Source organism: Pristiophorus japonicus, chromosome 14 (genome assembly GCF_044704955.1).
Source record: "Pristiophorus japonicus isolate sPriJap1 chromosome 14, sPriJap1.hap1, whole genome shotgun sequence".
NCBI lineage: Eukaryota > Metazoa > Chordata > Chondrichthyes > Pristiophoridae > Pristiophorus > Pristiophorus japonicus.
The window spans coordinates 118,478,674-118,622,852 of NC_091990.1; the positions used below are offsets into that span (position 1 = coordinate 118,478,674).

At 45.5% G+C, this 144,179-nt stretch overlaps 1 protein-coding gene across 1 annotated transcript; it reads right to left on the reverse strand.

The window, feature by feature from the left end:
* Window positions 1–12,584: 12,584 nt before the first annotated feature.
* Window positions 12,585–81,674, reverse strand: LOC139280065 (uncharacterized). Its single transcript, XM_070899547.1, has 5 exons — window positions 81,594–81,674; window positions 77,569–77,609; window positions 42,095–42,157; window positions 13,653–13,768; window positions 12,585–13,342 (listed from the first exon to the last, which is right to left on the reverse strand). The coding sequence occupies exons 3-5, from the start codon at window positions 42,122–42,124 to the stop codon at window positions 13,114–13,116; spliced, it is 375 nt and encodes a 124-aa protein (XP_070755648.1). The 5' UTR covers window positions 42,125–42,157; window positions 77,569–77,609; window positions 81,594–81,674; the 3' UTR covers window positions 12,585–13,113.
* Between the last annotated feature and the right edge of the window lie 62,505 nt (window positions 81,675–144,179).

Consider the following 144,179-nt stretch of genomic DNA (forward strand, 5'->3'; position numbering starts at 1 on the left):
GGAGGGTGAACAGCAAGTTGTCGTGGTGCATATAGGTATAAACGATATAGGTAAAAAATGGGATGAGGTCCTACAAGCTGAATTTAGGAAGCTAGGAGTTAAATTAAAAAGTAGGACCTCAAAGGTAGTAATCTCAGGATTGCTACTTGTGCCACGTGCTAGTCATAATAGAAATAGCAGGATAGTTAAGATGAATACATGGCTTGACGAATGGTGCAAGAGGGAGGGATTAAAATTCCTGGGACATTGGAACCGATTCTGGGGGAGGTGTGACCAGTACAAACCAGACGGTCTCCACCTGAGCAGGACCGGAACCAATGTCCTAGGGGGAGTGTTTGCTAGTGCGGTTGGAGAGGGTTTAAACTAATATGGCAGGGGGATGGGAATCTATGCAGGGAGCCAGATGGAAGTAAAATGGGGGCAGAAGCAAAAGGTAGAAAGGAGATAAGGAAAGGCGGAGGGCAGAGAAATCAAAGGCAAAAATCAAAAAGGGCCACATTACAACATAATTCTAAAAGGACAAAGAGTGTTAAAAAAACAAGCCTGAAGGCTCTGTGTCTCAATGCGAGGGGCATTCGTAATAAGATGGATGAATTAACTGCGCAGATAGCTGTTAACGGATATGATGCAATTGGGATTATGGAGACATGGCTCCAGGGTGACCAAGGCTGGGAACTCAATATTCAGAAAGCATAGACAGAAAGGAAAAGGAGGTGGGGTAGCGTTGCTGGTTAAAGAGGAGATTAACGCAATAGTAAGGAAGGACATTAGCTTGGATGATGTGGAATCTGTATGGGTAGCGCTGCGGAACACCAAAGGGCAGAAAACGCTAGTGGGAGTTGTGTACAGACCACCAAACAGTGGTAGTGAGGTTGGGGATGGCATCAAACAGGAAATTGGGGATGCGTGCAATAAAGGTACAGCAGTTATCATGGGCGGTTTTAATCTACAATAGATTGGGCTATCCAAACTGGTAGCAATACGATGGAGGAGGATTTCCTAGAGTGTATAAGGTTTTCTAGACCAATAGGTAGAGGAACCAACTAGCGAGCAGGCCATCCTAGACTGGGTGATGTGTAATGAGAGAGGAATAATTGGCAATCTTGTTGTGCGAGGCCCCTTGGGAAAGAGTGACCATAATATGGTAGAATTCTTCATTAAGATAGAGAGTGACACAGTTAATTCAGAGACTATGGTCCTGAACTTAAAGAAAGGTAACTTCGATGGTATGAGACGTGAATTGGCTAGGATAGACTGGCGAATGATACTTAAAAGGTTGACAGTGGATAGGCAATGGCAGACATTTAAAGATCACATGGATGAACTTCAACAATTGTACATCCCTGTCTGGCGTAAAAATAAAACGGGGAAGGTGGCTCAACCGTGACTAACATAGAAACATAGAAACATAGAAAATAGGTGCAGGAGCAGGCCATTCGGTCCTTCTAGCCTGCACCGCCATTCAATGAGTTCATGGCTGAACATTCAACTTCAGTACCCCATTCCTGCTTTCTCGCCATACCCCTTGATCCCCCTAGTAGTAAGGACCTCATCTAACTCCTTTTTGAATATATTTAGTGAATTGGCCTCAACAACTTTCTGTGGTAGAGAATTCCACAGGTTCACCACTCTCTGGGTGAAGAAATTCGTCCTCATCTCGGTCCTAAATGACTTACCCCTTATCCTTAGATGTGACCTCTGGTTCTGGACTTCCCCAACATTGGGAACATTCTTCCTGCATCTAACCTGTCTAACCCCGTCAGAATTTTAAATGTTTCTATGAGGTCCCCTCTCATTCTTCTGAACTCCAGTGAATACAAGCCCAGTTGATCCAGTCTTTCTTGATAGGTCAGTCCCGCCATCCCGGGAATCAGTCTGGTGAACCTTCGCTGCACTCCCTCAATAGCAAGAATGTCCTTCCTCAGGTTAGGAGACCAAAACTGTACACAATACTCCAGGTGTGGCCTCACCAATGCCCTGTACAACTGCAGCAACACCTCCCTGCCCCTGTACTCAAATCCCCTTGCTATGAAGGCCAACATGCCATTTGCTTTCTTAACCGCCTGCTGCACCTGCATGCCAACCTTCAATGACTGATGTACCATGACACCCAGGTCTCGTTGCACCTCCCCTTTTCCTAATCTGTCACCATTCAGATAATAGTCTGTCTCTCTGTTTTTACCACCAAAGTGGATAACCTCACATTTATCCACATTATACTTCATCTGCCATGCATTTGCCCACTCACCTAACCTATCCAAGTCGCTCTGCAGCCTCACAGCATCCTCCTCGCAGCTCACACTGCCATCCAACTTAGTGTCATCCGCAAATTTGGAGATACTACATTTAATCCCCTCATCTAAATCATTAATGTACAGTGTAAACAGCTGGGGCCCCAGCACAGAACCTTGCGGTACCCCACTAGTCACTGCCTGCCATTCTGAAAAGTACCCATTTACTCCTACTCTTTGCTTCCTGTCTGACAACCAGTTCTCAATCCATGTCAGTACACTACCCCCAATCCCATGTGCTTTAACTTTGCACATCAATCTCTTGTGTGGGACCTTGTCGAACGCCTTCTGAAAGTCCAAATATACCACATCAACTGGTTCTCCCTTGTCCACTCTACTGGAAACATCCTCAAAAAATTCCAGAAGATTTGTCAAGCATGATTTCCCTTTCACAAATCCATGCTGACTTGGACCTATCATGTCACATCTTTCCAAATGCACTGCTATGACATCCTTAATAATTGATTCCATCATTTTACCCACTACCGGTCTATAATTCCCTGTTTTCTCTCTCCCTCCTTTTTTAAAAAGTGGGGTTACATTGGCTACCCTCCACTCCATAGGAACTGATCCGGAGTCAATGGAATGTTGGAAAATGACTGTCAACGCATCCACTATTTCCAAGGCCACCTCCTTAAGTACTCTGGGATGCAGTCCATCAGGCCCTGGGGATTTATCGGCCTTCAATCCCATCAATTTCCCCAACACAATTTCCCGGCTAATAAGGATTTCCCTCAGTTCCTCCTCCTTACTAGACCCCCCGACCCCTTTTATAACCGGAAGGTTGTTCGTGTCCTCCTTCGTGAATACCGAACCAAAGTACTTGTTCAATTGGTCCGCCATTTCTTTGTTCCCCGTTATGACTTCCCCTGATTCTGACTGCAGGGGACCTACGTTTGTCTTTACTAACCTTTTTCTCTTTACATATCTATAGAAACTTTTGCAATCCGTCTTAATGTTCCCTGCAAGCTTCTTCTCATACTCCATTTTCCCTGCCCTAATCAAACCCTTTGTCCTCCTCTGCTGAGTTCTAAATTTCTCCCAGTCCCCAGGTTCGCTGCTATTTCTGGCCAATTTGTATGCCACTTCCTTGGCTTTAATACTATCCCTGATTTCCCTTGATAGCCACGGTTGAGCCACCTTCCCTTTTTTATTTTTATGCCAGACAGGAATGTACAATTGTTGTAGTTCATCCATGCGGTCTCTAAATGTCTGCCATTGCCCATCCACAGTCAACCCCTTAAGTATCATTCGCCAATCCATCCCAGCCAATTCACGCCTCATACCTTCAAAGTTACCCTTCTTTAAGTTCTGGACCATGGTCTCTGAATTAACTGTTTCATTCTCCATCCCAATGCAGAATTCCACCATATTATGGTCACTCTTCCCCAAGGGGCCTCGCACAACGAGATTGCTAATTAATCCTCTCTCATTACATAACACCCAGTCTAAGATGGCCTCCCCCCTAGTTGGTTCCTCGACATATTGGTCTAAAAAAGCATCCCTTATGCACTCCAGGAAATCCTCCTCCACCGTATTGCTTCCAGTTTGGTTAGCCCAATCTATGTGCATATTAAAGTCACCCATTATAACTGCTGCACCTTTATTGCACGCACCCCTAATTTCATGTTTGATGCCCTCCCCAACATCACTACTACTGTTTGGAGGTCTGTACACAATTCCCACTAACGTTTTTTGCCCTTTGGTGTTCTGCAGCTCTAACAAGGGAAATTAGGGATAGTGTTAAATCCAAGGAAGAGGCAGATAAATTGGCCAGAAAAAGCAGAAAACCTGAGGACTAAGAAAAATTTAGAATTCAGCAGAGGAGGACAAAGGGTTTAATTAGGAGGGGGGAAATAGAGTATGAGAGTAAGCTTGCTGGGAACATAAAAACTGACTGCAAAAGCTTCTATAGATATGTGTAGTTCTCTTGCAGTCAGAATCAGGTGAATTTACAATGGGGATCAAAGAAATGGCAGACCAATTGAACAAATACTTTGGTTCCGTCTTTACTAAGGAAGACACAAATAACCTTCTGGAAATACTCGGGAACCAAGGGTCTAGCGAGGAGAAACTGAAGGAAATCCTTATTAGTCAAGAAATTGTGTTAGGGAAATTGATGGGATTGAAGGCCGATAAATCCCCAGGGCCTGATAATCTGCATCCCAGAATACTTAAGGGAGTGGCCCTAGAAATAGTGGACGCATTGATGGCCATTTTTCAACATTCTATAGAATCTGGATCAGTTCCTATGGATTGGAGGGTAGCTAATGTAACCCCACTTTTTAAAAAAGGAGGAAGAGAGAAAACAGCGAATTATAGACCGGTTAGTCTGACATCGGTAGTGGGGAAAATGTTGGAATCAATTACTAAAGATGTAATAGCAGCGCATTTGGAAAGCAGTGACAGGATCGGTCCAAGTCAGCATGGATTTATGAAAGGGAAATCATGCTTGACAAAGCTTCTGGAATTTTTTGAGGATGTAACTAGTAGAGTGGCTAAGGGAAAACCAGTGAATGTGGTGTATTTGGACTTTCAAAAAGCTTTTGACAAAGTCCCACACAAGAGATTAGTGTGCAAAATTAAAGCACATGGTATTGGGGGTAATGTATTGATGTGGATAGAGAACTGGTTGGCAGATAGGAAGCAGAGAGTAGGAGTAAATGGGTCCTTTTCAGAATGGCAGGCAGTGACTAGTCAGGTACCGCAAGGTTCAGTGCTGGGCCCCCAGCTATTTACAATATACATTAATGATTTCGACGAAGGATTTGAATGTAATATCTCCAAGTTTGCAGATGACATTAAACTGGATGGCAGTGTGTGCTCTGAGGAGGATGCTAAGAGGCTGCAGGGTGACTTGGGCAGGTTAGGTGAGTGGGCAAATGCATGGCAGATACAGTATAATGTAGATAAATGTGAGGTTATCCACTTTGGTGGCAAAAACAGGGAGGCAGAATATTATCTGAATGGTGACAGATTAGGAAAAAGGGAGGTGCAACGAGATCTGGGTGTCATGGGACATCAGTCATTAAAAGTTGGCATGCAGGTACAGCAGGCGGTAAAGGCGGCAAATGACATGTTGGCCTTCACAGCGAGAGGATTTGAGTATAGGAGCAGGGAGGTCTTCCTGCAGTTGTACAGGGCCTTGGTGAGGCCACACCTTGAATATTGTGCACAGTTTGGGTCTCCTAATCTGAGGAAGGACATTCTTGCTATTGAGGGAGTGCAGCGAAGGTTCACCAGACTGATTCCCGGGATAGCAGGACTGACATATGAAGACCGAGACTCCAGGATGGTATGTTGCCTCCCTGGTGCAAGGGTCAAGGATGTCTCGGAGCGGGAGGGAGAACAGCCAGTTGTCGTGGTGCACATTGGTACCAACGACATAGGTAAAAAAAGGGATGAGGTCCTACGAAACGAATTTAAGGAGCTAGGAGCTAAATTAAAAAGTAGGACCTCAAAAGTAGTAATCTCGGGATTGCTACCAGTGCCACGTGATAGTCAGAGTAGGAATCGCAGGATAGCGCAGATGAATACGTGGCTTGAGCAGTGGTGCAGCAGGGAGGGATTCAAATTCCTGGGGCATTGGGACCGGTTCTGGGGGAGGTGGGACCAGTACAAACCGGACGGTCTGCACCTGGGCAGGACCGGAACCAATGTCCTAGGGGGAGTGTTTGCTAGTGCTGTTGGGGAGGATTTAAACTAATATGGCAGGGGGATGGGAACCAATGCAGGGAGACAGAGGGAAACAAAAAGGAGGCAAAAGCAAAAGACAGAAAGGAGATGAGGAAAAGTGGAGGGCAGAGAAACCCAAGGCAAAGAACAAAAAGGGCCACTGTACAGCAAAATTCTAAAAGGACAAAGGGTGTTAAAAAAACAAGCCGGAAGGCTTTGTGTCTTAATGCAAGGAGTATCCGCAATAAGGTGGATGAATTAACTGTGCAAATAGATGTTAACAAATATGATGTGATTGGGATTACGGAGATGTGGCTCCAGGATGATCAGGGGTGGGAACTCAACATCCAGGGGTATTCAACATTCAGGAAGGATAGAATAAAAGGAAAAGGAGGTGGGGTAGCATTGCTGGTTAAGGAGGAGATTAATGCAATAGTTAGGAAGGACATTAGCTTGGATGATGTGGAATCTATATGGGTAGAGCTGCAGAACACAAAGGGCAAAAAACGTTAGTACGAGTTGTGTACAGACCTCCAAACAGTAGTAGGGATGTTGGGGAGGGCATCGAACAGGAAATTAGGGGTGCATGCAATAAAGGTGCAGCAGTTATAATGGGTGACTTTAATATGCACATAGATTGGGCTAGCCAAACTGGAAGCAATACGGTGGAGGAGGATTTCCTGGAGTGCATAAGGGATGGTTTTCTAGACCAATATGTCGAGGAACCAACTAGGGGGGAGGCCATCTTAGACTGGGTGTTGTGTAATGAGAGAGGATTAATTAGCAATCTCATTGTGCGAGGCCCCTTGGGGAAGAGTGACCATAATATGGTGGAATTCTGCATTAGGATGGAGAATGAAACAGTTAATTCAGAGACCATGGTCCAGAACTTAAAGAAGGGTAACTTTGAAGGTATGAGGCGTGAATTGGCTAGGATAGATTGGCGAATGATACTTAGGGGGTTGACTGTGGATGGGCAATGGCAGACATTTAGAGACCGCGTGGATGAATTACAACAATTGTACATTCCTGTCTGGCGTAAAAATAAAAAAGGGAAGGTGGCTCAACCGTGGCTATCAAGGGAAATCAGGGATAGTATTAAAGCCAAGGAAGTGGCATACAAATTGGCCAGAAATAGCAGCGAACCCGGGGACTGGGAGAAATTTAGAACTCAGCAGAGGAAGACAAAAGGTTTGATTAGGGCAGGGAAAATGGAGTACGAGAAGAAGCTTGCAGGGAACATTAAGGCGGATTGCAAAAGTTTCTATAGGTATGTAAAGAGAAAAAGGTTAGTAAAGACAAACGTAGGTCCCCTGCAGTCAGAATCAGGGGAAGTCATAACGGGGAACAAAGAAATGGCAGACCAATTGAACAAGTACTTTGGTTCGGTATTCACTAAGGAGGATACAAACAACCTTCCGGATGTAAAAGGGGTCAGAGGGTCTAGTAAGGAGGGGGAACTGAGGGAAATCTTTATTAGTCGGGAAATTGTGTTGGGGAAATTGATGGGATTGAAGGCCGATAAATCCCCAGGGCCTGATGGACTGCATCCCAGAGTACTTAAGGAGGTGGCCTTGGAAATAGCGGATGCATTGACAGTCATTTTCCAACATTCCATTGACTCTGGATCAGTTCCTATGGAGTGGAGGGTAGCCAATGTAACCACACTTTTTAAAAAAGGAGGGAGAGAGAAAGCAGGGAATTATAGACCGGTCAGCCTGACCTCAGTAGTGGGTAAAATGATGGAATCAATTATTAAGGATGTCATAGCAGCGCATTTGGAAAATGGTGACATGATAGGTCCAAGTCAGCATGGATTTGTGAAAGGGAAATCATGCTTGACAAATCTTCTGGAATGTTTTGAGAATGTTTCCAGTAAAGTGGACAAAGGAGAACCAGTTGATGTGGTATATTTGGACTTTCAGAAGGCTTTCGACAAGGTCCCACACAAGAGATTAATGTGCAAAGTTAAAGCAATGGGATTGGGGGTAGTGTGCTGACGTGGATTGAGAACTGGTTGTCAGACAGGAAGCAAAGAGTAGGAGTAAACGGGTACTTTTCAGAATGGCAGGCAGTGCCTAGTGGGGTGCCGCAAGGTTCTGTGCTGGGGCCCCAGCTATTTACATTGTACATTAATGATTTAGATGAGGGGATTAAATGCAGTATCTCCAAATTTGCGGATGACACTAAGTTGGGTGGCAGTGTGAGCTGCGAGGAGGATGCTATTAGGCTGCAGAGTGACTTGGATAGGTTAGGTGAGTGGGCAAATGCATGGCAGATGAAGTATAATGTGGATAAATGTGAGGTTATCCACTTTGGTCGTAAAAACAGAGAGACAGACTATTATCTGAATGGTGACAGATTAGGAAAAGGGAAGGTGCAATGAGACCTGGGTGTCATGGTACATCAGTCATTGAAGGTTGGCATGCAGGTACAGCAGGCGGTTAAGAAAGCAAATGGCACGTTGGCCTTCATAGCGAGGGGATTTGAGTACAGGGGCAGGGAGGTGTTGCTACAGTTGTACAGGGCCTTGGTGAGGCCACACCTGGAGTATTGTGTACAGTTTTGTTCTCCTAACTTGAGGAAGGACATTTTTGCTATTGAGGGAGTGCAGTGAAGATTCACCAGACTGATTCCCGGGATGGTGGGACTGACCTATCAAGAAAGACTGGATCAACTGGGCTTGTATTCACTGGAGTTCAGAAGAATGGGAGGGGACCTCATGGAAACGTTTAAAATTCTGACGGGTTTAGACAGGTTAGATGCAGGAAGAATGTTCCCAATGTTGGGGAAGTCCAGAACCAGGGGTCACAGTCTAAGGATAAGGGGTAAGCCATTTAGGACCGAGATGAGGAGAAACTTCTTCACCCAGAGAGTGGTGAACCTGTGGAATTCTCTACCACAGAAAGTAGTTGAGGCCAATTCACTAAATATATTCAAAAGGGAGTTAGATGAAGTCCTTACTACTCGGGGGATCAAGGGCTATGGCGAGAAAGCAGGAAGGGGGTACTGAAGTTTCATGTTCAGCCATGAACTCATTGAATGGCGGTGCAGGCTAGAAGGGCTGAATGGCCTGCCCCTGCACCTATTTTCTATGTTTTCTATGTTTCTAAAGACTGGATCGACAAGGCTTATATTCACTGGAATTTAGAAGAATGAGAGGGGATCTCATCGAAATATATAAAATTCTGACGGGGTTGGATGCAGGAAGAATATTCCCGATTTTGGGGAAGTCAAGAACCAGGGGTCACAGTCTAAGGATAAGGAGTAAGCCATTTAGGACCGAGACGAGGAGAAACTTCTTCACTCAGAGAGTTGTGAACCTGTGGAATTCTCTACCACAGAAAGTTGTTGAGGCCAGTTCATTAGATATATTCAAATGGGAGTTAGATGTGGCCCTTGCAGCTAAAGGGATCAAGGGGTATGGAGAGAAAGCAGGAATGGAATACTGAAGTTGCATGATCAGCCATGATTATATTGAATGGTGGTGCAGGCTCGAAGGGCCAAATGGCCTACTCCTGCACCTATTTTCTCTGTTTCTATGTTTCTACACAGGACCAGATCTAAGATAGCCTGTACCCTGGTTGGTTCCGTTACATACTGCCCTTATGCACTCTATGAACTCCTCCTCATGGCTATCCTGACCAATTTGATTTGTCAAATCAATACGGAGGTTAAAATCACCCATGATTATTGCTGTCCCTTTTTACGAGCCTCCACTATTTCCTGGTTTATGCTCCAACCAACAGAGTTGCTTCGGTTAGAGGGCCTATAGACTACGCACACCAGTGACTTTTTCCCCTTACTGTTCCTTATCTCCACCCAAACTGTTTCAACACCCTTTTCATTTGAGCCAATATCGTTTCTTACTATTGCAGTGATTCCATCCTTTATCAATAGAGCTACCCCACTTCCTTTTCCTTTCGGTCTGTCCTTCCGGATTCTCAAGTACCCTTGAATATTTAATTCCCAGTTCTGGTCACCTTACAAACACGTCTCTGTAATGGCTATCAGATCATACCCATTTGTCTCAATTTGTGCCATCAACTCATCTATTTTGTTGCAAATGCTACGTGCATTTAGACAAAATGCCTTTGAGTTTGTTTTTTTACCCTTTTTTCCTGCTGTTTCCTCTCTCCTTCAAACTCACTTTCTTTATTTTTGCTTTCTAATTCCAGCTTTACTCCCCTCCATACTGAATCCATTTTCAGGTTCCCATCCTCCTGCCACGGTAGTTTAAACCTTCCCCAACAGCACTAGCAAACCCCGCCCCCCCTTCCCCCGCGCGGATATTAGTCCCAACTCTGTTGAGGTGCAAGCCGTCCGGCTTGTACAGGTCCCACCTCCCCCAGAAGCGGTCCCAATGCCTCAGGAAACTAAAGCCCTCCCACTTGCACTATCTCTCCAGCCACGTATTAATCTGCTCTATCCTCCTATTTCTGTACTCACTAACTTGTGGCACTGGGAGTAATCTGGAGATTACTGCCTTTGAGATCCTGCTTTTTAAGCTCTCTCCTAGTTCTCTAAACTCTGTCTGCAGGACCTCGTCCCTCTTTCTACCTGCGTCATTGGTACCGATGTGGGCCACGACCTCTGGCTGTTCACCCTCTCCCCCCAGAATGCCCTGCAGCCGCTCAGTGACATCCTTGACCCTGGCATCAGGGAGGCAACATACCATCCTGGAGTCACGTCTGCGGCCGCAGAAACACCTGTCTGCTCCCCTGACTATCAAATCCCCTACCACTGTAGCTCTTCCATTCTTTTTCCTCCTCTCCTGTGCAGCAGAGCCACCTGTGGTGCCATGGACTTGGTTGCACTCTCCAGAGCCATCATCGCCCCCACCGGTACCGGTTGGAGAGTGAGATGGACTCAGGGGACTGCTGCACTACCTGCCTAGTCCTCCTCTTCTGTCCAGGGGTCACCCAATCCCCATCTGCCTGCACACTCTTAAGCTGTGGGGTGACCACCTCTAGAAACGTGCTATCCACGGTGCTCTCAATCTCATGGGTGCACCGCTGTGGCCCCAACTGCCGCTCAAGCTCCAAAATACAGAGCTCGAGTTGGTGCAGCCGGAGACACCCCCTGCACACATGGTTGCCTCGGCTGCGTGAAGCTTCTGGGACTTCCCACATGCCACAGGATGCTCAATCCATGGGACTGAGCTGCTCTGCCAACCCTCTAGTTACACTCGTAACTATCGAGTAGAACTAAACTCTAAACCTTAGCAAAACACTGGCTCTCCTTAGATAATAAAGATCATATACATTTACTGGCAGTTCCTACTTACAACAATGCCAAAGGTTTCCTACTGAAAAGGAAAAGAAAAAGAAAAAGAAAAAGAAAAATACTCACCAATCCACCAGCCAGTCACTTATCCGCTTGGCTGTGATGTCACACTTCGATTTTGATTTTTTTAAACTTTTTGTCCCAAAACAAACTGGCTCCTCCCGACTCTCGGGCCCTTTTATATGGGCCTAAACCTCCTGCGCCCATTCCTGTGGCTCCTCATGAACTCCGCGCCCTTTTATATGGGCTTCGACCTCCCGCTCCCACTCCTGTGCCATTTGTTGTTAACCACAAGCAAATTATAATGGTAGTAAATGCCAAATTTCCGGGCAGCATCCATGATGCTCACATCCTGCGTGAGAGCGCTGTATCTGACATGTTTACCAGTCAGCCACAAGGTCAATTCTAGATGCTTGGTGACGAAGAATATAGCCTCACCACCTGGCTGATGACCCCCCTGCATAAGACCCAGACAGAGGCTGAGAAGCGATACAACGTAAGCTACATAGCCACACGCAATACCGTCGAAAAGACAATAGGAGTGCTTAAGCAGCACTTTAGATGCCTGGAGCACTAAGGAGGCGAGTTACAATACCACCCTGAGCAGGTAGCTCAATTCGTGGTGGTGTGCTGCGTGCTGCATTACTTGGCTATCAGGAGGGGACAAGAATTGCCAGAATGGACTGCCGGTCCACTTCAGGAGAGAGAGGAAGAGGAGGATGAGGAGGTGGACGATGACCTTGGGGCATACAATCAGGCTTACGTTGAAACCATGCCCCCACCCCCCTGTAGACCACAGGAAAGGGCCCGTGGTGGCTACATAGCTGCAAGACTCTTACACCAGCAGCTCATAAATGAGCGCTTTGCTTGAAATAACGTTGGTGGTATTTACAAAGCTGCAAGACAGCTGCTTCTGCAGCTCATACATTGGTGACAGTTAAAGTTAAAGTTGATTCAAGTTACATTTAATTATCCCCTTTCATGGTAAGGAATCACCAGTGTTTAACGTTACAGCTATCTGAGAAAATGCTCAACAACGTTAAGTTAAATAAAAAAAAATGTAATGGTAAAATTTCTAATTATTTATTATTACTCAAAAAAACACAACAGTACCCCCTCCCCCACCCCACCCCACAACAAATTTATAACATAACATTTATAACATTTCCAATAACACAATAACACAAATGCAAATACAAATACAACAAGGTAGCCCCTTCCCCCCATCCTCCCAACATTGAAAAACTAGCAACAACAACAATAGTGTAAGAACTCCAACTCCATGCCTACCTGAGGCCATGCACCTCATTTTCCTTTCCTCCCCGCATCTTCACCCCACCTCTACCCCTTCCCCTTCCCCTCCCAACTCCAAGCAGCTTTGCTGCAGTGCTCCTCAAGCGCTGCTTCATTGGTGGGGATGACGGCAAATCCGCTGTTTGGCCAGATGCTGGAGAGGACATTCCCAAGGAGGAAACGTCCTCTGAGCCAGAAGCAAGAGCTTCCTCCTGGCTCGTATGTGTCATTGGCAATGGGGGTGCAGCACCTTGGAGTTCAGTGCCACATTCCGGGAACACTGATAGCCCTCTGGCACCAGTGTTCCTGGCTATTGCCTCCAGGGCCACCGCTATCCGCGTCATTTTCTCGTTCATGTTTGCGGATAGTGTGGCCATCTGATCGGATATACCCCCCATTGCCTGGAGGAGCTGCTGACTAATCTCAGCACTCCTCCTGGACAAATTTACCATGTCCGCACTGAGATCTGCTGATCATGGAGCAGTCCTGCTGCACCGAACCAATCTCCGCGGGGTTGGCGCCGGCATAGAGACATTTGGGGTGCCCAGCGGCAAAGTGCTTGGGCCCACTACCTCCACGGTGGAGGAGGACATGGCCGCAGGAGCACTAAAATTGGTGTGGTTGCTCTTGATGTTGCTGCTGCAGGCTCCTCCTCCACGTCCTCACTGTCCTCAGTGGAGAGGATAATCTGCAGCTCAACGGGCGATATTCGGGGCTTCTCAACATCAGAACGACGATCCACCGCTGACGCCGGATCCGCACCTTGCCTGTTGACAGTGACTGCGCTCTTGGCTGAGCTACAGAACATAAATGAGGTAATTAGAGGAGAAGGGGGTGCTAGGGTCACAGGAGAATTCAAACGCTACATATGCACGAGAGCAGCTATAAAAATAATCACAGACATCACATTTAATGAATATAATCAAATTCTGCATTACAATGATTTTCATGAGCCCATCATTAATTACATAACACTTTCATCAATCATCTATCATATATTATACAGATATGAGTGGGTGTGGCATCTATTGACTTTACATCACGCAATGGTGTATACTTTACTCGCGTGGCATAACAACAGGTTCTGCTGCTGCACGGGTGACTGACCGGTTGTGGATCCCTACTAGTGCCAGCGCCCACTCCTCGATGTCCGTCAACTCACCGATCACTGGTGGGCCGCCACCCGTGCGCCGCTGCTCGGCCCTATTCTTCGAAAGCTTCTTCTGCAAAAGGTAACAGCACGACATGGCATTAGATCATTGCGTAAGATGATTGCTAGGTACTGTCACAGATATTGATACCATCATAGGCAGTCCTTCGGAATCGAGGAAGACTTGCTTCCACTCTAAAAATGACTCCTTAGGTGGCTGAACAGTCCAATACGGGAACCACAGTCCCTGTCACAGGTGGGACAGATAGTCATTGAGGGAATGGGTGGGTGGGACAGGTTTGCCACACGCTCTTTCTGCTGCCTGCGCTTAATTTCTGCATGCTCTCGGCGATGAGACTCGAGGTGCTCAGCGCCCTCCCGGATGCATTTCCTCCACTACAGATATTGATAATAATCATCAGATGTTATAATTTAGTATTACTAATATTATTATTATCATTATTAACCTAAACACCTACACCGTAAACGTCGGATTTGAGTAAAACATTGCCGGTCTAACTGCAATACATCAGACTTGAATTTATTGACTCATTACACTTACAATTCCAATTATATAAATATATAAGTAAATGTAATACTCTGCCGGAACCAACAAGGTCGTTCCAGCGCTTGTGGCACTGGTTGCCCTCAGAAACCTCGTGTGTCGCCGACGTCACCACCTCAGCAGTTTCAGACCAGATTTTCTGGTATACCTTTGGGGTAGGCTTCCCACGCGCACCCCGGGTCAATTGGCCCCAATGTAACTCGACCTCCTGCAGGAGGGCAGCATTTGCCTCGTCTAAGAATCGCCTTGCTCTTTTTCTACCTCCCATCTCCACTTCCTCTCCAACCTCACTCCCCTCATCAGCCTCCCCCACTTCCACATCATAACCTCTCACCTCCTCCATGCCCTCCATTTTTTTCTACTTTTCTGACAGATAATTCTCTCTCACAGGACTCAATAGCGATAGTAGTAATGAATATTCTTCAGAAAATCCTTCAAGACTCCTACAATAGTCACCAAACAAACCAAAAACACCTACACAGCAATAGTCACAAAACCCAGACAAGCTTTCTCTTCCTCTCTGCTCTCTCTCTCTCTCTCCTCTTCCGCGCATATGTTGATGACCTCTGACCTCCAGAAACGCAGAAAAAGACTGTTGCTATGATGTTGCTAAGGTCGGCGACATTTTACGATAGAAGAAAAAAAAATGCTAACACCCATTTCACATCGCTCCTGCTAAGGCCCATATTATAAAGTGGAAACTAGCGGGTTTAAAAATGGTCGATAATCCGCGCTCTCAAAACCCATAATAAATGCTAACGCTGGAAATAACGCCCATTTTTGGGCGATCTGCACAATAATGGAAAGTCTAACCCTATATGATGATTTAGTTGTGATTTCCCCTGTCTATATTGGGATTTAGTTGTGTGATTTCCTGTCCATATGATGATTTAGTTGTTTGATTGCCCGTCTATATGATGATTTAGTTGTGATTTTCCCTGTCTACATGGGGATTTAGTTGTGTGATTGCCTCTGTCCATATGCTGGTTTCTTTGTGTGAATGCCCCACCTATATGATTTAGTTGTGCGATTGCCCATCTATATGATTTAGTTGTGATTTCCCATGTCTATATGATGATTTAGTGACCTTGGTCCTTTATTCGTAACTCCAGAGTGAGGAAGCCGCATAGAAACATAGAAACATAGAAAATAGGTGCAGGAGCAGGCCATTCAGCCCTTCTAGCCTGCACCGCCATTCAATGAGTTCATGGCTGAACATGAAACTTCAGTACCCACTTCCTGCTTTCACGCCATACCCCTTGATCCCCCGAGTAGTAAGGACTTCATCTAACTCCCTTTTGAATATATTTAGTGAATTGGCCTCAACTACTTCCTGTGGTAGAGAATTCCACAGGTTCACCACTCTCTGGGTGAAGAAGTTTCTCCTTATCTCGGTCCTAAATGGCTTACCCCTTATCCTTAGACTGTGACCCCTGGTTCTGGACTTCCCCAACATTGGGAACATTCTTCCTGCATCCAACCTGTCCAAACCCGTCAGAATTTTAAACGTTTCTATGAGGTCCCCTCTCACTCTTCTGAACTCCAGTGAATACAAGCCCAGTTGATCCAGTTTTTCTTGATAGGTCAGTCCCACCATCCCGGGAATCAGTCTGGTGAATCTTCGCTGCACTCCCTCAATAGCAAGAATGTCCTTCCTCAAGTTAGGAGACCAAAACTGTACACAATACTCCAGGTGTGGCCTCACCAAGGCCCTGTACAACTGTAGCAACACCTCCCTGCCCCTGTACTCAAATCCCCTCGCTATGAAGGCCAACATGCCATTTGCTTTCTTAACCGCCTGCTGTACCTGCATGCCAACCTTCAATGACTGATGTACCATGACACCCAGGTCTCGTTGCACCTTCCCTTTTCCTAATCTGTCACCATTCAGATAATAGTCTGTCTCTCTGTTTTTACCACCAAAGTGGATAACCTCACATTTATCCACATTATACTTCATCTGCCACGCATTTGCCCACTCTCCACCAGTTGCACCCTCCAGTGATGCCAGCATAATATATACACAGTGTAAACCTTGTTGATAGTACATCAGGTAATTAAGTCTCCATCTTATGTAACTATACAATGAATACACAGAGAGTATATCTATAGTCTGCATATATAACATCACTCTCCCCCAAGTCCTTTATGCCAATTACCTTTGCACTATGTGCTTTGGCTTAGCTCTTCCCAGACTTAAGTGCCAATAGCCCTTGCACCTTGAATGCGCTTTGGCTTGGCTATCTCCCTGTTAACCCCCAAGTCCTTCTGCCACAACATTGGGTGGTGGTTACCAGTTTAGATGGTTTGATGATGCAGTGGAGGTTCCAGTGGGTTCTGGGTGTGATCCATGTGTGTGTCCATGGCTATATACATCCATTCCCCCTCCCCCCCCCACCCCATTGCCCCCCCCCCCGCCCCCACAGCGAGATCATGCAGCTGATCCATTACATTAACATACAGGATCAGACACAGTGCAAGTACAAAGTTTACAGTTTGTATCATGACACCTTGGTTCAGTGACTTACATTAGTTATGTTTTACAGTCGTGCGCCAGGATTGGGTAGATTGCATTCATGGTTCAGTCATGGTCAGTACTGAGGTAGCAGTACAGGTTTGCGAAGACGCTGGTTCTAGAGCAACCGGATGGGGTCCTAGTCGTCTGATGGCAGCATTACGCCCCCTGCTAGCAGGGTGGGCTTGGTTCGCTCACCTTGCCAGAACACAGGGCCTTTGCCGTTGCCTAGTGGTGGGCAGAGCCACAGATGTGTGTGGCCTCCCTGTCCTCCTTTGAGAGCTGCAGAATCTTCTGCCTGCTCTCTAACGGTGTTGGGAACCTTTGCTGTTCTATGGTCCCATTTGGGAAACTCGTTGATTCTGACCTTTCGTTCCCGGACATAGCTGAGGTGGCAACTGGGTCTGGGGGCTGTGTCGTCTCCACCCGGGTGGTGGACAACGGTGGCCGACTGTGGGTATTGGCGCTGTTTTCGTTTCTAGGTCCGTGGCGAATAGTGCCATCGGGTGCCTGCAGCGTGGGATAGACCTGGGGCAGGGCATCAGGATCAGTGCCTTTATCCTCCCGAATTCGCTCGCTTGCTACTTTTGGGGACACTCTATTCCCGACATCTCGCAACAACATTTTGTTCTTTACATTAGGAATGGTACCGACATCTCGCAACAACATTTTGTTCACAATCTTAGTCGGTTCGTTACATTGATTGCCATGCATACAATGTCTCTTTAAATTCAGTTGGTTGCAGGTCTCCTTTAAGAGAACACTACTGGCTTTACCCCAATCAAATCCTTTGTTAGACACCACGTGTTGGCCCCTCAGCGTAGCACCTCATGGTATGGCCACGACCATCTTTTTTTTCAGCCATGCTGCACTTCGCTGCAGCAGGGACGCCATCTTGCCTCTGTCCTCGAGGTCGACCGCCTTGATCCTTCTCTCCTACAATTCTGCCACAAAAGCTGGAAGAGTGCCTGTGAATTCGATCTTTCTCCCCAGGAGTCCTGACACTGGAGCCAGGAAAGTACTTTTAGGTTGTTCCGGTTGAATCATTGCCACGCAGTCATGATGGATGGTCTGTGCCTCAGGTGCTGCGCTGGTCTGTTCTCTAGTGCCTGGCTCAAGTGAAGGTGAGGTTTTGCTCTGCCTCTGAGCATGGGGGACATCGATTGCTGGAGTGAAGAGGTCTTCCCATTTCCACTGGATCTTCCCCATCCACCTTCTTCCGAGTAGCATTGGACCATCACCTGCAACAATCCACAGAGGTAACTTGTGCACCACGCCATTATGGATTACACTTACTTCCGCACTACCAAGGACTGGGATCAGCTCCTTGGTGTAGGCATGCAACTTTTCCTGTACTGGAACCAGCTCTGGTCAATTTTCGATCCATAGCCTCTCAAAGGCATCATTGACTGGCTCGTCCCGTGTCCACTTCTATGAAGACTGGAACGCTGTTTATCTCGACTTCCATCTTCACTGGAGGACAATAGGTGGTGCAGGTATACACCCCATACACTTCTTCTTGGGGCTGAGCCGCCTCTCTGGCCAAACCATCATAATCCCCGCTGGATTCAAAAGTCATCTACTGACTCCTCTGCTAGACAGTGAGTCGTATTTCTTTTCATCATCATCATCATAGGAAGTGCCTCGAAGTGTGGATGACTTTTACACATACGCTGGAGGTAGCCCTTCATGTTACAGACTTTGCATACGTACTCAGCAAACCGGCACTGGTAAGCCCTATGGTTTCCTCCGCAATGCCAGCATGGTGCTACTCAATTACCACCTCTCGGCAGACTCTGAGTTCTGGAAGCCTGAGATCTGTGCTCTCTGCCCTGGGCAGAGCCACGTTCCACAGTCTTGCCTGTGAAAGGCACCATTCTGTGTACAGTACTTGCCAGGTTTGAGTCCACAGGATGAATAATTTGCTTAGTGCTGCAGGTCGAGGTCATAAACGCCTGACTAATGCTGATGGCCTTCTGCAGGTTGACTGTGGTGTCGGCAGATAATAGCTTGTGAAGGAGGCCCTTGTGTTCCGACCTGTGACCAAGATGGCGTCCTGGAAGACCATGGTGTGCGGGACAGACTTCAGTAAACTTTCCATGTTTCTCTGAAATATCGCCGCCGCTGATCGGATTCCAAACGGGCATCTGTTATAAACAAAAAGACCTTTGTGCGTGTTGATGCAGGTGAAGGCCTTCGATGATTCCTCCAGTTCCTGCGTCATGTAGGCTGAAGTCAGATCCAGCTTCGTGAACGTCTTTCCTCCCGTCAGCGGCATTTGGTAGTGAGTATTGGTCCTGCAGGGAGAAACGATTGATAGTTACCTTGTAAACGCCACAGATTCTGACGGTGCTGTCTCCCTTGAGGACTGGGACAATAGGACTGGTCCACTCGATGAACTCGATCGGTGAAATGATGCCCTCTCGTTGCAGCCGGTCTAGCTCGATCGCTACCCTTTCTCTCAGCATGTATGATACTGCTCTCGCCTTGTGATGGATGGGTCGCGCCCCCGGAATTAGGTGGATCTGCACTTTTGCTCCTTGGAATTTCCCGATGCCTGATTCGAACAGCGAACAAAATTTGTTTAAGACCTGAGCACACGAAGTGTCAGCAACGGGCGATAGCGCTCGGACGTCGTCCCAGTTCCAGTGTATCTTTCCCAGCCAGCTCCTGCCGAGCAGCATGGGACCATCGCCTGGTACCACCTAGAGTGGTAGCTTGTGCACCGCTCCATCATAGGAGACCTTTACGGTAGCACTGCCGATTGCAGGAATCAGTTCTTTACTGTAAGTTCGTGGTCTCATGCGAACTGGAGTTAAGACTGGCCTTGAAGTCTTGTTGCACCTCAACCTTTCGAATGTCTTTTTGTCCATGGTAGACTGGCTCACGCCCGTGTCCAGCGCCATTGACACCGGGAGTCCATTTAGTTCAACATTCAGCATTATCGGGGGGCAATTCGTGGTGAGTGTGTGCATCCCATGTACCTCTGCCTCCTCTATCTGAGGCTCTGGTTTGTAGTGATCCTCCGTGGATCTATCCTCCTCTGCAACTTGGTGGTTTACAGGTTTAACAAGCTTAGCAGCTCGCCTGCACACTCGTTAGAGGTATCCCATTGTTCCACAGCCCTTGCAAACGTATCCTTTGAATCAGCATGAATGGAAACGATGATCACCCACCGCAGCGCCAACAAGTGTTAATGGCCTTGCATTCATCACCCTTGATGGTGGACTCAGACATCTGCAGACGCGTAACTGCAGGTATGCGTGACCTGCCCTGTACATTACGATTTGAAAACAACATCACTTTGTTCACAGTACTTGTAGCAGCACTTGTGTGCTGACAGATTTGCTTAGTATTGTCACTGGGGGCAATGAACATAGAAACATAGAAAATAGGTGCAGGAGCAGGCCATTCAGCCCTTCCAGCCTGCACCGCCATTCAATGAGTTCATGGCTGAACATGAAACTTCAGTACCCCCTTCCTGCTTTCTCGCCATACCCCTTAATCCCCTGAGTAGTAAGGACTTCATCTAACTCCCTTTTGAATATATTTAGTGAATTGGCCTCAACTACTTCCTGTGGTAGAGAATTCCACAGGTTCACCACTCTCTGGGTGAAGAAGTTTCTCCTTATCTCGGTCCTAAATGGCTTACCCCTTATCCTTAGACTGTGACCCCTGGTTCTGGACTTCCCCAACATTGGGAACATTCTTCCTGCATCCAACCTGTCCAAACCCGTCAGAATTTTAAACGTTTCTATGAGGTCCCCTCTCACTCTTCTGAACTCCAGTGAATACAAGCCCAGTTGATCCAGTCTTTCTTAATAGGTCAGTCCCACCATCCCGGGAATCAGTCTGGTGAATCTTCGCTGCACTCCCTCAATAGCAAGAATGTCCTTCCTCAAGTTAGGAGACCAAAACTGTACACAATACTCCAGGTGTGGCCTCACCAAGGCCCTGTACAATTGTAGCAACACTTTCCTGCCCCTGTACTCAAATCCCCTCGCTATGAAGGCCAACATGCCATTTGCTTTCTTAACCGCCTGCTGTACCTGCATGCCAACCTTCAATGACTGATGTACCATGACACCCAGGTCTCGTTGCACCTTCCCTTTTCCTAATCTGTCACCATTCAGATAATAGTCTGTCTCTCTGTTTTTACCACCAAAGTGGATAACCTCACATTTATCCACATTATACTTCATCTGCCACGCATTTGCCCACTCACCTAACCTATCCAAGTCACTCTGTAGCCTCATAGCATCCTCCTCGCAGCTCACACTGCCACCCAACTTAGTGTCATCCGCAAATTTGGAGATACTACATTTAATCCCCTCGTCTAAATCATTAATGTACAATGTAAACAGCTGGGGCCCCAGCACAGAACCCTGCGGTACCCCACTAGTCACTGCCTGCCATTCCGAAAAGTACCCATTTACTCCTACGCTTTGCTTCCTGTCTGACAACCAGTTCTCAATCCACGTCAGCACACTACCCCCAATCCCATGTGCTTTAACTTTGCACATTAATCTCCTGTGTGGGACCTTGTCAAAAGCCTTCTGAAAGTCCAAATATACCACATCAACTGGTACTCCTTTGTCCACTTTATTGGAAACATCCTCAAAAAATTCCATGATCTCCCTTTCACAAATCCATGCTGACTTGGACCTATCATGTCACCATTTTCCAAATGCGCTGCTATGACATCCTTAATAATTGATTCCATCATTTTACCCACTACTGAGGTCAGGCTGACCGGTCTATAATTCCCTGCTTTCTCTCTCCCTCCTTTTTTAAAAAGTGGGGTTACATTGGCTACCCTCCACTCGATAGGAACTGATCCAGAGTCAATGGAATGTTGGAAAATGACTGTCAATGCATCCGCTATTTCCAAGGCCACCTCCTTAAGTACTCTGGGATGCAGTCCATCAGGCCCTGGGGATTTATCGGCCTTCAATCCCATCAATTACCCCAACACAATTTCCCGACTAATAAAGATTTCCCTCAGTTCCTCCTCCTTACTAGACCCTCTGACCACTTTTATATCCGGAAGGTTGTTTGTGTCCTCCTTAGTGAATACTGAACCAAAGTACTTGTTCAATTGGTCTGCCATTTCTTTGTTCCCCGTTATGACTTCCCCTGATTCTGACTGCAGGGGACCTACGTTTGTCTTTACTAACCTTTTTCTCTTTACATACCTATAGAAACTTTTGCAATCCGCCTTAATGTTCCCTGCAAGCTTCTTCTCGTACTCCATTTTCCCTGCCCTAATCAAACCCTTTGTCCTCCTCTGCTGAGTTCTAAATTTCTCCCAGTCCCCAGGTTCGCTGCTATTTCTGGCCAATTTGTATGCCATTTCCTTGGCTTTAATACCATCCCTGATTTCCCTAGATAGCCACGGTTGAGCCACCTTCCCTTTTTTATTTTTACGCCAGACAGGAATGTACAATTGTTGTAATTCATCCATGCGGTCTCTAAATGTCTACCATTGCCCATCCACAGTCAACCCCTTAAGTATCATTAGCCAATCTATCTTAGCCAATTCATGCCTCATACCTTCAAAGTTACCCTTCTTTAAGTTCTGGACCATGGTCTCTGAATTAACTGTTTCATTCTCCATCCTAATGCAGAATTCCACCATATTATGGTCACTCTTCCCCAAGGGGCCTCGCACAATGAGATTGCTAATTAATCCTCTCTCATTACACAACACCCAGTCTAAGATGGCCTCCCCCCTAGTTGGTTCCTCGACATATTGGTCTAGAAAACCTTATGCACTCCAGGAAATCCTCCTCCACCGTATTGCTTCCAGTTTGGCTAGCCCAATCTATGTGCATATTAAAGTCACCCATTATAACTGCTGCACCTTTATTGCATGCACTCCTAATTTCCTGTTTGATGCCCTCCCCAACATCACTACTACTGTTTGGAGGTCTGTACACAACTCCCACTAACGATTTTTGCCCTTTAGTGTTCTGCAGCTCTACCCATATAGATTCCACATCATCCAAGCTAATGTCTTTCCTAACTATTGCATTAATCTTCTCTTTAACCAGCAATGCTACCCCACCTCCTTTTCCTTTTATTCTATCCTTCCTGAATGTTGAATACCCCTGGATGTTGAGTTCCCAGCCCTGATCATCCTGGAGCCACGTCTCCGTAATCCCAATCACATCATATTTGTTAACATCTATTTGCACAGTTAATTCATCCACCTTATTGCGGATACTCCTTGCATTAAGACACAAAGCCTTCAGGCTTGCTTTTTTAACACCCTTTGTCCTCCTAGAATTTTGCTGTACAGTGGCCCTTTTTGTTCTTTGCCTTGGGTTTCTCTGCCCTCCACTTTTCCTCATCTCCTTTCTGTCTTTTGCTTTTGCCTCATTTTTGTCTCCCTCTGTCTCCCTGCATAGGTTCCCATCCCCCTGCAATATTAGTTTAACTCCTCCCCAACAGCACTAGCAAACACTCCCCCTAGGACATTGGTTCCGGTCCTGCCCAGGTGCAGACCGTCCAGTTTGTACTGGTCCCACCTCCCCCAGAACCGGTTCCAATGCCCCAAGAATTTGAATCCCTCCCTGCTGCACCACTGCTCAAGCCATGTATTCATCTGCGCTATCCTGCGATTCCTACTCTGACTAGCACGTGGCACTGGTAGCAATCCCGAGATTACTATTTTTGAGGTCCTACTTTTTAATTTAGCTCCTAGCTCCTTAAATTCTTTTCGTAAGACCTCATCCCTTTTTTTACCTATGTCGTTGGTACCAATGTGCACCACGACAACTGGTTGTTCTCCCTCCCATTTCAGAATGTCCTGCACCCGCTCCGAGACATCCTTGACCCTTGCACCAGGAAGGCAACATACCATCCTGGAGTCTCGGTTGCGTCCGCAGGAACGCCTATCTATTCCCCTCACCATCGAATCCCCTATCACTATCGTGCTCCCACTCTTTTTCCTGCCCTCCTTTGCAGCAGAGCCACCTACGGTGCCATGAACTTGGCTCCTGCTGCCCTCCCCTGATGAGTCATCCTCCCCAACAGTACTCAAAGCAGTGTATCTGTTTTGCAGGGGGATGACCACAGGGGACCCCTGCACTATCTTTCTTGTACTGCTCTTCCTGCTGGTCTTCCATTCCTTATCTGGCTGTGGACCCTTCTCCTGCGGTAAGACCAACTCACTACACGTGATACTCACGTCATTCTCAGCATCGTGGATGCTCCAGAGTGAATCCACCCTCAGCTCCAATTCCGCAACGCGGACCGTCAAGAGCTCGAGGCGGATACACTTCCCACACACGTAGCGCCCAGGGACACCGGAAGTGTCCCCGAGTTCCCACATGGGGACACATGGGCTATCGCTATGACCTTACTCAAGGTTGAGGTTTCTACAGTCAAAAGCTTGCGAAGTATGGTTTCGTGGCCAATGCCAAGTACAAAAAAGTCTCTGAGCATGTGCTCCAAATGTCCTTCAAATTTGCAATGTCTTGCAAGGCATCTCAGCTCGGCGACATAACTCGCCACTTTCTGGTCTTCAGACCTTTTGTAGGTATATAACCGGTATCTCGCCATCAGAATGCTTTCCTTCGGGTTCAAATGCCCTCGGACCAGTGTGCACAAATCATCGTACGATTTCTGCATGGGTTTCGCTGGAGTGAGCAGATTCTTCATGAGGCCATACGTTGGTGCCCCAAAGACGGTGAGGAGGAATGCTCTACGTTTGGCAGTGCTCTCTTCCCCATCTAGCTCGTTGGCCACGAAGTATTGGTCGAGTCGCTCCACAAAAGTTTCCCAATCATCTCCCTCCGAAAATTTCTCCAGGATGCCCACTGTTCTCTGCATCTTTGGGATCGCTATCTGTATCTCGTTGCTAGTTATTGTGTATGGAGAAAGAGTCAGACTGAACACTGTGAGCTCAAAGTAAAGTGTGACCTTAGTCTTTTATTGCAGGTCTCCAGAGTGCCTCTCCAACCTGTGAAGCATTCTTAAATACCTGTGCTCCCAAGGGATTATGGGATCCCTTGGGACTCCGGAGAATGAGCCCTCTGGCGGCTGTACAGAGTAAATACAAGTTCACATATATAACAACTACCCTTTTATGCAGCCTCTGCTACCAGGGCAGGAAACCCCGGTCTCCACTGTTGCACCCTCTAGTGGTGCCAGCATAGTATATACACAATGTAAATCTTATTGAAAATACATCAGGTAAACAAGTCTCCATCTTATGCAACTATACAGTGACTACATAGAGAGTATATCTATAGCCTGCATATATAACAGCTGTGATTTCCCCTGTCTATATGGGGATTTAGTTGTGTGATTGTCCCAGTCTATATGAGGATTTATTGTGTGATTGTCGCTATCTATATGAGGATTTAGTTGTGTGATTGCCCCTGTCTATATAATGTTTAGTTGTGCGATTGTCCCTGTCTATATGATTTAGTTGTGTGATTGCCCCTGTCTATATGAGGATTTAGTTGTGTGATTGCCCGACTATATGATTTAGTTGTGCGATTGTCCCTGTCTATATGATGATTTAGTTGTGTGATTGTCCCTGTCTATATGATTTAGTTGTGTGATTGCCCCTGTCTATATAATGTTTAGTTGTGTGATTGTCCCTGTCTATATGATGATTTAGTTGTGTGATTGTCCCTGTCTATATGATGATTTAGTTGTGTGATTGTCCCTGTCTATATGATGATTTAATTGTGTGATTGTCCCTGTCTATATGATTTAGTTGTGTGATTGTCCCTGTCTATATGATGATTTAATTGTGTGATTGTCCCTGTCTATATGATGATTTAGTTGTGTGATTGTCCCTGTCTATATGATGATTTAATTGTGTGATTGTCCCTGTCTATATGATTTAGTTGTGTGATTGTCCCTGTCTATATGATGATTTAATTGTGTGATTGTCCCTGTCTATATGATGATTTAGTTGTGTGATTGTCCCTGTCTATATGATGATTTAATTGTGATTGTCCCTGTCTATATGATTTAGTTGTGTGATTGTCCCTGTCTATATGATTTAGTTGTGTGATTGCCCCTGTCTATATGATGATTTAGTTGTGTGATTGTCCCTGTCTATATGATGATTTAGTTGTGTGATCGTCCCTATTTTTATATTAACCTTTATGTAGTTCCGCATAGACACGTGGTCTTTACTGCACCTGCGCAGTTCGTCTCCCCAGCCTGGCTCCGTTCCGACTGAAGAGACGACCGTCTGAGGCCGAGGTAAGTAAACAGGGTTGGCAGAGCGGCGGGCACCGGCTGACAGGCTAGATTATTTTTTTGAAATCGCTGTGGTGATCAGCCGCGCCCTTTCAAAAAGAAACATTTTGGGGAAAAAAAGACCAAATACACACACACAAATCGTGCAGCAGCCGAATGCGGATTCTCGAGCGTTAATCCGGCGGGAGTTCAGAGGTCGAATGTCGGTTCGCCGGGCAACGGTCACTCAGACCCCCCCGGATGTTCATTGGTTGCCCGGGCAAGGAGAGCTCAGACCCCGGATGTTTGTCGGTCCGGCGAGAGATGGAGAGCTCAGATCCCCGCATGATTGCCGGTTGCCCGGCCGGTGAGTTAGTCGGGAGCGATGGCGCCCGGGAGGTAACTGGAAGAGTTGATGAGGGCAATGTGGTTGACGTGGTGTACATGGATTTTAAAAACGTGTTTGATAAAGTGACACATAATAGGCTTGCCAGCAAAGTTGAAACCCATGGAATAAAAGGGACAGTGGCAACATGCCTACAAAATTGGCTAAGTGACAGGAACCAGAGCAGTGGTGAACAGTTGTTTATTGGACTGGAGGAAAGTATACAGTGGCGTTCCCCAGGGTTTGGTACAAGGAGCACTGTTTAATCTTGATCTATATAATGACTTGCACTTGGATGTACAGGGCACAATTTCAAATTTTTCAGTTAACACAAAACTTGAAGTATAGTGAACAGTGAGGAGGATCGTCATAGACTGCAAGTGGACATAGACAGCTTGGTGGAATCGGCGGACGCTTGGCAGATGAAATTTAACCTAAAAAAGTGCAAAGTGATAGTTTTTGGTAGGAAGAATGAAGGGAAGCAATATAACATCAACTTGTATTTATGTAGTGCCTTTTAACATGTTAAAACGTTCCAAGGTGCTTCACAAGCATGAAATAAGCCAAAAATTTGACCCTGAGCCACATAAGGAGAAATTAGGGCGTGACCAAAAGCTTGATCAAAAAGGTAGGTTTTAAGGAGCTTCTTAAAGGAGAGGCAGATAGCCTTAGGCAGGGAATTCCAGAGCTCATGGCCTAGCCAACAGAAGGCACGGCCAGCAATGGTTGCTCGATTAAAATGGGGATGCTCAAGAGGGCAGAATTAGAGGAGCGCAGATATCTCCAGGGGGGTGTTGTGGGGCTGAAGGAGATCACAGAGCTAGGGAGGGGGTGCATGAACCGAGAGACCTGGTGGTATATGTACACAAATCATTGAAGGTGGCAGGGCAGATTGAGAAAGCGGTTAAAAAAGCATACAGGATCTTGAGCTTTATAAATAGAGGCATAGAGTACAAAAGCAAGGCAGTTATGATGAACCTTCATAAAACACTGGTTTGACCTCAACTGGAGTATTGTGACCAATTCTGGGCACTGCACTTTAGGAAGGATGTGAAGGCCTTGAGAGGGTGCAGAAAGGATTTGGTTCCGGGATTGAGGGATTTCAATTACATGGATAGACTGGAGAAGATGGGGTTGTTTTCCTTGGAGCAGAGAAGATTGAGAGGCGCTTTGATAGAGGTGTTCATGATGGGTCTAGACAGAATAGATAGAGAGAAACTTGCCATTCGTGGAAGGGTCATAGATTTAAGGTGATTTGCAGAAGAACCTAAGGCGACATGAGGCAAAAGAATTTTATACAGCGAGTGGTTAGGATCTGGAATGTACTGTCTGAGAGGGTGGTGGAGGCAGATTCAATCGTGGCTTTCAAAAGGGAGTTGCATAAGTACCTGAAGGGGGAAAATAATTGCAGGGCTATGGGGAAAGGGCCGGGGAGTGGGACTAGCTGAAGTGCTCTTGCAGAAAGCTGGCATGGGCTCGACAGGCTGAATGGCCTCCTCCTGTGCTGTAACCATTCTATGATTCTATACCCTGAGAGGCTGCATGTCTCTGTCTCCATCAGGATGCAGCCTAAGAGTTGGAGCACGGAATGCTTCGCCGTAGGGAGTGGCTGTGGGACCTCATGGCATCTTTTAATAGAAGATAAGGAAAGAACTTGCATTTATGTAGCACCTTTCACGACCTCAGGATGTCCCAAAGCGTTTGCAGCCAATTAAGAACTTTGCGAAGTGTAGTCACTGTTGTAATGTAGGAAACATGGCAGCCAAATTTTGCACAGCAAGATCCCACAAACAGCATTGTGATAATGATCAGAAAATCCATCTCTTACTGATGTTGATCAAGGGATAAATATTGGCCAGAACACGGGGATAAAACCCCAGCTCTTCTTCGAAATAGTGCCATGGGACCTTTTACGTCCACCTGAGTGGGAAGACGAGGCCCCGGTTTAACATCTCCGAAAGGCAGCACCACTGGTAGTGCGGCACTCCTTCAGTACTGCACTGCAGTGTCAGCCTAAATTTTTGTGCTGAAGTCTCTGGGGGGGCTTGAACCCACAGTCTTCTGATTCAGCGACAAGACCGAGTGCTACGAACTAAGCCACAGATGATACTGAAGGGGAAATTGGATAAATATTTGATACAGGGCACTTGGAGGTAGAGGGAGAGAAGAGTGGGGCATTAGGAATTTTGTATTGCTGTAGAAATAAGGGAAAAATATCTTGTAAATGTCCTCTCCAACCCCCTTAGGCCATCAAGACCAGTCTAGGAGATCTTGTGGAATGAAGTGTTACCTATAAAACAAAGACTGACTTGCATTACATAGTGCCTTTCGCGACCATTGGATGTCCCAAAGCGCTTTACAGCCAATGAAGTACTTTTTTGAAACGTAGTCACAGTTGTAATGTAGGACACTTAACCTTCTATGTGATGTGATCTCTGCCCCAGTCAGGAACCGGTCCAGCTCCCTCTTGAGAGTCAGCACCCACCATTACCAGCCAGTAAAGTATTCCAGAGGCTCAGTACTCTCTGGCAAAAAAAAACTAGCCAACATCCAGTCCATTCCTACCCTTACATAGTTTAAACACTGGTCCCGTGGTCCTTCCCAATCTGTTAAATTGGAGTAGTCTATCATTAGGGACACTATCCAGCCCTTTAATTATTTTATAGACTTCTATCAGGAGACATCTAAGTGTAAATAGACCAAGGTCCTTGAGCCTATCTGAGTAGCTGAGGTTCTTTAAACTAGGAATTATTCTTGTAGCTTTCCTCTGGCCACTATATTGCCCACCATGTGAGGAGACCAAAGTTGGGTACAATACCCTAGATGCAGACTGACCAGCGACCTGCATTGTGTCAACATGATGTCTTTTGATTTATACTGAATGGTTTTCTATTCATACAACCCAATACCTTGTTGGCTTTAACTACAGTTTCTCTACATTGATCATGAACCTTTAGTGATCTGTGTACAATAACACCAAGATCTTTTTCTCTCTTTTGCAGGGTACAGTAACATAATGGTTATGATACTGGACTAGTACTCCAGAGGTAAAAACAGAAAATACTGGAAATCTCAGCAGGTCTGACGAAGGGTCACCGACCTAAAAGGTTAACTCTGTTTCTCTCTCCGTAGATGCTGCCTGACCCGCTGAGATTTCCAGCATTTTCTGTTTTTATTTCAGATTGCAGCATCCGCAGTATTTTGCTTATGTATTAGTAATCCAGAGGCCTGGACTAAGGATCCGGAGACACGAGTTCCAATCTCACCATCGCAGCTAGGGAATTTAAATTGTTAATTAAATAAATTTGGGATAAAAAGCTAGTATCAGTAAGAGTGACTATGAAATTAATGGATTGTCGTAAAAACCCATCTGGTTCATTAATGTCCTTTAGGGAAGATAATCTGTCTTTACCTGGTCTAACATCAATGTGGTTGACTCTTAACTGCCTTCTGCGGTTAAAGAGGGCGGCTCACCACTGCCGTCTCAAGGGCAACTAGGGATGGGCAATAAATGCCGGCCTTGCCAACGACGCTCACATCCTAGGAATGAATTTTTTTTTAAAACCTCTTTCACTATTGTTGCTTGCAAATGATGCGTGTATTCTGCCTTGGCCCTGCGGCTATTTCTAAAGGAGGTGGGAGAAACAGAAAAGGATTGGAAAGTTAGAAAGATTGCTCACCGTGAGAAATTCTTGCTATTCAAGTACTGAAAGTTTGGCGAAGAGTTGGGTTTAAGGTGGTTTCCAAAAGCAAGCACTAGGAAGGAAGTTCCAGAGAGTCGGGCCAAAGTGGTTGAAGGGCTTTACCACCAATGGTGAGGTGATGGTGGGGAATGCACAAAGTCAGAATCAAATGATATGGAAGGGGCTGCAAGGCTGCAAAAGTTTGCAGAACTAACATGGGGTGAGGCCATAGCAAGATGGGGATTTTAAATTCAACACATTGGGTACAGTGTAGTTCAGTAAGGATCGGGGTAATGAGGGTGCCTGACACAATGCTAGGGTTTTGTATGAGTTGAACTTTTTTCCCAAGTTAGCAATGGTTCAGAAGAGACAACTTGGGTGCATTTACACTAGTAAGGTTAAAGTCAGTGCAGTGGGATTTCCGGAGTTAAGCCCTGACCTCACTACAGAGCAAAGCAGAGTGAGACTTTCCTTCAAGGAAACTTGCTTCGCTCCACAGTCAGTTCAGGATCTGACTCCAGATTTTGGCTTTGCACCTAACCCCGACAGCACATACCAGAAATTTTGACATGCTGCATCAGTGAATTAAATATTTTGGCCAGCATTTGCCAACATTTTAGACTTGTTCTGGCAGGTGAGGCTTTCTTCCAGGAGTGCTGACTTTATAAGTATAGTGTTGATCAGTCGGTACAAGGCAAAACTGCTTTGCGGTGACACTACAGTTGTTTAAATGCATTTGATAAGAACCCAACATCATCTGAGCTAGTTGAATTAAGAAGCTTAGCAAATGCTAAAATGATGCCCTAGCACTGTGGATAGTAGCGAGAGCAAGCAGCTCGAGTCCCACCTGCTCAAGGGCAATTAGGGATCGACAATAAATGCTGGATTTGCTGGCGACACCTACATCCTGTGAACAATTAAAAAAAAAAAGAACAGCAGTGGGTGGATTTACATATTTGCGTTCCTCGTGGTCTAAGGAGCTCTCCTTTTGAGTGAAGCAATATGTAAAGAACAATTTGGGTGTGGTGGGGTGGCAAGATTGCAACATTTTGTGGGACGACTTTAAACATCAATTTACATCATAACGGGCCCAAGTTTTGGGTGGAGTTGCTGCTATTTTTTTGGAGCAACTAGTTTAGTTTGGAGTATCTGCGAAATCGCAATTCTCGGCATTTAGTTTGCTCCAGTTCTAGTGAGTTAGTTCAGTTTCATTTTAGTTCAGTTTTTTTTCCCACAAGAGGGCGTTACCAGCCACTTACGACTGTTTTACAAGTTTAGGCACCAAAATGTTACTCCAAACTAACTTAGAACGGAGTAAGTGTCGACTTTTGTAGTTTCAGGAAAAACCTTGCGTACACTTTAGAATTAGGCACAGGTAAGCAGAGATTGCTGAGGCGGGGGGGGGGGAAGAATGTTAGGGGATTTTCCAAAGCATTAAACACTTCACTTTTAAAAATAAAGAACCATCATCAATAATAAATGATAAATAAATCAATAAATAAAAAATAAAAAGTTCCTACCTCACCTACCCATTCGGGAGCCCGGCCAGGGCTAGGGGCTGCATGCTGCAGGCTGGAAATCAGCCCGCTGCAGGCTGGAAATCGGCCCGCTGCAGGAGCCCGTTTGGCCAGGGCTAGGGGCTGCGTGCTTCGGGCTCCTCCCACACAGCCAGTAGCACACGCACACAGAATCTGGGGGCCAGGAGCTACTGCACATGCGCGCAGACTCCACTGCGCACGTGCGCAGCTGCTGGCACTCTTTTTGGCCCAGGGCTGTAGCTTTCCCCCCCACTGCTGTCGTACTGACTACTGAACAGGCCTGCTGCACTCGGAGAATCGTAAGAAGTTTTTGGCACGCTTTTCGTTCCACAAAATAGGCGGGCCTCTCGGAGGTGTGCCGTTCTAACGGATATCGGAAACTTGGGCCCTATGTCACAACACTCTGCACCAGATCATTTTGGAGCTCGGAAACCTTGATGGGAGGGGGGTTAAAGCCTCACTCGCACTGATGAAAGGGGTGTGTGCTTTGGATTCCAACTAATCTGACTTCTTGTTTGTTTATATTTAAACTTTTCTTTTATATAATAACAATAGCGGATCAGGTGATTGCACTCATGACCAAACCCCACTGATTCACAGTTTGTACAGAAAGGGAAAAAATTAGCACCGCCCCACTCATGTCCCTGCTCGGTGATTTAAAGTTGTCGTGTGGACTCTGGGTAGGATCAAGCTCAGCTGTGATGCCCTTTTGACCTGCTAACGCTTACTAGGTTTACGTATAAAGAATAGACACTTGGGCAAGGTGTTGGCACCTGCAGAATCATTCCCCAGCAAGAGTCACTGCTTTCGAGGGAGGTGGAGAAAAATTGAACACGTAGAATGCGATCTGGAACTCTCTCATAAATATTTGCATGGTAATGGTACTTTTAACATAGTTCCACGAGGTTCCTTTTAGAAAGGATTTGTTAATTTCTGTAACAAAAATGTTGTCTTGGGAGCGTAGGGAAATAGATCTTTTTTTTTACAACTGATCGTGGAAAAGGCTTTCATTTTCTCTCCGTTACTTAATGTCTAGTCACATTGATTTCAGATACAGTAGCGTGCTTATCATAGAATTATACAGCACAGAAAGAGGCCATTCAGCCCATCGTGTCTGTGCCAGCTCTATGAAAAAGCTATCTAATTAGTTCTACTTCCCTGCTCTTTCCCCATAACACTGCACATTTTTCTTCTTTAGATGTATTTCCACTTCTCTTTTGAAAGTCACTGTTGAATCTGTTTCCACCACCCTTTCACACAGCGCATTAGAGATCATGAGTTTAAAAAAAAATTCTCATCTTCCGCCTGGCTTTTTTGGCAATTGCTTTAAATCAATGTCTTCCTGCCAGTTGAAACAGGTTCTCACTATCTACTCTTATCAAATCCACTCATAATTTTGAACATCTCTACTAAATCTCCCCTTAACCTTTGCTCTAAGGAGAACAATCTGGGCTTCGCTAATCTCTCCATGCAACTGAAACCCCAATGTTATGGTACTGGACTAGCAACACTGAGGACATGAGTTCAAATCCCACCATAGCAAGTTGAATTAAATGTGACAATTTATGGTCTAACATCTGGAAAAATGGCAATGGAAGTTAATCCAACTGGTTAACTAATCTCTGGCCTACATGTTGACCCCTCCCCCACCCCCGAGATGTCTCCGCTGCTCTAATTCTGCCCTCCTGAGCATCCCTGATTATAACTGCTCAATCATTGGTGGCCTTGCCTTCTGTTGCCTAGGTCTCAAACTATGGAACTCCCTGCCTAAACCTCTTCACCTCTCTACCTCTCTTTTCTCCTTCAAGACACTCCTTAAAACATACCTCTTTGATCAAACTTTTGGTCACCTGAGCTAATTTCTGCTTGTGCAGTTTGGTGTCAAATTTTTAGCATATAATACTCCTGTGAAGCGCCTTGGGATGTTTCACTACGTTAAAGGTGCTATATAAATACAAGTTGTTATTGTTAATGCTCTCTAAAGTGGCCTAGCATGCCATTCAGCTGTAAAGCAAATTGATACAACCAACAGTTTGGGTCTACTAGGGTTGAACAGTAAACAGCTCTCTGGGGCAGAGAATTCCATAGATTTATGACCCTCTGAAAGAAAAAAATGTCTCCTCATCTCGGTTCTAAATGGGCGACACCTTATTTTGAAACTATGCCCTCTAGTTCTAGATTCCCCCACGAGTGGAAACATCCTCTCTGCATCTATCTTGTCGAGTCCCCTCAGTATCTTATATGTTTCAATAAGATCACCTCTCATTCTTCTAAACTCCAATGTGTATAGGCCCAACCTGCTAAACCTTTCTTCATAAGTCAACCCCTTCATCTCAGGAATCAACCTCGTGAACCTTGATGCCACCTCTGGCAATACAGCATCCCCTCAATACTGCACTAGAACCTAGATTACGTGCTCAAGCAGGTCTTGTATCCACAACCTTCTGACTCAATGATAAGAGTGCTAGCAACTGAGCCAGGTTGACACAAACTCTTGGAGAGGGACATTGAAATGATTAAGACCCTGTATCCTTGACCCTGGCAGCTACAGTGACTACCCAAATGTCAGTTCCAGCAATAAAGATAGACAAACCAAAAATGTTTCCGAAAAACATGGTTATGAAGCAACTTTACTGTATTACTAATAGACTTTAAAAAAAAATTGATTGGTTTACTCTTCCAATTATAAAGTTCTCTTTCCATTAATATTTGTTTTGACTTGAGAAATAACATGTTGAAATCAAGTGAATTGTTGAGGTAGACATCCCAACAAATGAGCATAGTACTGGTTAACTACACTGCCATTTTAGTTGATATGTCAGATGTTGCCCATATTGTGAAATAATACAGTACAGATGTGGGATGAGGGGGATTGAATGTTTTGGTTAAGACTGCAGTGCCCATAGTTACCTGCACAGAGACAGAATCCTAGAATTTAACAACAAAGAAGGAGACCATTAGAAATTTGGAATACTGTATCAGATTTTTGCGAGAACTATCCAAAACAAATCCCCATATGAAATCTCCATCCTGGGCAGCAATCCATGTTTGTAACAAACCATTTGTGTACTTATCCCAATGGCATCTCCTTTTTGCAAAGTTAGATGGGCACAAGTAATTCCATTTACCAAAAGTTATGTGATGTACATTTGTAATGACCTACCATAAGGGTGGCCATATTTTCTAAACCGAATCCGGGGACACACAGGATGGGAAAATGTAGATTGCACAGCGTAGCAAGCCTATATTTTAACAGTTACACATATACACTGCAAATGCATATAATTACCACGAATGTGATGAGGTTCGTGAACCAGAGAATCTTCTGGGTACCTTGTTTGTCCGGGGACACAGTACCTCATCCAGGGGCTGTCCCTGTAAAACGGGGATGTATGGTCACCCTACCATACTAGTTGCTAATCTGAAAGGTGTTCATTTTCCTTTCACTATCAGGATACTGGACCCTTTTTCTTGAGTTAGTCTTCCCCCTGTCGACCCTGGTCTGCACAGCTACTCTTCTGCTGTACAGTAGAGGAAGAGGATAGCGTACCGGACACCCCAAGGAAACTAATTTTGAATCAGGGACGGGACTCACCATAATTAACAGCAATGAAGAAAATAACGTGACAGATCCCCAGGACCAGCTGGTTTCCATCCCGGGGTTTTAAAGGAAATGGGTGATTGCATTGCACACGCCTTAACTATAATCTTCTAAAGTTCTCGCGATTCAGGAGCCATTCCTTTAGATTGGAAAATTGCATGTCAATCCACTGTTTAAGAATGGTGAGCGCGGGAATGATAGACCAGTTAGCCTAACATCTGTTGTCGGGAAATTGTTAGTCTATAATTAAGAACAGAGTGAGCCCCTTGAAAATGTTCAGTTCATCATGGATTTGTAACAGGTAGGTCATATACGTACCTGATAAACCTGATTGAATTTTTTGAAGAGTTGACTAAACTAGTGGACAGTGGAATGTCTATGGATGTTATTTATATGGACTTCCAGAAGGCATTCAATAAAGTTCGCTCATAAGAGACTGTTAGCTAAAGTTGAAGCCCACAACATTGAGGGCAAATTATTGATTGGTTAGGAGATTGGCTGAGCGGCAGGAGACAGAGTAGGGATAATGGGCGGCCACTCAAATTGGCTGGATGTAATTAGTGGTGTCCCACCAGAATATGTGTTCGGGCCTCAACTATTCATGTTTTATTAACGACATTGATGATGGAATAGAAAGCCACATATCCAAGCTTGCCGATGATGCAAAGAAAGGCGGCATTGTAAGCAGTGTAGATGAAATCATAAATTTACAAAGATAATGGGGCTGAAATTCCGGTCGGAGGGCCTTCGATTCCAGTCGGAGGCCTTCATTCGATGCATAATGTACGGGAAGATGACTTTCCTGGACATACGAAAATGCTGGAGTCACATGGGCCTGGACCACCGATCACTGCAGTATTCTCATTGATAATAATGGGAACTCTGTTATTGAGTTCCCATTATTATCAATGCAAATAAACCCCTAAAACAAGAAACACAACACAACATAATTAAATAAATAAATAAATAAACACATATTTACAATTAGTTGAAATTAAAGTTAATATTTTAAATGTATATATTTTTTGAATTTGTTTTTGTTTTAATACAGTTTAAAATAAACTCACCTTAATGGATGTGGTGTTTAAACATAAAATGTGTTTTTAAATTTAACTTTTATATATTTAAATACGCTTAGACTGGTAAAAGTCGGCTATGCGCCTCCTTTCACTAGGCGTAAGAATTTGAAGGACATTCACTGGACATGAGTTCGGCAAATAGCCCAATCTCTCCCGTGCGGATGTCCTTCTCCCGGGGATGCGGAGGATCTGTCAAGAGAAAAGCTTGTTTTTGGTGCCTGCGCATCGTGCCCCGAAAACCAGCTTTTGCGAGGCCTCGCCGGGTCCATGTGCACTTCGTACGGACCCGATGAGGCCGGAATTTTAGCCTCAATAATACATTAAATGAATGGGCAAACTGTGGATTTCAATGTAGGCAAGTGTGTGGTCATGCACTTTGGACCAAAAAAGGATAGATCAGAGTACTTTCTAAATAGTGAAAAGTTAGAAACAGTGGAGGTCCGGTGGGGGGGGGGGGGTCCATGCACATAGATCATTAAAATGTCGGAGACAGGTACAGAAAATAATCAAAAAGGCAAATGGAATATTGCTCTTTATATCTAAAGGACTAGAATACAAGGGGTAGAAGTGATGTTACAGCTATACAAAGCCCTGGCAAGACCGCACCTGGAGTACTGTGTCCAGGTCTGGGCACCAAATCTTAGGACAAATATATTGACCTTGGAGGGAGTGCAGTGTAGATTTACGAGAATGATACCTGGATTCCAAAGGTTAAATTATAAGGAGAGATTACACAAACCAGGGTGGTATTCCCTGGCATTTATTAGATTAAAGGATGATTTGATCAAAGTTTTCATATTCTAGGGAACTGATAGGGTAGATAGAGAAGAACTATTTCCGCTGGTTGGGGAGTCTAGAACTAGGGGACATAGTCTAGAAATTAGAGCCAGGCCGTTCAGGAGTGAAGTTAGGAAACACTTCTGCATGCAAAGGTTGGTAGAAGTTTGGAAAACTCTTCCACAAATAGTAGCTGATGCTAGATCAATTGTTAATTTTAAATCTGAGATTGATAGATTTTTGTTAACCAAAGATATTAAGGGATATAGACCAGAGGCGGGTATATGGAGTTGGATCGCAGATCAGCCATGATATTCAATGGCGGAACAGGCTCGAGAAGGTAAATGTCCTCCTCCTGTTCCTATGGCCCCTATTTTGCCCAGCACTGGGTGCCAATTTTTCAGCGCCCAGTGATTTTTCTGCTGCTGAAGGTTAGTTAAAAGTTTCCCCAATGTTGGGACGCTGACTACCAGTGCCAGAATGTTTGGCGACATGCATTCTGGCACTAGTGTACGTTAAAAAGCCATAAGGTCAACTTTCCCCAATAACGATTTTTTTCAAATCTGTGCACAGACATGAGCAACACTGTTGAAAAAAGCCTTACCTACAGTTAAAGAAATCCACGCTGGCCTGCTCCTATCCCCGGTCAAAGGGCCTCCCTGGCTATTTTCAATCAACTTAATGCAGCTTAAAAATGATTCGGCTAAAAGAAAACTTGCATTTAATGCTCCTCCTTCATTGAGAGAACTGCAGGCAGGCAAATTAAAAATAAATCTTCACCACTCGCCTTTTCCATCGAAGTTCCAAATGGCTAAAAATTTTCAAAAATACTCCTAAAGTTCGGGGAAACCTTCTTCTTTCAAATGGCAGCCAAAATCAGCACATCAACAGGAGTCGTCTTCCAAAAACACCAAGGGTAGCTTTTTCCAAATCTTCTACGCAGGGGACTCGACCCGCTGCTATCCCTGGCCGAAGGTCCTCCATGCAGTGAATTTTTTTTTCCTGCGTGTTGTGCGTGCGCAATGAGTTGTTTTTTTTTTCTTTCAGCGCATTTTAGGCACACACAGTTAGCACCGCCCCCGAGATGGACTTGGGTAGCGCCGGTGCGACAGTCAGGTTTCCTTTGGCGGAAACTAGCGATTTCCCCCCGCCCCCCAGCGCTGACAGTGCTCCAAGAAATTTGCGTACAGGTAAGTGTACGCCATCATTTTTGACTTGGGCAAAATTGGGGCCTATGTTCCTAGTTGTGAGTACAGCCAATCGCTCTCGAGACTTGCTATCGTTCTTCTGAAAAACATATGAAAGCAATGGGGAACAAAAGTGGTAGGGTACAACTTGGCCTCTGCTCATTGCCTCCCAATAGTGATATAACTAAGATTAGGAGCTGAGTGGTGCATTGGATTCAGACTATGTCTAACCTCTTTGGGATTCTAACTATTGGTACTATGTACAAAGTCAAAATGTCTCCGTCTCGGACTTAATCCACATGGATTCCAACCGAAATTCCACCTTTCGTGTTTTGGATCCACCCAGGATTACAGATATCTCTGAGATATTCAATGTTCCTCGAACCACTGATCTCGCCGCATTCTGGGATCCACGCACAACACTATGCACTGCCACATGCATGCTCTCGACCTCTCTCTTCAGCAGCACCGACTCACTCTATCTCTAAGCTGTCCTGGTCCGCAGTTTCATTTCATCCTTCACCTCATCTGCGCTTTAACCAAAAACTTTTTTTCCTTCCTTTCAGGTGTCAAGGATTGTAAACTTCAACAACTCTTGGACACCAATGCCCCTCCGGAACCTTCTTCCCCTGCACTTCCCTCTGATCCCATCCCTTCTTCTAATCTCACCCCCTGCCGTGTTTTCACTATCCTCTCTGAGCGTCCCCTCTGACCCCGAACAATCAGTCCTCAGCAAAGGCCTGAGCGTCATCCCCTTACACCCCCACCTCAATTAATTTCGAGCTCGGCAGGATACTGAGCTTTTTTTCCGTCGCCTTCACCTCCATGCCCATTCCTTCGGCCAGGAGTCTTGCCCCCGCGCAGCTGACCCATTCTCCTGTTTTCAGAATTCTCGCTCTACCTGGACCCCTCCCTCTGGCCTCTTGCCCTGTCTAGACCTCTTCATTGCAAACTGCCGACTGGACATCAGCCGTCTCAATTTCTCTGCTCCCCTCACTCGCTCCAACCTACCTCCCCTCTGAACTTGCAGCACTCCGCTCGCTCAGATCCTTTTCACCATGACATCCAATCCTTCTACACTTCTATCCCCCACCATGATGGCCTGAGGGTGCTCCACTTTTTCCTCGAGCAGAGGCCCAACCAGTCCCCATCCACCACCATCCTCCTCCACCTGGCTGAACTTGTTTTCACATTGAACAACTTCTCCTTTAATTCCACTCACTTTCTCCAAATTAAAGGTGGTGCATGCCTGTCTTTTCGTGGGATATGTGGAACATTCTTTGTTCCAGTCCTATTCGGGTCCCCTCCCTCACCACTTTTTCCGGTACATTGATGACTGTATTGGTGCCATTTCCTGCTCTCACACTGAACTAGAAAATTTCATTTACTTTGCATCCAATTTCCACCCTTCCTTCACATGGTCCATCTCCGACTCTTCCTTCCCTTCCACGACATCTCTGTCTTCATTTCTGGGGATAGGCTTTCGACCAGTATCCACTATAAGCCCACTGACTCCCACCCGAACTACACTTCCTCCCACCCCGCATTCTGTAAGGACTCCATTCCATTCTCCCAGTTTTTCCATCTCTGCCGCATTTGCTCTGACGACACCACCTTTCACACTAGTGCCTCTTGACATGTCTTCCTGTTTCCTCCACCAAGGATTCCCCTCCGCCGTGGTTAACATGGCCCTTGACCGTGTCGTTCTATTTCTCGCACCTCTGCTCTCACCCCTTCTCCTCCCTCTCAGCACCACGACAGAGTTCCCCTTGTCCTCACCTTTCACCCTACCCGTTCAACGGAGCATCCTCTGCCACCTCCAGCGTGATCCCAGCACCAATCACATCTTCTCTCCTCTCAGCATTCCGAAGGGACTGCTCCCTCGTGACACCCTGGTCCATTCCGCAGTCACCCCCAGCACCCCCTCCCCTTCCCACGGCACCTTTCTGATCTCTCCTGCCTTCGACCCTATCACAGACCTTCCCTTTTGTTCTTTCTTCCCCTCCCCCTTTCAGTGCTTCTTAAGAATGTGTTCTTTTCAAACATTCGCCAGTTCTGACTAAGGGTCATCGACCTGAAACGTTAACTCTGTTTTTCTCTCCACAGATGCTGCCTGACCCACTGAGATTTCCAGCATTTTCTGTTTTTATTTCGGAGTCCAGCATCCGCAGTATTCTGCTTTTGTATTAAAGTCAAAATGTTTCTAGTCAGCACCTCTCTCCCGCATCCATTTGCAGAGAATCCCTGTTTTGTAGGAAGGCTGAAGGGATAGAGGATGATTCCTCAGCATCGAGTAAAAAGGTTTGCTGACTTTTTTTTGTTTTTAATTTTGTGCAGATGAAGCCTTGAATGTCGGAGATAATGGACACAAACACTGAAGCTGTTTCCTTAAAGATCCCGAGGCAACTGATGTCTCCAGCGACCCTAGATGAAGACAAAGTCTCTGTGGTAGAAAAGTTTGGCCACTGGCTGGGTTTTTGGTATGGCTGGTGGGTGTGCTGGTGGGCTGCATTCTACATCCCATCTATTCCCGTCAGTTGTTTCTTCAGTTTTCTGGGTCGAAAACTCTTCTGTCTAATCTTAAATGCGTCCAGAAAGCTCGGCTCTTGTCCAGCAAAATTGAGTTGCTGCTTTTCACTAGATAAGCATTTAATAAGACCGAGAGACAAAGAGGAAGCGTGCATTGCAGAAGGCCTTTCAGAAAACACCTCAAGATGGAGAAATCTGACGCCAGGGATTGTCCTTGGAGCTGTTATTAGCGTCTTCCAGATAATAAATTGCATGCTGCGTCAGTTTGAAGTTGGAGGAGCCATTTTTGGAGTAATATTTGGATTTGCGTTAATGGTGTTTAATGCTTATATTTTTAAAATCATGGTCTAATGTTGCTTTATATTCGAGTCTGGGCCAAACCTTTTCTTGCACCAAAGATGGATGTTCTGGATATGCACTTTGCTATTTAAAGCAATTAAAAGGAATTGGAACAAATTACTCCTGGATGAAAACCACTTGTAACTTTTTTGAAGTTTACTCTCAATAAATATATCATCTTTTTAAAAAAATTGCACTGTTCCCGCCCACCGCTTCCAGCTCCGACTGCTAAGGTTTTTGACCGATTAGTGGGAGCTGAGCTTCTGCTGCTTTCAAACGTTCTAAATTCGAGGCCCACACCACAGTGTAGCATTTTTATATTGCAACGCCAAATAATTTGTTTTGACTTAGTATGACACTTCTTAAGAACATAACATAAGAAATACAAGCAGGAGTAAGTCAATTGGCCCCTCGAGCCTGCTCCGCCATTCAATAAGCCTGATCTCGTAGAGAAAAAAACCGACCATAACTGCATAATAGGTGTATCACACGCGATGTGGTTTTGAGGTAGTGTTTTTTTAAGATTTTGTATCTTGTGCCCTTGCAGTAAAAAGCTCTGCTATGTTTTCAAAGTGCCTCTACCGTAAGGATACCCTGGTCCTTCTGCAACCTTCAGCACATTTGCGGAGATCATCATGGGGAATTACTTCCCCATTGAAAATTTTAGCAACAGTTTTAAAATGGGACTAAATGTGCCCACACTTTGCTTCAAAGATACTTTTAAATATGTACAAAAGTATAACTCCCTGTGCAGTGTACATTTTTCTCTCTCGTATACGAGGAGATTATATATCAAACGGGGAACTTTAATATATTATTTCAAGCATGTTTTGAAGATACTATCCTGTACCTTAGTTCGGTGTTGCAAGCACTGATAATATTTTGTGATAACTTGTTTGATCAGTGTGGTAAATATGCCTGTCTTGGTGAATAAAGTGTACTTAATTTTTGTTGAGAATACATCACAATAATTTACACAGATTATTCTGTTACTTACTGTTAAGCTTTTCACTGCCAGTGATGCCATTTTGCAGTTGCCATTTCTTAAAAGCCTCAGACACTAAAGAGGAGACGGGTTATAAAAAGCACAACTGAGTGAGATTTATCAATGTACCTCAAGCATTTCAAACATTGTTGCAAAACTGTTTTCTATGCAAGTGATTCCGAAGAGTGCTTCTTGATACCATTAGGAGTAAAAATTTACGTTTTATTATGTTTTGTGCAAATTAATAATGAAACTTGTTCAGCCTTGCATCAAAGAATGTCTGTGCACTTATCTGGCACATTTCCAAGAATCAACTTGATATTACCTACAGTTTGTAACCTTAGACCTTTAGTGTTGGAGGTGCGGGAGGAGAAAAATGCATTGTTCTGCATTGTACCATCCTCATTTATGCCAACATCAAGTATAAGCGTTTGGCTACCCTTCCAACCACAGTGTTGCTGTCTCAATGAGTTGGAGAATTAAACTCTATTGTTGGAGCATCCATAATAACCTGCGATACAAACTTGTAGTCCGATAATCAAGATCAACAGGAGAACAGCTTTTCCGCATACAGATCAATTGATATTTAGCACGTTGGATTTTCCATGTCCTAATTTTTTTTCCCCCTAAAGCAACGTCATTAAATCTTATTGCAGATTTCGCTTTTAAAATGTCTACTCCCTCACTGCCAGTTGGTGATATCTCTACCCACACCCATGAACGCACTGGATGAGCTATCTCATCACTGGAGATGGCTATGTCCTGAGAAACCCGAAAAATGAAATAGATTAAATCTTTTGCCAGTCAGTACTGTCGTTTCTGTGGACTGATCAGACCCAAATCAAAATATAATCATTATTATCTTGTACTGTTAGGTGTCCCGTATCTTTTGTAGAATTGTACAGCACAGAAGGAAGCCATTTGGCCCATTGTGCCTGTGCCGGCTCTTTGAAAGAGCTATCCAATTCGTTCCACTCCCCTGCTTTTTCCCTGCAAATTTTTCTTTTTCAATTATTTATCCAATTCTTCACCACCCTTTCAGACTGCATTCCAGATCACAACTTGCTGCGTTTAAAAGGAAAAAAAATCTCATTCCTCCCCCCGCCCCCCCCCCCCGGTTTTACCATTTATCTTAAATCTGTGTCCTCTGGTTACTGGCCCTCATGCCAGTGGAAACAGTTTTACCTCTATCAGAAGCCCTCATTATTTTGAACACCTCTATTAAATCTTCCCTTATCCTTCTCTGCTCTAAGGCCAACAATCCCAGCCTCTCTAGTCCCTTCACAGTATAAATAGATTCTCTTGTGGTCACAATATGTGCTAAGGATCTGTAGGAGCAAAGATCACTCTTAAACCATCTTCTCCACCCCACCAGAAGAGAAGAATCTAATTTCCTTGATCTTGTCAGGAAAAGTGGCTGAAGATCAAAGGTTACAATTCAAGAAGCAGCTAATTCTTGAATGTTCACTGCATAAAAGCTGATTTTGAGTTTAGAGCATTCTGACTACTTTGAGAACTGATTTTTAAAACTACACCAATTATGTATAAGGTAAATGTATTAAAATTAAACTGATTCTTTTTCTAAAAAGTGGAAAGTGGTATTTGAGTTTTTATTTAGTTAACTTGATGCCCAGGTACATACACAAATGATCAGAGCAGAAGGACCCAAAAGCACCAACAGGAATAAAGGCAGTCCAGGCACTTCGGGATCCTTCAAATTCAACAGCAGCAACATTATTAAAGGGGTGGGTACAATAAAAGCCTCACAAGGGAAATGGATTGATTTATGCAGAAGCTTTATGAAAACCAAAATTATTTGGCCTGTTCCTGAAGATTTCAAAAATGTAGAAATGGCACTTTTGTCGGCCAGTAGCTAAAATTTGCATTTCTTTGTTTCCCTCGTACATTTAAATGTGCCTTGCCCTGTGGCTGTGTCTGCACAGCTGTTCAAGTGTAGAATGGTATTAGCACCCCCAAAGCAGAAGTCTAGTCATCCTCACGGTTTTTCGTTAAGCTTGGAAGAAGTAGGTAAATCCCCCCCACCCAAGCCTCTCTCCTCCTTCAGGAAGCTCCTTTTAAACTCTTGGACTAAGCTTTTGGTCACCTATCCTAATATCTCCTTTTGTGGCTTGAATCAAATCTTGTTTCATAATGCTCCTGTGAAGCACCTTGGGATGTTTTATGTTGGAAAGCACTATATATAAATGCAAATTGTTGTAAAAGTGAAGCACTGTGGTCACAAGCGGTGGTGACACATGCACACACTTGTTTCAATTAAGCACTGTTTGTAAAACTATTGTGATAGTCACACGTTTTTGAATGTAAAAGAATAAAGAAACTAAGTTTAGAAGTGAGGAATGATGGTGTAGGAGGGTGGTGGCTGGTTTTGACTGACCATTTTATTTTTATTTAAAATATGGTCGGTGAGAGGGAAATTTCTTGTGCATCCCCCATTTTCGTCGCTCCACCATTGGCGGCTGTACCTTCAGCTGCCTAGGCCCTAAGCTCTGGAATTCACTCCCTAAACCTCTGTCTCTCTTATCTCCTCCTTTAATACAATCCTTAAAGCCAACATCTTTCACCAAGCTTGTGGTCACCTGCCTCAATGTGGCTCACTGTCAAATTTTATTTAATAATAGTTCCTGTGCAGTACCTTGGGATGTTTTACCATGTTAAAGGGCAAGAAGTTGTTGTCTGTTAAGGAGAACCAGGCAATAATCTGCTTCTTTGGATTGACACCGTTTGGCAAAATAGAAAGAAAGAAAAGAATCTCAATCCTCAGGACATCCCAAAGTGCTTCACAGCCAATGACACACTTTTTAAAGTGTAGTCACTGTTGTAATGCACTGTGTACAGCAAGGTCCCATAAACAAGAAAAATGACCAGATAATCTGTTTTGATGGCGTTCAAGGATAAATATTGGCCAGAACATCGATAGAACTCCCCTGCTCAAAAAATACCATAGGACCTTTTACGTCCACTTGAGAGGACAGATGGAACCTCAGTTTGTCATATCCGAAAGATAGCACCTCCAACAGTGCAGTGCTCCCTCAGTACTGCACGGAAAATATAAAAACGACCAGTTTAATGGACCACTGAAAATATTTCACACCGACACCCTTTCATTGCATTTTGTTTCTACGTGTATCAAAACATTATTTTGCAGTTTTCTAACCTATTTATAGGGAAGCGCATTGTTGGTCTCTGTGATGTTGACAGTTGCTGCAGACCAAAGACGAATCAGTTGTTCAGTTCTAATAATTTAAAGCAAAATATTATCCATTTTATAAATTGCAGTATTAGTAATATTTCACTAGAGGTGTTTAACAGCCTCATTTTCAGACATTTACAAAGGAGAGGCTGAGAATTTGCTTTGCAGCGAGTTAAAGTAAAAACAGAAAATATGTGCAGGAGTAGGCCATTCGGCCCTTCGAGCCTGCACCACCATTCAATAAGATCATGGCTGATCATTTAGCTCAGTACCCCTTTCCTGCTTTCTCTCCATACCCCTTGATCCCTTTAGCAGTCAGGGCCATATCTAACGCACTCTTGAATATATCTAACAAACTGGCATCAACAACTCTCTGTGGTAGAGAATTCCACAGGTTAACAACTCTGAGTGAAGAAGTTTCTCCTCATCTCAGTCCTAAATGACTTATTCCTTATCCTTAGACTGTGACCCTTGGTTCTGGACTTCCCCAACATAGGGAACATTCTTCCTGCATCTAACCTGTCCAGTCCTGTCAGAATTTTATATGTTTCTATGAGATCCCCTCTCATTCTTCTAAACTCCAGTGAATATAGGCCCAGTCGATCCAGTCTCCTCATATGTCAGTCCTGCCATCCCGGGAATCAGTCTGGTGAACCTTCGCTGCACTCCCTCAATAGCAAGAACGTCCTTCCTCAGATTAGGAGATCAAAACTGAACACAATATTCCAGGTGAGGCCTCACCAAGGCCCTGTACAACTGCAGTAAGATCTCCCTGCTCCTATACTCAAATTCTCTAGCTATGAAGGCCAACATGCACTTTGCCTTCTTCACTGCTGTACCTGCATGCCAACTTTCAATGACTGATGTACCAGGTCTCGTTGCACCTCCCCTTTTCCTAATCTGCCACCATTCAGGTAATATTCTGCTTCATGTTTTTGCCACCAAAGTGGATAACCTCACATTCATCCACATTATACTGCATCTGTCATGCATCTGCCCACTCACCTAACCTGTCCAAGTCACCCGGCAGCCTCTTAGCATTCTCCTCACAGCTCACACTGCCAGTGTCATCTGCAAACTTGGAGATATTACATTCAATTCCTTCATCTAAATCATTGATGTATATTGTAAATATCTGGGGTCCCAGCACTGAGCCCTGTGGCACCCCACTAGTCATTGCCTGCCATTCTGAGAATTACCCGTTTATTTCTACTCTCTGCTTCCTGTCTGCCAACCAGTTCTCTATCCACGTCAATACATTACCCCCCAATACCAATCTCTTGTGTGGGACCTTGAGGAAAACCTTTTGAAAGTCCAAATACACCACATCCACTGGTTCTCCCTTGTCCACTCTACTAGTTACATCCTCAAAAAATTCTAGAAGATTTGTCAAGCATGATTTCCCTTTCATAAATCCATGCTGACTTGGACCGATCCTATCACTGCTTTCCAAATGCGCTGCTATTTCATCTTTAATAATTGATTCCAACATTTTCCCCACCACTGATGTCAGGCTAACCGGTCTATAATTCCCCGTTTTCTCTCTCCCTCCTTTTTTAAAAAGTGGTGTTACATTAGCTACCCTCCAGTCCATAGGAACTGATCCAGAGTTGATAGACTGTTGGAAAATGATCACCAATGCATCCACTATTTCTAGGGCCACTTCCTTAAGTACTCTGGGGTGCAGACTATCAGGCCCTGGGGATTTATCAGCCTTCAATCCCAACAATTTCCCTAACATAATTTGCTGACTAATAAGGATTTGCTTCAGTTCCTCCTTCTCGCTAGACCCTTGGTCCCCTAGTATTTCCGGAAGGTTATATGTGTCTTCCATCGTGAAGACAGAACCAAAGTATTTGTTCAATTGGTCTGCCATTTCTTTGTTCCCCATTATAAATTCACCTGATTCTGACTGCAAAAGACCGACATTTGTCTTCACTAATCTTTTTCTCTTCACATATCTATAGAAGCTTTTGCAATCACTTTTTATGTTCCCAGCAAGCTTCCTCCCATACTCTATTTTCCCCCTCCTAATTAAACTCTTTGTCCTCCTCTGCTGTATTTTAAATTTCTCCCAGTCCTCAGGTTTGCTGCTTTTTCTGGCCAATTTATATGCCTCTTCCTTGAATTTAACACTATTCCTAATTTCCCTTGTTAGCCACGATTGAGCCACCTTCCCCGTTTTATTTTAACTCCAGACAGGGATGTACAATGGTTGAAGTTCATCCATGTGATCTTTAAATGTTTGCCATTGCCTATCCACTGCCAACCCTTTAAGTATAATTTGCCAGTATATTCTAGCCAATTCACGACTCATACCATCGAAGTTACCTTTCCTTAATTTCAGGACCCCAGTCTCTGAATTAACTGTGTCACTCTCCATCTTAATAAAGAATTCTACCATATTATGGATATCTTCCCTAAGGCGGCCTCGCACAACAAGATTGCTAATTAGTTCTTTCTCATTACACATCATCCAGTCTAGAATGGCCAGCCCTCTAGTTGGTTCCTTGACATATTGGTCTAGAAAAAAAATCCCTAATATACTCCAGGAAATCCTCCTCCACCGTGTTGCTACCAGTTTGGTTAGCCCAATCTAGATGTAGATTAAAGTCGCCCATGATAACTGCTGTACCTTTATTGCACGCATCCCTAGTTTCTTTTTTGATGCTATCCCCAACCTCACTACTACTGTTTGGTGGTCTGTACACAACTCCAATTAGCGTTTTCTGCCCTTTGGTATTCTGCAGCTCTACCCACACAGATTCCACATCATCCAAGCGAATGTCCTTCCTTACTATTGCGTTAATTTCCTCTTTAACCAGCAACGCTACCCCACCTCCTTTTCCTTTCTGTCTATCCTTCCTGAATGTTGAATACCCCTGGATTTGAGTTCCCAGCCTTGGTCACCCTGAAGCCATGTCTCTGTAATCCCAATTATCGCATATTTGTTAATAGCTGCCTGCGCAGTTAATTTGTCCACCTTATTCCGAATACTCCTCGCATTGAGGCACAGAGCCTTCAGGCTTTTCTTTTTAACACACTTTGTCCCTTTAGAATTTTGCTATAATGTGGCCCTTTTTGATTTTTGCCTTGGGTTTCTCTGCCTTCCACTTTTACTTTTCTTCTTTCTACCTTTTGCTTCTGCCCCCATTTTACTTCCCTCTGTCTCCCTGTATAGGTTCCCATCCCTCTGCCATATTAGTTTAACCCCTCCCCAATAGCACTAGCAAAAACTCCTCCCAGGATATTGGTTCCTGTCCTGCCCAGGTGCAGACCGTCGGGTTTGTACTGGTCCCACCTCCCCCAGAACCGGTTCCAATGTCCCAGGAATTTGAATCCCTCCCTGCTGCACCACTCCTCAAGCCACGTATTCATCTTAGCTATCCTGCCATTCCTACTCTGACTAGCACGTGGCACTGGTAGCAATCCTGAGATTACTACCTTTGAGAATAAGGAATGTCAGAAGTGGGAATCGTACCCACGCCTTCAGAAAAGACTGCGACCTGAATGCAGCGCCTTAGGCCATTCGGTCATCGTGACTGTTATGATCTGAAATGCTCTGCCTGAAAAGGTGGTGGAAGCAGATTCAATGCTAGCTTTCAAAAGGAAATTAGGTAAATATTTGAACAGCTATAGGGAAAGAGCAAAGGATTAGTACTAATGGGATAGCTCTTTCAAAGAGCCAGCACAGGGACAATGGGCCAAATGATTCTATTTAAGTAATTTCCTAATCCCTTATAATCCCTCGTGAAGGTCCTGTTTGGTCTTTGACATGCCTTCTACTAACGTAGATTAAGATGTCTTTTGGTTTCTTTGAGACCAATAGTTGGAGTTTGATTCATGCCTAACTTATCTACAGAATGCCTGTGGATGTGAATCCATTTTTACCCATCAGGACAGAGTTCTGTGCATATAAGCTTATGCAACATGCAGACCTCCACCATCTCAAAACATTTTTAGAAACTCTTCCAACAGACCCTGGCACTTTCTAAATCCAGCCCAGCACCCTTTTATTTCCTGCAGTGTCAAGTCCATCTTTGGAGATTGACCACTTGATCGGCAGCCCACTCACCACCTTAAACATCCACCACCAGCGCACCATAGCTGCTGTGTGTGCCACCTACAAGATGCACTGCAGCAACTCGCCAAGGCTTCTTTGGCAACATCTCCCAAACCCGTGACCACCACCTTAGAGGAATACCATCACCTCCAAGTTCCCCTCCAAGTCACACAGCATACAAAATTAGACATATATCACCGTTCCTTCATCGTTGCTGGGTCAAAATCCTGGAGCACCACATGGACTACAACGGTTCAAGAGGATGGTTCACCACCACTTTCTCAAGGGCAACTAGGGATGGACAATAAATGCTGGCCTCGCTAGTGACACCCATATCCCAAGACTGATTTTTTTTCTAAAAAGAAAAAGGTTGTGTAATGGTTATGGTACTAGCAACTCAGAGGTTGTGATTTAAAATCCGTACCAAGTTATGAACTTTGATTTAATACATTTCATAATTTGTGGACTGCTACTAGAAAAAAGGGGTGTGAAGCATGCTGGATTTTAAAACTGATTCACTACTGCCCTTCAGGGAATGGAATCTGCATCTCCTACCCAGTCTGGCTTACATGCAACACCAGTCCCATGCTATGTGGTTGACTCTTAGTGGCTCAGTAAACCACCAGCTTCTCTGCGTAACAAGTAAAGAGGAATATATGTAGCCTTGCCAAGAAACAGATCCCCGAAGTTACACTTGCACAATTCTGTAAGGTTGAAACCTTTTCACAATGACATAAAAGCGGCAGGGTAACTGCATTATCCTTAGTAAATAAAAATGACGCGTAAGAAAAAAATTGAAGTCCCTTTGGACTGTCCATTCAATGGTTCGAAGCTGACTCCATTATTGGTAACAGTTACGACTTTAAGCATAAGTGAGACTCAATACACTCAGTATTTGAGCAGCAGTTTACAAAGTACAATTGAGAATTATATTTGCCCTTTGGGTTGAAGGCAAGGCCCATTCCTCATTCCTTCGATCGCATACGTGTCTGCATCTGTCCAGATCGGTGCCCTTTCTGGCCCTTCTACCCTGAGAATGACCCAAACCTTCTCGGATATACCCCAAAAACCGGATCTACGAAGAAATCCATCCAATCATAGGTGCAGCACATTCTGTGTCCAGGCCTTGGGCCTCCCTTATCTGCTTTTAGCCTTAGCACAAGCTTTTTCTGTGCTTGTTTTCTGTTTCCATGGTGATGTCACAACCCTGGACCTTGAGGACAATGAGATCTAACTGTAAGTAAAATATAGATTTTAACATATTTTTCCCTAATTCTAACAGTGGAAAAAAAATAAAAATAAAAGTAGCAATCTTATTAAACTACAATCTAGGAAAGCTTAATAATGAAAAATAGTAAGAAGGAATTATAGTCATGATTATACTTCAATGGCTCACAAAATTTTGCACATTCCCACAGACGTAAAAAGAGATGAGATAAAATGGTATACAGCTCTCAGTCTTCCTGTTCTTTCCCTCGTCTTTCTAGTAATAAGTGTGTTTTTGCAACAACAAAACCACTTGTGATGCTGGACTTTCTCTGCAGTCAGCAGAAAGTCCAAGCCAGTGCGTTTTTGAAGAATGGTAGCTTTTAAAGAAAAGCTTAGTCTTTTAACTCTTGCAATGCCTAATCCCTCAAAATGCCCTCAAAAGACCACATTCTTACACATGCAAGCCAATGCTAACAATGGAAAATCCTCCATGTTTGTAAGCAAAGTTTGCAAATTTAATTTGTATTATTAGGAACATAGGAACAGGAATTGGCCAGTCAGCCCCTCGAGCCTGTTCTGCTATTCAAATAGCATGGGTTATCTGGCACCAAGCTTATGGTCTACAGGGCTGAAGTGATACCCGTCCTCCTGTTTGGCTCAGAGACATGGACCACGTACAGCAGACACCTCAAATCGCTGGAGAAATACTACCAACAATGTCTCCGCAAGATCCTGCAAATCCCCTGGGAGGATAGATGCACCAACGGCAGTATTCGCAATTAGGCCAATGTTCCCAGCACCGAAGCACTGACCACACTCGACCAGCTCCGTTGGGCGGGCCACATTGTCCACATGCCTGACACAAGACTCCTAGAACAAACGCTCTACTCAGAACTCCAACACGGCAAGTAAGCCACAGGTGGGCAGAGGAAACGTTTCAAGGACACCCTTAAAGCCTCCTTGATAAAGTGCAGCATCCCCGCCGACACCTGGGAATCCCTGGCCAAAGACTGCCCTAAGTGGAGAAGAGCATCCGGGAGGACGCTGAGCACCTCGAGTCTCGCCACCGAGAGCATGCAGAAAACAAGCGCAGGCAGCGGAAGGAGCGTACAGCAAGCCAGACTCCCCACCCATCCTTTTCTTCAATGAATGTCTGTCCCACCTGTGACAGAGTCTGTAGGTCCCGCATTGGACTGTACAGTTACCTGAGAAATCATTTTTAGAGTGGAAGCAAGTCTTCCTTGATTTCGAGAGACTGCCTATGATGATGATGATCTGTATCTTAACTACATCTACCTGCCTTGGATCCATATCCTTTTATGCCCTTGAGTATCAAAAATCTATCAATCTCAGATTTAAAATTATTAATTAAGTTAGCACCTGTCGCTTTTGTGAGAGAGAGTTCCACACTTCAACCACCCCTTTGCATGAAGAAGTGTTTTCTAATTTCTCTCCTGAATGGCCTGACTCTGATTATGTCCCCTTGTCCTAGACTCCCTCGCCATCAGATAAAGTTTCTCTCTATCTACCCTATCAATTACTTTCAAAATCTTAAAAACCTCAATCAAATCATTCCTTAATGTTCCATATTCCAGGGAATACAAACCTAAGTGTATGTAATCTCTCCTCATAATCTAACCCTTACATTCTGGTGAATCTGCACTACGTTCCAAGGCCTTTCTAGGTTGCGGTGCCCAGAACTGTACACTGTACTCCAGATGTGATCTAACCAGGGCTTCATATAACTGTAGCAAAGCTTCCTCCCCTTTTTATATTTTAGCCTCGTTATAAAGTCTAACATTCCATTTGCCTTTTTGATTATTTTCTGTGCCTGACTACTACATTTTATTGATCTGTATATGTGGACCCCTAAATCTCTTTGTACCTCCACTGTTCCTAGCTTTTCACCATTTAACTAATACTCGGGTAATTACCACTGAATTTTACTTATCATACAGAATCATAGCCAAAATTCTCCAATGAGTTCTGCACATGAGCAAAATCCCCTCTAACATGTAGAAATTCTTTCAGGCAGTGTGCTTTTCCATAATGGTGCCCTTTCTGCTTATGTCTCCAAATTGAATATCGGAATTCCCCCAAATGAACAAAGCCACCATGATAGTCGAAATGCTAATGATGTTAACACCATGGCCAGCCTTCACCTTTGGAAAGATACAACAGTTATTCACAATAAAATAAAACATCCACCCTACTAGCATACGCCAGAAAATTACATAATTTTATTCATTTACATGAAGATTCTTCAACTGGATTTATTTTGTAGGTTTTTTTCTAAATGAAAACCTCTTAGAAACATAGAAACATAGAAAGTAGATGCAGGAGTAGGCCATTCGGCCCTATGATCATGCAATATGATCATGGCTTAGCATGCAACTTCAGTACCCCATTCCTGCTTTCTCTCAGTACGCCTTGATCCCTTTAGCCATAAGGACCACGTTTAACTCCCACATCTTACCAACAAAAACCCCACAATAATTCTAAATGTTTATACAAATACTAAAAGTATATCATAAGACCCCTGACAAGGGAGTAGGCGCTGTTATACGCCATGTTTGAAAATTAGCAGTATTGCAACAGAATAGACATTCTGAGGTAAACAATTGCAAATTGTTTTCATTGATAGTCTGTTTTCAGAGGGTTTGGGAAATATGCATCATTTCATTTGATATAGTCAAAATATGATTTATAAAGGAGCATGGTTTTCAACAGTTTCAGAATTTACTCGAAAGATACAGGAACTTAATATCCACTCTCTGTAGACAGTTCAAGACCGATCCCCTTTACTGTGTATCAATAAAGTCTGTTCCATATACTCTACTACCAAGTCTCGTGCTTACTCGAAACATATTGTTGTGAACCAGAGGAGAAAGGAGGTTGCTTAATATTGGCAACCTATCACAATTAGTATTAAACACTTGCATTGATAAAAGGAACAATAGATTAGAATACAAGAGCAGAGAAGTTATGCTAGAACTGTATACAACACTAGTTAAGCCACAGTTCGAGTCCTGCATGCAGTTCTGGTTGGCACATTACAGGGAGGATGTGATTGCATCAGAAAGGGTGCAGAGAAGATTAAAGAGGATGTTGCCAGAACTGGAAAACTTTAGCTATGAGGAAAGATTGGATAGGCTGAAGTTGTTTTCCTTGGAACAGGGGAGGCTGAGCGGAGATTTAATTGAGGTGTATAACATTATGAGGGGCCTAGATAGGAAGGACCTATTTCGCTTAGCAGAGGGATCAACAACTAAGGGACATGGATTTAAAGTAATTGGTGGAAGGATTAGAGGGGAGATGAGGAAACATTTCTTCACCCAAAGGATTGTGGTAGTCTGGAACTCACTGACTGAAAGGATGGTAGAAACCCTCATCACATTTAAAAAGTACTTGGATGTGCAGATAAAGAGCCATAATCTACAGGGCTGTGGACCAAGAGCTGGAAGGTGGGATTAGACTGGGTAGCTCTTTTTCGACCGGCACGGACATGATGGGCCGAATGGCCTCCTTCTGTGTCATAATTTTTCTATGATTCTATGATTATTGCTCCTAATTAATTACGTATCAGCAATTGTGAGTGAAACACAGTCTGGTATGTGCTGAAGTACAGTGGGAATTGCTTCTGAAATGGAATGTGAAAATTGTTTTTGGTAACAAGTCTGCACTGGAAAGATCTTAACCAAATATTTGCCTTATTCAACAGATAGGGTATTTCCAGGCAACAAGAACTCTGCTCTGTGTGCAAGAACCAAGAATTCACTAACATACGTTGTATATTTTTCTTGTGCCTCAAAACCACAATTATTAATGGCACAGACACTGTTTTGAGAAAGTAACTATCCTAACTGACTGCAAGGACCTGTTCGCTTACTCTTGTTATGCTTGTCCACACCTTAGTAATTATCAGAATGACTCGATCAGAAGCAAAAGTTTCAAATCCTGCACTAGTGTGTTGAGCTAAAATGTGACTTAAAAAAGGTGTCTCACCACAGTGAAAATGTTTGAAACATGTCCTAATGCTATCATTTTATAAAGTTACCAAAATAAAAATAAATCAGTGTATTCCTAGATTTTTCTTTTTACAACCTGGATAAAATCTGATTCCACTGTGCAGGTTAACATTTATTAACCTGTCACGATGCATACAACTTTAACATCCATAACCAAGCTTAAACTCACCACATCCATCACCGGTTGATGTCCATAGGAAAACACAATGGCATTGGGAGGGCTTGCTATAGGCAGCAGGAAAGCACAAAGGTGCTATGGGTGACTAGCAAAAGAATGTAATGAATATTTGTGCCAATTGCTTCAGCCTGTAAGAGCAGGCATATCACACTCACATAAATGTCTGCAGAAACATTTTAAAATAAAGTGACATTTCAAATGAATGTCCATTGTAGACTAATTGATCGAGATTGATTGCTGTGATTAGTTAACAATTCCATTATCATTGTATCATGTGACTTATCATCATCATCATAGGCAGTCCCTCGAAATCGAGGAAGACTTGCTTCTACTCTAAAAATGAGTTCTCAGGTGACTGAACATTTCAATACGGGAATTAAAGTCTCTGCCACAGACAGACAGTGGTTGAAGGAAAGAGTGAGTGGGGAGTCTAGTTTGCTGCACCTTCAGCTGCCTGCGCTTGTTTTCTGCATGTTCTACCATGATTATGATTATGGGTTAGATACGATGAGAGATATTCCATGGACTATAGAAGGTTACGGGGTAACTTGATTGAGGCTTTTTAGATTTTGAAAGGAATTGATGGGGTAGATCGAGAAACATTTTATGCGGTGGTGGGGTGGGAGTGGGGGGGGGGAGGGGGTGGGAGTCCAGGACAAAGGGATATAATCTTAAAATCACAGCCAGGCCATTCAGGAAAGAAGTTATGAAACACTTCTTCACACAAAAGGTGATGGAATTATGGAACTCTCTTCCACAAAAAGCGGTAGATGCGAGCTCAATTAATAATTTTAAAATCTGAGATCAGTAGATTTTTGCTAGCCAAGCGTATAAAACAATATGGACCCAAAGCAGGTGGATGGAATTAAGATACAGATCAGCCATGATCTCACTGAATGGCGTAACAGGCTCAAGGGGCTGAATGGCCGACTCCTGTTCCTATGTACCAGGATGGTAGAAGCTGAACTAGATGGACCTCGTGTTATTTTTTCCAGTGAGTCCTGTGAGCATTGGTGAAAACAATAATTTAAAACAGAAGGTGTGGCAGAATGCACTTGCTGGACCCCGGATTAGTAGCACCCGCATCAGACTCAAATTTGCACACATCGCCAGTTCTTGATAGTGATTATATCTCTGTCAGGACATAATATCAGAGGGTCATTCATGCTAGACCACTCTCATGTATTTCCTGGAAACTGGCACAGAGCACCATTACCCAAGCCAAGGATTCCAACTCACTCTCCATTGCAGAATGTATTTGATACTATGAGGGAGTCTTAGCGAAGGGAAAATAGGAAAGATATAAAAACATTACCACAATAAAAACAGTACTGCTACACCATGGCTTCCTTATCAAATATATATATATATATATATATATATTCAAAATGTGTGAGATGCTAACACTGTCACAGCCCAGTCCAATGAAATCAATGGGTAACCCTGTAACAGCAATACAAACATAAGAACATAAGAAATAGGAGCAGGAGCATTTGGCCCCTTGAGCCTGCTCCACCATTTAATAAGATCATGGCTGATCTGATCATGGACTCAGCTCCACTTCCCTGTCCGCTCCCCATAACCCTTTATTCCCTTATCGCTCAAAAATCTGTCTATCTCTGCCTTAAATATATCCAATGACCAAGCCTCCACAGCTCTCTGGGGCAGAGAATTCCATAGATTTACAACCTTCTGGGAGAAGAAATTCCTCCTTATCTCAGTTTTAAATGGACGGTCCCTTATTCTGAGACTATGTCCCCTAGTTTTAGTTTTCCCTATGAGTGGAAATATCCTCTCTGCATCCACCTTGTCGAAACCCCTCATTATCTTATATGTTTCAATAAGATCACCTCTCATTCTTCTGAACTCCAAGGAGTATAGGCCCAACCTACTCAACCTATCTTCATAAGTCAACCCCCTCATCTCTGGAATCAACCTAGTGAACCTTCTCTGAACAGCCTCCAATGCAAGTTTATCCTTCCTTAAATACGGAGCCCAAAACTGTATGCAGAACTCTAGGTGTGGCCTCACCAATACTCTGTACAGTTGTAGCAGGACTTCTCTGCTTTTATACTCTATTCCCCTTGCAATAAAGGCCAACATTCCATTTTCCTTCCTGATCACTTGCTGTACCTGCATACTAACTTTCTGTGTTTCATGCACAAGGACCCCCAGGTCCCTCTGTACTGCAGCACTTTGCAATTTTTCTCCATTTAAATTACAATTTGATTTTCTTTTTTTTCTGCCAAAGTGAATAACCTCACATTTTCCCACATTATATTCTATCTGCTAAATTTTTGCCCACTCACTTAGTCTGCCTATATCCCTTTGCAGATTTTTTGTGTCCTCCTCACAATTTGCTTTCCCACCCATCTTTGTATCATCAGAAACTTGCCTACATTACGCTCAGTCCTTTCATCCAAATCATTAATATAGATTGTAAATAGTTAAGGCCCCAGCACCAATCCCTGCGGCACTCCACTAGTTACTGTTTGCCAACCGGAAAATGACCCATTTATCCCGACTCTCTGAACATAGAACATAAGAATTAGGAACAGGAGTAGGCCATCTAACCCCTCGAGCCTGCTCCGCCATTCAACAAGATCACGGCTGATCTGGCCGTGGACTCAGCTCCACTTACCTCTGTTTTCTGTTAGTTAGCCAATCCTCTATCCATGCTAATATATTACTCCCAGCCCCGTGAACTTTTATCTTGTGCAGTAGCCTTTTATGTGGCACCTTATCGAATGCCTTCTGGAAATCCAAATAAACCACATCCACTGGTTGCTCCTTATCCATCCTGCTCATTACATCCTCAAAGAACTCCAGCAAATTGGTCAAACATGATTTCCGTTTCATAAAACCATGCTGACTCTGCTTGATTGAATTATGCTTTTCCAATGGTCCTGTTACTACTTCCTTAATAATGGACTTCAGCATTTTCCCAACAGATGTTAGGCTAACTGGTTTATCGCTTCCTGCTTTCTGTCTGCCTCCTTTTTTAAATAGGGGCATTTCATTTGTGGTTTTCCAATCCGCTGGGATCTCCCCAGAATCCAGGAAATTTTGGTAGATTACAACCAATGCATCGACTATCTGCAGCCACTTCTTTAAGGATGTAAGCCATTAGGTCCAGGGGACTTGTCCGCCTTTAGTCCCATTATTTTTCCGAGTACTACTTCTTTAGTGATAGTGATTGTATTAAGCTCCTTCCTCACTATAGACCCTAGATTATCCACTATTGGGATGTTTTTAGTATCTTCTACTGTGAAGCCCAATACAAAATATTTGTTCAACGTCTCTGCCATTTCCCTGTTCCCTGTTATTAATTCCCCAGTCTCATCCTCTAGTGGACCAACTCTTTAGCCACTCTTTTCCTTTTTATGTACCTGTAGAAACTCTTACTATCTGTTTTTATATTTCGTGCTAATTTACTTTCATAATCTATCTTCCCTCTCTATTATTTTTTTAGTCGTCTACAAAAGCATGGGCCTTCCGCTAAACATCAGTAAGACCAGCCTGTCCTCGCCGCACAGCACTGCCCCCCAGTCATCAAGATCCACAGCGTGGCCCTGGACAACGTGGACCATTTCCCATACCTCGGGAGCCTCTTATCAACAAGTGCAGACGTTGACGACAAGATTCAACATCGCCTCCAATGCACCAGTGCAGTCTTCGGTCGCCTGAGGAAAATAGTGTTTGAAGACCAGGCCCTCAAAACTGCCACCAAGCTCATGGTCTACAGGGCTGTAGTAATACCCGCCCTCCTGTATGGCTCAGAGGCATAGACCATGTACAGTAGGCACCTCAAGTCGCTGGAGAAATACCACCAACGAGGCCTCCACAAGATCCTACAAATCCCCTGGGAGGACAGACGCACCAACATTAGCATCCTCGACCAGGCCAACATCCCCATCATTGAAGCACTGACCACACTTGATCAGCTCCGCTGGGCAGGTCACATAGTTTGCATGCCAGACACGAGACTCCCAAAGCAAGCGCTCTACTCGGAACTCCATCACGGCAAACGAGCCAAAGGCGGGCAGAGGAAATGTTACAGGGACACCGTCAAAGTCTCCCTGACAAAGTGCAACATCCCCACTGACACCTGGGAGTCCCTGGCCAAAGATCGCCCTAAGTGGAGGAAGTGCATCTGAATACCTCGAGTCGCATCGCCGACAGCATGTAGAAATCAAGCGCAGGCAGCAGAAGGAGCGTGCGGAAAACCTGTCCTACCCACCCTTTCCCTCAACGACTATCTGTCCCACCTGTGACAGGGACTGTGGCTCTCGGATTGGACTGTTCAGCCACCTAAGGACTCATTTTATGAGTGGAAGCAAGTCTTCCTCGATTCCGAGGGACTGCCTATGATGAGCCGTCTTTGCTGGCTTTTAAAAATGTCTCAATCCTCTGGCCTCCCACTAGTCTTGGTCACATTGTATGCCCTTGTTTTCAATTTGATACCATCCCTTATTTCCTTAGTTAGCCATGGATGGTTATCTCTTCTCTTACAGTCTTTCCTTCTTAAATGTCTATCACTGCTCATCAACCATCCCATACTTTAATCTATTTTCCCAGTCCACTTTAGCCAACTCTTCCTTCATACGTTTGTAGTCTCCTTTATTTAAGCTTAGGACATTGGCTTTCTCACCCTCCAACTGAATTTGAAATTCAATCATGTTATGGTCACTCATTCCTAGAGGATGCTTTACTAGGAGATCGTTTATTAATCCTGTCCCAGTACCAGATCTAAGATAACCTGTTCCCTGGTTGGTTCCACAATGTACTGCTCAAGGAAACTATTCTGGATACACTCTATGAACTCTTCCTCAAGACTACCCTCGCCTATTTGCTTTGTCCAATCAATATGAAGATTAAAATCGCCCATGATTATTGCCGTTCCTTTTTTACAAGCCTCCATTCTTTCTTGAGTTATACTCCATCCAACAGTGTAGCTACTGTTAGGGGGCCTATAGACTACGCCCACCAACGACTTTTTCTCCTTATTATTCCTTATCTCCACCCAAATTGATTCAACATCTTGATCTTCTGAGCCAATATCATTTCTCACTAACGTACTGATCTCATTCTTTATTAACAGAGCTACTCCACCTCCTTTTCCTTTCTGTCTGTCCTTTCGAATTGTCAAATACCCCTGAATATTTAGTTCCCAGCCTTGGTCACCTTGCAACCACATCTTTGTAATGGCTATCAGATCATATTCAGTTGTATCTATTTGTACCGTCAACTCATCTATTTTGTTACGAATGCTGCGTGCATTCAGATAAAGAGCTTTTAAATTTGTTTTTTTACCATTTTTTCCTGCTTTGACCCCACTTTCTGATTCACATTTATGTTTATACATTCTGTCCTTTCCTGCCATGCTCTGGTTTTCACTTCCCCCAATGCTACCCTGATCTATTGCCTTCTCATTATTCTTTGACTTTTTATATTTTCGCTTACTTGAATCCTCCCCCCCCCCGACTAATTAGTTTAAAGCCCTCTCTACAGCCCGAGTTATTTGATTCGCCAGGACCCTAGTCCCAGCACGGTCTAAGTGGAGCCCGTCCCAACAGAACAGCTCCCTCTTACCCTAGAACTGGTGACAGTATCCTATGAACCAAAACCCATTTCTCCCACACCAGTCTTTGAGCCAATAGTAATATCTGCAATTTTTACTTTCTCCAGTGGAGGAGGGTGACACTGTAACCTCTCACAGCCTGTTATAAAGACCATGTGATCTACTCCAATTTAACTGTGAGCAGCACCACAAGATTATTTATGGGCCCTGGATATAGTTACTACCTTCTCTTTAATAATGGGTTTACCGTGTTTTATCTCCTCAACATTAAAGCACTACTGAAATGAAACAAGATGATAATTTGCAGTTGTTGATTATTCTGCTATTCCCATTTACACCTCTTCTAGATCCATCTTTTGTTTCTAACATTGTCCCATTAACATCCCCTTTTGCTTTGCACCATCATCACTTTTGTCATTTAATCTTTCCTGCCTTCCACCCTATCACAGACCTACTTTTTTGTTCTTTCCTCCGTGAAAACAGAGGAACTATTTCCACTGCAATTATACAGAGCCTTGGTGAGATCACACCTGGAGTATTGTGTACAGTTTTGGTCTCCTTACCTAAGGAAGGATATACTTGTCCGGAGGGAGTGCAGCAAAGGTTCACCAGATGATTCCTGGGATGAGTGGATTGCCCTATGAATAAACTAGGTCTATATTCCGCAGAGTTTAGAAGAATGAGAGGTAATCTCATTGAAACATGTAAAATTCTTAAGGGGCTTGATAGGGTAGATGCTGGGAGGATGTTTCCCCCGGTGAGCGAGTTTAGAACCAGGTGTCACAGTCTCAGAATAAGAGGTCGACCATTTAGGAATGAGATGAGAAGAAATTTCTTCACTGAAAGTTTTGTGAATCTTTGGAATTCTCTACCCTAGAGGACTGTGGCATGAGACGGCACGAGCTCGATGGGCTAAATGGTCTTCTTCCATGCTGTAACCATTCAACGATTTATATGATTCTAAGGGATACGGGGATAGTATGGGAAGGTGGAATTAAGGTCGAAGATCAGCCATAATCTTATTGAATAGCGGAGCAGTTTCGAAGGGCCGAATGGCCTACTCCTGTTCCTATTTCTTGTGTCTCTGGTGGGGGAATCAAGAACGAAGGGAGGTGATCTTAAAATTAGAGCTAGGCCATTCAGGAGGGAAAACAGGAAGCACTTTTTACACTTAAAGGGGTAGTAGAAATTTGAAATTCTTCCCTTTAAAAGACAGTGGATGCTAGGCCAATTGCAGCTTTAAAGACTAAGATTGATTGATTATTTTTTTAGGTAAGGGTATTAAGGGATATGGTGCTAAGATGGGCAAATGGAGTTGAGGTACAAATCGACCATAATCTATTTGAATGATGGAGCGGGCTTGAGGTGCTGTATAGTCAAGTCCTGTTCCCATATTCCTAGCTAGCTGGGAATACAGTAGTTTATGATAGCACGTGGCACATGGTGCTACAGCACAGAATGATAAGAAAAGAAAGTAAATGGTGGCAGACCTTACAAATCTGAAACAGAAACAGAGACAGCTGAAATATCAAATGAATCGTTCTTTCTCGATCGATGCTGCCTAACAACAGACTGATTTAAAAACTTTGCTTAACCCTGTGATTCCTGGCACATTGAATTCCTGATCTGGGATATGCCATTAGGTATAGAATCCAGATGGACCCAAAAGGAAGAGGGGGATGGGGAGGGAGGGGATCTATTGTAAATTCACACGTCACCGTGGGGTATTTTCATGTACCTTCCAGTGATAAAGAAAGAAAAAAAGAAAGACTTGGATTTATATAGAACCTTTCATGACCATCGGACATCTCAAAGTGCTTTACAGCCAATAAAGTACTTTTTGGAGCGTAGTCACCGTTGTAATGTGGGATAAGCTCAAGTGTAGTTTTGGTGTCGACATGGGATCAATTTTCAGACTATCTCCTATGGGAGGCACAAGATTCTACTGAAAGGGACCAAAAATATACTTTAAAAATAAGAACAAATGAATTATGAGCAGGAGTAGGCCATTCGGCCCCTTGAGCCTGCTCCATCATTCAATAAGATCATGGCTGACAGTGATTTCTTTAGTGTGATGACCACGTCAACTTAACAAAAGGTTGTTGGGTTTGAAACATTTGGATTATCAGATTGCAAATAAGATCAATAACCAAAAGAAGGCAGAAAGTCAGTGTCAGAAATATTACAAAATAATACTTCCAGATTTCCCTCGCAGCCTTTTGCAACGGCAAAACCTCCTCCTACGTGAATGGAAATTTACCAGGATTTGCATGGATTAGTCAAACTCTTGCCATGACCTAAAACCAAAGTGTTCAACTTCCTGCTCAGTTCCTTGGTCTTAAAATGGGAAACACAATTCTTTCAAAAGCAAAATACTGCTGATGCTGGAATCTGAAATAAAACTTCTCTTTTGTTCTTTCCTCCCCTCCCCCTTTCACTACCCCTGCACTTCTTTAAGAATCTATTACATCTCGAACTTTTCCAATTCTGACGAAGGGTCACAGGCCTCAGGGGCTGGATTTTCGATTGGTTTGCGACCGGATTTTTGCTGCATTTTGACTCTCTGTGGCGAAAACCCGATGGCAAAATCTGGACGCGATCCTCGGCTCCTTGTTTGCGGCTGTGCTCGGACGGTACCACAATCCGAATCATTGCACATCCGGCACCTGACGTGTAACGACTCAGATAGTGTCACCATCCGAGTTTCGGCACTCACCCGACCGTACGCCGCGCCCCGAACACCGACAGGTAAAACCCTGCCGGCAGCAGTAAGTTGGAAAACCTGCAAAAAAGATAAGTTAAAGTTTTAATTTTTACATTTATTTTGCAGCGATTTGTTAGGTAAGGGTCTTGGTAATGTTGCTTAAATGTTTCTTTGAATTTTTTTCCCCTCCTCCCAATGCCACTCTCGCAACATTCTTGGCCCCACACTAAAGTTGGCGATGATCGCGTCTTTGCACCGCGAATCATTGTGGAGCGCCTCCCTTTGCGATGCTGGCGCAGACACCAAGTGCCGAAAGTTGGACCTTAAATCGGTAACGTATCGCTTGCGTTTTCGCCCAAAAACCCCAAAACCCAAAAATCCATCCCATAAAATGTTTCTCTCCACAGATGCTGCCTGACCTGCTGAGATTTCCAGCATTTTCTGTTTTTATTAACACAATTCTTATGTTTGATGGATTGCATTATGCTTCTTTATTTTTCAGGCACAAACATCTTACTGCACATTTTCATCATCATCATAGGCAGTCCCTCGGAATCGAGGAAGACTTGCTTCCACTCCTGAAGTGAGTTCTTTGGTGGCTGAACAGTCCAATAAGAGAATCACAGACTCTGTCACAGGTGGGACAGACATTTGTCGAGGGAAGGGGTGGGTGGGACTGGTTTGCCGCGTGCTCCTTCCGCTGCCTGCGCTTGACCTCTTCACGTTCTCGGCATTGAGATGCGAAGAGCTCAACGCCCTCCCGGATGTACTTTCTCCAACTAGGACGGTTTCGTCAAGGGTCTCCCAGGCGTCAGTGGTGATGTCGCACTTTACCAGGGAGGCTTTGAGGGTGTCCTTGTAATGTTTCCACTGCCCACCTTTGGCTCGTTTTCCATGAAGGAGCGCCGCAAATAGCATTTGCTTAGGGAGTTTGTGGGACCTGGATGTGCGCAAATTGACATTTCCTACCTTACAAAAAAATTGGCTGTATAGCACTTTGGGACATCCTGAGGTTGTGAAAGGCGCTATATAAATGCAAGTGTTTCTTTAGCGAAAACATGAACTAAGGAAGAGATCACTGAGGATCTCCTGGCATGCGAACTATGTGGCCTGCCCAATGAATCTGATCAAGTATGGTCTGTGCTTCAATACTGGGGATGCTAGCCTTGACGAGGACATTTTACTTGGCGGGTGGCAGTAAATTATATTCTCTCTTTGCAATTTTATAGGAGTCCTCAGTGACTAGCAAATTTCCTTCCCTCCAGGACATTAGTGAAACAGATGGGTTTTTACGACAATCTGGTAGTTTCATGGTCACCATTACTACTAGTCACTCAGCTGTAAAGAAGTATACATGGACTGCAGCAGTTCAAGAAGATGGCTCACCACCACCTTCTCAAGGGCAATTCAGGATGGGCAATAAATGCCAGCCTTGCCAGCAACACCCACATCCTGTGAGAGAATGCTCCTCTAACTACACTACTTACAAAGCTAGGTGGGACAGTAAGCTGTGAAGAGGACACAAAGAGCCTGCAAAGGGATATAGATAGACTAAGTGAGTGGGCAGTAAGGTGGCAGGTGGAGTATAATGTGGGGAAATGTCAGGTTATTCACTTTAGTCAGAAGAATAAAAAAAACACCATATTTTTTAAATGATGAGAAGCTTTTGTTCAGAGAGATTTGGGTTTCCTCGCACAAGAAACACAGAAAGCTAGCATGCAGTTACAGCAAGCAATTAGGAAGGCAAATAGCATGTTGGCCTTTATTGCAAAAAGTTTGGAGTATAAGAGTAAGGAAGTCTTGCTACAATTGTACAGTGCTTTGGTGAGACCACGCCTGGAGTACTGTGCACAGTTTTGGTCTCCTTATCTAAGGAAGGATATATCACTTGGAGGCGGTGCCATGAGGGTTCACTAGATTGATTCCTGGGATGAGAGGGTTGATCTATGATTAGAGATTGTGTGGATTAGGCCTATACTCTCTGGAGTTTAGAAGAATGAGAGGTGATCTCATTGAAACATATAGGATTCTGAAGGGGCTTAACAGGGTAGAAGCTGAGGTTGATTCCCCTGGCTGGAGAGTCCAGAATTAGGGGTCAGTCTCAGCATAAGAAGCTGGCTATTTAGGACTGAGATGAGGAGGAATTTCTTCACAGAGGGTTGTGAATCTTTATAATTTTCTACCCCAAAGGGCTGTGGATGCTGAGTCATTGAGTATATCCAAGACTGAGATAGATAGATTTTTGGACCCTAGGGGAAATCAAGGGATATGGGGATCTCGCGGGAAAGTGGAGTTGAGGTCGAAGATCAGCAATGATCTTTGAATGGCGAGCGGGCTCAAGGGGGGGGTATGGCCTACTCCTGATCCTAATTCTTGTTCTTACTCATTGACCCATGAGGAGTCATTGATTGTCACTTGATCAGCCGCAATGTTCTTGCTTTCTGGAACCACTTATCCAGATCCTTCCGTAATACCTTTTCCCCTCATGCAACCTCGCCATTTCCTCCTTTTTCCTTCTGCTTGGCATTCATTGTCTATTCCTCCATCATGCAGAGCATTTTGAGGCATAAGAATATAACAAGAAATAGGAGCTGGAGGCGGCCATTCTGCTCCTTGAGCCTGCTCTGCCATTCAACAAGATCATGGCTTTCTTCGACCACAATTCCACTTTCCTGCCCGATCTCCATATCCCTTAATTCTCTTTGTTTCCAAAAAGTTATTGACCTCTGTTTTGAATATACTCAAAGACTCAGCATCCACAGCTTTCTGGGGTAGAGAATTCCAAAGATTCACCACCCTCTAAGTGAAGAAATTTCTCCTCATCTCAGCTCTAAATGGCCCCCTTATTCTGAGACTGTGATCCCGTGTTCTAGGTTCCCCAGCCAGGGGAAACATTTTCTCAGCATTAACCCTGTCAAGACCCTTGAGAATTTTATATGTTTCAATTAGACCACCTCTCATTCTTCTAAACTCTCGGGAATATAGGCCTTCCTGAAGGTGAAAATTCCATAGAAATGCAGGTTGTTGTTATTGAAACCACAAAGCAACTTAGAAACTTGCACTTCAATAGAAAGCAAAATTTAATTTTGATTTTGTGCCTTGCGAGCATCACTTTAAAATTGATATTCCACCTTTAAAATTCTACTGTTAGAAATAAACTGACATAACCCAGTCAGCCCTGCTCGAAGATTAGAAATCAGTACACAGTGTGAAGAACTTTATGTGTGCACTTAAATATCCATTTGTGAATTTGAGTTTCCTCCAACTTCACAGTTGTAATGACTCAAGAATCTTGTTACTGTAAACGGCCTCAGGTGTATTTGCGCCCAAAGTACCCACGTGACATGGTACCCGCGCTTATATATCAGCGATCGCGCACACGCGTGTATAGCCCGATGACCTCCGACAGTGGCGCCCCCTGGTGTCTGGTGACCCCCAAGCATCAATGCATAGCAACATCTCCTTTCAAGATCTTAATATCAGTCTCTTTACAAATTAAGATGGTCTGGGACTTTCCTCTCACGAGTTGATCGTCTCAGTTCAACTTTAGTTCTAGGCGAACGTTCTGAGTCAGTTGTGACTGAAGGCTGAGTAATCGATCTGAGGGAGTGGTAATGATCACATCAGAGACTGGAGGTCCAGCTTCAGTAATGACAGCAAAGTCCTCTGATGAATGAACATTGGTTGGTTGGTCACTGACTGCATCTTCCTCAAACGGTTCCAGTTCATCCATGTGCCACAGTTTTACTTGATCAACATATTTCCTGCATGTTTTCCCATTCTTGAGCACGACAATAAACACTCTGTTACCGTCCTTGGCTGTAACAGTACCGGCGGTCCACTTTGGGCCTTTGACCATAGTTCAGTACATAAACTGGATCGTTGACAGAGATGTCACGTAATACAGCAGCATGATCATGATACCATTGCTGACTTTGACGTCTGTTTTCAACATGATCATTCAGATCAGGATGAACAAGAGAAAGTTTGGTCTTGAGATTTCTCTTCATCAGTAGTTCAGCAGTGGAAACCCCAGTAAGCATATGAGGTCTTGTCCTATAACTGAGCAATATACATGACAAACGAGTCTGCAGTGAACCCTGAGTTACACGTTTCATACTCTGCTTGATCGTTTGAACAACATTCTCTGCTTGACCATTAGAAGCAGGGTTGAATGGAGCTGACCTCACATGTCTAATACCATTGAGTTTCATGAACTCCTGAAACTCAAGACTTGTGAAGCAGGATCCATGAGTAACAAACATGACATGAAGGCTCTCAATAGTAGCTGTAGACGTACTGGATGACATAATAATGCACTCTATTGACTTTGAATATGCATCCACCACAACAAAAAACATCTTTCCCATGAAAGGGCCTGCAAAATCGATGTGGATCCTCGACCATAGTTTAGCTGGCCACGACCAAAGACTCAGCGGAGATTTCGCTGGTACTTTACTTAGCTGCATGCAAGTATTGCACTGATGCACACATGATTCCAGGTCAGAGTCAATTCCAGGTCACCATACATGAGACTTAGCAATGGCTTTCATCAATAACAGGATGAGTGCTGTGTAGTTCACGTATAAATTTTTCTCTACCTTTTTTAGGCATAATGACATGATTACCCCACAATAAACAATCTGACTGAATGGACAGCTCATCTTTGCGACGGCTGTAAGGTTTGGTCTCATTACACATCTCTATAGGTATTGCAGACCAATCACCACTGAGGACACAATGTTTCACAACCGATAAAATAGGGTCATAGCTGGTCCAGATCCTAACTTGTTGAGCAGTGACAGGAGTTCCTTCACTCTCAAAAGCATCTATTACTAACAATAGATCTGCAGGTTGAGGCATCTCCATATCAGGTGTGGGCAAAGGCAGACGACTCAGTACATCGGCACAATTCTCAGTGCCCGGTCTATGACGAGTAACATAATTGTAGGCAGACAATACCAATGCCCACCTCTGGATATGGGACGATGCATTGGTATTAATACCAAATGAGTGGCTTGTGATCCGTTTCGAGCTCAAAACGAAGATCAAATTAGGTACTGATGCATCTTTTTGACCCCATACACACAGGCCAAAGCTTCTTTTTCTCCCATGCTGCAAGCTCTTTCCGCCTTTGACAAACTTCTCGAAGCATACGCGACAGGTTGTAGCTTACCCGACTCATTTGCTTATTGGAGTATACAGCCAAACCCCATATGATGAAGCATCACAGGCCAACACAAGACGCTTACATGGATCATAATGAACAAGCAACTTGTTTGAACAGAGCAGATTCTTAGCTTTCTCAAAGGCTCTATCTTGAGACACACCCCAGACCCAGTTGTCGCCTTTTCTGAGTAGCATGTGCAGTGGCTTTAATAAAGTGCTCAATCTGGGTAAGAAATTACCGAAGTAGTTGAATAGCCCAAGAAATGAACGCAGCTCCGTCACATTTTGAGGCCTGGGTGCATTTTTGATGGCCTTGGTTTTCAAATCAGTGGGCCTGATGCCATCAGCAGCAATCTTCCTCCTCAGGAATTCTTTTGGTGCCATAATGACACACTTCGAGCATTTCAGCCTGAGTCCCACTTTGTCCAGATGATGTAGGACTTCTTCAAGATTGTTCAGATGTTCAACAGTGTTGCGACCTGTGACCAGAATGTGATCTTGAAACATGACAGTTCTAGGAACCGACTTCAGTAGACTCTCTATATTCCTCTGAAATATGGCTGCAGCCAAAGAATTCCAAAAGGACACCTGTTGTAGACAAACAGTCCTTTATGGGTGTTGATGCAGTTGAGTTTCTTCGAAGTGCCAACAAGCTCCTGTGTCATATAGGCCGACGTCAGATCTAGTTTAGTGAACGACTTTCCATCAGCTAGCATGGCGAACAGGTCATCAGCCTTCGGTAACAGATATCGATCCTGTTTCGAAAATTGGTTAATCGTATCCTTGTAGTCTCCACAAATCCTGACAGTGCCATCACTCTTCAATACAGGAACAATGGGACTGGCCCACTCGTTAAATCGACAGGTGACATGATCCCTGCACGTTGGAGTCTGTCAAGCTCAATTTCCACCTTCTTCCCCATCATCTAAGGAACAGACCGAGCTTTATGATAGACAGGCTTTGCATCAGAATCCAGGTGAATCTGCACCTTGGCTCCAGTAAAATTACCAATGCCCGGTTCAAACAAAGAAGGAAACTTCTTCAACACTTGAGCACACGAAGTGTCATCTACTGAGGACAACGCTTTGACATCATTCCAGTTCCAGTTGATTTTCTCGAGCCAATTTCTGCCGAACAGCATTGGACCATTACCTGGGATGATCCATAATGGTAGATCATGAACCACACCATCATATGACACCTTGACTACTGCACTGCCAATCACCTGTATGAGTTCCTTAGTGTAAGTATGCAACTTGGCATTGACTGGACTTAGCTTAGGCTTCACAGCTTCAGTGTCCCACAGCTTATCGAATGTCCTTTGGCTCATTATCGACTAACTCGCACCCATGTCCAGCTCCATTGATACAGGCACGCCATTCAGCTTCAGCTCTGCCAGAAGATGACACAATCTTGTTTACAGTACTTGCCGTGGAGCTCCGACTTTTCGATGATATCTGCCTCAAATTATCATCAGTTGTCATGCATGCCTGGGCAGTCGCGATGGCCTTTCTCAAATCCAGCTTCTCTTTGGCCAATAACTTCCGAAGAATCACATCATGGTTGATGCCTATCACAAAGAAATCTCGCAACATGTCTTCCAACATGTTCCCGAATTTACACGGCTCAGCAAGACGTCGTAGGTCGGCGATGAATCCCGACACATTCTGGCCCTCAGCACGAACATGCGTATAGAAGCGATAGCATGAGATGATGATCCCCTCTTTTGGCTTAAGATGGTCATGCACCAAAGCACACAAATCCTCATACTCTTTGTCCATTCGACGTAAAGGCGAGAGAAGGTTCTTTTTAAGGCCGTAAAATTTCGAACCACAAACCGCCCTGCACCTAATTGCATCAGCCTCTCCCTCCATTTTGTTGGCCACAAAATACTGATGCAGTCGGTCGATAAAATCCGCCCAATCCTCACCCTCCGCAAATCTCTCCAGAATTCCAATAATGTCCATTGTACATGCGAAGGTTCTTAAATTACCTCGTCACCAAATGTAATGACTCAAGAGTCTTGCTACAGTAAACGGCCTTAAGTGTAAACCTGATCCAACTTTATTCGTGCCCAAAGTACCCAAGTGACATGGTACCCACGCTTATATACCAGTGACCGCGCACACGCACATACAGCCCGATGACCTCCGACAGTGACGCCCCCTGGTGTCTGGTGACCCCAAGCATCAATACATAACAACAGTGATGCTTGCTTCATGTGTTGCTATTTTGGGCTATTTACACTGCTCAGAAATGCTCCAAAACTGAAGCAAAGGCACTACTCAATCATCTGAAAGACTGAACAGACTGGGGCACTTTTCTCTGAAAAAGAAATGGCCGAGGAGGCGACTGAATAGAGGTCTTTAAAATTATGAAGGTAGGGGGCCATTGGCTGGGGGGAGGGGAAGCGGGGGGAGGGGTGGGGGAAAGGGGGGCTTGGGATGGTAGATGTGAAGAAAACATTTCCATTTGCGGCAAATCCAAAACTAGGGGTCATAAATATAAGATAGTCATCAATAAATCCAATGAGGAATACAGAAGAAACTACTTTGACCAGAGAGTGGCAAGATTGTGGAACTTGCTACCACATTTGCGGAACAGGCTCAAGGGGCTGAATGGCCTACTCCTTTTCCTATGATCCTATAATTGAGGTGAATAGCGTAGATGCATCCAAGGGGAAGCTAGATAAGTACATGAGGGAATAAAAACTAGAAGGAAATGCTGATAGGGTTAGATGAAGTGCACTAGGAGGAGCATAAAAACCAGAATGTACCGTTGGGCCAAATGGTCTGTTTCTGTGCTGTAAATTCTATGTAAATCTACGTAATCATTATGGTTTGTCCACCTTTCCATTCAAGATTACATCTTTGCTTTCGATATATATGTTGTCACGTAAACCAGGTCTAGATATACTGAAGAGTGTCCTTTATTTGTTCTTCCCCCATTATCTTCGATTACATAGAATGTTCAGCACAGAAACAGGCCATTCAGCCCATCTGGTCCATGCTGGTGTTTATGCTCCACATGAACCTCCTCCCACCCCTCTTCATCTAACCCCATTCGCATATCTTTCTATTCCTTTCTTGCTCATGTGTTTATCTAGTTTTCCCTTAAATGCATATATGCTATTTGCCTCAACTACTCCATGTGGTAGCGAGTTCCATATTTGTACACCACATGCAAAAGGAACAGCAAGAAATGAAGAAAGAAGATGAAAAGACAGTAAGGTCCACTAAAAAATAGTTAAAGAAAGAAAGAAAAACTTGCATTTATATGGTGCCTTTCACGACCACCAGACATCTCTAAGCGCTTTACCACCAATGAAGTACTTTTTGGGGTGTAGTCACTGTTATAATGTGGGAAATGCGGCAGCCAATTTGCACACAGCAAACTCCCACAAACAGCAATGTGATTATGACCAGATAATCTATTTTTGTTATGTTGATTGAGGGATAAATATTGGGCAGGACAGGACGTTAAGCTGGGTAGAATCAAATAAATCTGAATTTTGCCATTCTTGCTAATAATTCTGCTTTCCAAATAGGATTAAAGGAGAGTTTATTTCTGAATTCCTCCTCCTTCACACACTGTGTCTATACCAGCTCTGGTGGTTATACAATGTTTATAGGATTATGAAAGAAGTCTTGCTACAATTGTACAGGGCCTCGGTGAGACCACACCTGGAGTACTGTGCACAGTTTTGGTCTCCTTATCTAAGGAAGGATATACTTGCCTTGCAGGCGGTGCAAGGGAGGTTTACTAGATTGATTCCTGGGATGAGAGGGCTGTTTTATGATGAGAGATTGAGTAGGTTGGGACTATACTCTCTGGAATTTAGAAGAATGAGAGGTGATCTCATTGAAACATACAAGATTCTGAAGGGGATTGACAGGGTAGATGCAGGGAGGATGTTTCTTCTGGCTGGGGAGTCTAGAACCAGGGGTCACAATCTCAGAATAAGGGGTCGACCATTTAAGACAGAGATGAAGAGGAATTTTTTAACTCAGATGGTTGTGAATCTTTGGAATTCCTTGTACCAGATGCTGACTCGCTGAATATATATTCAAGGCTGAGATATATAGATTTTTGGAGTTTAGGGGGATCAAGGGATATGGAGATTGGGCAGGAAAGTGGAGTTGAGGTCGATGATCAGCCATGATCTCATTAAATGGCGGAGCAGCCTCGAGGAGCCGGTATGGCCTACTCCTGCTCCTATTTCTTATGTTCCTATGTTCTAAATCTTACCATGAAACAAAACAAATGAATAGGGTGTGAAGGGTTTTAGATGTGACTCAGATCAACAGTTGCTCAAGAACTGAGTCACATCGCTCCAATGAAGGGTTACACCTAAAACCTCAATCTAACTTTCAGATGCAGTGCATTTCCCAACAATTCGGTGTCCTCAATTCAAATTTCCAGCCTTGGCAATATTTTTTTAATTTTTGCACAGTATTGCACACCCATGATTTGCTAATACTCTCAGCCAATTGAGAGGCCCTGTCAGCAATGAATCCTTATGTATTTGATATCAGACTTATTGGTTCCTACAAGATTGTCAATAATAAGATAGAAAAAAGCATTGGGGGCCGAAATCACCCTCCGCCCCAAACTTATTGTTTTTTCTCCGCCGCCATGCATGGGGCGGGGAATCTCCCGATTTTCAGCTCTATTATTCGTTTTTTGTGTCGGGCGGATGTCGGGTTGGCTGCAGGGCGGAAGTGCTGTTTTGTCGGGTTAGCCGCCACTCCGAGTCATAAGTTACAGGGGAGGGCTGCTACGAGATCTGCAGCTACTTTAGTGGCACCCACTGGGCCAGCGGTCCGGTATCCAAGAGGGGGTGCCAGACTGCCCGTTGGTGGCCCAGCCAAACCCGTGGCTGCCATTGTCGGCCCGACAATAAAATGGCGGCTCCGGCAGTGCGCCCTCTCCTTTAAAGGCGGATGCGCTGCCCAGCCACAAGAAGCTTCCCACCGGGGAAAGCTGTCGGGGGCACCGACCAGCGGCTGATCCGCTCCTGCGGGGTAATTTCCCAAGCGGGGCAGAAAGGGGGTTGCCGCCTGTCGGTAAGGGGCCGGCGTGTGCTCAACGGGGCAAGAAGACGGCCAGGATGGTCCCATACACCGCTACAACAATAAAAGAAGGCAATTTACTAAATGGCGGCCCCTCCACGCCAACCAAATGGTGAGCCCTCACCGACCCGTGACCGCCTCACTCTTATAGAAAAGGGCAATTTCGGCTCCTTGATATCACTTTATAACAACAACTTGCATTAATATAGCACATTTACTGTAGGGATACATCCTAAAGATGCTTCTCAGAGGCGTAATAAAACAAATATGGATGCTGAGCCAAAGAAGGTGATATTAGAAGATGTGACATAGGAACATAGAAACTAGGTGCAGGAGTAGGCCATTTGGGCCCTGGAGCCTGCACCACCATTCAACAAGATCATGGTTGATCATTCACCTCAGTACCCTTTTCCTGTTTTCTCTCCATACCCCTTGATCCCTTTAGCCGTAAGGGCCATATCTAACTCCCTCTTGAATATATCCAATGAACTGGCATCAACAACTCTCTGCGGTAGAGAATTCCACAGGTTAACAACTCTCTGAGTGAAGAAGTTTCTCCTCATCTCAGTCCTAAATGGCTTACCCCTTATCCTTAGACTATGTCCCCTGGTTCTGGACTTCTCCAACATCGGGAACATTCTTCCTGCATCTAACCTGTTCAGTCCCGTCAGAATTTTATATGTTTCTATGAGATCCCCTCTCATCCTTCTAAACTCCAGTGAATATAGGCCCAGTCGATCCAGTCTCTCCTCATATGTCAATCCTGCAATCCCGGGAATCAGTCTGATGAACCTTCGCTGCACTCCCTCAATAGCAAGAATATCCTTCCTCAGATTAGGAGATCAAAATTGAACACAATATTCCAGGTGAGGCCTCACCAAGGCACTGTACAACTGCAATAAGACCTCCCTGCTCCTATACTCAAATCCCCTAGCTATGAAGGCCAACATACCATTTGCCTTCTTCGCCGCCTGCTGTTCATGCATGCCAACTTTCAATGACTGATGTACCATGACACCCAGGTCTCGTTGCATCTCCCCTTTTCCTAATCTGCCGCCATTCAGATAATATTCTGCTTTCGTGTTTTTGCCACCAAAGTGGATAACCTCACATTTATCTGCAATATACTGTATCAAAACGCTTGGTCAAAGAGATGAGCTTTAAGGAGGGTCTTAAACGAGGCGAGCGAGGTGGAAGTGTACAGGGAGGGATCTCTAGAGCTTAGGGCCCAGGCAGCTGAAGGCATGGCCGCCTATGGAGGTGCGACCAGTGTGGGGTTGGGTGGGGTGGGGTGGGCAGGGAGCACTACACACTAGAGTCAGATTGACGGAGTTTGGGGGAACATGGGGAGTTGCAAGTCTGCAGGATGTTACAGAGGTTGGAGAGTGAGACCATGCAGGAATTTAAACACAAAGGTGAGAATTTTGAATTCACAAGGTTGGGGAGCTGCAAGCCATTGAGGACAGGGGTGATGGGCAAGTGGGACGGTGCAGGATTGGAAACTGGCAGCAGAGTTCAGGAGGATCTGAAATCTACAGAGAATGGAGAATGGGAGGTTTGCCAGGAGAGCATTGGAAAAGTGTCTGCAGATGACAAAGGCATGGCTGAGAGGTTCAATAGCACATGTGCTGAAGTGGAGTCGGGCGATTTAACAGACATAGAAGTAGATGGTCTATGAGATGGAGAGAATATGGGGTGAGATGCTCATGTTGAGGTGGACAGGATGCCTAGACTGCAAACAATCTGATTCAGGCTGAAACAATGACCAGGATGGAATCTGTGGTGAGGGTAGGAGTTTGTGGCGGGGGCCAAAAATGGTGTCTTCAATGTACAGAGAAACTCTTCACTAATAGAAATTCTGGACCCATGATATCTTCAGGTTCCTAACTAACCTGTGTGTGAACTCACCAAGGTTTAACTTAACAGCAATTAGACTTTGTGGGATTAAAGGAACAGGGATGGAGTACAAAAGCAGGGAGGTCCTGCTGCAACTATACAGGGTATTGGTGAGGCCGCACCTGGAGTACTGCGTGCAGTTTTGGTCACCTTACTTAAGGAAGGATATACTAGCTTTGGAGGGGGTACAGAGACGATTCACTAGGCTGATTCCGGGGATGAGGAGGTTACTCTATGATGATAGATTGAGTAGACTGGGTCTTTACTCGTTGGAGTTCAGAAGGATGAGGGGTGATCTTATAGAAACATTTAAAATAATGAAAGGGATAGACAAGATAGAGGCAGAGAGGTTGTTTCCACTGGTCGGGGAGACTAGAACTAGGGGGCACAGCCTCAAAATATAGGGGAGCCAATTTAAAACTGAGTTGAGAAGGAATTTCTTCTCCTAGAGAATCTGTGGAATTCTCTGCCCAAGGAAGCAGTTGAGGCTAGCTCATTGAATGTATTCAAATCACAGATAGATAGATTTTTAACCAATAAGGGAATTAAGGGTTATGGGGAGCGGGCGGGTAAGTGGAGCTGAGTCCACGGCCAGATCAGCCATGATCTTTTTGAATGGCGGAGCAGACTCGAGGGGCTAGATGGCCTACTCCTGTTCCTAATTCTTATGTTGGCATGCAGGTACAGCAGGCGGTTAAGAAAGCAAATGGCATATTGTCCTTCATAGCGAGGGGATTTGAGTACATGGGCAGGGAGGTGTTACTGCAGTTGTACAGGGCCTTGGTGAGGCCACACCTGGAGTATTGTGTACAGTTTTGGTTTCCTAACTTGAGGAAGGACATTCTTGCTATTGAGGGAGTGCAGCGAAGGTTCACCAGACTGATTCCCGGGATGGCGGGACTGACATATCAAGAAAGACTGGATCAACTGGGCTTGTATTCACTGGAGTTCAGAAGAATGAGAAGGGATCTCATAGGAACATTTAAAATTCTGATGGGTTTAGACAGGTTAGCTGCAGGAAGATTGTTCCCAATGTTGGGGAAGTCCAGAACCAGGGGTCACAGTCTAAGGATAAGGGGTAAGCCCTTTAGGACCGAGATGAGGAGAAACTTCTTCACCCAGAGAGTGGTGAACCTGTGGAATTCTCTACCACAGAAAGTTGTTGAGGCCAATTCACTAAATATATTCAAAAAGGAGTTAGATGTAGTCCTTAGTACAAGGGGGATCAAGGGGTATGGCGAGAAAGCAGGAATGGGGTACTGAAGTTGCATGTTCAGCCATGAACTCATTGAATGGCAGTGCAGGCTCGAAGGGCCGAATGGCCTACTCCTGCACCTATTTTCTATGTTTCTATGTTCTTATGCTCTTATGTTTCACCTTAGCAGCATAATAATACATTGCGCATTACATACCATGGGAGATTTCACAGGTATATATAGAATCATTCATAGAATAGTACTGCACAGAAGGAGGCCAGTCGACCCATCAAGTCTGCACTGGCTCATTCAAAGAGCAATCCAGTCAGTCCCACGCCTCCGCTCTTTCCCCATATCCCTGCAATTCTTTCTCCGTCAAGTATTTTTCCGATTCCCTTTTGAATGCTGCTGTCTCCACCACCCAATAAGTTAGTGCATTCCAAGTCCTAACCACTCGATGTGTAAAAATGTTTTTCCTCGTGTCGCCTCTGATTCCTTTGCCAATCACATTACATCTGTTCTCTCTGTCTATCGACCCTTCAAGCATTGGAAACAGTTTCTCTTTATTTACTCTGTCTAAACCCTTCATGATTTTAAACACCTCCATTAAATCTCCTCTTAGCCTTCTCTGCTCCAAGGAGAGCAACCCCAGCTTCTCCAGTGTATCCACATAACTCACGTCCCTCATCCCCGGAACCATTTTAGTAAATCTCTTCTGTAGCCTATAAAAAGTCTTGCATTTAGTGGTCATGTTACAGTTCTGATATTGTACTCAGAAGTGCAAAAAATAGTTTTTAAATTCCCTCGACAATTTTCCTGTAATCTATCTCAAGGATGTGCCCATTTCGGCCGCTCCCCTGCGTCAGCCTTAAAGGGACAGACCGGGCTGAAAACAGCTAGAAACGCACTCCATGAGCAATGCCACAGAAAATCAGAAGACACCATTCAAAAGGAAAAAACCTGCCTGTGTTTCTGGCTGAAAAAAGAGAAAATCAGGCTTCCTAGCAGGAGACAGAAACAAAAGGAATCCGGCAGAGTTGCTGACGTAACATCAGATTTGTATCGTTTCCCAGAGCAAATCACAAAACAACTTCCTTTAAGAAAAAACACAGAATTATAAGACAATGTTAATAAAACAGCATTTTTATTATTCCCCAATGATATATCGATTCTACTTACAATCCAAAACCAGATGCCGACCCTGGGAAAAATCTTGAGACCTGTGTAAACCATGACAAAACCATTATTATTAACGGAGCTAAAGTGACTGCATCCTGGTAGCTGTAATACAGAATGGAAGGGTGAAGCAGAGCCTTTCAAGATTATTTGTCCCTGCAAGAAAAAAGACCTGCATTTCTATAGCGACTTTCATGACCACTGGATGTCTCAAAGTGCTTTATAGCCATTTAAGTTCCTTTATCGTATAGTCATTGTTGTAATGTGAGAGCAGCTCATTTGCACACAGCAAGCTCCCATAAACAGCAATGTGATAATGACCAGATAATCTGATTTTTTGTTATGTTGATTGAGGGATAAATATTGGCCAGGACATGGGGGATAACTACCCTGCTCTTCTTTAGTGCCATGGGATGTTTTACGTTGACCTGAGAGGGCAGACGGGGCCTCGGTTTAACGTCTCATCCGAAAGACAGCACCTCCGACAGTGCAGCATTCCCTCAGCACTGCACTGGAGTGTCAGCCTAGAACAATGTGCTCAAATCCCTGGAGTGGAACTGGAACCCACAACCTTCGGTCTCAGAGGCAAGTGTGCTACCCATTGACACTGCCATGGGATGTCCTGCTCATCCCCCAGCTCCTCCTTGCCCTCCTCCTCCTGAGGTGGTGGAGCTATCCCTGGTGGCAATGGCTGTGCCCTCATGATGGGCAAGTTGTGCAATATGCAGCACACAACGATGAAAAGAGGCAGCCCCTCAACCGAGCACTAGAGGACTCCTCCCGAGCGGTCAAGACAACGGAACTGTTGCTTGAGCACTCCGATGGTCTGGTCAGTGATGTTCCTGGTGGCGGCATGGCTTGCATTATATGAGTGCTGGGCAGGAGTGTTGTGGTTGTGGAGGGGATTTATAAGAACATAAGAACTAGGAGCAGGAGTAGGCCATATGGCCCCTCGAGCATGCTCCGTCATTTAATACCATCATGGCTGATCCGATCATGGACTCGGCTCCACTTCCTTGCCCGCTCCCCATAACCCCGTAATCCCTTATGGGTTAAGAAGCTGTCTATTTCTGTCTTAAATTTATTTAATGTCCCTGCTTCCACAGCTCTCTGAGGCAGTGAATTCCATAGATTTACAATCCTGAGAGAAGAAATTCCTCCTCATCTCAGTTTTAAATGGGCGGCCCCTTATTCTAAGGTTATGTCTGCTAGTTCTAGTCTCCCCTAACAGTGGAAACATCCTCTCTGCATCCACCTTGTCAAGCTCCCTCATAATCTTATACGTTTCGATAAGATCACCTCTCATTCTTCTGAATTCCAGTAAGTCGAGGCCCAACCTCCTCAACCTTTCCTCATAAGTCAACCCCCTCATCGCTGGAATCAATCTAGTGAACGTTCTCCGAACTGCCTCCAAAGCAAGTATAGCCTTTTGTAAATATGGAAACCAAAACTGCATGCAGTATTCCATGTGTGGCCCCGCCAATACCCTGTATAACTGTAGCAAGACTTCCCTGCTTTTATACTCCATACCCTTTGCAATAAAGGCCAAGATTCCTTTGGCCTTCCTGATCACTTGCAGTACCTGCATACTAACCTTTAGTGTTTCATGCACAAGAACCCCAGGCCCCGCTGTACTGCAGCACCTTGCAATTTTTCTCCATTTAAATAAACAAAGTGCATGACCTCACATGTTCCAACATTATTCTCCATCTGCCAAATTCTTGCCCACTCACTTAGCCTGTCTATATCCTTTTGCAGATTTTTTGTGTCCTCCTCACACATTGCTTTTCCTCCCACCTTTGTATCATCAGCAAACTTGGCTACATTACGCTCAGTCCCTTCTTCCAAGTCGTTAATATAAATTGTAAATAGTTGGGGTCCCAGCACTGATCCCTGCAGCACCCCACTAGTTACTGATTGCCAACCCGAGAATGAACCATTTATCCTGACTCTGTTTTCTGTTCATTAGCCAATCTTCTATCCATGCTAATATATTATCCCCAACTCCATGAACTTTTACCTTGTGCAGTATTCTTTTATGTGGCACCTTGTCAAATGCCTTCTGGAATTCCAAACACACCACATCCACTGGTTCCCCTGTATCCACCCTGTTTGTTACATCCTCAAAGAATTTGAGCAAATTTGTCAAATATGACTTTTCCTTCATAAATCCATGCTGACTCTGCCTGATCGAATTATGCTTTTCCAAATGTCCTGCTACTGCTTCTTTAATAATGGACTCCAACATTTTCCCAACCACAGATGTTAGGCTAACTGGTCTATAGTTTCCTGCTTTTTGTCTGCCTCCTTTTTTAAATAGGGGCATTACATTTGCAGTTTTCCAATCAGCTGGGACCTCCTCAGAATCCAGGAAGTTTTGGTCAATTGCAACCAATGCATCCACTATCCCTGCCATTACTTCTCTTAAGACCTTAGGATGCAAGCCATCAGGTCCAGGGGATTTATCTGTCTTTAGTCCCATTATCTTACTGAGTACCACCTCCTTCGTGTTAAATTCCTCCTCCCCCTATAGCCCCTTGACTATCCACTGTTGGGATATTTTTTGTGTCCTCTCGCATAAAGAGTGATACAAAATATTTGTTCAGAGTTACTGCCATCTCCATGTTCCCCATCACTAATTCCCTGGTCTCATTCTCTAAGGGACCAATATTTACTTTAGCCACTCTTTTCCTTTTTATATAGAAATTCTTGTTATCTGTTTTTATATTTCGTGCTAGCTTACTTTTATAGTCTATCTTCCCTTTCTTAATCATTTTTTTAAGTCATTCTTTGCTGGCTTTTAAAAGATTCCCAATCTTCTGTCCTCCCACTAGTTTTGGCCACTTTGTATGCCTTTTTAATTGAATACCGTCCTTTATTATGAGCTGGTGGAAAGCAGATAGCCCTTGTCTCCCAGCTGCCAGCCGTGAACGTGATGTGGTGGCTAGATCAGAACTGGCACACCAGTCTGGTGCAGGATAAATGCATTGTGGTTGCTGCCAGGATAGCTGGCATTGACGGTGAAGATGTGGTCACACACCAATTGCACATTCAATGAGTGGTAGCATTTGCGGTTACGGAATACCTCAGGATTGTTATGTGACGTGGGTGCAGTCAATGGAGCCCTGCACCATGGGAAGCCCGCTATCCTGGCAAAGCCACATGCACACTCCAGTTGCATCTCTCTGGTCATGGAGAAGGAAATGTAATCCCTTCTCCTTCTGTAGAGAGCATCTGTAACCTTGCGAATGCAGCAATGGGCGCAAACTGGGAGATACTCGAGATGTCTCCTGTGGCACACTGGAAGCATCCGCTGGCTTAGAAATTGAGCGTGATGGTAACCTTGACTGCCCTGGTCTGAGGCTCGAGGTCTGGTTGCAAGAGAAGGCAGAGCTCTGTGACCACGTCCTTGGTGAAGCGCAGCCTTCAAACACACTGTTCTTCAGTTAAATTGATGTAGGAGAACTGCTGCCGGAATACCCTGGGAGGGTAAGGTCTCCTGTTGATAGCCCTGTTGGCCCTCCTCCCTATGGCCACATATACTGTCTTTCTCTCTGCCTAAATTGCTGCCGATGGTGACATCGGAGCGCGAGGTCGAGTGCCAACACAACCCCCATGAAACTATATAAATGTTGTACTTTCAAATCTGCCCTCAATAAAAGTCACGAATCTTTAACAGGCAGAAGCCCCAGTCTTTCTCCTCAAGAACACTTGTATCACCAGTTCTTGCGTACAGGACAGACAGCGTCGATTTGATAAGGTAAATAGGATAATGTATTGTTCGGACATGGATTGAAAGCAAGATTCATAATTAACTTTTGAAAGGGAAGTGGATGAAAGAAAAAATTAAAAGGTTATGGATAAAGGGCAGGGGAACAGGACTAAATAGATAAGCCCTTTCAGAGACCAAACACAGGCGCAATGAGCTAAAGGCCCCTTTCTGGACCCAAGTTTTGGCTGTCCCGCAGAACGGCGCACCTCCGAGAGGCCCGCCTATTTTGTAGAATTAAAAGCCGCCTAAAACTTGCCTCGCAATTCTCGGTGTTCAGCAGGCCTGTTTAGCAGTTGGCGCAGCTCAACACAGCAGCTGGGGGCGGAAAGAGTGCCGGCAGCTGTGCGCGTGCGCAATGGAGTCTGCGAATGTGCGCAGTAGCTCCTGGCCCTCCCAGCGCATCCTGTCTCCTGGCAACCCTATTCCTGGCCAAAGGGACGTCGCGATGTTCGCCGCCCCTATCCCGGGCCGAGTGGCCTACCTGCCTCGCCGTCTCTCGCCTCACCACCCTTACCTTCTCGGCGGTGGGGCCCGCCCGATCAGCAACTCGTCGGTGACGGGGCCCGCCCAAACTCCTCCTCGGTAGCGGGCCTCGCCCAAACTCCTCCTCGGTAGCGGGCCTCGCCCAAACTCCTCCCCGGTGGCGAGCCCCGCCCGATCACCTCCTCGACAGTGGGGCCCGCCCAACCAGCTCTTCGGCAGGCAGGGCTGCGTGTGCTGTTGGAGGGCTCCCAGTGCTCCCGAATGGTTAGGTGCTGCAGTAGGTTAGTAGAAACTTTAAATTTTTTATTTACTGATTTATTGATTGATTTTTTATTTTTTTTATTTTTTTATTGATTGATTGATTGCTTGATTTATTTATCATGTATTATTGATAATGGCTCTTTATTGCTAAAAGTGAAGTGTTTAATGCTTTGGAAAATCCCCTAACTTCCCTCTAACTTCCCTTACTCCCCCCCACCCCCCCATCTCTGGCTACCTGTGCCTAATTCTAAAGTGTAGGCAAGGTTTTTCTGAGCATACAAAAGTCGACACTTACTCCATTCTAAGTTAGTTTGGAGTAACTTTTCGCTGCCTAAACTTGCAAAACAGGCGTAAGTGGCTGGTAACGCCCCCTTTTGAAAAAAAAACTGAACTAAAACGAAACGAAGCTAACTCACTCGAACTGGAGCAAACTAAATGCCGAGAATTGCGATTTCTAAGATACTCCAAACTAAGCTAGTTGCTGGTGGTGAAATTGCCCCCAAGGCTAATGGGGCATAAATGAGTTTTCAAACGGGCACGGTGAGAACAGCACCTCCCACTTAATTGGGTGGCAGTTTTGTGGTGACGTTAACACGTAACGCCCCCGCTTGGTCGTGCCCGGCGATGCTGATGTCATCACCGTGCGCAGTGCCCCGTTACCAACCCGGATGATAAATTGGCCTTCGCTCCTGTTTTACTGTCTGACTACGACAGCTGTTGTGTTTCAGTCGGGAGTCAGCTGGAGGAGCGCTATTTAAAGGGCCAGGAAGGGCACTGATCTGGACACTTGCAGACACATATGTGATAGAAGGAACGAGGAATGGGCCTGCCTTCAACCTAAAGGGCAATAACGGGTAATATAATTCTCAATTGTAATTTGCAAACTGCTGCTCAATACTGAAAGTATTAAGTCTCACTTATGATTTAATAACTGTAAGTAATAATGGGCCCAAGGTTCGGATGTCCTCCCAGAATGGCGCACTCCGAGAAGCCCATCTATTTTTTTAGAATAAGAGCCTAAAACTTACCTCGCGATTCTCCGAGTCCAGCAGGCCTGTTTCACATTCAACGCAGCGCAGCACAAGCAGCTGGGGGCGGAGCTACAGCCCTGGGCCAAAAAGAGTGCCGGCAGCTGCATGTGTGCGCAGTCGAGTCTGCACGCGTGGGGAGTAGCTCCTGGCCCTCCCAGCGCGTCCTGCCTCCAGACGACCGTATCCCTGGCTGAGTGGCCTGCCTGCCTGCCTCACCGTCTCTTGCCTCGCCTCGTTGCCACTGCCCTTACCTCCTCGGTGGCGGGGCCCACCCGAGCACCTCTTCGATGGCGGGGCCCGCCCGAGCATCTCTTCGATGGCGGGGCCCGCCCGAGCATCTCTTCGGTGGCGGAGCCCGCACGAGCATCTCTTCGATGGCAGGGCCCGCTCGAGCATCTCTTCGGTGGCAGGCCCCGCCCGAGTATCTCTTCGGTGGCAGGCCCCGCCCGAGTATCTCTTCGGTGGCAGGGCCCGTCCAAGCACTTCTTCGGCGGCAGGGCCCACCCGAACTACTCCCCGGTGGCGGGCCCTGCCCGCTCACCTTCTCGGTGGCCAGGCCCGCCAAACCAGCTCTTCGGCAGGCTGTTGGAGGGCTCCTGGTGCTGTAGTAGGTGAGTAGAAACTTGTAATTTTTTTATTTATTTGATTTTTTATTTTGTTTATTTTAAAAAAAATTTTTGATTGATTTATTGGTTGATTTATTTATTTAGTTATCATTTATTACTGATGATGGCTCTTTATTGGTAAAAGTGGTGTTTAATGCTTTGTAAAATCCCCTAACTTCCCTCTAACTTCGCTTACCCTCCCACCTCTCACTACCTGCGCCCAATTTCTAAAGTGTAGGCAAGGTTTTTCTGAGCGTACAAAAATTGACATTTATTCCGTTCTAAGTTAGTTTGGAGTAACTTTTCGCTGCCTAAGCTTGCAAAACAGGCGTAAGTGGCTGGTAATGCCCCCTTTTGAAAAAAAAACTGTACTAAAACAGAACTATTCTAACTAAGTAGAACTGGAGCAAACTAAATGGCGAGGATTGCGAATTCTAAGATACTCATACTAAACTAGTAGCTCCAAAAAAATAGGAGCAACCCGAGCCGAAACTTGAGCCCATGGAGTCAGCTTCGAACCATTGACCGGACAGTCCAAAGGGACTTCAAATTAATTTTTGCAGGGATGTGTTTATTTGCAACACCTATAGCTCTTGGCCCGCTTTGATTACAAGTCCTGATTGCTGATTGGTCCCCGTGGAGGATAAGACACACAGCCAGCAGTTTCTCTTTACAAAGTGTAATTTGAACCATTCTGACTGTCGACTCCAGACAGAACAGGGCACATTCTCACGGGTTACTTCTGCTCAAGTGACAGACCCCCACCCCACCCCCCCAGCACAAGTTCCTGACCTTCCCCCACCGTTCCCCCTCGCCTAGAATCCTGATCTTCTTTCTCCCCCTCCACAAGTTCCTGACCTTCTCCTCCACACCACGTGCCCCTACTTCCCCCCCGGCATAGATGGGGCATTGTGTGTGGGTCACGGATTGTTAACAGCTTTATTGTGTACGAAATGAATAGTGAGTGTCGTGACTTACAGATTTTGTCCAGTCTTACCATCAGGATCATGTCCTCGCTCTGAACTGCCCGCTCCCTCCCCCCACGCCCCCAGAACTGGATCACGTTCTTCCACGATCTCTGCTGTGATCTCTGTACCCTTTACTGCTCACTGAGTTCCTGACCTCTCTCCAGGCTCTCCGATCCTCCTCTCTCCCTCCCTCCCTCCAATCCCCCCCTCTCTCCCTCCCTCCAATCCCCTCCCTCTGATCACCCTCTCTCTGCCTCCCTTTCTCTCCCTCTCTCTCCCCAATCTCCCCCCTCTCTCTCTCTCTCCCTCCCTCCCTCCGATCTCCCCTATCTCTCTGTCTCCCTTTCTCTCAACCCCCTCCCTCTGATCCCCCTCTCATTCACTCATTCTCTGTCTCCCCCTTTCTCTCCCTCCCACCTCTCTCCCTCCCTCCGATTTCTCCCCCTGCCTCTCTCCGATCTCTCACTCCCTCCTGTTGCGATCCAAGCTTCTCCGGGGCTGAACAAAGCATGGAGCCAGTGTGCGTGCACATTAAGGGCAGGTGGGAGCGCGCGTACACATGGTGCCGAGCGGCAGTTGGTGTCGGAGCCCCGCCCATGGGCTGATTAATGGTTATTGACAGATTGTGGTGTGTGTGGGATGCTGGGCCTGGGGTGGGTGGCCAGCCCACATCGAGAATGGAGGGAAACCTTCGGGGGGGGGGTGGAGAGCACCGCCAGCTACCAGCAGTTTGTGCCAATTCATTAAGGACCCAAACAATGTTGAGAGGGAATCAAAACAGATCATTCTGGAAACACTCAGCAGGTCCGGTAGCATCTGTGGAGAGAGAAACAGAGTTAATATTTCAGGTCGGCAACCCTTCGTCACAACCCCTGACCTTCCCCAATGTCGAGAGGGCCCAAGGTAAGAAATTTGACAAGTTGTGTGTGACAAACTGAGTGTGGTTTTTGAGCAGCCCCGAAGAGACTCGTATCAAAAGGTGACAGAATGGATCCAGAGCCAAATAACTTCGGGCAAAATCAAATTAGATCAGAGCAGGCAGTTGTTTTGTTAGAGTCAGGGGAGTCGAGGGTTTTGGGGAACAGGCAGCAAAGTGAAGTTGAGGCCAAGATCAGATCGGCCATGATCTTACTGAATGGCGGAGAAGGCTCAAGGGGCCGTATGGCCTACTGCTCCTATTTCTTATGTTATACTATGCAACCCACAGTGGCAGGCGACATAAGGGATCACAACTACCAGAGAGATGTAATAGAGGGGGGGAAAGGAACTCCAGCAGCTAAGAACCAGTAATGGTGATGTAAGCTGTACGCTAACCCAACTGCGGTAGCAGCGGCACAACCTCTGGGAATTCAGCAAATGAAAGGAAATTACAGGGAGCTAGAGAACCTAAACGAGCTGCTCAGCCGACAGTTCAAAAGGCGACAGAAAAGAAACTTAAAATTGAAACCTACACTGAAGCTGATAGTAGATCAGGGCCGGCGCAAGGGTAATTTGTACCCTAGGCAAACTGTTCACCTGGTGCCCACCAATCCCCTCCACCTCAAGCGATTCCAATATAAAGGAAAAAAACATTGCAAGATGTCTTGCATGTACTGGTTTATTTTACACTCTACATAAACAAAATGATGGTAAACGTTACACAATTTATTAAATGTTCCACACTTTTCAATAATCCTGGAACATAAATTACACTACATCAAGTCTAATATAATTTATCATATAAGACATGCAAATAAAAATGAATCCTTGTAAAGCCAGTAAAACAGCAGAACATATTAACCATTCAAGCAAACTTCTGTTAAAATGACATACCTTTAATAGTTTCTGAGCTATTGATATGTAAAGAGTAAGACGGACAGGCTGCTAAAAATGAAATTTTTCTCGCCACTATTATGTCAAAAATTAGAACTTTATTTTTCGTGCTTTCAGTTTTGCAAATTTAGAAACAAGTTCTTTAAGCTCAAGTTTTTCTGCAATTTCCTGATCTATTGATGATATGTCCTTACTATACAGTATAAATGCACACGAGGCCCATACTTGAGAAAAGGGTCACTCTGTGACCAGTTACCTTTATTACCAAGACCTCACGTGATGAAGTTGGGTGGAGCTTCCCCTTTTATACCTGAAAGTCCAGGTTAGGAGTGTCTCCCACAAGTTCGCCCCTTGTGGTCAATGTTCTCAAGGTGTACAACTTAGGTCAGCTTATACATGGGTTACAATGATAGTTGAATACATGACATCACCTCCCTCCCAAAGTCTTATTGGGATCACAGGTTAAGTCTCTCTGGTGATTTACGCTCCTTTGTAGAGCGCCTGAGTTGGGGCTCTGGTTGTTGGGCGCTGGCCTGAGTGTCTGCTGTTTGCGGTGCCTCAGGCCTGTCCGGACTGCCCACAGTGACTGGGCTCTCCTCCACTTGGTTCCGGTGTTCGGTCACCTGTGGTGGAGTAAACTTTACGTCGTGTTCTTCCTCTGCTTCTTCTATGGGGTTGCTGAACCTCCTTTTAGTTTGATCCACGTGTTTGCGGCAGATTGTCTATTGTTTAACTACCAAAACCCTATTTCCCTCTTTGGCAATCACAGTGCCTGCAAGCCATTTTGGCCCTGCAGCGTAATTAAGCACAAAAACAGGGTCATTGACATCAATACATCGCGCCCTCGCATTCCTGTCATGGTAGTCACATTGTGACTGACACCTGCTCTCAACAATTTCTTTCATAGTAGGGTGTTTAAGGGATAATCTGGTTTTGAGCGTCCTTTTCATTAGCAGCTATGCGGGTGGAACCCTGTGAGCGAGTGTGGTCGGGATCTATTGGCCAACAGGAGGTGTGATAAGCGGCTTTGTAGGGAATCCCCTTGGATTCTGAGCATCCCCTGTTTGATTATCTGCACTGCTCGTTCCGCCTGGCCGTTTGAGGCCGGCTTGAACGGTGCCGTTGTGACATGGTTGATTCCATTGCCTGCTATGAAGTCCTGGAATTCAGTGCTTGTGAAGCATGGGCCATTGTTGCCGACCAAGACATCCAGTAGACCATGGGTGGCGAACATTGCCCGTAGACTTTCTACCATGGCAGAGGATGTGCTTGAATTTAAAATGGCACACTCAATCCATTTGGAGTAGGCGTCTACTACAACCAAAAACATTTTTCCCATGAAAGGACCTGCGTAGTCCACATGGATGCATGACAATGGCTTGGCAGGCCAGGACCAGGGGCTAAGGGGGGCTTCCCTGAGTGCGTTGCCCAGCTGAGCACATGTGTTGTACCTGCGAACACAAAGTTCCAGGTCTGCATCTATCCCTGGCCACCAAACGTGTGACCTGGCAATGGCCTTCATCATGACAATGCCTGGGTGCTCATTGTGAAGTTCTCTGATAAACACCTCTCTGCCCATCTGGGGCATGACTACTCGGTTTCCCCACAGTAGACAATCAGCCTGAATCGAGAGTTCATCTTTGCGCCTATGAAACGGTTTAAATTCCTCATGGCATGCCCCGTACGTGGCTGCCCAGTCCCCATTCAGGGTACATTTCTTAACTAAAGACAGGAGCGTGTCTTTATTTTTCCAGACTTTAATCTGACGGGCTGTCACAGGTGAGCCTTCTCGTTCGAAAGCTTCAACAGCGATGACCATCTCAGCACCATGCTCAGTTGCCCCCTCAGTGGTGGCTAGTGGGAGCCTGCTGAGTGCATCAGCGCAGTTTTCAGTGCCTGGTCTGTGCCGAATTGTGTAGTCATAGGTGGCTAACGTAAGTGCCCACCTCTGTATGCAGGTCGATGCATTCGCATTTATGGCCTTGTTGTCGGCCAAAAGGGACGTTAGGGGTTTGTGATCTGTCTCCAGCTCAAATTTCCTGCCAAACAGGTACTGGTGCATTTTTTTTTTTTTACTGCATATACACATGCTAGCGCTTCCTTTTCTACCATCCCGTAGCCCCTTTCTGCCTGGGACAGACTTCTGGAGGCATAAGCTACCGGCTGTAACTGACCATTGGCATTCACATGCTGCAACACACACCCGACCCCATAGGACGATGCATCGCACGTTAAAACAAGTTTCTTACACAGGTCATATAACGTTAACAGTTTTTTGGAGCATAACAAATTGCGTGCTCTATGAAAAGTCCCTTCCTGGCTGTCCCCCCAGACCCAATCATGACCTTTGCATAGGAGCATGTGTAACGGCTCTAACAGTGTGCTCAATTTGGGAAGAAAGTTACCAGAATAGTTCAGGAGCCCCAGGAACGAATGCAGCTCTGTCGTGTTACGGGGTCTGGGTGCTCTCTGGATCTCTTCCATTTTGGAGGCAGTAGGTCTGATCCCGTCTGCTGCTACCCTTCTCCCCAGGAATTCTACCTCTGGAGCTAAGAAGACGCACTTCGCCTTTTTCAGTCGCAGCCCTACACGGTCCAGTCTGCGTAGCACCTCCTCCAGGTTGTGGAGGTGTTCTTCGGTATTGCAACCCGTGATGAGGATGTCGACTTGTAAAACCACCGCCCTTGGAATCGACTTGAGGAGGCTTTCCATATTTCGCTGAAAGATCATGGCGGCCAAACGAATCCTGAACGGACGTCTGTTATACTCAAACAACCCCTTGTGTGTCGTGATGCTGGTCAGCTTCTTCGACTCACTCGCCAGCTCCTGGGTCATGTAAGCTGATGTCAGGTCCAATTTTGAAAAAATTTTGACGCCGGATAGCGTCGCAAAGAGGTCCTCCGCTCTCGGTAGCGGGTACTGGTCTTGGAGTGACACCCGATTGATGGTGGCCTTGTAATCGCCACATATCCTGACCGACCCATCCGCCTTGAGCACTGGCACGATCGGGCTCGCCCAGTCACTGAATTCGACTGGTGAGATGATACCTTCCCTCAGCAGGCGGTCCAATTCGCATTCTATCTTTTCCCGCATCACGTACGGCACCGCTCTGGCCTTGTGGTGTACTGGCCTAGCATCCGGGTTTATGTGAATCACTACCTTGTCCCCCATGAAAGTGCTGATGCCGGGTTGAAATAATGAGTCAAATTTGTTCAGGACCTGTGAGCATGATACTCGCTCCAGAGGAAATTGCATTGACATCGCCCCATTTCCAGTCATGACAGCAAGCCAACTCCTCCCCAGTAGTGCGGGACCATCCCCCGGGACAATCCAGAGTGGCAACCTGTTCTCCGAATCTTTGTGGGTCACGACTACCGTGGCGCTGCCTAGCACCGGAATGATCTCCTTTGTATATGTCCGTAGCTATGCTTCAATCGGCAATAATTTTGGCCTCCTGGCCTTGGACACCCACAACCTTTCGAACTGTTTGATACTCATCAGCGACTGGCTGGCCCCCGTGTCTAGCTCCATTAATACTGGGATGCCATTGAGGAGCACTTTCATCATTATCAGTGGTGTCCTGGTATATGAACTGTATATGTGCTCCACATGAACTCGCTGAACTTCAGCTTCCAGCGATTTCCCCAGTGTCCATTTGGCCTCGTAGGGCTTACATCGGGCCCGTCCTCCTCGTACATCAACCTGGCTGCAGGCTTCCTGCACATATGTGCCAAGTGACTGCTGACATTGCAGTTTCTGTTGGTATATTGCTGATACCTGCAAGCTCTGGCTGGGTGTTTGCCTCCACACCTCCAGCATGAGCTGGAGGCCCCGTTGTTGGAAACAAAAGGTCCATTACCAGTCGATCATCTCTGACTGTCTCTGTAACTGTCCTTAAGCGCATTAACAGGTGTTGATGGCCCCATTGTCCATTGTGATGGCGTGAATCGCCATTCAGCTAGCCATTGTCTCTGTCGAATTCCCCCTTTGGGTTCGACTACATGCTGGGGCATGTCCAATTGCCCTTGCCTGCCTAGAGAACTGTGTGCCGCGTTAACAACGTTGACTCCCTGGTCGTTCGCCGCATTTGAGCCAAGATTTTTGTCATACATCATTCTGATCTCTTCCTCCCCTGAGATAAATGTCTGGGCTATCAGAGCCGCTGCTTCCAAGATCAAGTCTTTGGTTTCAATCAGTTTCCTGAAAACCCCAGCGTGCCCGATGTCTTCAATAATGAAGTCTCGCAGCATCTCCGCTTTGCATGCATCTGGGAACTTACATAGGCTTACCAGTCACCGGAGATCTGCCACGAAGTCAGGAACGCTTTGCCCTTCTCGCCGCCGGTGCGTGTAAAACCGGTGTCTCGCCATGTGCATGCTGCTCGCCGGTTTAAGGTGTTCCCCAATCAACTTACTGAGCTCTTCGAACGTCTTGCCCGCCGGCGTCTCTGGCGCTAGGGGGTCCTTCATCAGGGAGTACATTCTGGATCCACAAACCGTTTGTCGGCCAAATCCTGTCCCAACCATTCCTTAGTGACAAAATGTTGCTGTAGCCTCTCAATAAAGTCGTCCCAATCATCACCAACACAGTACCTCTCTTCTGTGCTGCTAGTGGCCATGCTCGCGTAGTTTAAATCCCAGTTTCTCGTCGCCAATGATGTCCTTACTATACAGTATAAATGCACACGAGGCCCATACTTGAGAGAAGGTCACTCAGTGACCAGTTACCTTTATGTGATGAAGGTGGGAGGAGCTTTCCCTTTTATACCTGAAAGTCCAGGTTAGGAGTATCTCCCACAAGTTTGCCCCTTGTGGTCAATGTTCTCAAGGTGTACAACTTAGGTCAGCTTATACATGGGTTGCAATGATAGTTGAATACATGACAATTGACACAGTGGCCAGTCCAACAAGCCTTTCTTGCAGCATTGAAGAACGAAGATATGTTTTGATCAATTTCAGCTTTGAAAAGCTACGTTCCCACTGCCAACAGAAACTGAGAGTCAAAAAAATGCGGAGAGCAATGAAAATGTTGGAACACAGTCTGTCAATTTATATTCACAAACAAATTTCAATCTTGAGGTGTAAGATGCTTTGGTAATCGCCGTGCAATTCACTGCACAAATCTCTTTGGAATTTCCATGTTGCAAAGCTGACTCTATTTTCATGTAATGTTCCATTATCTGTTTTGATGTGTTATTTTGTAAACTATGGATATTGTAGAGGAAACCAACAGAGAATTAAGTTTATGTATCTGCTCAAATCGTTCTTCAACTGACTGTAATGCAGTATCGAGGACAGCAAAATAAAAGCTTACTTTGAATTTTTGTTTTGGGTCATGAACTGGCTCGACTTCTGTTTCATATGTAAACTGCTTCCTCTTTCTTCGAATGCGTACTGGTTCTGGTTCAAAGTCTGTTGGCATCTCTAACTCTTCAGCAAGTTCTCGAGCATCTATCAGCGTCTCTTCAAACCCTTTGTCACTCCTTAGTCCACAAAAAAATTCTTGGTGTATTCCAGTTGTTGGGTAGCAGAATGTATGTCAAAATCCTTTGCCTGAAGTTGTTTACTAGTCAGATTGATCTTGAAAAGAATATTATACCACAAAATAAGTGAAACAATAAATTTGAATTTGCAAAGGCCATTTGCAAGAGCTTTTACATCAGTACGTGCAGTATTGCCAAATGAGCCTGTGAAGGTAGTATCATCAAAAATTTCAATTAGTGCATTATAGATATTGCCAAGCTCATAGCGAAGAGGTTTCAAAGCATCAATTCGACTCTCCCATCTTGTTTCACTCAACGGTCTTACAGTTAGAGTAGCACATGGCACCTAAGAACTTCCCAACGGCATGTTGAAACTGAGAAATATATATAAACACGTTGCAGTCGGTCAAAGAAACTTGTTGCCTCCAAACAACATCGAGCAGCATCAGAAACCAGCAAATTCAGAGAGTGTGCACTGCAAGGAACAAAAAAAGCCCGAGGATTAATGTCTATTATTCTCTTCTGTGCACCATTTTCTTTACCTTTCTTATTGCTCCCATTGTCATAGATGTTATGTCTCAAATAAAGCAATGTGACACAGTACTGTAGACTTGAGTAAGTGTGACCTTAGTCTCTTTATTCTGACTCCAGAGTGCTGGCACAGCATGGGAGGCCTGCTTATATGCAGTGCTCCCAAGGAATGCTGGGATCCCTTGGGACTCCAACAGATGCGCCCTCTGGTGGCGGTAGAATGCTGGTTACAAGGTGTTGCATACATAACAATAGCCTTGGCCAAGTAAGTTCTTCACAGATAATGCCATTCCTTCAAGCTGTTGTAAAAGGCTTTCAGTCATGAAAGCACCAGTTGTCTTTTTCAACTGTATAAATCCCACAAAATGTTCCTTTATGGATACCTCAGCATTATCCATATCTAAAGACTTCACATCTACAAAGCGAATGATCATTGTCATTTGCTCAACATTAGTCATATCTGGTGTACAATCCAAAACTATTGAAAATTATTTTGCAGAATGTGCAGCTTCTAAGATTTTCTCCTGAACAGCATTTGCTAAGAGTTGAATCAGTTTGTTCTGTATTTCATTTCCAAGGTCATGCACATTATGTACGAGTGCTTTAAACTAGCACAAAATATAAAAACAGATAGTAAGAATTTATACAGGTACATAAAAAGGAAAAGAGTGGCTAAAGTAAATGTTGGTCCCCTAGGGGATGAAACTGGGGAATTAATAATGGAGGACAGTAAAATGGCAGAGACGTTGAAGAAATATTTTGTATCGGTCTTTACGGTAGAAGACACTAAAAACAACCCAATAGTGGATAATCAATGGGCTATAGGGAGGGAGGAACTTAATACAATCACTATCACGGATGAAGTAGTACTCGGTAACATAATGGGACTAAAGGCGGACAAGTTCCCTAGACCTGATGGCTTACATCCTAGGGTCTTAAAAGACATGGCTGCAGAGATAGTGGATGCATTGGTTGTAATCTACCAACATTCCCTGGATTCTGTGGCGGTCCCAGCAGATTGGAAAACTGCAAATGAAACGCCCCTATTTAAAAAAGGAGGCAGAAAAAAAGCAGGAAACTATAGACCAGTTAGCCTAACATCTGTCGTTGGGAAAATGCTGGAGTCCATTATTAAAGAAGCAGTAGCAGACTATTTGGAAAAGCATAATTCAATCAGAGTCAGCATGGTTTTATGAAAGGGAAATCATGTTTGACAAATTTGATGGAGTTCTTTGAGGATGAAATGAGCAGAGTGGATGAGGGGGAACCAGTGGATGTGGTGTATTTGGAGTTCCAGAAGGTATTCAATAAGGTGCCACATAAAAGGTTACTGTACAATGTAAGAGCTCATGGGGTTGGGGGTAATATATTAGCATGGATAGAGGATTGGTTAACTAACAGAAAACAGAGAGTTGGGATAAATGGGTCATTTTCCGGTTGGCAAATGGTGACTAGTGGGGTGCCGCAGGGATCGGTGTCGGGTCCTCAACTATTTACAATCTATATTAATGAATTGGATGAAGGGACCGAGTGTCATGTAGCCAAGTTTGCTGATGATACAAAAATGGGTGGGAAAGCAATTGTGAGGAGGACACAAAAAATCTGCAAAGGGATATAGACAGGCTAAGTGAGTGGGCAAAAATTGGCAGATGGAGTATAATGTGGGAAAACGTGAGGTTATCCACTTTGGTATAAAAATAGAAAAGCAAATTAAAATTTAAATGGAAAAAAATTGCAAAGTGGGAGTCCTTGTGCATGAAACACTAAAAGTTAGTATGCAGGTAAAGCAAGTAATCAGGAAGGGAAATGGAATGTTGGCCTTTAGTGCAAGGGAGATAGAGTATAAAAGCAGAGAAGTCCTGCTACAATTGTACAGGGTATTGGTAAGGCCACACCTAGAGTACTGCGTACAATTTTGATCTCCTTATTTAAGGAAGGATATACTTGCATTGGAGGCTGTTCAAAAAAGGTTCACTAGGTTGATTCCGGAGATGAGGGGATTGACTTATGAAGATAGGTTGAGCCTATACACATTAGAGTTCAGAAGAATGAGAGGTGATCTTATTTGAAACATAAAAGATAATGAATGAGCTTGACAAGGTGGATGCAGAGAGGATATTTCCAATCATAGGGGAAACTAAAACTAGGGGACATGGGGCTAGAACCTCCACTTTTTTTGCATGCTTAATGCCCACTTAACGCCCATTTTACCACTGAAATGATGTATAATGCCCATATATCGCCCATTTTGGCACAAAATTGAAACTGACGGGCATTTTTAGGAAACTTATTGCCGAGCGTTACTTTCCCCATGTGCTTAACGCTGGGGAAAATATTACCGGCTGCCCAGTTTTTTGGGGCGGAATCATCAGAATGGGCAAAATCAACGCCCATAATATCACCCAGCGTTACTTTCCATACGGAATTAATACTAAGTTTCAAAAATACCGCCCGCTCATTTTTTTTTGTCGTAAAAAGGACATTCGGCGAAACTAACGCCCAGGAGATCACCCACCGTCACTTTCACCACCTCGCCCACATATCACTCACAATATTGCTCACCCAAAAAAAAATCGCTCAGAAAAAGTGGAAGTGTTCTGAACTAAAGCCAGCAGTGTGGGTGCCATTTTTAAAATCGCAGGTCGCTACATTCAAAAGGCTGCTTCAACTTCGGGGGAGTTTGCATTGACTCTGGAGTTCTTCTCAGGTGAAGTGAACATCTCAACAGACATATTTTCAGACTCTGGACTATTGGGGGTTTACTCTAGGTATATTTTAGTGAGGAAATCATTGCTTCTGATCAATCGCTATTATACTTTCATTGCAATGGGGCCAGCCATTTCTCAGCCTGCATCGATTAATACGCAGATGCTGCAGAGTGCAGATGGCTGAATGTGTGATGCACATCATTATATCCCCAATTTAAGATGTGCAAGAATGAGGAGCAGGGCTAGACCATACACACCCCGCACGTACAGGGAAAAGAGGTCTTACCTCGACGTCTCCAACCACACCTGCCTTCGGAGACTGCGCTTCCACAAGATGGTGATCAATGAAATATGTGAGCTCATCAGGCCACATATGCAGCCTGCCATCAGGACATCAGTGTCGGTCAAGGTCAAGGTCACCGCGGCACTGTCTTTCTACGCGTCTGGTTCCTTTCGGACCTCCGCGGTCGAGATTTGCCCTTTGTCTCACCATGCAACCCATCGCTGCATTAGACAGGTCATGGAGGCCCTGCACGCGAGAAGAATGGTCTTTATCAGCTTCCTCATGACCACGGAAGCTCAGACTGACAGGGCTGGAGCATTCTACCGCATTGCTAAGTTCCCCAGGGTGCAGGGAGCAATACAGTGCACTCACATCGCCATGCGGCCACCTTCTCAGGACCTGGAGCGTTTTCGTAACACAAAATGATTTCACTCCCTGAAGGATCAACTAGTTGTCGACCACAACCAGATCATACTGGCAGTGAATGCCAAATGTCCGGGCACCTTCGATGAGCCTCACATCCTGCGTGAGAGCGTTATCTCTGACATCTTTAATAGTCAGCCACAAGGACAATGCTGGATGCTTGGTGACGACCAATATGGCCTAGCCACCTGGCTGATGACCCTCTGCGTGACACCCACACCGAGGCCGAGAAGCGATACAACCAGAGCCACAGAGACACACGCAATGTGATCCAGAAAACAATAACTGTGCTTAAGCAGCGCTTTAGATGTCTTGACCACGCAGGAGGGGAGCTACAATACAACCCTGAGCAAGTAGGTAAATTCGTGGTCGTGTGCTCGATGCTGCACAACCTAGCTATCAGGAGGGGCCAAGAATTGCCAGAAGGCACTGATGCGCCACCTCAGGAGAGAGAGGAAGAGGAGGATGAGGGGATAGATGCTGACCTAGGGCCAGACAATCAAGCTGGCTATGCAACCATGCCCATGACCCCCTCCAGACGACTGGAAAGGGCCCGTGGTGGCTACATAGCTGCAACACTCTTACGTGAGGAGCTAATATCTGATAGATTTTCCTAAAAGAACGTTGATGTGAATGACAATGTTGACACACTGCTGTGTGTGTGCGGCTCAGACATCAATGGTGCCCATCACCTTGGTGCCAGTTAAAGTTGACGTTGATTGAAGTTACGTTGTATTTAACCCTTTCATGTTAAGGAATCACCAATGTGTAAATGTCCAGCTATCAGAGACAATGCGCAACAAGGTTATGTTCAATTAAAAACAAAATTACACCAACATTGGTCTGAAATCATAAGTATCACAGGCAATAACACGTAAACCCCGCCCACACCCCACTTTTTCCACCATGACATCAATCAAATGTTCAACATGTCCAGCAACACAGAATACAAATGCAAAGCAGGAGGGTGATTCCCAGCCCCCATACATTACAACAAATTGCATACACCCAGATGGAGATATAACACAGCCATCACCTGCGCACATGCACCTCACTTTCCTTCCCCCTTCCCCTTCTTCTCCCCACCTGTACCCCTTCCCCTCCTCGCTCCACGGCACCTGGCCGAGGAGCTCCTCAGGCGGTGTCTCATTGGAGGGCATGAAGGCAGATACGGTGATTGCACGGGTACGGGAGCGGGAGGTGGCGCTCATAGAACACATAACCGACAGATGTAATCGTGATTCTTATGAAAATGATCTTCTTTACCTAAAGACGTGCACCGTGACCACAGGCTTTGAGTAAAACATTCCCGGTAAAAGTGAAAGACCTCACATCTGCTAATAGTCACTCATGACTGTTACAGATCAAATTATATAAATACATAAGTACATGTAAATCAATGTAATACTTACTCTTGCAGATCCCACAAGGTCGTTCCATCATTTGCAGCATTGGTTGCCCTCACGAACCTCATTGGTCGCTGACGAGACCACCTCTGCTATCTCGGTCCATATCTTCTGGTACGCCTTTGGGGTGAATTTCCCACGCCCTCCCTGTGTCAAATCGCCCCAGCATAACTCGACCACCTGCAGGAGGGAGTCATTTGCCTCGTCCGAGATCCTCCCGGCTCTTTTGCGCCCTCCAATTGTTCTTTTGCTCCTCTCCCAGCTCACTGCTCTCTCCATAGCGTGCTGTGATGCCTCCTCCTCTCCTTCCATTATGGGCCAAATTCGGGCAAATATGTGGCTGGTAACAGCTAATTTTTGTTTCCCTACTTACTGTGAAGCTCTAAGGTCTCCCTCCTTCCTCCCAAAGCAACCACACCATACCCAGACACGCCTTCAGTCCCTCTGAGCTCCCTCTCTCTCTCTGTCTCCTGTTTTGCGCATGTCATGATGACCCTTGACCTCCTGAATCACGTAATCGAATGTTGCCATGCCGTTGCTAAGGACGGCGAACTTTACGCCAGAAGGTCAGCGAGATTTAACGCACCCACCCATTTCATATCGCTCAAGGTAACTCCCATTTTCAAAAATGGAGACGAGGTGCTTAGAGAATGGGCGAGAAGCCGGCGATCTGAAAACCCATTTTTACCGCCCATGCTGGAAATAACATCCATTTTTGGGCGATAAGCACAAAAGGGTAAAATCTAGCCCATGGTCTCAGAATAAGGGGCCGCCCATTTTAAACTGAGATGAGGAGGAATTTCTTCTCTCAGAGGGTTGTAAATCTATGGAATTCTCTGCCCCAGGAGGCTGGGTCATTGAATATATTTAAGGCAGAGATAGACAGATCTTTGAGCAATAAGGAAGTAAAGGGTTATGGGAACGGGCAGGGAAGTGGAGCTGAGTTCATGATCAGATCAGCCATGATCTTATTGAATGGCGGAGCAGGCTCGAGGGGCCAAATGGCCTACTCCTGCTCCTATTTCTTATGTTCTTATGTTTACTGTCAGTTAATTTACACAGGTGCTTGTTCATCAGTGGATCAAACAAAGCCAGGTACTTCACAAACTTTAGGAAATTTCCATTATCAGTACTGTATAATTTTTCATTTGTCCCCCGGAATGCTAGATTTTGTCCACCGAGAACCTTCACTAAAGCAATCAAACGCTCCAATATGTGCTGCCAATATTTTTTTTCATGCTTGATCCTATGTAAATTTTCTTCATCAATGGTTTTTTGTTTTTTCAGCCGCAATTCAAGTTCTTTCCAATATTGGAAATTTTCCAAATGCTCACTACATTTTTCATGAGAAGAGAGACTCGCAGATATGTTTTTCCAATCCTTAGAGCCTTTCTTAGCAAGTGATGAGGTACCAACTGCTTTACTGCAGAACAGCTTGCAACAGAAGCAAAACACGGTGGGCTAGATTTTCCACTTTTTTTGCATGCTTAACGCCCATTTATGTTGAATGACACATAACGCCCATTTATCGCCCATTTAGCCACAAAATGGAAACTGATGGACATTTTTCGGAAACTTATCGCCGAGTGTTACTTTCTCCATGTGTGTAACGCCGGGAAAAAATAATATCGCCCGCCCACTCTTTTTGGGCGGAATCATCAGAATGGGCGAAATCAACGCCCATAATATCGCCCAGTGTTAGTTTCCGCACGGAATTAATGCGGAGATTCAATAATACCGACTGCCCACTTTTTTTTATCGTAAAGATCCTATTTGCTGAAACTAGCGGCTATGAGAGCGCCCAGCGTCACTTTCACCATCTCGCACACATATCACCCACAATATTGGAACTAACCGGAATTAATCACAGCGTTACAGACGCCATGTTCTATATCACATGTCACATCCTTTAAAATGCTGCTGTGCTTCAACCTCGGGGGAGTTCGGATGCACTCTGGAGGTCGTTGGAGTTGATGTGAACATCTCTACAAACATCTTGACCATACTGTGACCGATTGGAATTTAATAGGTGTCTTCATCGGGACATTCATTGTTTGTGACCAATCGGTGGAAAACAGAGAATTACTGCAATGGGGCCGGACCTTTCTCACCCTCTCTTGATGACCTATTACATGCTGCAGACTCGAGATGGCTGAAGGTACGCTCCACAGCATTATGTGCCCAATGTAAGATGTGCCAGACTGATGAGGAGGACCAGACATTACACCCCCCACAAGTACAGGGACAAGCGGTCTTACCTCAACTTGCCTGACACCACCTGCCTTCGGGGACTGCGCTTCCACAAAGAGGTTATCACTGAGGTATGCTACCTCATAAGGGAAGATCTGCAGCCTGCCAGCACCATCAGTACTGCATTGTCCGTCGAGGTCAAAGTCACCACAGCACTGTCGCTCTATACATCGGGTTCTTTTCAGGCCTCAGCTGGCGACATTTGCGGTCTGTCTCAGCATGCCACACATTGCTGCATTAGACAGGTCACTGAAGCCCTGTACGCACACAGGATGGACTTGATCAGCTTCCCTATGACCAGGGATGAACAGAGTGAGAGGGCTCTAGGATTCTCCATAATTGTAAACTTCCCCAAGGTGCAGGGAGCAATAGACTGTACGCACATCATGATGCGGGCACCTTTTCAGGATGCTGAGGTTTTCAGGAACCGCAAGGGATACCACTCCCTGAATGTCCAACTCGTTGTCGACCACCAGCAAATTATACTGGCAGTGAATGCTAAATATCCAGCCAGCATCCATGATGCTCACATCCTGCGTGAGAGCACTGTATCTGACTTGTTTAACAATCAGTCACAAGGTCAATGCTGGATGATTGGTAACAAAGGATATGGCTTCGCCATCTGGCTGATGACCCCCCTACCTGACACCCACACCAAAGCCGAGAGGCGATACAATGAGAGCCACAGAGCCACTCGTAATATTGTTGAGAAAACCATTGGAGTGCTTAAGCAGCGCTTTAGATGCCTGGATCACTCAGGAGGCGAGTTCCAATATCACCCTGAGCAGGTAGCTCAATTTGTGGTGGTGTGCTCCATGCTGCACAATTTGGCTATCAGGAGGGGACAAGAATTGCCTGATGAGTCTGACAGTCCACCTCACCAGAGAGAGGAAGAGGGGGACAAGGAGGCGGATGCTGACATCGGGCCAGACAATCAGGCTGACGTTGAAGCCATGCTCCCGCCCTCCTGTCGACCGCATGAAAGAGCCCATGGTGGCATGATAGCTGCAAGAGCCTTACGTCAGGAGCTCATCAATGCGTGCCTGAAAGAACATTGGTGATATTTACAAGGCTGACACACTGCTGGGTGTGATACATCAATGGTGAGCATCACCTTGGTGACAGTTAAAGTTTAAGCTGTTTGAAGTTAAGTGTAATTATATCCTTTGATGTTAAGGAATCTCCAGCGTGTAATGGTGCAGCTATCTGAGCCAATGCGCAACAAGGTTTTGTTAAATAAAAAACATTTAAACCGAACAGTTGTCTGAAATCATCAATATTTCTGTACAAACCAACCATTCCCCGCGCCCCCAGCCCCAGCTTCTCCTCCCCACCTCTACCCCTTCCCCTTCCCCTCCTGACTCCAAGCTGCCTGGCCAAGGAGCTCCTCAGGCTCCTCATTGGGGGATGTGGGGGATGACAGCCGAACCGCTGCTTGGATGGATACGGGAGAGGACAGTCCCGAGGTGAGAACGTGCTCTGAGCCAGAAGCAAGATGTTGCTCCTGGCTCTCATGTGTGGTTGGTGTGGAACCTTGGGGTGAAGTGCCGTGCTCCGGGACCACTGGGAGTCCTCTGCCACCAGAATTCCTGGCTCCACCATCCCTTCCATGTTATATATTATTTGTTGGACAAAAACTCGGTGCCAACTGCATTCTTGGTGCTTAGTAGGCTTTTTGCTGCTGGTGAATCTCCCTCGTGCCTCCCACAACAGCCAAACAAGCACACACCACAGCCACACACGCTTTCAGTCCCTCTCAGCGCCCTCTCTCTCTGTCTCTTCTTCTGCACATATCATGATGACCCTTGACCTCCTACATCACGGGAATCGAGCGTTGCCTTGCCGTTGTTAAGGACGGCGACACTTTACGGTAGAAGGTCAGCGAGATTTAACGCTGCTGCCCATTTCATATCGCTCGCGGTAACGCCCAATTTCAAAAATGGAGACTAGGTGCTTTGAGAATGGGCGAGATGCTGGCGATCTGAAAACCCATTTTTACTGCCCATGCCGGAAATAACGCCCATTTTTGGGCGATAAGCACAAAAGTGTAAAATCTGGCCCAGTGTCTTTTGACACTAAGTACTGGAGTCACCGATGATGCATTTCTTCCCCACTTGGTAAGTCTCCTCTTGTAATGATTTGCAGAGAATTTTCTTTTTTTTTCATCTTTAGGAAACTGGAATTCTTGAAGTTGTCCATTTTCTACCAGAATTTGTCGCACACAATCACCACACCGAGGCCATGTTGCAGGGTCACCATAGTTTAACATATTTGCTTCTTCATCTTTCACATTTCCATCCAGGCTGATTTCCTTTTGTGTACGTTCTGTTCCCTGATAATCTTTATCTACCACAACTTCAATACATCTGTCTGTAGGTCAATGTATTTCCTGGACTTCAGTGATATTTTGATGCTGTGAGCTGTTTTCATCTTGATGTTGTAGGCGAAGATATTTCAGGAAGGAACCCTCTTGCTCTTGTTCCTGTTCCACCTTCCGTTTACAATACTGAGCCCCAGACGGTTTTCTTCTATCTGCCATGTACCTAAAACATTAAAATTCATATACTAGAATTTTTCTAAGCCAGAAGCAAGTGCAATATCGTACAATGTCCTAGATGACTGTCAGTGGCTCTGGGACAGTGTGCAATATTGTATATTGTTCCATATGCATGTACAATATTTTACATGCCTCTGGCACAGTGTGCAATATTGTATATTGTCCCATATACATGTACAATATTTTACATGCCTCTGGGCTGTCTCTGGGACAATTTGCAATATTGTACATGACTCTTTGATATTGTACAATATGATACATACCTCTGGGACAATGTACATGTTTGTACACTGTCCCAAAGACATCCCAAAGGCATTAACAATATTGTACATTGTTCCAGAGGCATCCTAGATTCATGTACAATATTGTACACTGTCCCAAATTCATCCCGAAGGCATTTAAAATATTGTACGTGCCTCAGGGACAGAGTACTATATTGTACATGCTTCTGGGATGAGTCTGAGAAGGTATAAAATGCACAGTGGCTAACCTGCCGGCAGCATTGATATTGCATACAATAAATGTGAGAATAATATTAAAAGTTAATAAATATAAGAACACAATATAAGTCCAGGCATTACACGGGGCCTTATTAATTTTTCAACTTTAAATTTAATTGAGGGGACGCCAGGGGTGTTTCAACGGGTCCGTGTGAACCCCGTTTTTTTGTTCAACAAAATTTAAAAAGTCACTATATTTTTCTATTTTGTTATACCCATAAGGAAATGGAAGAGACCAGCCAGCAGCGGATAGAATCATAGAAACATAGAAAATAGGTGCAGGAGTAGGCCATTCGGCCCTTCGAGCCTGCACCGCCATTCAATAAGATCATGGTTGATCACTCCCTTAGTACCACTTTCCCGCTTTCTCTCACAAGAACATAAGAATTAGGAGGAGTATGCCATCTAGCCCCTCGAGCCTGCTCTGCCATGCGAGAAGATTATGGCTGATCTGGCCGTGGACTCAGCTCCACTTACCCGCCAGCTCCCCATAACCCTTAATTCCCTTATTGGTTAAAAATCTATCTATCTGTGATTTGAATACATTCAATGAGATAGCCTCAACTGCTTCCTTGGGCAGAGAATTCCACAGATTCACAACCTTCTGGGACAAGAAATTCCTTCTCAACTCGGTTTTAAGTTGGCTCCCCCGTATTTTGAGGCTGTGCTCCCTAGTTCTAGTCTCCCCGACCAGTGGAAACAACCTCTCTGCCTCTATCTTGTCTATCCCTTTCATTATTTTAAATGTTTCTATAAGATCACCCCTCATCCTTCTGAACTCCAATGAGTAAAGACCCAGTCTACTCAATCTATCATCATAAGGTAACCCCCTCATCTCCGGAATCAGCCTAGTGAATCGTCTCTGTACCCCCTCCAAAGCTAGTATATCCTTCCTTAAGTAAGGTGACCAAAACTGCACGCAGTACTCCAGGTGCGGCCTCACCAATACCCTGTATAGTTGCAGCAGGACCTCCCTGCTTTTGTACTTCATCCCTCTCGCAATGAAGGCCAACATTCCATTCGCCTTCCTGATTACCTGTTGCACCTGCAAACTAACTTTTTGGGATTCATGCACAAGGACCCCAGGTCCCTCTGCACCGCAGCATGTTGTAATTTCTCCCCATTCAAATAATATTCCCTTTTACTGTTTTTTTTTCCAAGGTGGATGACCTCACATTTTCCAACATTGTATTCCATCTGCCAAACCTTAGCCCATTCGCTTAACCTATCTAAATCTCTTTGCAGCCTCTCTGTGTCCTCTACACAACTCGCTTTCCCACTAATCATTGTGTCATCTGCAAATTTTGTTACATTACACTCTGTCCCCTCTTCCAGGTCATCTATGTATATTGTAAACAGTTGTGGTCCCAGCATCGATCCCTGTGGCACACCACTAACCACCGATTTCCAACCCATAAAGGACCCATTTATGCCGACTCTCTGCTTTCTGTTAGCCAGCCAATTCTCGATCCATGCTAATACATTTCCTCTGACTCCGCGTATCTTTATCTTCTGCAGTAACCTTTTGTGTGGCACCTTATCGAATGCCTTTTGGAAATCTAAATACACCACATCCATCAGTACACCTCTATCCACCATGCTCGTTATATCCTCAAAGAATTCCAGTAAATTAGTTAAACATGATTTCCCCTTCATGAATCCATGTTGCATCTGCTTGATTGCACTATACCTATCTAGATGTCCCGCTATTTCTTCCTTAATGATAGCTTCAAGCATTTTCCCCACTACAGATGTTAAACTAACCGGCCTATAGTTACCTGCCTTTTGTCTGCCCCCTTTTTTAAACAGAGGCATTACATTAGCTACAGAGGCGTTACATTAGCTACATACCACTTGATCCCCTTAGCCGTAAGGGCCATATTTAACTCCCTCTTGAATATATCCAATGAACTGGCATCAACCGCTCTCTGCAGCAGGGAATTCCACAGGTTAACAACTCTCTGAGTGAAGAAGTTTCTCCTCATCTCAGTCCTGAATAGCCTACCCCTTATCCTAAGACTATGCCCTTGGTTCTGGACTTCCCTAACATCGGGCCCATTCTTCCCGCGTCGAACCTGTCCAGTCCCGTCAGAATTTTATATGTTTCTATGAGATCCCCTCTTATCCTTCTAAACTCCAGTGAATAAAGGCCCAGTTGATCCAGTCTCTCCTCATATGATAGTCCAGCCATCCCTGAAATCAGTCTGGTGAACCTTCGCTGCACTCCCTCAATAGCAAGAACGTCCCTCCTCAGATTAGTAGATCAAAACTGAACACAATATTCCAGATGAGGCCTCACTAAGGCCCTGTACAACTGCAGTAAGACCTCCCTGCTCCTATACTCAAACCCCCTAGCTATGAAGGCCAACATACCATTTGCCTTCTTCATCACCTGCTGTACCTGCATGCCAACTTTCAATGACTGATGAACTATGACACCCAGGTCTCGTTGCACCTCCCCTTTTCCTAATCTGCCGCCATTCAGTTAATATTCTGCCTTCGTGTTTATGCCCCCAAAATGGATAACCTCACATTTATCCACATTATACTGCATCTGCCATGCATTTGCCCACTCGCCTAACCTGTCCAAGTCACTCTGCAGCCTCTTAGCGTCCTCCTCACAGCTCACACTGCCACCCAGTTTAGTGTCATCTGCAAACTTGGAGATATTACACTCAATTCCTTCATCTAAATCGTTAATGTATATTGTAAAAAGCTGGGGTCCCAGCACTGAGCCCTGCGGCACTCCACTAGTCACTGCCTGCCATTCTGAAACGGACCCGTTTATCCCGACTTGCTGCTTCCTATCTGCCAATCAGTTCTCTATCCACACCAGTACATTACCTCAATACTTTGATTTTGCACACCAATCTCTCGTGCGGGACCTAGTCAAAAGTCTTTTGAAAGTCCAAATACACTACATCCACTGGTTCTCCCTTGTCCATTCTGCTAGTTACATCCTCAAAAAATTCCAGAACGTTCGTCCAGCATGATTTCCCTTTCATAAATCCATGCTGACTTGGACTGATCCTGTCACTGCTTTCCAAATGCACTACTATTTCATCCTTAATGATTGGATTCCAACATTTTCCCCACTACTGATGTCAGGCTAACCAGTCTATAATTACCCGATTTTTCTCTCCCTCCTTTTTTAAAAAGTGTTGTTACATTAGCTACCCTCCAGTCCATAGAAACTGAACCAGAGTCGATAGACTGTTCGAAAATGATCACCAATGCATCCACTATTTCTAGGGCCACTTCCTTAATTACTTTGGGATGCAGACTATCAGGCCCCGGGGATTTATCGGCCTTCAATCCCATCAATTTCCCTAACACAATTTCCCACCTAATAAGGATATCCTTCAGTTCCTCCTTCTCACTAGACTCTCTGTCCCCCAGTACATTCGAAAGGTTATTTGTGTCTTCCTTCATGAAGACAGAACCGAAGTATTTGTTCAATTGGTCTGCCATTTCTTTGTTCCCTATTATACATGCACCTGAATCTGACTGCAAGGGACCGACGTTTGTCTTCATTAATCTTTTTCTCTTCACATATTTATAGAAGCTTTTGCAGTCAGTTTTTATGTTCCCTGCAAGCTTTCTCTCGTACTCTATTTTCCCCCTCTTAATTAAATCCTTAGTCCTCCTCTGTTGAATTCTAAATTTCTCCCAGTTCTCAGGTTTGTTGCTTTTTCTAGCCAATTTATCTTGGTTTTAACACTATCCTTAATTTCCCTTGTTAGCTACGGTTGAGCCACCTTCCCCGTTTTATTATTACTCCAGACAGGGATGTACAATTGCTGAAGTTCATCCATGTGATCTTTAAATGTTTGCCATTGTTTATCCACCGTAACCCTTTAAGTATCCTTTGCCAGTCTAGTCTAGCCAATTCACGCCTCATACCGTCGAAGTTATCTTTCCTTAAGTTCAGGACCTTAGTTTCCAAATTAACTGTGTCACTCTCCATCTTAATAAAGAATTCTACCATATTATGGTCACTCTTCCCCAAGGGGCCTCGCAGAACAAGATTGCTAATTAGTCCCTTCTCATTACACATCACCCAGTCTAGGATAGCCAGCTCTCTAGTTGGTTCCTCGACATATTGGTCTAGAAAACCATTCCTAATACACTCCAGGAAATCCTCTTCCACCGCATTGCTATCAGTTTGGTTTGCCCAATCAATACGTAGATTAAAGTCGCCCATGATAACTGCTGTACCTTTATTGCACACATCCCTTATTTCTTGTTTGATGCTGTCCCCAACCTCACTATTACTGTTTGGTGGTCTGTACACAACTCCAACTAGCGTTTTCTGCCCTTTGGTATTCCGCAGCTCCACCCCTACCGATTCCATATCATCCAAGCTAATGTCCTTCCTTACTATTGCATTAATTTCCTCTTTTACCAGCAATGCCACCCCGCCTCCTTTTCCTTTCTGTCTATCCTTCCTAAATGTTGAATACCCCTGGATGTTGAGTTCCCAACCTTGGCCACCCTGGAGCCATGTCTCCGTGATGCCAATTACATCATATCCATTAACTGCTGTCTGCGCAGTTAATTCGTCCACCTTATTCAGAATACTCCTCGCATTGAGGCACAGGGCCTTCAGGCTTGTCTTTTTAACACACTTTTCCCCTTTAGAATTTTGCTGTAATGTGGCCCTTTTTGTTTTTTGCCTTGGGTTTCTCTGCCCTCCACTTTTACTATTCTCCTTTCTATCTTTTGTTTCTGTCTCCATTTTATTTCCCACTGCCTCCCTGCATAGGTTCCCATCCCCCTGCCATGTTAGTTTAACTCCTCCCCAACAGCACTAGCAAACACTCCCCCTTGGACATTGGTTCCGGTCCTGCCCAGGTGCAGACATCTGGTTTGTACTGGTCCCACCTCCCCCAGAACCGGTTTCAATGTCCCAGGAATTTGAATCCCTCCCTTTTGCACCACCCCTCAAGCCACGTATTCATCTGAGCTATCCTGCGATTCCTACTCTGACTAGCACGTGGCACTGGTAGCAATCCTGAGATTACTACTTTTGAGGTCCTACTTTTTAATTTAGCTCCTAGCTCCCTAAATTCGTCTTGTAGGACCTCATCCTGTTTTTTACCTATATCGTTGGTACCGACATGCACCACGACAACTGGCTTTTCACGCTCCATTTTCAGAATGTCCTGCACCCTCTCCGAGACATCCTTGACCCTTGCACCAGGGAGACAACTTACCATCCTGGAGTCTCAGTTGCGGCCGCAGAAACTCCTATCTATTCCCCTTACAATCGAATCCCCTATCGCTATAGCTCTCCCACTCTTTTTCCTGCCCTCCTGTGCAGCAGAGCCACCCACGGTGCCATGAACTTGGCTGCTGCTGCCCTCCCCTGATGAGTCATCCCCCCCAACAGTACCCAAAGCGGTGTATCTGTTTTGCAGGGGGATGACCGCAGGGGACCCCTGCACTACCTTCCTTCCACTGCTCTTCCTGTTGGTCACCCATTTACTATCTGGCTGTGTACCCTTTACCTGCGGTAAGACCAACTCACTAAACATGCTATTCATATCATTTTCAGCATCGTGGATGCTCCAGAGTCCATCCACCCGCAGCTCCAGGGCCGCAATGCAGTCCGTCAGGAGCTGGAGGCGGATACACTTCCCGCACACGTAGTCATCATGGACACCAGAAGCGTCCCTGATTTCTCACATAGTACAGGAGGAGCATAACACGTGTCCGAGCTCTCCTGCCATGACTTAACCCCTAGATAAACTTAATTTGGCAACAACAATGCTAAATGTTACTTACTGATAAAGAAAAGAAAAACGAAAAGCTACTTCCCAATCACCAGCCAATCACTTACCCCCTTGGTGGTGACGTCACCTTTCAATTTCTTTGTACTTCTTTTTTGCCTCCCTGCTGCAGCTGCACCGGCTGGCTTCTTGTAGACCTCCCGAACTCCCGCCTCCGACCACAAACTCCCGCTGCTCACTGACGGGCCTCTTGTAGGCCTCCCGAACTCCTGCCTCCGACCACGAACTCCCTCTGCCCACTGACGGGCCTCTTGTAGGCCGCTCGCCTCCCAAACTCCAGCCTCCGACCACGAACTCCTGTTGCTCACTGACGGGCCTCTTGTAGGCCGCTCGATTCCCGAACTCCCGCCTCCCGCCTCCCACCATGATACAGGGATACAGCCCTTTCTTCCCCTGTGCCTATGATTAATAATATGATTTTGATGGGGCTTTGTTTTGTAAACACTGGAGGCTGGACTTTCCACTCAGATCGCTATTGCCCAAAAAATGGGCGCTGTTTCGGACATAGTGATTTTTTTATTTTTCAGGATCGCTGGAAGATCGCCCAATTTTGTGAGCGCTACTTTCGGCTTTTTATTTTGGGCAATAGCCTTAGCGATGTGGAAGGCTGGCGTCCTTAGCAACGGCCGTTCTGCACATGCGTGGTTTTTTTTTTGCAAAGAGGTTTTCCCACGATTCGGGAGGTCAAGGTTCATCTGCGCATGCACAGAAAACAAAGGGAGAGAGAGAGAGTCTTTGTGATGGAGAGGAGCTTGTGGAAGGAGAGGGTGTTCAAATTGTGGAAGGAGAGAGTGATATTGAGATATCTTGAGGACTCGGAGAGTGAAATTTCAGGGAGAAGGAGGGCAAAACCCTTCTTTGATGAAGGGAACGAGGCATCAATCTATGAGGTGGAGACTCTGTTCCAATGAGAACAAACCCAGCCTATCCAATCTGTCCTCGTAACTAAGATTCTCCAAACCAAGCAGCATCCTAATAAATCTCCTCTGCACCCTCTCTAGTGCAATCACATCCTTCCTATAATACGGCGACCAGAACTGCACGCAGTACTCCAGCTGTGACCTAACCAAAGTATTATACAATTTAAGCATTACCTCCCTGCTCTTATATTCTATGCCTTGGCCAATAAAGGCAAGCATTCCGTATGCCTTCTTAACTACCTTATCCACCTGGCCTGCTACTTTCAGCGATCTGTGGACAAGCTCGCCAAGGTCCTTTTGTTCATCTACACTATTAAGTGGGCTACTGTTTAATGTGTATACCCTTTCCTTATTAGCCCTCCCAAAGTGCATCACCTCACACTTTTCTGAATTAAATGCCATTTGCCACTGCTCTGGCCACCTGACCAGTAGATTGATATCCTCCTGCAGCCCATGACTTTCCTCTTCATTATCAACCACACAGCCAATTTTAGTACCGTCTGCAAACTTCTTAATCATACTCCCTATATTCAAATCTAAATCATTGATATATACCACAAAAAGCAAGGGACCCAATACTGAGCCTTGCGGAACCCCACAGGAAACATCCTTCCAATCACAAAAACATCCATCAATCATTACCCTTTGTTTCCTGCCTCCAAGCCAATTTTGGATCCAACTTGTCACTTTGCCCTGGATTCCATGGGCTTTAACCTTCATGACCAGTTTCCCATGTGGGACCTTATGAAAAGCCTTGCTAAAGTCCATATATACTACATCATATGCACTACCCTCAGCGACCCTCTTGGTTACCTCCTCAAAAAATTCAATCAGGTTAGTCAAACACGATCTTCTCTTAACAAATCCGTGCTGACTGTACCTAATTAATTCTTGCCTTTTCAAATGCAGATTTATCCTATCTTTCAGGGATTTTTTAAAATAATTTTCCCACCACAGGCCTATAATTACTCTGCCTATTCCTTTCTTCCTTCTTAAACAAGGATACTACTTTAGCAGTCCTCCAATCCTCTGGCACCATACCCAAATCCAAAGAGGACTGGAAAATGATGGTCAAGGCCTCTGCTATTTCCTCTTTTACTTCACTCAACAGCCTGGGATGCATTTCATCCAGGCCTGGGGACTTATCTACTTTCAAATCTGCCACACCCCTTAATACTGCCTCTTTCACGATATTTATTTCATCCAGAATATCACACTCCTCCTCGATAGCAGTATCTGCATTACCCCTTTCCTTTATGAAACAGGTGCAAAGTATTCATTAAGAACCCTACATCCTCCGCTTCCACACAAAGATTACCTTCATGGTCTCTAATAGGCTCTACCCTTTTTTTAGTTACCCTCTTACTCTTAATATATTTATAGAACATCTTAGTGTTTTCCTTAATTTTACTGGCCAAGAATTTCTCGTGCTCTCTCTTAGCATTCCTAATATCCATATTAATTTTGCCTGTTAACTTTCTATATTCCTCTAAAGATTCTAAAGTATTTAGCCGTTGGTATATGACATAAGCGTCTCTTTTTTTCTTAATCCTCCCCTGTAAGTCCCTAGACATCCAGGGGGCCGCTAGAATTATTTTTCCTAGCCTTTTTCTTTCAGGGCACATGTTTGGCCTGAGCCTTCTGGATCTCCTCCTTGAATGCCTCCCACTCTTCTGATACTGATTTACCCACAAGTAGCTGTTTCCAGTCCACTATGGCCAAATTGCTCCTTAACTTAGCAAAATTAGCCTTTCCCCTATTCTGAACTTTTATTCCAGGCCTATTCTTGTCCTTATCCATAACCAAGTTGAATCTGACTGAATTATAGTCACTGGCACCCAAGTGCTCTCCCACCAATACCCCTTCAACCTGCCCAACTTCATGCCCCAAAACTAAATCCAAGACCACCCCCTCTCATGTTGGGCTTGCCACATACTGATAAAAAAAAAAGTTCTCTTGAATGCATTTCAAGAATTCGCACCCTCTATACCCTTCACACAGGTAAAGTGCAGAAGCCATCTCCTGCCTTATGGCCTCAACGCTTTCTGTTGTGCGCTCCAACACTGTGAGGAGACGCTCCATCCTTTGATCATGTTGCTTGGTGAATGTGGTGATGCTGCCAGCTATCCCAGCCATGGTCTGCAGCATCTCGCGACCTACCTCCATGCCAGTGGTTGATAGCTGCACCATCTGGCTCATTAGAGTGAGCCGTGCTGCATCAGCAGGTGACTGCTCACTGCAGCTGGGTGGTGGGGCCTTGCTTCCCTTTGAGCCACGGCCTTTGAGCTTGCTTGAGTTGAGTTTGTTGGAAACCCCAGTAAATCTGAGCCCGATGCCGAGGTTCTGTAGATATTTTCTGACTTAGCAGGAGGCTGATGTCAGCCGCTTCCAGCTCCTCCAAGTGATGGGGCAGTGAAGGCCCTCCGAAAATACCCAGGTGGAGAGGCCTCTACCTGACACACTCTCATGACGTTTGCCGCCGAGTCCTGCTCCCGCCTGCTGACTGCCGTTCCCGCTGCCGCCCACACAATGGTGACAAAAGCAGCTCCCAACGGGACCCGGCAGCAGCAGGTGTCAAAAACTGACCTCCCGCCTGGTGGTCACCAAGAAACAGGCGGCCACATGGTATATATTACTAAAATAAATTGAGTGTTTCTTACCTTATGTCTTTCAGTCCTGAAGTCTAACGACATAAATCCAAAAATTCAGTTAACTTGTCAGTATGGAGTCAATCCCAAAACTGAAGTGACTTGTTGTAAACAGACCTGTTATATATGACCTGTCACCTGACCCATGACAGTACGTTGCGTTTCGGCGCTGATGACTTTGACATTTCTCTGTGTACGGTGCAATGGCAGGTTGACTCTGATCACGCTGTCAGGTGGTGTCGGCAATGCTGCGTCGGTAACATTGATGACCTACATCACCTGACAATTGTCATAACCTAATATCAAACGGACCGCTGTGGTGGCGCCATTGACCCCCTCCTGACCATTGAGAGGGGTAAGGGGCGGAAACTTTGATCACAAAAAACCTGGGCAGGTGCAGGCAGTGACAGATCCAGGTAATCCAGCCCCCAACCCCAAGAATACTTAACGTGACCTAGTCTGTAGGTCACAGGTACAAACACCCTCCAGCAGCGAGTCAGTGACCACTTTAGTTTTTCTGGCAACTCTATCAGTGGTAAGCCATAGGAAAGCTCTAACCCAGTTATTTGCCATCGACATCTATGCATTAAAAGATGTTGTTTTCAATTTTCAAAGAAGTACAGTATACTAAAAATAAGTGAATGTTTTTGACACTTCAATGGAGTACTCCCGGCCTAGCTGTCTGCACAATATTCAGTATATAATACAGTTAAAACTGCATTATTGATGTTAAAATTCTATTTTATTGTTTACCCATTTTTGCGCCCCAATTTTTTGGCGCCCCCTCCCCCCAAATTTTGTCGCCCTAGGCAACCGCCTAGTTCGCCTAATGGTTGTGCCAGTCCTGTGGTAGATGCTGCCAACTTCTGTGCTGAGAAAAATGAAACTCAAGTGGAAGGATTACTGAGTGAGGAAGCTTAAAGGCTGCTGGAATTTCAATTTGTGTGAGTGTGTGAATATGTAGAAGTTTCCTGACAGAATGTTTAGAAAGTTACAGCATTTCTTTTGTTTGGAAGCTTATCTTTAAAAAGTGTCTATTGGTCAGTGCCACCCTCTGTTCTGTTCACAGCTAAAAGCCGTTTAACGTTCTAAAGTCTTGTCTTTGATGTTGGAAGTATTTTAAGCACTTTAATCAATGTCTTTTCTGCAAGTGTATGCTGTTTCAAGTTTGTTAATTGTTTTCTCTATGTATATATACACATATGTATTATTTTCAAGATACCTGAGTAATGTTTTTTGGTTTAGAGCCGATTTAAGCTAGTAACCTGGGAATATCAAGTAAAAATGTGGCACTTTAAGTTACAGGAATCTATGGGCCCAAGTTTCGAGCCGCGCCTAGAACGGTGCAGTCCTGACCTGGACGCCTGTTTTTCGCGTCACAAAGTGCGCCTAAAAAAACCCTCTGTATTCTCCACCTCCCTGCAGGTCCTCTGGCCCTCGGCGCAGCGCAGCAGGAGCTGTAGGGGGCGGAGCCAGGTCCCTGTGCTGAAAACAGTGCCGGGACCTCTGCACATGCGCGCTACAGTGGGCGCGCAAGTGCAGTAACTCCAGGCGCCCAAAACTGTGTGGGAGGGGCCGAAGCACGCAGCCCCTAGCCCTGGCCCAATGGCCTCACTGGGGCTGCGTGAATAAGGCTCCTCCCACGGCCAGCTCCTGCTTCCTCCCGACCCGACTCGACTCCCGCTTCCCGCCTCCGGATCCGACCCGACCCGACTCCCGCTGCTGCCACCCACCCCCCCGCCCCCGGACCGGACCGGACCCGACCCGACTCCCGCCCCCCCTCCAACTGGACCCGACCCGACTCCCGCTCCCGCTCCCCCCCCCCGCCCCGGACCCGACCCGACCCGACTCCCGGTTCCCCCCCCCCCACCGACTGGACCTGACCCGACTTCCACTCCAGCTCCCCCGCTCCCCCCCTCCCCCCCCGACCCGACTCCCGCTCCCCACCCCCCCACCCGGACCTGACCCAACCCGACCCGACTCCCGCTCCCCCCGCCCCCGCCCCAGCCCCTGGACTGGATCCGACCTGACCTCCCTCTCCCCGACCTGACCTCCCTCTCCCTCCCTCCCTCCCTCCCCCCGACCCGAACCGAACCGACCTCCCTCCCACCATCCCCCCGACCCGACCCAACGCCACCTACCTGTAAATCTGGTGCTGGGAACGGGCCCTGCCCGAAGTCTCGGGCCCGGCCCATTCAGCCTCCCTCCCCCTTCTCCTTTCCCCACCCCCCCCCCACCAATCTCCTTCTCCCCCCCCATCTCCTTCCCCCCCCCATCTCCTTCCCCCCCACATCTCCTCCCCCCATCTCCTTTCCCCCCATCTCCTTTCCCCCCATCTCCTTTCCCCCCATCTCCTTTCCCCCCATCTCCTTTCCCCCCATCTCCTTTCCCCCCATCTCCTTTCTCCCCCTTCTCCCCTTTATCCCCTTCTCCCCCCCTCCCCCTTCTCCCCCATCCCTCCCCCTTCCCTCCCTCTGCTCCCCCCTCTCTCCCTCTACCCCCCTCCTCCCCCTCCCCTCGCTGTCAGAAACAGACACTGACAGACAGAGAATGAGAGACACACACAGACAGACAGAGAGATAGAGACCCTGACAGAGACACACTGGGGGGGGGGCATCCCAGCACGCTGTTGGAGGGCTCCTGGTGCTGCAGTCCGTAAGTAGAAAATGTTTTATTTATTGATTTAAAAAAAAAATTATTTCTTATTAATTTATTTTGATTGATTTATTGGTTGGTTTATTGATGTATTTATCATTTATTATTGATGATGGCTCTTTATTTGTAAAACTGAAGTGTTTAATGTTTGCAATCTTCCCTTTAAACCTCCCCCCCCACCATTCCCTACGCCTGATTTGTAACCTACGCCTGATTTTCTAAAGTGTAGACAAGGTTTTTTCGAGCGTACAAAAATCTTCACTTACTCCATTCTAAGTTAGTTTGGAGTAAGTTTTCACTGATGAAACTTTGAAAACAGGCGTAAGTGGCCGGACACGCCCCCTTTTGAAAAAAAAATTCTGTTCCAAAGTGAAACTGTTCTAACTGACTAGAACTGGAGCAAACTAAATGACGAGAATTCCGATTTCTAAGATACTCCGTTCTACACCAGTTGCTCCTAAAAATCAGGAGCAAATCATGTGGAAACTTGGGGCCAATATTTCTAAGTTATATGAAAGTGTGTGTTATGTATGTAACCCTTGGTAACCTGTATCAGACCACCACCAGAGGGCCTACCTGTTGGAGTCCCAAGAGATCCCAGCATCCCTTGGGAGCACTGTATATAAGCGGGTCTCCCATGCTGTACCAGCACTCTGGAGTTTAATTAAAGGAGCTAAGGTCACACTTACTCATTGCATACAGTACTCAGTTGTATCTCTTTTTATTATGAGTGTAACAGTGTGAATGTGGTTGATTGAGTATGTTTATTTCAAATTAAGATTGTGCACCGAGAAGTGGGAACAACTTTGAATTACATTTTAAGTTAAAGACGATGGTGTGGATTTAATTTGACAAAAGCTTACTTGTGCAACTGTGAAAAGCAGTGTGTTAGATTTGAACTTTTCAAAGCACTTTGTTTTAATTGGAGGACAGCTAATAGAATGGGAACCACCGTCTTGCAGGGCCAGATAAATAATGTTCAAAATGAAGCACCCCCTTTAGATCTTGCAGAGGTGCAGGGTGAGGACCCTTGGAGTAAATCAGTCCAGGCGGCCATCAAAAATGAGGGTTCATGGCCCAAGCATGCCTTTAACAGAAAGGACAGTTTTCACAGTAAGGGATCATCATCATAGGCAGTCCCTCGGAATCGAGAAAGACTTGCTTCCAGTCTTAAAATTAGTCCTGAGGTGGCTGAACAGTCCAATGCGAGAACCACAGTCCCTGTCACAGGTGGGACAGATAGTCGTTGAGGGAAAGGGTGGGTGGGACAGGTTTGTCGCAAGCTCTTTCCGTTGCCTGTGCTTGAATTCTGCATGCTCTCGGTGATGAAACTCGAGGTGCTCAGCAGCTTCCCGGATGCATTTCCTCCACTTGGGGCGGCCTTTGGCCAGGGACTCCCAGGTGTTGGTGGGAATGCCGCACTTTTTCAGGGAGGCTTTGAGGGTGTCCTTGTAATGTTTCCTCTGCCCACCTTTGGCTTGTTTGCCATGAAGGAGTTCCGAGTAGAGCGCTTGCTTTGGGAATCTCGTGTCTGGCATGCGGACAATGTGGCCTGCCCAGCGGAGCTGATTGAGTGTGGTCAGTGCTTCAATGCTGCGGAGGTTGGCCTGGTCGAGGACGTTAATGTTGGTGCGTTTGTCCTCCCAGGGGATTTGTAGGATCTTGCGGAGGCATCTTTGATGCATCTCCAGCAACTTGAGGTGTCTACTGTACATGGTCCATGCCTCTGAGCCATACAGGAGGGCTGGTATTACTACAGCCCTGTAGACCATGAGCTTGGTGGCAGTTTTGAGGACCTGGTCTTCAAACACTCTTTTCCTCAGGTGGCCGAAGGCTGCACTGGCATGCTGGAGGCAGTGTTAGATCTCATCGTCAATGTCTGCTCTTGTTGCTAAGAGGCTCCCGAGGTATGGAAAATGGTCTACGTTGTCCAGAGCCACACCGTGGATCTTGAATACTGGGGGGGCAGTGCTGTGTGGGGAGGACAGGCTGGTGGAGGACCTTTGTCTTATGGATGTTTAGCGTAAGGCCTATGCTTTTGTACACCTCAGTAAATACGTCGACTATGTCCTGGAGTTCAGCCTCTGTATGTGCACAGACGCAGGCTTCATCCGCGTACTGTAGCTCGACAACAGAGGTCGGGGTGGTCTTGAACCTGGCCTGGAGATGGTGAAGGTTGAACAGCTTCCCACTGGTTCTGTGGTTTAGTTCCACTCTAGTGGGGAGCTTGTTGACTGTGAGGTGGAGCATGGCAGCGAGGAAGATTGAGAAGAGGGTTGGGGCGATAACGCAGTTCTGTTTGACCCCGGTCCGGGCGTGGAATGGGTCCATAATGGACCTGTTGGTAAGGATCACGGCCTGCATGTCGTCATGGAGAAGGCGGAGGATGGTGACAAATGTTTGGGGGAATCCGAAACAGAGGAGGACGCTCCATAGACCCTCGCAGTTGACAGTGTCAAAGGACTTTGTAAGGTCGAAGAAGGCCATGTATAAGGGCTGGCGCTGTTCCCTGCATTTTTTCTGCAGCTGTCGCGCTGCAAAAATCATGTCCGTTGTGCCCTGTAGGGGACAAAATCCACACTGTGACTCCGGGAGGAGCTCCTCGGCCACAGGGAGAAGACGGTTAAGGAGGACACTAGCAACGACTGTCTCATTGGCTGATAGCAGCGAGATTCCTCTATAGTTGCCGTAGTCACACTTGTCCCTTTTTAAAAGATAGTCACGATCACTGCATCTCTGAGATCTCCCAGCATGCGCTCTGTTATGTATGGAGAAAGAGTCAGACTGAACACTGTGAGCTCAAAGTAAAGTGTGACCTTAGTCTTTTATTGCAGGTCTCCAGAATGCCTATCCAACCTGTGAGGCCTTCTTAAATACCTGTGCACCCAAGGGATTATGGGATCCCTTGGGATTCCAGGGGATGAGCCCACTGGTACAGAGTAAATACAAGTTTACATATATAACAACACTCCCCTCCCAAAGTCAATAGTGTAACTATTTACAATGTGAGTCGATCTGGGGCTCTTCTTGCCCTGGTTGATCGTCTCGCTGTGAAAGCTGGTATTGTTGGAACAGTTGTTGGGCCCTCGCTGGGCTGCTGTGCAACTGGCCTTGCTGGGCTGCCTGGTGTGTTGGGTCCTGCTGGGCTGCTGTGGATGATGGGTTCTGCTTCATGGTCAACAGTGGTGCCGGTTGCCATTGGTGTGTATGTCGGGGGATCAAAAAAGGTAGGATCCAAGGTGGGTTTGTTCAGTTCTATTTCGGGTGGTCAGCTGCATTCGACAACAATCGAGTCAGATACCTTCAATCTTTACATCTTTATTGAAGCAGCTTCAGACCTGTTACCAAACTGCCAGCACAGAGTCTATAGATTCCGGGGCAGGCAGACAAAAGGTCTGCCTATCCTTACAGACGCATCCTTTTTATTCTTACAAACTAGAGGAGGTATGGCCCGCTTCATCAATCACAGTGTGTTACTAGGGCTTCATGAATTGACAGCCTGTTTATCTTTAGAACACTTTATACTTTTACGAGCGGAATAGCCCAGCTTAATCACACGAGGCAAATGTGCACCTTATCAAGTCATGGCCATAAACCCTTGTTTATCAGTGATGGTCACACAAGCTACTTTACCCCCTACTTTCTCACGAGAAACCAAGTCTGCCTTTCCTTACTTGCTTATTGATTCCTTGAACCATTTTATTAACCCTTTCATGATTCTTCCACCTACATTCACATTCCCTCCTGTTATCATTCCACGATAAATTCTCATTCATAAATGTTTACTCTCAATTTTGTGCACGGCCCGGTACTCCCTGCCTCAACGTGCTGGCCAGTCACGCGGTTTCAGGAGTCCCGGTTGCTTAGATCAAATTATGCCCCATGTTATTGCTAAGATCAATTTTGTCCCAACCAGTATGTGTGAAATTATACGAATCCAAGGATGGATGTTCACATTTATTCCCCAATCCCAGACCTTTCTCCACCAACTCTGACTTTGTAAGTCTACCTCGGTATCTTCTTCCAGTACTTTGATTTTAGTTTGCAGTTGGTGGTAGAGTTTTACAGATTGACCCACTCTGAGCCTCAACTCTCATAATACTTCAGTTAGATGTGGGATAGGGACCTGATCTGGCTCGTCATAATCCTGCAAATGATCGCGGAGCTGATCGGTTATATCAATAACTTCAGGCTTCCGGCGCCTAACCTGTGTGATATGCGCTTGCCCGATCGCGACAGGTTGTAGTGGTGTAAAGCAAAAGTTTGGCTGTGGCATAGGGCACTGCAGGTCATTTGGGTCCCTTGTCTTACTTCTACACAGGCATCCACACTCTGGCAAGAGGTGATGCCCGTGTTTGAGTCGTGAAGACAGGAATAATTGGACTGCTTTGTGAGACAAATCTGGTTAACGGGCACGTCATCTTTTGCGCACCCGAATCCTGTACCATTCCAACACTGTGGGTACCCATCCTTCCCAGACCCTGTGGTGTTTAGGCAGGTGGCTGGGGTGCCTCAGCCATCGGAATATGTGAAGGTAATGTTTTCAAAGGGCGGGGTATCATTGTATCCTTGTATGTAAAGACTGGGATCCATAACCGGGGTTGGGGTAAACAATTCAGTGACCGACATAACAGGGTAGCATACAACCGACTCTGGCGCAAATAAGATCTTATGAGTCCTCAAAAATATATTATGATCGTTCCCCAGTTTCCCTTGCACGTTCCTTTTCCTCCTTTGCCCTGTTACTGATTCCAGGGATTGGTCCTTTGAATCAACTAAGTCATCTTCAGGTTGGTCAGGGCAAACAAAGTCCATCTCACATTCCCTGAACTGGCATGGCAAATTCCATCGGTCTTTGCCCTGTAGAGTCACCTGTCGATCAACCTGTGAGAGTATACCCGTACGGGATTTTATTTTAGTCATGGTCCATGATTCGAGATCGTCTGGTGTCCTGGTTCCACATTGTACGATATCTCCCGTACAGAGGCGGAGAATTTGCTTTCGTGAGCCGTCGGTTGGGCAGCTGAGTAGTCGTCCCCCTGTTTTTGTTACTGTTATCAGCAGGATCACGACTCCTAGCAGCAGAGTTCCGTGCATTCTTTCAATCCTGAAAGACAAAAGGGCTTACAAACCGTCATGTTACTATCGTGGCCACCAAGGCCTCATGTTATGCCTAAATACCTAAAAGCAGGACAAGCAATCATATGATAATTAGATTAATTAAAATTATGGCTTATTACGGCTAAAACGGTTACGGAACGACGGGAACGAACGTATTATGGCACTTCAATTATTAGTCCACACTTCAATTATTAGTCCACGTCTATCTTCACTCCCCCCTTTTGATTACCGCTGGTAATCAATTTGCAATGATGCATGTGCACCCACGTGTCTCTACCTTCCACCTTTACAGCGGTGGGGGTGGTGAGTAAGACCTGAAATGGACCATTCCATTGGGGCTGGAGATGACGTCGCGTCCAATTTTTGATAAGGACGTAGGATCCGGGCTCGATAGGGGATGATCCGTGAGAGGAGGGACGGTCATCATAAGCGGCGCGAACCTGTGAATGAGAGGCTCGCAATGCCTTAGTTAGGGCTAACACATAGGCAGTCATCTCCTCAGTCATGTGATGAAAGTAAACGGCAATTGGAGAATGGTGGTCCCAAGGGGTGCGAAGAGGTCTGCCGTACACGATCTCGGCCGGGGTGAGACGCGTCGTCCCTGCGGGGGTGGAGCGAATCTGAAAAAGAGCTACAGGTAACAATTTTAACCAAGTCGACCCTGCTTGAGAGGTCAGTTTAGCTGACTTGATTTTAAGAGTCTGGTTGGTTCGCTCGACCAGACCCGCCGCCTGGGGGTGATAGGCACAATGGAGTTGTTGATGTATCCCTAACTGTTGGCACAATTCCTTGTTTACAGCTGCAATAAAATGGGGTCCGTTATCTGAACTAAGACGACCGGGAACCCCGAAGCGAGGGATAACTTCCTTCAGCAATATCTTAACAACAGTACAGGCTCTATTATCCGTAGTAGGATAAGCTTCAATCCATTTACTAAAAACATCAACAATAACCAACACATATTTATAACACAGCGTGGCAATTCTATATAGTCCATCTGCAAAGTCTCGAAGGGTCCGGCTGGCAAGGGTTTTTTTCCTAATTAACATGGTGCCCCCCTTCCAGGATTATGGCGTTGGCAGGTAAGGCAACGAGAAATAATATTTTGCGCAAACATTTGGAGGCTAGGATGCCACCATGTCTGGAGGAGCAGGTCACTAGTGGCTTTTGCTCCACAATGCGTGGCGTAATGAACACATTCAATAACCCAAAGGGCCAATTCATCGGACATACAAGTTTGACCAGCGTCTGTGATCCACAACCCGGAGGCAGTATCATATTTACAATCAAGATCGTTCCAAAGTTGTTTTTGTACAGCAGGAGCGTCCTCCTGTAGGCGAAGTACCTCTTTGATGGTTGGCATTGGCTTTTCAGGGGCCGACAAGCTTGGTTTAGAGCTGGACGTCTGCCTCATCATTCGGGGCACAACAATCTGCTGACTCCTTGCAGCACACTTAGCCGCCTCGTCAGCACGGCGGTTTCCAATATCGATTAGAGAGGAACCGGCAGTATGAGCGGAACATTTAATAACAGCGATTTATCGAGGGAGCAGAAGAGCAAGTAATAGGTCAGACACAAGCACTTGGTTCGAGATTGGCGTACCGGTTGAAGTTAGGAATCCTCGGTTTTTCCAGAGCTGGCCGAAGTCGTGGACAGTGTAGATATCGACTCAGAGATCCTCTCCTAAAATACACGCACGGGTGAGGGCAAAAAGTTCTGTTTGCTGAGCGGAAAGGGAGACCTGGAAGGCTCCAGACTCGAGAGTCGTTCCTTCTTGACTAACAACAGCATAACCGGAAATGCGGGTTCCTTCCTTGTTGATGGAGGAACTGCCATCAGTGAACATAATGAGGTCAGGGTTTAACAGAGGGGTATTTGAAAGGTCGGAGCGAGGGCTCGTGTCCTCGAGAACTGAGTGCAGACAGTCATGATCCGGCTTAACAACATATTCTGTCTTTACTTTAGTCAGCAGTGAATCTTTTAGCTCAACCGTCGGACCGTCCTTCCAAAAAGCTTTGACTGCTCGAGACATTGCCTGAGTTGTGGCGTCACACCAGTCAAGATTATTGGTCCTTATTGCAGTAGCAACTGTTCCAGGAAGGCAGTTCATTAACAAAGAACAAAACTGAGGAGAGGGCTGTCCCCTAGAAAACACCTGGTCTCCTGACTGGGTTCCATATACTTCCTTAAATCTCTCTAAAAATTCCTCGACTGTCTTGCCCTTCTTTGGTTTCATGTCCAAGACTTTGGTAATATCGACAGGTTTTCGCAGAACTACGTGTACAGCATTCAGAAGCATCGTCTCTCTGTTCTCGTTATTCGCGTTCGCTACTTCTAAGGCATCGTGAGTTTGATATCCTAAGGCTTCCTTAAATCTGGTCCATTGAGAACCAGTAAGTACCTGTTGTACCAGAGACCAAAGGTCCCTTGAGTCTGCTTGATAGACTCTAATGGTTCGTGACAAAAATTCAATGAACCGTTGAGGACAGGTATTTTTATTCGGGGTGCTGGTTAATATGGACATAAGTTCATGAGGTTTCCAAGGTAACCACACTTGTATCTTAGCAGGGGGCTGCACATCCGGGCCCCCATCCACAACAGGCGCTGCTGGTGCCAACGCGCGAGGGTTAGGGACAGTTCTGACGGGCAGCTGTTTCGGCGCGTATTTCTTCAGGGGTCTTGGTGTCTCCCTGTCATTGTCCCTTTCAACATAGTCAACCCATTCCGACTCTGAATCTGTCCCAGTATCTGACCCTGACACTATCACATCATCCACATCCGTAGGGGTTGATTTCCCCTTTTTCCCTTTACCACTACGTCGTTGATTTCTTTCAAGCCGTTGTAATTTCCTTATTTCCTGTTCAAGTTGAAGCCGTCTTTGAACCTGGCTTCTAGTCCCCTCTGCAACGGATCGACAGAAAACCTCATCATCAGACTTAGTTTCCCAAGACTGTCGTTCTATATTTGGCACCGGCACATTTACTGCCACAGCCGCGTCAGCCAAGGCATTAACATCGGGTTGTGCCGTCGGACGAGGCGGGGGAGCCCCTGGAGTCATATTCCAATTATCCCATTCATTGTCCTCGTCAGCCCCTTGCATGCCAAGACCAGCCATTGAACTACGTAGTTCAGTTAAAGATTCCTTGTTTGTTCTATTTCTCTTTTCCTGTGCACATTCCTTTCTTAAAATTTCCAATGACTTAGGGATTCCCACATCGGTTAATTTAATTCCTGCCTTGAGAGCATTCTCCTGCCAACTCGCCAGAATATTCTTATCTTTTTCATCTTGACAATGTTGGCGCCAAATTTCAATCAATTTCTTACTCTTTTTCCCAATTCCCTTTTTCCAAATTAGTTCTTGGGCGCGTTTAATTGTTTCTAAATCACTTGAACCCCCTAATGGCCATATATCTGAACCTAATTTCTGATTCAAACCTCCCGACAATTGTCTGAGTTGCTCGTTTTTATCTGGGTGTTTAGTACCCATGATAAAACTTATCTTAACCTAGGTATTCAATGTTTTGACGGACTCATTAAGTGAGACAATTTCAAATCAGTTATTCAACATTTTGACGGACTCATTAAGTGAGACAATTTCAAATCAGTTATCTTTTAACCCACTACCGTGGTGTGCACCCACAACTTCCTTTTCTCTTTATTTCTTTTCTCTTTATTCCTTTTCTCTGTATTCCTTTTCTCTTTATTCCTTTTCTCTTTTAACGTTTGACGGACTACTTATGGTAGACAATTTCCAGATCAACCTACACCTTTGTAACTTTAATGGACCACCATCGTGGACAATTCCAAATTCCTTCGTAACTTTAACGGACCACCATCGTGGACAATTCCAAATCTATTTTTTCCTGGGGTAATCTGACAATTGACCACGGGCGATCCCGTCAACAATTAATTGAACAGTGGTGAAAGATCCGTGACCAGAACTTACGACAGGAGGAAAACAAAGTGGCAATTTAACTAAATATACTCACTTTGGGGCCCATTTCCTCTGCCACGTCCCGTCTGTACGATATCAATGATTCAGCCACTTCCAATCGAGAGTTTTTGGGATCCCACTTCTGACACCAAATGTTAAGTTCTATTTCGGGTGGTCAGCTGCATTCGACAACAATCGAGTCAGATACCTTCAATCTTTACATCTTTATTGAAGCAGCTTCGGACCTGTTACCAAACTGCCAGCACAGAGTCTATAGATTCCGGGGCAGGCAGACAAAAGGTCTGCCTATCCTTACAGACGCATCCTTTTTATTCTTACAAACTAGAGGAGGTATGGCCCGCTTCATCAATCACAGTGTGTTACTAGGGCTTCATGAATTGACAGCCTGTTTATCTTTAGAACACTTTATACTTTTACGAGCGGAATAGCCCAGCTTAATCACACGAGGCAAATGTGCACCTTATCAAGTCATGGCCATAAACCCTTGTTTATCAGTGATGGTCACACAAGCTACTTTACCCTCTACTTTCTCACGAGAAACCAAGTCTGCCTTTCCTTACTTGCTTATTGATTCCTTGAACCATTTTATTAACCCTTTCATGATTCTTCCACCTACATTCACAGGTTGCTCAGGATAGTCCGTAATCTGAGTTTGATTTGGTCCAAGTGTTTCCGGTGAATGAGTCCATTTGAAAGATTGACCCGAAACACCCTGCTCCCCTCTTTAGCCACAACAGTACCGGGAAGCCACTTGGGACCTTGTCCATAATTCAATACAAATACAATACAATACAAATACAATACAATTGCGCTATCATGGTATGTACTTTGTTGAAGCCGCCTGCTCTCTACCTGTTCATGTAGATCGGGGTGAATTAACGAGAGCCTTGTCTTAAGTGCACTTTTCATGAGCAGTTCAGCAGGTGGGATCCCAGTGAGCGAGTGGGGTCTCGTGCGGTAGCTAAGCAGGACTCGGGATAGGCGAGTCTGCAATGAGCCTTCAATTACCCTCTTCAAGCCTTGCTTGATGGTTTGCACTGCTCTCTCTGCCTGACCTTTGGACGCTGGTTTAAACAGGGCAGATGTGACATGTTTGATTCCGTTTTGGGTCATGAATTCTTTGAACTCAGCACTGGTAAAACATGGCCCATTGTCGCTCACCAGGACATCAGGTAGGCCATGTGTGGCAAACATGGTCCGCAGGCTTTCAGTAGTGGCAGCGGACGTGCTAGCCGACATTATCTCACATTCAATCCACTTGGAGTACGCGTCTACAACCACAAGGAACATTTTACCCGAGAATGGGCCTGCATAGTCGATGTGTACCCTAGACCACGGTTTGGAGGGCCAAGACCATAAATTTAGCAGCACCTCCCTGGGTGCATTGCTTAACTGTGAGCATGTATTACATCTGTGAATGCAGGACTCTAAGGCCACATCGATACCGGGCCACCACACGTGGGATCTGGCTATCACTTTTATCATTATGATGCCTGGGTGGGTACGGTGGAGGTCATTGATGAAGGTGTCTCTGCCCTTCTTGGGAACCACTACTCGATTGCCCCACAGAAGGCAATCTGCCTGTATAGACATTTCATCTTTGCGCCGCTGCAACGGCTTTATCTCTTCCTGCATTTCCACTGGGACACTGGACCAGCTCCCATGAAGCACACAGCTTTTGACTAGGGATAATAAGGGGTCCTGGCTTGTCCAGATTTTGATCTGCCGGGCAGTGACGAGTGATTGCTCACTCTTAAATGCTTCCATAACCATGGCTAAATCTGCAGGCTGTGCCATTTCCACCCCCGTGGTGGGCAATGGCAGCCTACTGAGAGCATCGGTGCAGTTTTCTGTGCCTGGCCTGTGGCGGATGGCGTAGTTGTATGTGGACGATGTGAGCGCCCATCTCTGGATGCAGGCCGATGCTTTGGTATTTATCTCTTTAATCTCGGAAAACAGGGATATAAGTGGCTTATGGTCAGTTTCCACTTCGAATTTTAGCCCAAACAGGTATTGATGCATTTTCTTTACCCCATAGACACACGCTAACACTTCTTTCTCAATCATGCTGTAGGCTCTCTCAGCCTGAGACAGACACCTGGATGCATAAGCAACTGGTTGCAGTTTCCCGAAATCATTAGCTTGTTGCAATACACACCCGACGCCATCACATGCTAGTATCAAACGCTTACATGGATCATACAACACAAGCAATTTGTTTGAGCATAACAATTTTCTCGCTTTTACAAAGGCATTTTCTTGGCTTTTTCCCCAAACCCATTCGTCCCCTTTTCGTAGTAAGACACGCAGTGGTTCTAACAGTGTGCTGAGACCCGGTAAGAAGTTACCAAAGTAGTTCAGGAGTCCCAGAAATGACCGCAGTTCCGTCACATTCTGTGGCCTCGGTGCGTCTCGATTGCCTCCATCTTCGTATTGGTGGGCCTGATGCCGTCTGCCTCAATCCTCCTTCCCAAGAACTCCACTTCAGGCGCCAGGAAAACGCACTTCGAGCGTTTTAACCTGAGACCCACGGGGTTGAGTCGACTAAGTTTCCAGGTTCTGCAGATGCTCGACTGTGTTCCGACCTGTGACCAAGATGTCATCCTGGAAGACCACAGTGTGCAGAAACCGACTTCAGTAAGCTTTCCATGTTTCTCTGGAATATCGCTGCCACGGATCGAATTCCAAACAGGCATCTGTTATAAATAAAAAGATCTTTGTGTGTGTTGATGCAGGTGAGGCCCTTCGATGATTCCTTCAGTTCCTGCGTCATGTAGGCTGAAGTCAGATCCAGCTTTGTGAACATCTTTCCTCCTGCCAGCGTTGCGAAGAGGTCATCAGCCTTTGGTAGTGGGTATTGGTCCTGCAGGGAGAAACGATTGATAGTTACTTTGTAATTGCCACAGATTCTGATGGTGCCATCTCCCTTGAGGGCTGCGACAATAGGACTGGCCCACTCGTTGAACTCAATCGGTGAAATGATGCCCTTTCTGCAGCCAGTCTAGCTCGATCTCTACCCTTTCTCTCATCATGTACGGAACTGCTCTCGTCTTGTGATGGATGGGTCATGCCCCTGGAATTAGGTGGATCTGCACTTTTGCTCCTTGGAATTTTCCAATGCCTGGTTCGAACAGTGAAGGAAATTTGTTTAAGACCTGGGCACACGTAGTGTCGTCAGCGCTTGGACGTTGTCCCAGTTCCAGCGTATCTTTTCCAGGCAGCTCCTGTCGAGCAGCATGGGACCATTGGCCAGTGCCACCCAGAGTAGTAGCTTGTGCACCGCTCCATCGTAGGAGACTTTTACAGTAGTACTGCCGATTACGGGAATCAGTTCTTTCGTGTAAGTTCTTAGTTTTGTACAAATTGGAGTTAAGTCTGGCCTTGAGGCCTTGTTGCTCCACAATCTTTCGAAAGTCTTTTTGCCCATGATGGACTGGCTCGCGCCCGTGTCCAGTTCCATTGACACTGGGAGTCCATTTAGTTCAACATTCAGCATTATCGGAGGAAACTTCGCGGTGAATGTGTGCACCCCATGTATCTCTGCCTCCTTGCTCTGAGGCTCTGGTTCGTCGTGATCCTCCATGGATCTGTCCTCCTCTGCAACATGATGGTTTGCAGGTTTAACAGGATTGGCAGCTCACCTGCACATACATTGGAGGTGTCCCATTGTTCCACAGCCCTTGCAAACATACCCTTTGAATCGGCATGAATGGAAACGATGATCACCCCCGCAGCGCCAACAAGGTGTTAATGACCTTGCCTTCATCACCCTTGATGGTGGGCTCTGAGACATCTGTGAACGTGGAGCTGCAGGTATGTGTGACCTGCCCTGTACGTTGCGATTTGAAAACAACATCACTTTGTTCACAGTACTTGTAGCAGCACTTAGTGTGCTGAGAGATTTGCTTAGCATTGTCACTGATGGCAATGAACGCATGGGCTATCGCTATGGTCTTACTCAAGGTTGGGGTCTCTACAGTCAAATGTTTGAGAAGTATGGTTTCATGGCCAATGCCAAGTATGAAAAAGTCTCTGAGCATGTGCTCCAAATGTCCTTCAAATTCGCAATGTCCTGCAAGGCGTCTTAGCTCGGCGACATAACTTGCCACTTCCTGGCCTTCAGACCTTTTGTAGGTGTAGAACCGGTATCTCGCCATCAGAACGCTTTCCTTCGGGTTCAAATGCTCTTGGACTAGTGTGCACAAATCATCGTACGATTTCTCCGTGGGTTTCGCTGGAGTGAGCAGATTCTTCATGAGACCATATGTTGGTGAGGCGGATTGCCCTTCATTTGGCAGCATTCTTATCCCCATCTAGCTTGTTGGCCACGAAGTATTGGTCGAGTCGCTCCACAAAAGTTTCCCAATCATCTCCCTCTGAGAATTTCTCCAGGATGCCCATTGTTCTCTGCATCTTTGGGTTTGCTATCTGTATCTCGTCGCCAGTTGTTATGTATGGAGAAAGAGTCAGACTGTGAGCTCAAAGATGTGTGTGACCGTAGTCTTTTATCGCAGGTCTCCAGAGTGCCTCTCCAACTTGTGAGGCCTCCTTAAATACCTGTGCACCCAAGGGATTATGGGATCCCTTGGGACTCCAGGGGATGAGCCCTCTGGTGGCTGTACAGAGTAATTACAAGTTTACATATATAACACTCTCCTCCCTCCAGATGAGAGAGAAGAGGTCCTGTATTCGCGCCAGCAGTGCCTCTCCGTCATACTTCAGTGCCTCAGCAGGGATTCCATTCGCTCCCATAGCCTTGTTGTTCTTAAGCTGTCTTATGGCTTTTTCTACCTCGTGCAGTATTGGGATAACAGAATAGGATAACTTGTTATTTTATTAGGGTAAGTGGGTGGTCCTGCAGTCACTTTGCAATGAGGTGATCTGTTGCGCCTACATGCCTAGTGGGCATTAGAAGGGTGATGGGCCCGATCGGGAGAGGCGGGCGAGCTATTTAAGCTCATTAAATGCTTGTTATCAGATCCTTAACAGAAGCACGCAGTTCGGGAAGCTTGCCTGTGAAGGGGAGGCAGAAATTCAGTGGTATTAATTGACAGCTGGGAATATCAGATAAATACACACCTTACACCTCATTAGTTGTCTAAGGGAAAGGCTGTTGCTGACTCCATTTTGTGCACAGATTTAGGTTTTTATTGCAACCTCGGAAGCCACTCTCATCACATTGCTAGTCACTATCACAACATTGAGGTATTGGCCATCTGATCGCTACTTGACCTGCCATGTACGACATCAGCATGAGTAACGCCTACACTGTCTCACCTTGGTCCTCAGAATCGGACCAAGGTGAGCCCCAAAACCAGCTACACCAGCAGCAATCACACCAGCAGCCTCCTCCTCAATGATGTGATGCTGCACAGAGAGAAGGGGGCACCACAGGGCTGCAGCGGGCCGGAGACGATACTCCTAACACACGGTATACAAGCAGAGGATGAGATTTCTCAACATGACTAAGGAGCACTGCTTCAGAAGGCTCATGCTATCGCGCCAGATCGCGCAGACATTTGTAGCTTGCTGGAACAAGAACTGCTGCCCAGAGGTCCTGGTGAACACTCCATACCAGTGGCTGTCTAAGTCACCAGCGCCCTCAACTTCCTCACCTCAGGCTCCTTCCTGGGATTTGCAACAGTCATTTGTGGGATCTCGCAATCATTGCCCACAGATGTATCACCCAGGGGACCCATGTTTCACAAGTCAGCCAATTATCTCAACTTTGCCACCAATGAAGGCAGTGTTACTGAGTGGGCACCTGGCTTTGCTGCCCTGCCTGGCTTCCTACAGATGCAGGGCGTCATGGACTGCACACATGTGGCCATCACCCAGGAGTATTTGTGAACATAACATAACATAAGAACATAAGAAATAGGAGCAGGAGGAGGCCATTTGACCCCTCGAGCCTGCTCCGCCATTCAATAAGATCATAGCTGATCTGATCTTGCCTCAACTCCACTTCCCTGCCCGTTTCCCATAACTCTTTACTCTCTCAACATTCAAAAATCTGTCTAACTCCACTTTAAATACATTGAATGACCCAGCCTCCACAGCTTTCTGGGGTAGAGAATTCCAAAGATTCATGACCCTCTGAGAGAAGAAATTCCTCCTCATCTACGTTTTAAATGGGTGACCCCTTATTCTGAAACTATGCCACCGAGTTCTAGATTCCCCCTCGAGGGGAAACATCCTCTCTGCATCTACCCTGTCAAACCCCCTCAGAATCTTATACGTTTCAATAAGATCACCTCTCATTCTTGTCAACTCCAATGAGTATAGGCCCAACCTGCTCAACCTTTCTTCATGAGACAACCCCTTCACCTCAGGAATCAATCTTGTGAACATTCTCTGAACTGCCTCCAATGCAAGTATAATCCTTCCTTAAATAAGGGGACCAAAACTGTAAGCTGTACTCCATGTGTGGCCTCACCAATAGTTGTAACAGGACTTCCCTGCTTTTGTACTCCATCCCTCTTGCAATAAAGGTCAACATTCCATTTGTCTTCCTAATTACTTGCTGTACCTGCATGCTAACTTTTTGTGCTTCATGTTCAAGGACCCCCAGATCTCTCTATACCGCAGCATTTTGTAATCTCTTTCCAATTAAATAATAATTAGCTTTTTTATTTTCCCTACCAAAGTGGATAATCTCACATTTTCCCACACTATACTCCATCTGCCAAATTTTTTCCCACTCACTTAGCCTATCTATATCCCTTTGCAGATTCTTTATGTCCTCCTCACAACTTGCTTTCCCACTTATCTTTGTATCATCAGCAAATTTGGCTACATTATTCTCAGTCCCTTCATCCAAGTCATTAATATAGATTGTAAATATTTGAAGCTCCAGCACTGATCCCTGTGGCACCCCACTAGTTATAGTTTGCCAAACTGAAAATGACCCATTTATCCCAACTCTCTATTTTTTTCTGTTAATTAGCCAATCCTCTATCCTTGCTAATATATTACCCCCAACCCCATGAGCTCTTACCTTGTGCAGTAACCTTTTATGTTGCACCTTATCAAATGCCTTCTGCAAATCCAAATACATGACATCTACTGGTTCCCCTTTATCAACCCTGCTCGTTACATCCACCAAGAACTCCAGCAAATTTGTCAGACATGATTTCCCTTTCATAAAACCATGCTGACTCTGCTTGACTATATTATGATTTTCTAAAAGTCCTGCTACTGTTTCCTTAATAATAGACGCCAGCATTTTCCCAACAACAGATGTTAGGCCAACTGGTCTATAGTTTCCTGCTTTTTATCTGCCTCCTTTTTTAAATAGGGGTGTTACATTTGCAGTTTTCCAATCCGTTGGGACCTCTCCAGAAACCAGGGAATTTTGATAGATTACAACCAATGCATCCACTATCTCTGCAGCCACTTCTTTTAAGACCCTCGGATACAGGCCATCAGGTCCAGGGGACTTGTCCACTTTTATTCTCATTAGTTTGCCTAGTACTTTTTCTCTAGTGATAGTGATTGTTTTAAGTTTCCCCTCTCCCAATAGCCCCTTGATTATCAATTATTGGAATGCTTTTAGTGTCTTCTACCATGAAGACTGATACAAAATATTTGTTCAAAATCTCTGCCATTTCCCTGTTTCCCATTATTGATTCCCAATCTCATCTCCTCTAAGGGCCCAATGTTTACTTTAGCTACTCCATTCCTTTTTATATACCTGTGAAAGCTTTTACTGTCTGTTTTTATATTTCTTGTAATTGCCTTTATTTTCAGGACACTAGTTTGAGACCAAGCTTTCTCACCCTCAAACTGAATATGATGACTCTACCCAAGAGGATCCTTTGCTATGAGATCAGTAATTAATCCAGTCTCATTACACATTACCAAATGTAAAATAGTCTGCTCCCTGGTTGGTTCCACAATGTATTGTTCTAAGACACCATCCCGAATACACTCTATCAACTCTTCCTCAAGTTTACCTTTGCCAATTTGATTTGTCCAATCAATATGAAGATTAAAATCGCCCATGATTATTGCCGTACATTTCTAATATATTTCCATTATTTCTTGATTTAGACTCTGTCCTACAGTATAACTACTGCTTGGGGGCCAATAGACTACTCCCACCAGTGACTTCTTTCCCTTATTATTTCTTGGACCGGATTTTCAAGAAGTTTATGACCGGGTTTTCATCGCGATTTGACCCTCCGCGGCAGAAATCCGGTCGCAAAGCCTGGGCAGGATCCTCGGGTACCTGTTTGCGGCAGCGCTTCCAAGTACCGCGGGGAGAGGTGCACCGATGTGCAACAACGCCGATTGGGTTTGCGTCGAACCTTTGGCTCTCTCTCGACCCGTACGCCACGCCCAGAATAGCGACAGGTCAAAACTGTCGGTGCAGCCCTGCCAGCAGCGATAAGTATGAAAACCTGCAAAAAAGGTAAGTTAAAATTTTTATTGTTTACTTCTTCTTCAGTGATTCAATAGTTATGGGTATTGTGAATGTTTTTGGAATGTTTTTTGCAATTTTATTTTTTATTTTATTTTCCCCCTCCCAAGGCCTCTCTCACAGCGCTCCCGTGCCCCGGACTAAATGTGTTGAAACTCACGTTTTTGCGCCGTGAATCCTCGTGCAACGCCCCCTTACTGATGTGTAAAGGCCAAAAGTTCGGCCTAAAAACGATAGCGCAACGTAAACGTTAATTTTAACACATCACTACCATTTTCGCCGAAAAACCCCGAAAGCTGAAAATCCGACCCCTTATCTCCACCTGAACCACAAATGCTTCCTCTTTTAAGAGCTGAAGGAGGGTGGACTTGCGAAGCACAAAAGCTGCCAGGGAGTCTGGCGCAAACATGTATCAATACATATCCTTGTCTGACAAAAATCTATCAATTTCAGTTTTGAAGTTTTCAATTGACCCCTAGCCTCAGCAGCCTTTTGGGGAAGAGAGTTCCAGATTTCCACTACCCTTTGTGTGAAGAAGCGGCTGCTGACATCACTCCTGAATGGCCGAACTCTAATTTTAAGGTTATGCCCCCTTATTCTGGACTCCCCCAACATTGGAAATTGTTTCTATCCGTCTACCATATCAACTCCTTTATCCATCTTAAAACACCTCTATTATATCACTGCTTAATCCCGTTTATACTGTCTGCTTGATGGGCCCTGATAGTCTTTATCTACTGAGAGTCCTTCTGTATGTTTATTTGTATTTGCAGACTAGGGATTGACTCTGGACAGTGCCTGGTGTGTGGCTCAGAGAGTTCACCCAGTCAGTGACTGAGCACAAGGACAATCCCCATTCTCCAATCCCCCATTGGAGAATTCCTTTCCGTTCCCTGCTATGATCTGAGCACAAATCAGGAAACACGCAGTAAGTTTGTCCATTTTCATTCCATGTTTATTGCCAGATTTTAAACTTCTTATATTTCAGACGTTGAAACATCGTGACTTGTAATATACGAAGCATGACTGACAGGAAATGACGCTCTGGTCCATCCAGCATGTCCCACACGACTGTGATATTTTGTGCACCGCAATATAGGGACACCCCACCCCACCCAAGATCATGTGATCTCCTGGGAGAGGTAAAACCAGACATAAAAACTCAAGCCAATTTGAGAAAAAAATATCTGGGAAATTCCTCTCCGACCCTCTTAGGCGATTGAAACTATTCCAGGAGATCGTACTCGCCCTTACAGTCCATTCATTCTAAAGCAATTGCTTTTCAACTTCTACTTTGCTGGCATCAACTGAACACACAGGCTGCAGAGCCTGATCTCCAACGATCTCCAGTCGAGCTCTGTACCGGCAGCCACTCCCCGCACATTCAGCGATGACTTGAAACCGGTTGGTAGGTTGTCTAGAGTGCCCACTTTTGAGTCGTTCCAGCTTGAACAAAATCTGTCCCCAATCTTTTTTTTAAAAGTGCCAACTGTGACACCCTTTAATTGGCTGGGAGCTTATGCCATTCCTTTAAGCTGTGACGTGCTCAGTGAATTTAGATACTGAGCCAGTAATAAATGGATGAAACATCAGCTCCTAAACATTGATGGGCTGAATAATTAAATGTGGATCTAATTATTGGAATTTAAAACACAATTTGCCTGTGGAAAATCTGTTGATGCATGACCTCCCTTTTAAGACATTTTGTTAGACGTCTAACTTTGCAGGGCTCACCCACATACTTTTCCCTCCCCAACTCCCATGCAGTGTTAACTGCTAGCACCTCCCAGAAACCCAAAGACAACCCACAACGATGAAAAGACGCTCCCTACAAGACCCAAGAAACAACCAGGTGGGTGGAAAATGCCGTGTCACTTGAATAATGAAGAGGAGCTTACAAGGGAACAGCTGAGAAAGGCACTGATCTTCATCCAGGCATTCTGCACATACTACTGACAACTAATCGAGTAGTACGGAGGACAAGGAGGATGGAGATACTTGTATGGGAACGGAAGCTTAAGTGACCAGGACAGACACAATGGGGTGTAATTTGCAGTCCCTACAGGCGTGTACAAGGTGCGCAAGCGCCCGTAGGGGCCACTCAAGTTCCGGGTTTAGGCAATTCTCTTGACAGATCCAACGCATCCCTGAGAAAAAAGCATTCCCTGGCGCAGACCTTTGCCTAGTGAACGCCTGTGAAATTCTTATGTAAGGCGTTTTACCAGCATAAGAATTTTGTAAAACAGAAAAATAAAATTTAATCAAAAATTTATGCATTTAAAAACCTGTGAAATAAGGTAAGTTTATTTTTAGCCCCTTTAAAACATAAATTTATTTTTCAAAAAATTAAATATTTGTTTTAAATATTTAATTAAATGCCATTTTAATTAATGTTGAATATGTGATGTTTTTAAAAAAGGTATTTGAGGTGTAGATTAATTTTTTGGGTATTCCCATTCATACTATGGAGTTTCTGTACATATGCAGTCCCCATAACCAAGAATGGGGATCCCCTTCTGTCATTCGTTGGGCTGCCCACGTGATCCCAGGGGCGCTCACGAATCGCATGCGCCTTCTTATACATGGGCCTCCAACCGCAAATTCAGGGCCATTAAAATGAGCATTTGCCATGAATGCCACTGCTCGTATACCCTAATCTGATAGGCATTCCTCTCAACCGCCAGGGCCATCAATCAGAAGCTGGCAGGATGCAAATCCAGATCCTGACAGTTCAGCTTACTGTTTGGATCTGGCGCAGGTGCCCATGAATAACACTCACTTTGATCTGTTTGTCCTGGGAGTTGGAGTCTGTTCCTTTGCAGGATCTGCCTTTCTCACCCTGAGTAGCAGTTGGACAGTGCCCAGCAGTGTGTGGAGGAAAGAAAAATAAAGATTACCTAAAAAAGTAGATTTGTCTTTACTTTTCAAATGACTTGGCATTCTCCTGTGGGCTCCTGAAGTCAAACTGTCAGTATTCAACACCCGGGTATCCGAGAAGCACAGTTTGTGAGGCAACAAAAGGGTTAACTTGAACCACTTTCTGCTGCAATTTTCTGTAGCATCTTGGAGATCAGACAACCCTGAGCAAAAGAATCTGTAAACAAAGGAACGAAAGACTGTCTGGCCTCTGCCCTGACTGTCTGATGTCCTCTAGCAGATTGGTGATTGCCCAGTGATGTGAGCAAGTTGATCAATCTGGTAAACCCCCAAATGCCTCAGTGTGGATCATTCACTTGCCGGGTTGAACTACAGAGCAGCCGAGTGTGCCGACTGTTGTGTTGGCCACCCTGGGCCAAATGTGGCAGCAAGAGTGTCACCTCATTATTCAAGCACCAATGAGAAGCAATGGTGGTGATGATTAAAGGCGAGGTGGTCAAGGTAAATTTTTTTTTAAATCTACCTTTCTTGTTGCACTCTGCTTGAGTGCCGGGCTGATTGCACGGGATCACAGCTGCCTTGGTGGTCCAGGTAGTTACTTTTTACTTTGCAGAGCCTGCAGCGATGGCCTTTCCCTTTAATGGAGGGAAGGAAGCTTTGAACACAGCAGCGCTGTACAAGCCAGTCTCTGACCCGCCGGCTTGATTTATCGCTACACTTTCTTGGAGTGCAAACGGCAATTTTTTTTAAAGTTTGAAATCGTTGGCGCCTGGCGCTAACTTTTCAAACTTATAAAAATTAACGTCCCAAACGGGGCGATAGTGAATTTCTTCCCCGTTGATTCACCCCACAGTCTGAAAGTGGAAAATGTCCTATTATACTGTTCACACCCCGAGCCGGTTGAAGTGAACTCACTGGCCTAGAAGCCTATTCATCCTGAATGTAGCTCCTACCCACATGTTAAAGCATTAGCTGAAGAGCCTGATGGCTGTAGCACCATTGCCTGTAGAACACTGTGCTCCCAGGCCCACCAGCTCTAGTTCAGATGCTGTGACATAGGAGACCTGTGGAAACATTACTGGTGGAGTGATACTCATCCAGAAGGCTGAACTGGGGAAATGTCCTCTAGTTGAGCTTTCTGGATGACTATCACTCTTTCTCAGTGTGGATGGTAGAAGACCATGATATCATCTGCCACCATGCCCACTAGTAGATGGTTCATCTGATAGTCAAACCAGATGTAAATAATAATAATGACATTTATTTATATAGTGCATTTAATGTAAAAGATCCCAAGGCGCTTCACAACAGTGTTACAGACAAACAGATAAATTTGACACAGAAGAAATTAAGGCAGATGACCAAAAGCTTGTTTAAAGAGATAGGCTTTAAGGAGTGTTTTAAAGGAGGAAAGAGAGGTAGAGAGGCGTAGAGATTTAGAGAGGGAGTTATAGAGCTTGGGGCCTAGGTAGCTGAAGGCATGTCCACCGATGATTGAGCAGTTATAATGAGGGATGTTCAAGAGGCCAGAATTTGAGGAGCGCAGACATCTTGTGGGATTGTGAGGCTGAAAAAGATTACAGAGATAGGGAGGGACAAGTTCATGGAGTGAGTTGTAAACAAGGATGAGAATTTTGAAATCGAGGCGTTGTTTAACTGGGAGCCAATGTAGGTCAGAAAGCACAGGGATGATGGATTATCTTGACTTGGTGCAGGTTAGTACACGGGCTGCTGAGTTTCAAGTTTGCATGGTGTGGAATATGGAAGGCCCACCAGGAGTGAGTTGGAGTAGTTGAGTCTAAAGGTAACAAAGGCATGGATGAGCGGTTCAGCAGCACAAGAGCTGAGGCGGGGCGGAGGTGGGCAATGTTACGGAGGTGGAAAAAGGCGGTTTTAGTTATGTGGATATGTGGCTGGAAACTCATTTCAGGGTCAAATATGACACCTAGGTTGCGAACAGTCTTGTTCACCCTCAGATTGATGCTAGGGAAAGGGATGGAGTCTGTGGTTAGGGAATGCAATTTGTGGCGGGGACCAAAGATAATGGCTTCCCAATATTTAATTGGAGAAAATTTCTGCTCATCTAGTATTGGATATCGGACAAGCAATCTGACAATTTAGGTACCAAGCAGGGGTCGACAGAAGTGGTGGAGAAGTAGAGCTGTGTGTCGTCTGCGTACATGAGGAAACTGACTCCATGTTTTTGGATGATATCGTCAAGGGGCAGCATACAGATAAAAAATAAGAGGGGATCAAGGACAGATCCTTGGGGGACACCAGGGGTAACGATGCAGGAGTGGGAAGAGAAACCAATGCTGGAGATTTTCTGACTGCGATTAGATAGATAAGAATGGAACCAGGTGAGTGCAGTCCCACCTAGCTGGACATTGGTGGAGAGGTGTTGGAGGAGGATGGAGTGGTCAACTGTGTCAAAGGCTGCAGAGAGGTCCAGAAGGATGAGGAGGGATAGTTTCCCTTTGTCACAGTCAAAAAGGGTGTCACTTGTGACTTTGATTAGAGCAGGAAGTGGGTCTCAAGGATAAGATGAGTTTGGAGAGATTAAGAGGGGAGATCAAAGAGAAACTAGAGAAAGATATGAGTTTAGGGAACGCCAGATGAAGTTCGGCCCTGTGGGCTAGGTGAAGTAAGGGAACTTGCAGAGGCAGCTGGTCAGATGGTCTCAATTTTTGATACAAAGAAGACCAAGAACTCCTCATACTTGTTGTTGAAGGTGAGTGTAATGGAGACAGGGGAGAGAGGTTTAAGGAGACGGTTAGCAGTAGAGAATAGTAGCTGGGGGTTATTTTTGAAATCCAGAATGATCCTGGAATAATGAGCAGTTTTTGTAGACAAGAGTAAGAACCAACAGTGTTTTATGTGTTTGAGCCAGATCTGGTGGTGAATGGCTAAACCAGTTGTCCGCCACATCCGTTTTAAGTCTGCACCCTTTTGACTTGAGGGAGTGAAGATGAGGGCTGTACCGGGGGGAATGGTAAGGGTGGGAGAGAGTAATCATCTTAATAGGGACTAGGGCATCAAAGGTGGTAGTGAGGGTGTGATTGAGCAGATCGGTGGCTGAAGAAATGTCATTGTTAAAAAGGACCAAAGGTTGGACAGTTTTGAGTTGATAAGTGCAGTTGTAATAGAGTTTGGAGAGAGTTTTTTCCAGGAGCGGATGCAGAAGGAAGTACGTTTGGATTGAGGAAGGGGAATGTGGGTTGATAGTGATACAAGGAAATGGTCAAAGATGGCTTTATCTTTAATTGATACAATTGGAATAGAAAGGCCACGAGAGATTGCAAGGTCAAGGGGATGGCCGTGGATATGGGTTGAGGAATTTACATGGAGGGAGAGATTAAGGGAGGACAGGAATTCAGAGGAGAGAGAACAAGATGAATTCAGATGGAGGTTGAAATCACCGAGGATGAGAAGTCACTTGGTGCAAAGGCTGAGGGAGGAAAGCAGTCAGGATATATCCATGATAAAGTTTTTATCATGTTTGAGTGGGCGGTAGAGAACAAGAATTTTGAATGAGTGGTTAGAGGGGTAGAATAAGGTGAGATGTTCAAAAGATGAGAAAGTGCCGGAGGAGTAAGGGGACAGACCAAAGTATGATTTAGTGATGAGTGCTATACTCCCACCACAACGGTTTGGGCGGGGCAAATAGTGGAAGGTATAGCCGGGAGGGGAGGCTTCGATTAAAGGAAGTATGTCATTATCCTTCAGCCAAGTTTCCATTAGTGCCATGATGTCAATGCATTCATTCATGATAAGGTCATGGATGGCAAGGGCTTTGTGAGGAAGTGAACGGACATTCTGTAAGATTTTGAGATAAACCGTGATGGCTGATCTAATACCAGAATACACATGGTCATTGCTTGGAGGGATGAGTTGGACGGGGAGGATATTGGCAAGGTTAGCCCCCCATGGGCAAACTGGGCGGTAAGGTCAGTGAGAGATTATTATGTGACAGTTGGGGTTGCTGTTTTCGGAGAATGCCAAGAGAGACACAGAGGGTAGCTACAGGCTTGTTTAAAAGGGAATCAAGCCTGGGACGGCAATAGGAGAGTAAGAGGGTTGAAGAGTAATGAATTCTATGCGTAAGGATTTTGATGGACAGAGTATATGAGAGAGGATTGATGAGAGGATGCATGTCGACATTAGATATTGACCAGGGAGGGAAAGAGAGAAAAAGAAACGGGAGAAGGAAGTGTGAAAAAAAGTTAATGGCTCAGGTCTGAAGTGGCAGCCAAAATGCACACGCAAATAGATACAAGCAAGAAGAAAAAAAGAGAAATTCAATTTACATGGTAAATACAATAGTAGAATCAGTAAATCAAAGATTAATTATATTAAATAAAATTAAATATATACAATAATCATAAATTATGTTAAAATTAGAAAATCAGGAATTGAAGCAAAGTCGATTATTATCTGTCTTTAAAATTCATTCCCTGTCCATTGATTCAATTAATATGCAAGGACCAATCACCGCCTTCCATTATTGTGAGGTCATAATGTCATTACTTTTTAGTTCTCATTTGGTCCCCTTTGACAGGACCTGTAACAGCTCTAGGCTCGAGCTGCCTCCGTTGTCAGGGTGACGCTTATGTTTAAATCCCCCTCCAGCTGCTCCAGGCTCACGCTGCCTCCGTTGTCAGGGAGACGCTTATGTTTAAAATTCCCTCCAGCTGCTCCAGGCTCACGTTGCCTCCGTTGTCAGGGAGACGCTTATGTTTAACATGGTAACAAATTAAATAAATTATCAGAGACATGATGTAATTGCAGCAGGTGCTAAGGAGATCTTGCTGAGTTTGGGAGTTTGAATGTAATTGGAATGGGAATGGCAGAATTATCAACAGCTGCCATGTGAAAAAATTATAGTCTGAAATTGTTGAACTTAGTGTTGAGTCCGGAAGGCTTTAAAGTGCTTAATCGAAAGTTGAGGTGCTGTTCTTCGAGCTTACTTTGAGCTTTCTTGGAACAATGTATGAGGCCGAGGATGGAGAGATCAGAGTGGGAGTGGACTGGACAATTAAAGTGACAGGCGACCAGAAGCTCTGGCTCATGCATACTGACTGGACAGAGGTGTTCTGCAAAGCAGCCACCCAATCTGCGTTTGGTCTCCGCAATGTAGGGGAGGCTGCATCGTGAGCAGCGAATACAGTATACTAAATTGCAAGAAGTACAAGTAAATTGCAGTTTCACCTGAAAGGAGTGTTTGGGGCCTTGAACAGCAGGAAGGGAGAAGGTGAAAGGGCAAGTATTGCAACTCCTGCACTTGCACGGGAAGGTTTGCGTGAAGGGGAGGCGGTGTTGGGGGTGATTGAGGAGTGGACCAGGGTGTCATGGAAGGAGCGGTCCCTTCGGAATGCTGAAAGGGAAGGGGAGAAGAAGATGTGTTTGGTGGTTGGATCATGCTGGAGGTGGCAGAAATGGAAGAGGATGAGCCGTTGAACGTGGAGGCTGGCGGGGTGAAAGGTGAGGACAAGGGGAACCCTATTGTGGTACTGGGAGGGTGAGAGCAGAAATGTGGGAAATGGAATGGACACGGTCAAAAGCCATGTCAACCACCGTAGCGGGGAATCCTCAGTTGAGGAAAAAGGAATACATATCAGAAGCACTAGTATGTAAGGTAGCATTGTCAGAGCAGATGCAACGGAGACGGAGAAACTGGGAGAATGGAATAGAATCCTTACAGGAAGTGGGGTGGGAGGAAGTGTAGCTGTGAGAGTCAGTGGCTTATTCGACTTACTATTTCTAGTCTCCTGGACCCAAGCGTGCAGAGTGATCCACTTCCACAGGGAAGTACTGGAAATGGCCCAACGACCCAACTCTGTGGTGGGCTATCCAGGCATGATTGCTGCTTGGGGAGGTGAGGTTGGACAGGGTCTCGAAGGTTACTTGTTGCAAACTCCACGCATCTAAGGTCCTAATTTGGAATGATGGGCTAGCATGATGCAAAGGACATTGTGCTCCGAATAAAGCCTTGAAAACCTTGGTATGGTTAGGATTGGATTGGTGATAGTGAGTGGATTGGTGATGAAAGGATTGGTGGAGGAGAATGGATTGGTGATGGTTAGTTGATTGTTGGTGGTGAGTTGAAGGGGCCTATAGATGGGGTGGGCTAAGCTACAAAGTGAGCAGTGCCCCTCACCCTTGTGTGCCAATTTTTGAATGCCCGAAGGTTCTGCTTCAAGAGCTGCTCCACTTGCTTGACAAAGAAGCCCCCAGCACCAGTGAGCATCTGCAGTACCTGAAGGTTCCCCAAGGTTCGAGACCAAGCTAAGCAGCGATGCAAGATCCACTGCTCCACATTGACACTACCCACACAGACAGCTGCTGTAGTGAATGCGCTCTGAAGGTAGTCCTCTGGGGGGGGATTGCTCCCTCAACTCATCTTCAGGCATTAGCCTGCAGTCAAGCAAAACTGGCCCCAGTGGATTTAGTGACAGGATATTCGGGATATGCGCCAAAACTCTGCTGGAAGCTCCACCAGACCTACATATCCCACCATTTGGATTCTGGTGGGTGGAACAGGATTAGTTTGCTGGGCAGTTCCTTTCATTCTGAAGCTTTCACAACTGAAGTTTGCCAGCTGTACCAGCGAATCTGAAGGTGTGAGGCAGGGTGGCAGAGGCACTATGAACGCTGACTACCTTGGCCATAACTGGAGGGCATGCATCAAGACTGCCCAAACTGCTCTGGGAATTGGTAGGAGGAATCCAACAAAGGTCGATGTCTGAGGTCTTTGCAAGTTTCCAAGTAAAGACTCGACTCCCCAAGTGAAGGGATTTCCAAAACTCAGAGTTTCAGCCTTAAAGTCACCCTTGAGTCCAAACATGAAAAAGCCTCAACGAATGGAAGTCGTGGACTGAATCAGGCTCCCAACTTGGATTCCAAAGCTCCTGCACCCTCCCTGGGAGTGCCCCTCAGGTGTTGTAGGAAGTGGCTGAAGGTGGGTTCACAGTGGTGGGGGGCAGTCACAGATCTATAAAAGTGAAGGGAGACCTGCGAATGCCCTCACCAAAGTGGACATCACCCGCAGCATAGGTGAGCCTGAGTGAGGTTGAGTCCCTCGAGGGTGGGGCCCCCAAATGAGCTGGCACCAACTGGAGACCAATGTCCCAGGGCTGGGTTGGTGTCACCAGAGGCAACGATGGATACCTCTGGTGATGGGATCACCAACAGTAACTGGCGGCGCTTGACGGAACCAGCCTGATTCTGGCACCAGTAGGCACGGACACCTCCAAGCCAGCTGATACCAGAGGAGGACTTTTCTCCTTTATCTTGGGAGGCCTCGGTACAAGTTGGTACCGGGGCTTCGCCCGATATTGTGGACTGGGATGGCAGGGACTGTTTGGCGAGTAGCCTTAAACTGCCCGTCCCACTCTGCACCATTGAGGCAGCAACTGGAGCGTACCTGCTGAAGACTTTCCTGTTAAGTCCCAAGTTGACCATCAGCTGACATTGATCAGATGGTGCTTGATGCTGATGAGTGGACGTGAGGGCTGGACGTGATGGGCCAGCCCAGGGGGAGAAGAAAAGAGGCGACAGAGGAGGTGGGGCAAATTTTTAAAATTTGCAGTACAAATAGATGTCAGAATAAGTCAAGGCAGAGCTAGTAGGGATGACGGACCTGGAAGGATGGAAAAGAAATGCCCCAGAAGGGAGAGAGTTGGTTTAGCACTATTGCCAGTCATTGGCTGCGCGTGTCGATGGATCTCTTATTGGCTGACAAATAAACAAATTAAAAGATGTAGAGTTGGTTGGCACTGATAAATGGATGGGACGCAGATGGAATGCGCGAGGAGTATTTCAGTGTCGCTGCTCCCTCTTTTGTGGTATCACTGCCGGCATTATTTTATTTCGGTCAGGATATGCTTTTGCTTGTGTGAAGGCCACTTGTCTTTGTGGTTTTGTTACTCACAACTTTAGTGCGTGGGTAGTAAAATCGTCCATTTCCTCTCACTCAGTTGGACACCAACCGTGTACCTGTGGCAGAAGAAGAAATAACACAAAAAGATCATAGAATTGCAACAAGGACTACTGCAAGACATTTTATAATTTCCCTCATAAAGTAAAGCATATAACCTGTAAAAGTGTTTCTCCAATTCATAGAAACATAGAAAATAGATGCAGGAGTAGGCCATTCAGCCCTTCGAGCCCTGCTCCACCTTTCAATAAGATCATGGCTGATCATTCACCTCAGTACCCCTTTCCTGCTTTCTCTCCATACCCGTTGATCCCTTTAGCCGTAACTCCCTCTTGAATATATCTAACGAACTGGCATCAACAAATCTCTGTGGTAGAGAATTCCACAGGTTAACAACTCTCTGAGTGAAGAGGTTTCTTCTCATCTCGGTCCTAAATGGCTTACCCCTTATCCTTAGACTGTGACCCCTGGTTCTGGACTTCTCCAACATCGGGAACATTCTTCCTGCATCTAACCTGTCTAAACCCGTCAGAATTTTATATGTTTCTATGAGATTCCCTCTCATTCTTCGAAACTCCAGTGAATATAGGCCCAGTCGATCTAGTCTCTCCTCGTGTCAGTCCTGTCATCCCGGGAATCGGTCTGGTGAACCTTCGCTGCACTCCCTCAATAGCAAGAACGTCCTTCCTCAGATTAGGAGACCAAAACTGAACACAATATTCCAGGTGAGGCCTCACTAAGGCCCTGTACAACTGCAGTAAGACCTCACTGCTCCTATACTCAAATCCCCAAGCTATGAAGGCCAATATGCCATTTGCCTTCTTCACCACCTGCTGTACCTGCATGCCAACTTTCAATGACTGATTTACCATGACCCCTAGGTCTCGTTGCACCTCCTCTTTTCCTAATCTGTCGCCATTCAGATAATATTCTGCCTTCCTGTTTCTGCCACCAAGGTGGATAACCTCACATTTATCCACATTATACTGCATCTGCCATGCATTTGCCCACTCACCTAACTTGTCCAATTCACCCTGCAGCCTCTTAGGATCCTCCTCACAGCTCACACCGCCACCCAATTTAGTGTCATCTGCAAACTTGGAGATATTACACTCAATTCCTTCATCTAAATCATTGGTGTATATTGTAAATAGCTGGGGTCCCAGCACTGAGCCCTGCGGCACCCCACTAATCACTGCCTGCCATTCTGAAAAGG

Bases quoted from the DNA above. Each gene is read 5' to 3' on its own strand.
- LOC139280065 (XM_070899547.1), bottom strand. From the start codon at position 42,124: ATGGCATCACTGGCAGTGAAAAGCTTAACA. The intron at 13,769-42,094 runs GTAAGTAACAGA...TACCTTTTGCAG, and splicing joins TGGCAGTGAAAAGCTTAACA to AAGAAGCTTTCGAAGAATAG. The intron at 13,343-13,652 runs GTCAGTCACCCG...TATGTTCTGTAG, and splicing joins CTAGTAGGGATCCACAACCG to CTCAGCCAAGAGCGCAGTCA.